At 45.6% G+C, this 144,179-nt stretch overlaps 1 protein-coding gene across 1 annotated transcript; it reads right to left on the minus strand.

Moving 5' to 3' along the window:
* Positions 1-7,546: 7,546 nt before the first annotated feature.
* SLC25A33 (solute carrier family 25 member 33) lies at positions 7,547-81,129 on the minus strand. The gene is made up of 7 exons (XM_086921394.1): positions 80,878-81,129; positions 35,640-35,819; positions 18,642-18,719; positions 18,352-18,452; positions 12,850-12,916; positions 10,328-10,611; positions 7,547-8,040 (listed from the first exon to the last, which is right to left on the minus strand). The coding sequence occupies exons 1-7, from the start codon at positions 81,114-81,116 to the stop codon at positions 7,829-7,831; spliced, it is 1,161 nt and encodes a 386-aa protein (XP_086777520.1). The 5' UTR covers positions 81,117-81,129; the 3' UTR covers positions 7,547-7,828.
* Positions 81,130-144,179: the final 63,050 nt, after the last annotated feature.

Raw genomic sequence — 144,179 nt, forward strand, 5'->3', positions numbered from 1 at the left:
TCGTGTACCCCACCGTCTCCATGTACGAGTTAAAGTGCATGTAACTTCCCTCCTGTGCCAGCTATGAAGACGCAAATACATTTGCGTCCAACGTTAACATGTCCTCTTTCAGACCCACCCTGAATGGGTTGGATAGTCCGTTCCTAAGTATGCTATGCCAATGTCTTTTTTGTAGTGTACTTTACATGTTTTTCAGCTCTGGCAAAGTAGGCCCTGAATTTCTGCCATCGAGCCTTTTTTCTTCCTTCTGACTCTGAAAGCCTCTGCCCAGGCTGCCCCCCGTACCTGTGAACTCTGCCTTACTTCCAGCGCGGCCCACCACGCTTAGCTCAGCCTGCTGCCTGCCAAGACTGACTACAACCTTCGAGTTATCTGTTCCGCTCCTCGAAGATACATTCCTGCCTACTAGTTTCAGTAAACATTCCCCAGCTGCAGAGCCGAAGGGCCGGCCTGTCTCCGTGCAAGTAATTCATAGCCTCTGTTACCATGCTCCCATGGAAGGCCCATGCCCCCACGCTTCTCATGCAGACACTCAGGCGCTTATACACGCACTCACAGTCAGTATAGAATAGCTTCTGCCCCAGAGACCTTTCCGCCCAGATAGCTCAGTTCCTAAACATCAGATACCAGATATGATAGAAGCACAAGTTGATCTGACATGCCAGACTTCTGTCTCTTTCCGTCAGTGTAAATGTCAAGCCCCCTGCACTCTCCAGTTTCACGCCAATCACACGACATGCAGCTGCGCGCGCATCCAAGCCTCCGATTTCTGCTGACATTGCAACATTTCTGTTTAAATGCCACCCACATGTGACACCTACCTGTAACGTTTCTAGAGTACGCCTCCAGTTACGCCTAGTCCACGCCTTCTGATTACGTACTAGTAACACGTGGATGCTGTTATCTTGTCTTCTCTCAGCTGTTACGCCTACTATATTGCTTTCTATGATGTAAATTAAGTATATAAGCTATGTACTGTCAATAAAACATTGCTCTATCCCTTCCTGAACCCTGTGTGGTTGCAGGAACATGATATCCAGTTCCGGAACGATTCCTTTTTAAGGAATAAAACCCCTAAGAACTCTAACACCACGGACTCTGTTTTCTTTCTTTCCGATTGAGTTATTATTGATTAAGTACTTACCTGCATAGAAATTAAGATGGTAAATTAAATATTTACGACAATCAGATTAGTGTTCTTTTAGAACTTCCCGCTAAAGCGTTAACTAGTAAAATACTGGCAACTCACCCGGCGGGAGATATTGCCATCAATAGACAAAATGGTTACACAGTCAAATGGGCAGGTGTAAGTCAACCTGACCTTTGCAAGCACCTTTTAACCACCTGTAAAGATGACTTTATAGTCTGTCTCGATGAAAACACTAATAAACCAGATGTTCTTAGTTCCTTTAAGAATATAACCCAGATCATACAAAATAACTACGGGCAAAATGTAAGAAACGGTCTGACAAGAGAAGCAGCTGGTTTGATCCCAAATGTTCACAAGCCCATGCAGCCTTGATAACTGCCTTACATAAGCCCATAAAAGATCGAGCAGCTATAAAAAAAGGGCAAGATTAGCCTATAAGATGTCTCTTAAGGAACGTAAGGCAGCCATAAAGTTCGAATTATGGCAAGATTTAATACGAGCATCAGACCTGAAAGATACAAAAGGTTTTTGGAAGGCAGTGAATGCCCCTTTTCTTGCCCCAGGTAACTCGCCTAGCATCAAAATCACAATAGGGGAGGATAAATGGGTGATCCATGTCTCTGGCCTTTATAACAATCAGGTGGACTCCCAAAATGAGGCGGCCTTATGTATAAACCCCCTAGCCATCTTCCTATTCAAATCGATATTGATGCCCAGGATGTGATCTTGGCTATTAATGAAAGTGTTGGGGGTAAAGCCCCAGGTCCCGCCAGCATAACAATGGATTTATTAAATCAAACCCACTGCTAAGGAGACCCTTGTTGGCCTTGGTCTTAAAAGCTTGTTTTACCCTGGGATTTACAGCTACCTGGATGGAGTCGATACTTGTCCCCATTTATAAGAAGGGCAATCGTGACGACCCGTACTGCTACAGACCAATATCATTACTGGATTCTTTTGGAAAGGTGGCTGGGAGTGTTGTCTTAAACCGCCCCCAGCTTTGGGCGGAGGAAAATGGTGTAATTTCCGAATTACAGTATGGCTTCCGCCAAGGTGTGGGAACCATCGAACAATGTCTGAATTTGAACATACTGTTAGGAAAATATTTACAGGCTAAAAGGGGAAACTTATTTTTTGTGCTTTGTTGATTTTAGTTCAGCCTTTGACTGTGTTAACCATCAGAAGCTATGGAGCATTCTAGATGCTATGGGGGGGGGGGGGGGTCGATCCACCCATTCTTAATTTTTTTAAAAGTCTTATTTAGACGCCAGGGCCCAGGTGCGCTATGGAAGCGGTGGTGAGCTCAGTAAGAGCCTACCTGTAAAGAAGGGGGTGAGGCAGGGGTGCGTGTTAGCACCCCTCCTGTTCACTCTTTATATTAATAGCCTGGGAGTAAAATTACGTAATGAACGTCAGGATTTGCCATGCATAAACACATGACCAATAGGAGCATTACTATATGCGGACGATGCTGTCCTATTGGCTCACACTCCCATTAGCCTACAAAATGTTATCTCTAGCTTTTCTGCCTATATGTTAGATCTTGACCTCCGTGTAAATATAAACAAAACCTTTACAATGAAATGTTGCAAGCCCAGTATTAAGTGTCGAGAATTCGCTATTGAAAACAGGAAACTCAAATTTACAGTTCACTTTTCTTACCTGGGCATTGTATTTGAAAAAAAAGGGGTCTATGGGTTAAAGCAATTGAATCTAGGAAATTATTATTTTGTAAAGCTACTGGCGCTATAATTAACTTTGCCAGGAAGTTGGGGAGGCACCCAGTTGCAGATCTATTAACAATTTATAAAGCTAAATGCATTCCTGTTGCTTTGTACAGAGAAGGCATCTGGGGTCATGCTAACGTTGAGTGCCTGAAGTTAGTTGATAACAGGTTCTTAAGATATCTTCTAGCTGTACCGAGTAGCACAGCCGTATTCATATGCCACGCTGAGTTGGGGTTGCCTTACCTTTCAGATTGGATTACATTGTAGCCTAGTCTGTTGTGGCACAAGGTCTTGACCAGTACTTCTACTGGTTTGAATAGGGACCTGATTAACGATTGCTTGTCCCTTGATGGGGCTGATCGCATCCCCTGGTTGACTTAGGTTAAAAAAAAAAAATTAGAGAGTTTAAGACATTCCGAATACTACTCTAACCCGGACAGTATGAATAATGTTACTAGAAATAATTTAAAATCATTATGTTTGGACTACTTGGAGTCCATCAATTTAGCCAGTAATATTGTAAAAACTGTCAGTGAGAGCTCACCAACTACTCTTGACTCAACCAGGAATACAACAATACTTATTAAATACTGTAGGAGCTGATGATAGATTGTTATTGACCCATTTACGCCTTGGAATTTTTCACATTAGCGTCTCCTTTTTAAAGCTCAACGACTGGTCCCATACTATGTTTATGTCCATGTGATAACATCTCTGCACAGTCGACAATTCAGGTCATGTTTTTCTGTAAATTGTATTCCATGCCCAGGAAAAAATTGATTTTACCAATTTTAATAAGATATGGCTTGAGACAATTTCGTCCCCGCCCTTCTAAAGCTGCAATATTTGAATGACAGACCCGTGATTGAACATATTGCCAAATATTTGAAAGGGGTGGTTAGACAACGGATGGTTCCCCTCTTTTTTAAAATATTGTTTGAAATTTTATTTAATATGTATATATTTATGAAATGCAGGTCTTCTTATTTTTTATTATGTACTGTGCCTTTATGGTTTAAAGTTTTTTTTAAATCGAATAAAGCGTATTCTGATCTGATCGTGCGACGTCCCTTGGAGCTGAAAAATCACTATGAGGACAAAAGTAGAAATGGGTGAAAGGTATCTCAGTAACTTGTCATGATTCGCAGACCACCCTTACCTGTGGTAACAGGACAGGCGAGGAGTCTCACTCGCACAAATGTAATTTTAGCCCGATTCTTTAAAAGCGGAAGTTCAACTGTGATTTTAAAGTGTGGCAGCCGCTTGGCATGAGGCTTCACAGCTGGGAAGTGTGTATTACATAAGAACCTAGAAAGAGAGCAGACTACAAGTCCCAGGGCTCCGCATCACTCTAACGAGACTTGTGGCTGAAATCTTGGATTCACAGAGAATGCATTTCTCATGTTTCAGAATGATCTTTGCTAGGCTATCAAGAGGGATGCTTCAGCCAGATTCATATCGACAGATTTGGTATACAAGCGCCTGGAGAGAATAGTATTCAGAGAAATATTCTAGAATAGCATTGTGTTCTACGATGTGTACTGATATATGAACATTGTTTTCAGGAGTCATGCTTCCTAAGGATATGAACTCTAACCTGCACTACTTTCTCCAGAGTAGCAAGATGGATCCTAATTTGTAAAGACTTTGTTACTATATATATATGTAATATGAATGTGCGGAGGCCAATATAGCAAAGTAACTGGGTCCAGGCCCATCCATACATCATCCTGCATGCCCCCCCCCCCCCAAATGCCAAATGGATTGGGCAGACTGTTCTGTCATTATCTCAGGCATAAATCCCCAACATTCTTTCCCTGGGCCTGGAGCCCAAATACTGCAGCCATACCAATGGCAAGTAAGAGCAAATTCGAATTCTTGTGGATGTTATTTTTAATATATAGATCTGCTGAGAGAGGGGTAACCCCACCTAATTTTTCCTCCCGGAGTGACAGAAAGAAAGTCTGTTTCCCAGTGGTGGGGCTGCATTGTAGTACTGGGATGTACATGCTCTGCATTACATTCTGTTTCCTGCTTTCCCCCAAGCCATTCTCGTTCACTTGCCATAGTGAATGGCAGCACAATTAGGGCCCCGAGTCCAGAGGAAGCTCTACAGCTAAGGAGGAGGAGAGTCGCCCCACTTGTTAAAATGCCCCCAGTGAAAAATGAAATTGTAATTAACATGATTACCATTGGCTCTCCCAAACCCCCATCCCGAGCCAAATCTTATGATGAGGATTTGCTGGGTTGGACAGCTGGGTTGAGACAAAGAAAGGGCCTCCAATGCTCTTTGGAGCGCTGAGAGAGCATTCTCCATCCAATCCTGGTGCTGCTCTCATACAGCATGAGAGCAGTACCAAGATTGGTGGGGGGGGGGGGCTGGGCTGAGGCTTGCTGGAAGAAAGAAGAACACTGGAGCAAGGATGGAGGCAAGCGACTTATTTTCAGTTTAAAAAGTATATATTTTAGGTCTGTAGGTCCTTAAATCGTCAACATGCATTACAATACTATTTTAAAGTTAAACGTTTGAACTTCAAAACGATAATATAATGCATGTGGGCATGCAGTATATCTAGTTTACTGTTTTGCCCGCCCCACCACTCTCCATCAGGCAGCCACCACTGTCTTGGTCAGTGGGCAACCAGGGAACCCTACCAATACTGGGCATTTCTGAAAACTAGGGAAGTCCATAGTGGTATGGCCTGCATAGAAACTGCACGTTTTCTTACCCATAAGGTGCTACAAACATCCAAGTATGGGTTTAAAAACACTAGCTTTCCACATTTATGACAGAAAAGTCTTACCCACATGTGGAAGGACGCAATACATGTGATAGTAGCGGACCAAAACAAACATCTAAAGAACTCATTGACTTCACACAGTCCAAGTGTTGACTGGTTCCTGTTGCGGGTGAAAGGCCACACAAGTAGGGTATCGTTTTTATTTGAGACAAGTGTGGGAATCCTAGGTGGTATACATTTTGTAGATCCCTGTAAGATATGAAACTGTCCCTCACAGAAATATGAAGAAAATATGTGATTTTAACCACTGACATTTGCAGGGCATTTAGGTTAAGAAAACATAGTGGAAAGCACACAAGTCACACCACCCAGGACTCCTTTCTAAGTTCCAGAATTGTATGTGGTGGGAGGTTTCCTTGGTTGCCCAGGCCGAACTATTTCAACTACCCACTGTGCCAGAATGAGGGACTATGAAGGAAAAATCTGTTTTCTTGTTGCTTTTGGAGCCTTCCATGTCATGGGCGATCGATCTACTTACACAATTGTAGTAATATTGTCATCAGGAACACAGAAAAAGTAGAATATTTGTTATCAACTGAATTGCTCTCCATTTTTGGTTTTACATGTAAGCCAGTGCTTAAGAAAGAGCACATTTTGAAAAATGCCTTGTAAATCGTATGATACTATAGGTCACTCCAATTTCAGAGTATGACAAATAACCACTATTTCTAAACCCACTTTCTCTGGCACGATTAAAAAAAAAAAAAAAAGTATAGATTTCCTTCATACCCAAGTTTCTGGTGGATACTCAAACTGCCCTCCCATCACCCTATTTTGTATAGTGGCCTCTTTACCATCTAAAAAAGGCCCCACATTAAAATAAATCACCACACTGGCTCAGACAATTTGTTCTATGCTCTGTGTCCGAGGGCGTGGAAGGAGAAAGATGCATGTATCTGGCATCAGTACCCATGGGGCTGCGTATATGCTGCTTTGTTACTACTGTGGCAGTACAGAGTCACCGCGAAACGACATGGCACCACCTACCAGCACGTGAGAGCCTTGATGAAGATTGTCCGGGTATGTTCTAAATGGGAGGAATCTGCAGTTAGATTGTCCACCAGAAAGAGCGCCACCTAATGGAAGCAACTGGTTTATAAGTGTTAGTAAATGGGAACTATTAATGCATGCCACCTTTTATTTCTCATTTTAGATATAAATGCTTCTGTAGAGCAGGTTGTGCCCAGCAGTGTCAAAAATAAACATTCAAGCATGGTCTAAAAAAGAAGACCGGGGGGTTTCATTTGGGGCGTTACACTTTAAGAGCAAACAAAATAATATGAAAGTAAAATTACTGAAAAGGCTGTGCTTTCTTAACAGTAGTCACACTCATGTTAAAAACAAGAGACTTAAAGCAGTAGTCACTTTTTCTCTCTAGAGTTTACAGCTGACGTGCTCTTTTCTTTATTATTTGTAAGAAAAGGTCTGAGAAATGGGGAGAAAAAAACAGAACTCTATTGAATAACATGTTAAAAATCAAAAATGTGGGAGGTTTTCAAGTTAAAGCTTGATGAATTAATGTAAATGTCATAAACCTGGAGAGGGTCTATTGATTGATGGAGAATACATTTTGGAAGGTCTGAAATCTGGAAGTCTCGCGAGACACAAATTCATCCAGCCCTTTTGCCTCAGAGACAGGTTTTCATAGTTAGCTATCCTACCAAAATAGTGACAGACACACACACACACACACACACTATCAAACAGTCAAGCGATACCGAACAGGATGGACAAGCAACCTAGAGGTTTGAATACAGCCACCAGAGAGTATCTAATCTGCATGTCATGTTCAAATCCTCACTGTGCTGACCCAGCTTTGCTTCGGTTTTACTCCGGCTCAAGAACAGGCTGAAGATGCAGGCCCAATGCTCATTTCACAGAGTGATTTTATTCACTAGCAGCTTAAACCTTAATCATGACCCTGCACGTTTCAAATAAAATATTTTATATATATTTAATTAACTATTAACGTTAATAATAGTCCAATCCTTTTAGAAAGAAACAATCCAAAAGGCAATGTCCATCGTGCCGAGGGACCTGAACCAGTGTCCAGTACTTGGCCAGCTCCTCAGCACTGTTAGCAGTGTATCTGACCGTAAGTCTTTTGAGGGTTCCCCCTCCTTTGGGTGGTCAGTTGGTATGGTCCACCCTTACAAAGGTCTTTTTGTGTGGTCTTCCAGAAGGTAGACTATGAGCTCATAAGTGGACAGCACGATTGCTGTGTTTGGAATCTGTCGCACCAGCTGTGCCGAAAGTCCTCTGTAGAAAGCGGCGTATCCTTCCTCACGGGCCACCAAGCGCGCAGTCTGGCAGAAGGTCTTGTATTTGGTGCCTTCCTCTCGTAACCTGGTCCGGATCACCTCTAGAAGTAAGAAAAGGCATGGTCAGAAGTAGTAGCAAGGAACTTGACAAAACAGGGTTGTGTATCTAACACAGATTCCATCTTGCTTTCAGGAAGCGACTAAAGACATTCCTGTTCCAATAGTGTCTTTCTATGTCCTCTGGTCTTACAGCGCTGGGATGCTCGAGAGTAGCCATGCGCTATACAAGAGGGTATTCATTCATTCATCTTGGTGTTGACGGACTGACCTAATTTACATACATCAGCCATCTAGTAGTTTGTTCCGATATACATTTAAAAACAGTGTGTGAGCATCGGTTTCTGCAATCGAACATAAGGGACAATGATCTTAGTTGTAACTTATTTAAATATGTCTTTAGATAAAGCAGTAATTATGAAGACATTGAACAATGACAGTGTAGCCTCCTTCGATATCCGAAATAATTACAAAAATGGTGTTCGGGGCAAGACCATTAAAAAAGGACTTTTCCAGGACAAAAAGGGACTAAAACTGCCTCCGAGCTATTTAAAAAACTCAAAATCGTACAAACACGATTTTCCAATAGTAGGGTTATTCTAAACCTGGGAAGCATTAGAAGGCCTCACACTGGAAAATCCTCCTTGTACACTCATTTATTGAAATGTTTTGTAGAGAGCCAGTATGACCCATCGGAATCACTTTTTTAATCCTAATTTCCAATCTAATATAATAACACGTTATATGAAATGTATAACAAGCAATAAACATTTAAAGATCATGTCTGCAGCTACTTGCAAAATATGTTTGGAGGTGTGACAGGTGCGTGAATACTACCAATTGTGAGTGTAAAATTAGAACTAGAACTAGCAAATCGATTTTTCTCACTTGACATTCCATGGTGTGGTAGAATTTTCTGTGAGTAAATCTACTCACGGGGTGGGCTGAATGAGTTCCAGGGCGGTGTAACCTGTCAAAGCAGGTGAACACCCATAACCTCCAAGGCACGGATACATTTTCGGCAAGCACATTCCCTCCATGGATACTGTCAAAGAGATATTTTTGTAACGATTATAATGAAGTCCTTCTATAGGCTAGGAAAGGTGTGTGTGGGGGGAGCGGGTCCTCAAAAAGTAGCGACGGTGCAGAGAGAAGGGATTTCTCCATGAAAACTGGGACATTTTCACATGGAGAACCTAAAAAAGTTTGTGTTTCATCTGCACATGTGGAAATAAACACTTGCACCATTTTGCAACTGTGTAAATGTTTATGCATACTAGTACTTTTTTTAATTTGCCAAGGCCGCAGATTCCCATTTGCTCTCCTTTCTCTTTTGGTGAGTTGCAGGAATGGCAGTGTTGTATGCCATAGATTGATAGAATACATTTCTAATTTTGCTTCGGGACCTTTGTGAACTGCAGGTACAGCTTCCCGCTTTCATACCCCAAGGTTCTTATTCCCCAATCTTTTATCCATCGTCATATTTACTTGGTTTAATAAAGTGATACACTGTTTTTCACTTGTTGCATTCTTCAATGGTGACCACCGATACCTGGGAGGAAAATGAACAGATAATCTCTGTATCTTGATTTACAGAAGAGGAGCCTAGCTTTTTTATTTCTGAATTACAGGCAGCTTTTAGATTACTTACTGTGGAAAGTACCAATACTTACACTGGGCTTTAGACCAACCCACTGCTTACCACTTGCTGGCTTTTTTGACTGTCTCATTTGCTTGTTTATGGTTTATGGAATTCTCTTCCTAGTCTTGTGCTTGCCCTCCCCTGGAGCATAGCTTCTTTATTATCCTTTTGACTGCCCGATTGTACCCTTCCACTGAGCCAGTACAGGAAACCACTTTTTCTCTTTCAGCACTCTATGAGAGTGCATGCATTTTCTTGCTCTCTCCCTTTTGAAATATCCACTTCTCCCATCATACACAGTGTTGCTACCTCCTCACGACCTCGTTCTCCCCTTCCCTCCCCCCTTATTTCCACCATCTTGGAATGGTAACCTATAGAAAAAAAGGGCACCCGTGTCATGATGCATGCATGCATATAAGTTATCACTTTGGGCTGATGTACCGTCACGACATGCCTGCGTGATGGCGCATTTTATATTGCCAATGCTGCACATCATCAGCAAAAACCATTGGCAAAGCCTACTGGGCTGCCAAGCAATACTCTTTTTTGGAATGGCTCCGAATTTGTAGCTCACCCGTTCTCATTATGTCCAGAAAACGGCCTGATATTTGACATGAAAGTCAGCAAATATAACATAAGCAGTGAAGAGCAGTATACCAAACTCTTTGCCCGAGGAGATCAAAACATACCGTGTGGGTAAGCGATGCAAGAGGCACAGCCCTTGGAGAATGCTGCAGCCAACATTAGCCCCATGAAGTTGGTGGATCCCTTGCTGTTGGAGGGGGCTGGCGCTGAAGACAGGTGCCCTGCCTTCACATGCTTTCTTAAGGCCTCATAGATGACAAAACAGATGATGGTCTCCGAGATTCCAGCATAGGAGGCAGTCAGACCCCTGTAGAACCCTCGCACGCCCTCTGTATGATACACATAGCGAGCACACTGCAGGGCATTCCTTGGCTTCAAACCACGCACCCTAAAAAAAATAAAAGGATACATGAAAGTTAGTGTAGCAAAAAACTCCTATGTCCATTGAAAGCGACACAAACAATTAACCAAGATGGTCGGTGAAGCAAGAAAAATCACATGGCCACAGCAAGTCATATCATAACCAAGACTAGGAAGAGGGTGTCCAGGGCCTTCCATGCAGTTTGGCAGCGTGCCCTTTATACTTAGGGAAAACTTCCGTCAGGTTAGGTAGGGTCAGACATGCTCTAGGTGCCACAGATTGAAGTCTTAGAGGTTCGGCGAATCACAAAAAGGCACTTCCAGCTATCAGATCAAAATGAACCCATTTATAAAGATAAGCACTCTAGAGCTTACGTGTACGAAGCTTTACCACGAGGGAAAATAAGGACTTCAATTGTTATACTAAAAATATACATCAACACCGAGACAACAATCACTCAAGCTTTTATATACAAGAAAGTAACACTGGGGGAACATTCTAACCACCACATCAAACAAGATGCAGCAACTGGCAACTAGCACCCACGCTGATCTACTCTGTCAAACAAGAGACAGCAACAGACCGCTTCCATTTCAGCCGTTATCTCTAGCAAGATCCAAAACTAAGAAGAGACAAACATACTCTAGCTGTGATACAAGGTAAAAAAGTAAACATTTCCAGCCCATGGATTGAGGGAATTTTTACAGCTGCTCCCTCAACCTCACTTTTCTTGTGCTGCGCTTTGTTTTGCTGCTTTACCTGCTAATAGCTGCTCTGTATTTTGCGGTTATGCGGTTAGGTGGACATTTTTTAACCAGCCACTATGGTTTCATTACAGTGTGCTTTGACTGGGGTTTTCAATAACTTGCATCTTATGAACCACATGTCAAACAGCGGCCATATGATGGAGCAGCGGCAGGTTAACTGGGTCTGGAGAACATGCCTATTCGAATCCACACTGTTCATGGCCCTTTTTTAGGGATACATGCCAGTGGCTCTGCAGCTTTTGCACTGGCTGCTGTACGCTCCTCTTGCAGGTGATGTGTACAAGGAAACTAGTAATTCTGGTTTAAAGTTCACAGGAAGGATTTTCAGTTCAGAATCTGAGTTTCTCCTACCAGAGTCGGGGCACAATCTGCCTCAGTTACACCTCCGATGGAAGTGCCAGGAACCCCCAGCTCACAGGCGCACCCTCCCATAGTATTCATCTCGTGCTGGTCCTAAGGGCTGTTTCCATGGAAGAATCTATGATTTCTCACATGGTTCTTCCAAAGGTCAAGCTGCAGGAGGAAGGAGGACACCTTGCTTACTTCGCACTTAATATGCACAGCTCAGCAGGTCCTCAGCAAGCTCTCATGGTGGAACTGCTCTATTGCCCATCCTCCATTGGGTTTACCAAACTCATCAATACTACACCACCCCAGGAATCTCAATATGTGGCTATCTCACGCCTCGTTTCCATAAGTTGGAATCACTGATATTCGGTTTTCCAGTCACCCACTGGCGCTCCGTATTGAACAGGGGATTTTTTGCCATGACACATGCTTCTATCTCCTCTGCCTCTCATGCTGAGGGTTTTCTATGAGGGTTTCTTGCATGTAAGCCTCCTTATTAGTGTACTGGCCCAGTTACCGACACATGTAGCTAGCATCCTTTCAGCTGAAAATAATCATGCGTCATGGGTGTTTATTTAACCAGATATCATCCCTGTATGTGTTGTGTAAAGATAGGCTTTAATTACTTCTGTTTTTTTTACTTGTTTTTTTCTAATATTTTCCTCCATGGAATTAATCACTTTCCTGTTCATGACTGGACTAATGTTTAAACTTAATATTTTTAATCTGTGCCCACGGTTTCTTCGTAAAGGGCTCTCATTGAGCAACCTTGTTCATCATCAACTAAAGGGTTATCTTAGCAGAACTCGCACCCTACAGAGCTTACACCTCAGCTGGTGATCTTGTCTACTGCGACAAATGGACGTCATGTGGACAATCAACAATCTTAGGAAACCCTAGAGTCCAGCCACAAAGAAGAGATCCCAGGATCCAAACATCAAAAACAACACAAATTCAACATGAGACATGTTACCAAGTAAACCACTCACGTCATCACACCATTGAGGAACAAGATCGTACCAATGAGCAGGTGAGGATTGCTTTGAACTCACCCCAAATGTACTCTGAACGTAGCCGCTATGGCCACCGACCCCCTCCCTCCATCACTGCAAACCCCGGCGCAAACACGCAGCTACCACCTGACCCTTACCTGCGATCGAGCTGCATCCTGGTTTTCACCATCCAGATGGGGTTCATCAAGGAGTTAGTGATGAAAGCTAGGGGAGAAAATTACAATTGAGGGAGCGGTTCCTCTGCCCCACAATAGTAAAAAGTCACCAGCTTATAGTGAGAAAAGGGTGTCGACCTGAAGGTGTGCTCCTTCACAGATGGACAGTATGTGGTATATTATCCCTCATCAGACACTTCGGCTGCCAGGTTGCGCTCTACTTCTCTGACACCATGCTCCTTCTCTCGCCTTTTCTGTTACAAACCTGACTGGATGTGCTAGCCCAAATGCTTCATTTGTAGAGAACGAGAACTACTGAAAACAGAGGGCCGGATTCACAAAATGGCCTCCGTACTTGTGGTGGTGGCCCCACAGTCGTGGCATGGGGCCTTAATCGTGGCGGGATCTCTGCAAAGAGTAACTACAGTTCGGAGGAACTGCCACGACTACAGGGCATCAGCCACAAGTGTGGGGCCCAGCACTCGTGGCGCGGGACCTCAGCAACGAGTAACTGCAATTCGGAGGATCCACTACTACTCTGGGGCCTTCACCACCAGTGCGGAGGCCCTTTGTGCATAGGCCCAGAGTATCCTCTCAGCATAGAGCGATCCAGCAAACCATCCTGATAGGAGGTGAGGTGGGAGCTGAAGGAGGGGCAGATACCCTCAATGGGAAGGAAGCATACTTTCCAGTAATACCTTCAATCATAAGCCCTCCGCATGCCTTCCCTACTGTTAGACACCTCCAATAATATGTATGGAAAGTGTTTGCAAGTGTTATAAATACATGTAAGAACCCACACCAGTCCACTAATAATACAGATAAGTAACGTTCATTTTTCCAGAATAAGATCTTCCAAGGAATCAGCGGTTGTAGACAACAAAAAACAACATTCAGTCCTCAAAGGCAGGCTCTCACTGGGGAATTATCTGCTGTTGCTTCTGAACAGAGTGATTATCCACATTAAGAAGAATGGCGAGATATGTACCCATCGCACAAGGTCTGTGGTGTAGGTATCTCCCTCATAGACATAGTTTATTAGAACCATCTCCTCTCTATGCAGAGATCTAACGAGAAGCGGAGATGTCCCAAAATAGAAGACACTTATACCTAATGTTAGGAGTACCTTTCCCACTGCTCAATGCTTAATTTGTGCCGGTGGTTGCAGGTGGTGGGCACTGGCACTCATTTTCTGGGTTCAGGACTTATTTTTCATCATCATACTATGATCCAGAGCAAGAGAGAAAAGCAGAAAAGCGAGAAAATGAGCAAGAGAAAGGTAGGAAAATAGTGACAATGAGACCGAAGTGATTTAAAAAAACTTGCAAGAGATATAAAGACAGCAGAAATCAGGGGTGGTGGGGAGAAGTGGAATATATAAAATTAGGCAGCATTGATATTCGGCATCTCGACAGCGCCAGCAGCGGGCTACTAAGGAAAACGTGGGCCCTTCACATTTTTCTAACAAATTAAGGACAGTATTGTGTGGCAGAGGGTCAAACAAAAAGATCAGCGAAAACCCTCGCCTGTATAGCCATGGAAAACTCAACAGGGAACTAGCTCACCGAGGACACCAGGGGGCCCCCTTGTCCCACAGGTTCTTAAATTAGGCACAGCACCCGCTCTATTACGCAAACCTTGGCCGTAGCTCATCTGCTCACCCAGGGGAGTGGTCGCTATAAATCAGGGGCACTGTGGTGCTTGAATTAAGGCGCCCATCCCGCAGCGGCCGAATGCCCAGTGCGTGCTTGGCACTGTCCCGAGTCTGTAGTAGGTATGCCCACTTCCTTGTGTAGAAGAAAGGTCCCAACGTCCCTCCTGCTACTGATCTGGTCTCCTCACACCTTGAGAAGTAGTGGCAGTATCTCCACAGTTGTGGTTTTACATTCAGCAATGGACGGGAGTGGGCATTAGTAAGAGCAAAGACCGCTGCAGACGGAGTAGTGTCAGTGCTGCGTGCAGGTTCCTGGGAGGGAGAGTAGGTGGGTGGGTGGGTTTGGGTGAGTGGGTGTATCCACATTAATAGTCCAGGCCCCTCTCCACCTCTTTACAGAATCTCAAGCGGTCCAAGGCCTGGCGTGAGGCGCTCTGGCAGCACAAGCGTTCGGTTTGGATTGCGCAGCCTTCTGGTCCTTGTTTATTTAATGGCGCAGTGTACTCTGCCCTCGTCTATAATATCGGACCTGCAGGATGGATTTCAGGTCACACAAATGTCCACTGGACAGGACTGTAGTAAACATGGTCGCCCAGCCTCGACACCATGTGAACTAAACGACCACAATGGAGCCAGATAACCATGGGCCCAACAGACCCGGGGCCCTAATTAACAATGCGACCTGAACTATAAAAATCTATTCATTGTGCTAGAAGCAACGAAATCTATTCGTGTGCATAAGGCAAATGTAAAGTAAACAGAAGCGACGAGGGAACGGAGCTGCTGCAGGCTGGTTCCTTTGTAGTGAAGATGGCGACTGCGGAGCCTGGGTTTCTAACCCCTGCCCACGGTTCAGTGCACGAGGTCCCTGGTGCACTCGGGAATGAAGGGGGTTTATGGAAGGGTGCATGCTGAGACTGCGCGCTTAGAAGGGGCCGCGCCTCCACGCAGGAGTAAAAGCCATCCTTCAGCTACGTCGAGTGTTGAAAGTGAAGGGGCAGACGCTGTCGGTATCACAGGGGACAGGCCTGGGCCTGGTTCTGCTGGACGGAGAGAGGGCGTCCAGTTCATGGTTTCCTTGTGTCGAGGTTCAGAAACCTGCACAGTCAGAGCTGCCGATGCACAGCAGGGGGCCAGGGGCCAGCTCAGCTCCGCAGGTAATAGGAGCAGAGGATGCGAGGACGGAAAAGAAGGGGGTGGGCAGGAGATTTTGTTTATTTTAAAAGTTTTATATAGCGCTGGCTAGACCCAGAGGTATCAGAGCGCTTTACAGGAGTAATATATTATAAAGCAAACAAGTAGATAAAAGATCATGAAAACATGCACAATATACAAATCAAAATAGATTAACAGGTGCAAGGGCTATACACTTCATTTCCTTTTACATCACCTAATTACTTGGACAAATATAACATGGTGATTGGGGATCAAGTGCAGGTCACAGGTTAGGACCCTCAATAATAATTGGGCCAACATGGCATACAAGTGGATAAGGAATAATGAAGACAACATGCGGGATAGACAAATCAAATAGGTAAAAAGGGGCAAAAGCTATACATTTCGGGTAATAGGTAGATGATGTTCAGGAAATGGACAGGTACTTACTGGCCACATATAACATGGTGATTGGAGATAGAGTGCAGGTCAGAGGTTAGGATCCCCAATAATAATTGAGGAGGTGGATTTTGAGGTCTTTTTTTAAGCCAGAATAGGAGGGGTTACAGCACAGGTTTATTGGGAGGGCATTTCAGATGATAGGGGCATTACCACGGAAGGAGCGCAATTGTGTGGTTTTCTCTTTATGAAGTGGTTGGATTAGGAGGAGGGTGTTGGTGCTTCAGTGTTTGTGTGCTGCCTGCAATGAGGAGTTTCGTGGAGAGGTACTGCGGAGTGTTTTGGTGGAGGGCTTTATGAGTAATGCAGGCAGTTTTGTAGGTGGATCTGCCTTCAATAAAGAGCAATTTAAGAGATTTGACAGCTGGGGATATATGATCGTAACATTTGCAGTCTGTGATGAGCTTGGCTGCAAGGTTGAGCACAGCTTTGATTGGAGCAAGGTGGACCTTTGGGATTCCGTTGAGGATGGTGTTACCATCATTAATACGTGAAAGAACAAGTGACTGAACAACAAGTTTAAAATCATCGGTAGGTAAAAAGAGCTTGATTTTCTTGGTGACGGAGAGTGAAGAGGGCTCCTTTAGCTACATTTTGATGAGGAAAGATACACTTAAGGCTGCAAAGAGGACACCGAGGGACAGAGTGGGTACAGCCACCACGAGAGCTGCAGGAGCTCTGGCACTAGGGTACTGGTATAGATCAGAAGAAGAAGAGGACAGGTCTGCGCCGGACGGAGTGTAGAAGGTTGAGGGCCCAGGACAACCCCAAAATGGATGCAGTAGGCCCCAGACTAAAAGCTGTTCTCAGAAGTTAAGAAATAAGTTTGTACATGTGCGCGATCTGCAATAAATGCAGGCACGCCGCCTTCCCCCCCAGCACTGAATGTAAACATTGTCTTTCGGAAGGGGGCCAGAGTCCCGGCTGTGCTTTTATAGGTTCTTAATGGGTTCTATATCCACACTAGGGGACGAAAGGCACAGAGGGGCAACCAACGATGGTTTGTATGGGCAGAAGGTACACAGCAGAGCCACAACCAACACCTGTGGGGGTTGAGAGAGGCAAGAGACAGCACAACAGGCATTGATGGGGCAAAGGGGCACAGTAGCAACGGACTAGGGCAGAGCAGAGCTCTCAGTGAACAGCAAGCACTTTATAACCATAGGCGCCGGTAGTAGGGGTGCTTCAGCACCCCCAAAATAACCATGCTGAGGTTCAGAAGGTGAAGGAGCAATAGAGCACTTTATAACCATAGGCGCCAGTAGTAGGGGTGCTTCAGCACCCCCAAAATAACCATGCTGAGGTTCAGAAGGTGAAGGAGCAATAGAGATGTGTTTTGATCTCGTCTCGTTTCCTGGGCAAATGTCAGGCTATGAGTTGTGACAAATAGCGGCTTCTGGAAATGGAAAGGCTTTTCTAAACTCTATTATGTGACAATATTACTGGGGTGCAGGGAGTGTGAAAGCATAGGATGATGAATCTCAATTTTCTAACACCGTAATATTTGAGTACATGTAAAGGAACAGTACAAATATTTAAAAATAGATCAGTAATTAAGAAGGCACACATTAATCCATTTATTATAATTCTGAAGTGTGACAGAAAGAGATTTTAATAGGACCAAACAAAATCAAGACACCTTTCTTGGTGATGCGCAAAAGATAAATATTTGCTGTAACCCAATTTCCACACCTTAACTTCTGTGCGCTATAAAGTTTTCTATACAGTTGCATGTCTGTGGAAATTTAGTAGCCATTTCAAGGGGAAATGTGCTATCTTTAAATGACAGCATGCTACCTCACCATGCTTTAGTAATATATGAGTGACAGTGTGCTCGAAAATGCACTACCAGTTACATACTACACCCTTTCCACTCTCCTGCTGAATGGGCGTGGCTCATTTGCTTTACTTATTCTTTGTGTGTAGCTAGGATCTTTGCACAATACTTAGGACTTCAGTCGTATAACATTCATAGAAGCCTCCCGCCCCCATGGGAAAAGTGTTCCAGCATCGCTGTCTGTGAGCTAAGGGACACCTTAGTAATTTATTGACTGTACCAGAGGTGCACAGACGAGCAGAAGCTGCGAAAAGGGGGTAGAAGAGGCGGTAAAAGGTACTGGAGAGGGTACAGATGGCAGAGCAGGCAAGGAGGGTTATACAGGGAGCACAACAAACACCAAGGGACCCACAAATGCGGAAAGCAGAGTCTAACTTACCTGCAGAACCCGCTGAGAACATGTGCACAATGTTACTGTTGGGCACGAAGACCCCATTGTAGAACTCCTTGGCTCTGGAGTAGGATGCAAAGTAGAGGGCCCTGGTGAGGAATAAAAAAAAAAAAAAAACCTATGAGTTCATATAAACCCCATTAGCAAAACCCTCCCCATCTGGCACCTGGCCAGATACTAAGAGTACAAAGACGCATATCATACAGTTCAATCAGTCCTTGTCCACCCCCGCCACCTCAGGCTTCTTGGGCCGTTGGGCATGGTGCCACGTGGCTTACCTTGAGGGTGCGACTCCCACCAGGTTCGGACCAAGCCCTCGAAATAGTGACCTTGGGCCCTCCTTTTCCAGAATGGACCTAAAACGAGAGAAAAAGAAATGCTCAGGAAGACATGTAATACTCAAATTCTGTTGCCAGGGAGAGAGAGGTCAGCTAAGCACAGGAGAGCAGCCTGGACAGGTAAATGATTCACCAACTTGGTCATAGTCACAAGAAAAGCAAACAGTGAGGCCCCGGACACAAAGAGCACACCTGTGAGGCCTGTGTACCAACACAAGCCCATGGGATAGGGCAGGTGACGAGCAGTGTGTTATCTGGTGGTCACTAGTTGTAAGCTAGGCTCTGCCACCTCATCCGCCTGGGGAACAGAGTTGTGCATCGAGAAATGCAAAGGAGCTAGTTTTGTTTGGGGTTTACTTCAGGAGGGGATCAAGTCCACACAGCTTGAGGTGGTGATATTTAGGTTACATAATATTTGTAATTACACCTTGCATGCGCATTCAATACCTGGGTTTACTGTTTTGCGGAGGCTGTTGTCATGGCGCAGTGCCTTACTTTCAACCAAGGGGCTCTGTCAGCACTGACACCTGTCATTTTCATGCCAAGACTCGGACAATATTGGTCTTTGGCAATGGGTTAAGGGGGGGCGGAGCTAGGGTCCACTCTGATATTTTGGGCATTGCTGACTTTGCCTCTGCAAAGTGCCTCACATGGAAAGGGCGGGCAGGTCCGGGCTGCGCAGTTGGCAGAACGTTGGAGGGACATGACCAGTCCTCGATGGGTGCACCAGGCACGGTTTAAAACATTTTCTGATATATCAAGCAGGGGGTAAAGTCCCAGGGCTGCCCCAATATAGAACACACAATGTGACTACATGTCCATAACAAAGCGTCACGGGGAGACCTACAATACAGTGGCTGCTTTCATCCCCTTCTCTGGTCTGTGCAGACTCCAAATGGTGTCCACATTAACCCAGGAGCGTATTTAAAGCTTCTTTTTACAAGTTATACGGGTCAGTAATCTTCAGTAGGTAAAACTGCAGAAGAGTTCTGCATGGGCATTTCCAGATGGAAAGTAGAGGCATGAACTGGACAAAGGGATGTGTACTCCAGAAAACAGACCAAGGGGCTGGCAAGAGGAAGCCACATTAGCCGAATCTCAGAAAGACAGCATGTAGCCTTTCCAAAGGGTTGAGAACCAGAGGCCCTATTAAACACAAGCCTTTAATCACTGTGCCAGGGTTGTGTGTCAGAACCTTATTTCAGTACTTTGGACAAATCCACGTGGTAGTCACTGAGGCCGTTTAACAGAAAGACTAACACTACTGACCCGACCAAAGGTACTCACTGCAGCAGACCCACAGAATGACTAAAAACCACCAGCAGACTAGCATGATACCAGCACATCTCCAGTCCACAGACAGAACACCACCAACAGACTCACTGCAGGAGGGCTACAAAAAGACCGACACAACACAGTCATGGCAGGCTGTCCTCAGAAAGACCAACACCACCAACAGGAAATTGTATGTGTGTGTATATATATCTGCTGCAACCGGTCCACAGACAGACTAACAGCAGCTCCACAGACCGACTAAAACAACTGGCAGACCCACATGATATCCACACACCTCCAGTCCATAGAAAGACTAGCACCATCAGAGTATTCTAACTGCACCCAGTCCACAGAAAGGCTAATACCACCAACCAAACTATAACCGTGACTACAGCAGGTCCACAGAAAGACTAACACAACCGAATGAACTACAACATACTGCAACTACAGGAGGTCTACAGAAAGACCGACATAACACGGTCATGGCAGCCTGCCCTCAGAAAGACTAACGCCACTGACAGAACCACACAATTCTGTGCCCTCAGAACAGTCCAACATTGTTGTGCGGGATACCATTTGGTTCTTTTGTGCCTGTGATTCAAAGTCTTCCTTGTCTCAGTACATAAATATTTCAGGTCGCCTCTAATGAGCAGTTAGTTGCACTGAGATCAGCTTTTGAACTGGAGTTGCTTTTACTGTGCGAGCTCATTGATTAATGAGGATGTGGCGTAACGGCTTGAGCGGCTTACTAGGGAACCCAGTTTCAGTCTCCGCTCAACATTCTACGATTCTGAGCAAATCACTTATCTCCCTGTGCCTACCAAAAATGAATGTGTCCTAGTGGAATGTATCTGGTGGTCGTAAAGCGGTCCATTATCTTCGGATCGAGTTTGCGCTATATAAAAACTTCCACAATAAAAAAAAAGGAGTTTATTTTTAGAGTAAGTTGCAGGGCTGGGAAACCCTCCAGCGTTCTTCGGTACAGTGCCTCCTACACTGTCTCTTATCGCCTCAGGCAGATTCTGGGCCTGTCTCTTTACCCAGTTACCCAAGGTGAACCTATGAGTTCCACAAGTCCCGGTTTGCCTTGCCAGGACTAACCACTAGTTTGCATGAACGCGTGGGTAGTGCCTCAGTTGTTGCAACAGAACAGGGAGGTCTGGCAACATACATGTTGGAGGATGCTTTGAAGTGCATGCACAAAATAAACCACGGTCCTTGAGAAAAATAATGAACGCTTATATTTAATAAAGTAAACATCAATTGCAATGAAAGGACAATCAACATTGGAATATTATGGGACTATCATGAGAGAATACCACGAGAATGAAATCTCTCAATTGAAGTATACACAGCACTAACAATTGACATTTATCAAAAATTATATAAGGTTGAAAACAGCAAATCCTGATAAGTGAAAGATGCTGCTCAAAGTTCAGAGTGATTCATACGATATAGCAGTGAACTAGGTTGCTTTAAAAAACAAAAACACCATATAAAAAGTCTAGGATCCGAAAACATTGTAATTTCAAAGGATTAGTCATTGCGTGACACATATGGAGTGATGTTGATGATGTTTCGACCCAAGCTCATAAAAGAACATCATCAGGACAGGTGATTATAGTCTCTGAAGGAAGCAGAAAAGATAGCAAATACATAGCATCAGATAGAAATGGCAATGCCAGCACTGATAGGCAAAAGGGGACTAACAAAAATGTCTGGGTCAAAGGCCTAATTCCTTTAATGTATAGGAAGACAAGTTTTTCAAGTGGACACACATTAAAAATTAGGAGTCGGAGGAGAAAAAAAATACTTTAGGGCTCGTAGGGACATAAAGAAGTCAGGAAACAGAAAACAACTGTTAGAAATCAAGATAAGCGCCAAAAAGCAAGTTGAAAGGCTAGGGACAAATGCAAGGTTGGATGTAAATGCATACAGCAGAGGAATGCAAACTGAATTTTTTTTTTTTTAAATAAAAAGATCAGGTCTGCGTTGGAGGACAAGACTTAATTGGAGTATGGCCTGCAGTTGCATCGGACCACTGGGTACAAATAATAGAGAAATCAATGGGGTGCTTGTTGAAGTGCGTCATAAAAAGTACAGGTGGAAAAAATGTCGGAGCAGCGATCTCAGATCACTCAAAGAGGGGTACTGCATGCGAGCCCATGGTGCAGAAAATGGCGTTTTGGTCACAGTGGCCTGAGTATGTGAGCGAAAGAAGGGGTTTAAGAGGATTAATAATGCAAAGAAAGATAAGTAAGGAGATAGCGTGAGCACAAATCCAAGTTGACAATGACAAAAAGAACAGTTGATCTATAAGTCTCAGACATCAATATCATGCCAGCATCACAACACCAGCATTAGTATCAATTATATGAAGGCAGAATATAAACAAATCATAGTGGAAAACATCTGATCTTCCAATGGAGAAAGTGGAATAATTAATATATAGTTAGGACGGCTAATAGCAATAGAAAAAGCAATAATACAATGTAGAACGGGCCAGATTTTTCTTTGCGTGCACACAGGTGAGCACTATCTAGTGGGTTTACAACACATGCTTACATTTATTTACTAGCTGACGTCTGGGCGCCCTCGCCATATCACTCAAATGCAAAAGGCCCAAATAATTGGGTCCTCCCTGTGGTTTCCACATCCCCCTCCCCAACCTCCCCTCCCGATTACACTCGGGGGCTGATGAAACTCAGGCCTTGCTTTCCTTTAAGTAGAAGGGCTAATGCAATAGTCCCATCGAAAATTAAGCTTTCTCTCCAGATTCTTATCCAAATCAATGTATACCATTGTTTAGATCACGGTATAAGCGGAGACAGCCTTAGGCAATTGTTTACCACTTCTGCCGCCCCCTAAGGTTGCTTCAAAGGAAAGGGCTTCGGGCTTCTCAGCAAGGTTTATGTATAAAAAGCAATAGGAAAGAGATATTTGCTCGCCACGCCTTCATTTATAAATTGGCCACATGATGGCTTCCTTCGCTCTTCAAATCGATCCCTTGTCTAGGCCGCAAAGCGGCCCAAGATGAATGCTCTGCAAACCCTGGACCTGCAGCCTCAGCAGCCCACCCTCCTCCCCTTCCAGGATACTGCAGGCCCAGTCACCCTTTGCAGGATCAAGACAAGATTCCACACCAGCATCCGCAGCCCCTCACTGCAGGGAAGGCCAGGTTAAGCCAGAATCCGCAGACCTTCACTTCATGGAGATGTGTGTAGGCCCTCCACTGGGCCATATCCTGCACCCACAGCAAGTGCAGCCGGGCCCTCCCCCTAAAAACTGCACTAAGAGTGGAAATTCTGTATCTCACCACCTACAGCAGCGGAAGACCAACCCACAAACATGTGAATTCAAAATTGAGGCAGAATCCCCTGTAGGAAAGAAGTCGTCGGTTCAAAGAAGTCACAATATGTTTCAAAACCTGAGCAGACATCAAATAAAGGAAAGTTCTAAAACACGTAGGGTTAATGATCCTGGACTGGTGTAATATATATATATATATATATATATATATATATATATATATATATATATATATATATATATATAAATAAAAAAGCCCTCCTTTCTCTTCACAGCAGTATACTCCATCATAACCACCACAGTCACTATAAGGGTGACAACAGTTCAGCCGTATTCTTCGGTCTCTCGCCAGGTCTATTGAGCAGACATATTTCAGTGCCAGTAGTCTTCTCCCTGATGCACACAGCAGGAAGGAGTTAGTGCCATAACAACAAACACACACAGTTGGATGGAATGAGAGGGATTGACCACCACCAGCCTCCTTCTACCCCGTTGCCACCACTGCTTGTAGAAGAAGGTACTTTGTCACCATCACCAGTACCCTAAAGGCCTCTCTCTGCAGGAGTCTGGCATCGCCCCTCACCCAATCGCAAACGAGAGGCTAGACCCCTAGTTTTTTACTGAAACAATGACCTCTAAGACTGTAGCATTCTGGATGCAGACAGAGGCCCGAAGGGGTTATGGTGATTGATGCAGACGAAGAAGACGCAGGGGTTGGTCAGACAAAGGACAAAGGTGCATTATTGCGTCCAGTAGCCAGACACATAAGCAGTCCCGGTGGAAAGTCAACTGCAACACCTGCATTGAACAGGGGCTCAGTAAGCCATTGCAAGTGACCAGGAAGCAGAAGAACTCCTCATTAACAATGAAGATACTCAGGGCACGGGTCTCAAGACTGTTGAAGCACAGGAGAAAGGGCAGCAAATCAAAAAAGGCAGGAAAATCCAATTGCTTCCTGCAGACAGGTTGTCACCATTGACATTGGAAGTTACTAGTGTTCAGGCCAACTGGTTGACCCCAATACCTGCTCACATTGGACATGCGGATTGCGCTGTTAACACCTATGATTGGTACACACAGCTTCCACTGTAAAAGTGTTCATAACGGGTAAACACAAATGGCTTCCAATTGAATTGTGCAAGCAAGCCAGCTTCCGTGGATAATAACCATGTTTGGAAACACACTGCTATCTGTGTTGGGCCATCCTCAGCGCCTCTCATTCAGAGTTTACTTTCTGCATCATTAGCTGTGTGCGGTAAGTCGTGCAGAAGCAAGGACCACCATAGCTGCGAGGCACGTAGAGCACAAAGGAGAGCCTAAAAATCAACAGCCAAAGCCATAACATTAAAATCAACATGCAAAAAAACTGACCTCTACAACATGGCGCCACAAACTACAAAGAAAATTTGGAGAGAATGAGGAAATGCACTAAACCTCAAGGGCAAAAATCTAATTCCCGACCTGGACTAAAAAGATACAGCCATAAGTTGCACTGGGATCCCAGGAAAGCTGAGATGGCCTCTCCCCAACCATCTACTGGCACAATCAGAGGAGGCAACCCACTGTCCAAAGAGCAGGCACCCACTACACAGCATAGTGTTCTCTCCTCCACAAACCGTACTCTTTTCATGCAGAGCCCTCCAATTTAACCAGCATCCCTCTTCTTATAGCGAGATCCCTCCAACACAAGCAACCCTCCTTTTAAAACAGCTAAGGATCTCTCTCATACGCACTATTATGTTATTAGAGATCCCCCTGAAATAGATTGCGCTACCTAAAGTGTCTCTTTATGTTACTATGTCTCTAGGCTTGCTTTGGTCATTGCTATCCTCCTGAATCTAGCACCACCACCACTCACTCTTCCAAGTGTCTGCTAGGGAAGTACATGCCGTACCCTGCAAGGCCTCTACACTTCAATTCCTATTTGTAAACAGATAGCATAGCGCAGAACTATGTACAACGTCTGTGGGCACAACTACTTCCTCAGAACGACCAGGAATTTCCTCATGAAGTCCGCCATGACAAGGAATCCTATGATGGGAATCTGCAACCAGTATAGCCCAACTTCATGATCTAACACCCAGTATCCCTTGAAAAGTTCCTGCGCCTCCCTGCCACTGAGCACCTACATTTAAAAATGTGTGAAAACCGACCACAAACACCTTTTTAAAAAAGTCTCCAAGACACTACAAAAATCTTGATCTTCCATAAACATCTCCCCACAAAATGTACCCCTAGCACCCTCTTCCACTCTAGCACTTGCCCTCTGCATAGGCCAGGACTGGTGCTAAAACAGTACATTAACCTGGAGCTAAAATAAGTAGTAAGTGAATTTGGCTGAATTTAGATGTTATATATTGATATATGTACACATGGTCCAGATGTTGATGCTCTATATTTTGGAGGCTATGGAAGAGGAGGAGGCGATTCAAAACGGTCTCGGCATCACTGGCTTTTCCACCCACTAACACTGGCGACACACATTGGTCTTGTCAGGCCAACAAAAAATGTGTGCTTTAGAGTGTAATAAACCTAGGCTTTTCTGCTATAGGGTACAAGCCCTCTAGTGAAATGTTGCCGGTATTGCGGTCCGTCTACTTGCTCAGAAATACAGAGCCAACTGGCTAGGGTTCTGCTCCTCACCTTCTCTGCTCATCCCAAATACAGGCTAGAGTCCTTGATTGGATCGAATTCTCGTTAGGATCAAGCAGTCCCCACCAGGAGCATTGAGATCCTCATTGCAGTAGCCAGTACGCGGCCCAAAATGAGGTAACAAGACTCTGGACACCATTGTAAGACTTGTTGAAGAAATGGTCAGGACAGAGCCTTCAGGGTATTTAGAGGCTTCTTTCACTTACAATGTGAAGCCCCAGTTCTTCCAGAATCCCGCTACACTCCGGTGAGGAGGAGGAGAGCACCTATTTGCATCCAAGCTCTCCATCACACTTTAGCTGTGGTTACACCAGTAAATGTCTCATCTAGGGTAGACATCATGGGGGAAGAGGAAGAAGCAATCTCGGCTCTCAAGAGCTTCATGTGGTCTGCCTCCTTATTTCTGTAACAGTGTACCATAACTACCAAACACGTGTCAGGGTCTGACCTTGTATAGTTTCTCCCATAACCTAGTCCCTCCTTGCCTCCATCTACATCCTCCTACTGTTCCAGTCTTCCTCACCTGCAGTTCAGGCGTCTAATTATGCCTACCCACATCTCACCATTACTCCCTGCAGTTAGCTATACGCATTTAGGGGGACACGATTCCGTTCACAACGCTCCTTCCTTCCGTCAGTGTGTTCCTTCTTTTTCTGTTCTCCCTTACCCATCGTTTCTATGAAAGCCTGACTGACCACTCCCAATGCATAGACAGCTGCACCGGATGAGAGACAATCTAACTCTGATAAAGCCAGAGGCTCGAGACAGCCGGTCCCAGAGGACAGGGACGTTCATTCCAGAGGACACCGGGGATAGACATCCCTACTCTTAACACCAGAGACATCTGGTTTCCAAGGAACAGGTGTTCACTTCTTAGGAAATCACCTCTGCAAGTCAACATCCGAGGACAGGGAGCACTAAACTCCAGGAACTACAAAGGGTAGAAATCGCAGAGAATAGATGGCCAATCCCTGGGGACACCAGGACATAGCTGGTCATTCAAGGACACCACTAGGTAGAATCCAACATGTGTGGAACCCAGCAAACAAGCATTGACATCTCTCCAGAGTCTATTTTGTCTCTAATAGACATTTCTCTAATTTGGATTTCCCCATGAATTGCGAGTAGATCACATTTATGTTTTACAGTTCATGCTACATCGTAATGGCACGCTAAATAACCCACATTATCATGCCACAAAACATCATGGTAAATGTAGTTATATATGGTAAACATTGGCACGCGTTATCCTTCAATGCAGCTTCCTATACGTATTTCACTCCGTGCCTAGTTTATTAGAGGGGTTTTACTGTTGTTTCTGGCATTTCCCTATTCCCAGAGTTATCGATGGCTTTAATTACCTCCGAGGGTGGAGAAAATCTTCGCTTTAAGAGTTTGCCCTTCAGAATAGTCTAAGAAATGTGTAATTAGGATTCTGTAATTCTCGGTCTCATTACGCCAGTAATCCCTTATTTTGGCCCAGACTTTCCCAGCAATTTTGGCTGCAGCTGAAAGTAGTAAAGAGATCCGCAGTGCTGCGGCGGATTTTGTAATTCCAAAGGGACCTGGGGTAGCCGTTACCCAACACATCGCAATTAAGCGGCTACTGGCAGCGAGGAGGTCGCTAGCCTTCACTCGTGACACCCAAAGGCCAGCGGCAGTTCACCCCGGCGCATGGACACGCCTCGGTGACAGCAGTGCGGTCCCACTGCAGACGCCAGCGCGGCTCTAATCGCCCCGGGCGGCAGTGACTCAGCAGGATTCACACCGGTTTAAAGCAGACGTCTTCCTGTCTGGAGGGGAGAGATGTGCTGCGGTGAGCTTTGTGCACGTCACCGAGAGACAAGAGCGCTCCAGGATGTAACTGCGGCACAACATGGCGAAGTCTCGAGGTGCCACCGAGGGGCAGTCTCGTTTGGTCACGGTGGGGCAAAAAGGGGCACGCTTAGGGCACCACCGAGGGAACAAGGATGCCTTCAGTGCGTCACCAAGGGACCCCCGAGACAAGGTGCAGACTAAGCGGCCAGAGAGCGTCGGCACGGAGCGTCCGAACGGATATCGCACGCCCATGAATACATAAATTATTAAGAGCACACCCTGAACCTCGGTGGTACACTAAGAACTTAGAGCGTGACAGGAGCCCGGGTGTCACTGCGCAAGGACTGCGTCACCGACTCGTTGACAAAAGCACATCTCAGTCCTTTCCGCCGTGCCTGCTCCCTGGGGCAGCCAAGCCCCAGGGAGCTTCCCGTGGCGCATGCGGCAGTATTTACATTGCAGTTAATATCAGGGCGTTGTGTCCCCGGCGCCCGATGCCCGCCTAGCGATGCCAGAATGGACAGGCTGCTTTTTCCGGTTATCCTGCAGCATTGGCTTTCAATTTTCAAAGCCCTGCAACGCTGCCAATAATGCCGCCCCATTTCCTCGCTCTAATCCCTTGGGGCAAGGACGCTCCATGTTTAAAGTGCTTAACCCTAACAAACAGGAAAAATGCAGTGGTTAGAAGTGGGGGGTACACAACCACTTTCCAACCACCCCCCACAAATATTCTAGGGCAAGGTAATTCAACTTTCTGACTCAAGCCCTACACTGCTCGGACAAAAGGGCGCTTTTTGATTGCTTAAGAGAGGGGTCGTATCCGGACCCTCGGGACTTAGGAGACTTGTTTGGTTAAATGTGTGTGCCATCTCTTTCATTCGAATGACACATGGTCCTCCCTTCAAAGAGCAGCCCATTCCAGTCCACCATGGGCTCCCTATGTTCAGTTTCTCTTAATGACCGTCCACTCCAAATACCCTCCCCATTTCTAACGCCCTGTCCTTCCACAGCATGTCGTTCCCAGCACCCATTCCCCATTTGTTATGCCCAGTGGAAATGGCTAACCACTCTTAAAGCACTGCACCGGTTCTCAGTTAGGCCTCATTTCCAGATCTTGCTGGTTGTAGCAAGCTCCTCGTAGTTCCAAAGGAGATACACATGCGCGGTTCGTCCATTGGGGCGTGGGGGCATAGCCCCCCCTGCCAGACGCCGCCCGCAGCTCCCTCATAACAATCATGTCAATGAATCAACATGACGTCAGACCGCCGGGCGGGCGTCATGTTGATTCATTGACATGATTGTACAGACGGCAACACAAGTACGCATGCGTGGGAAGGGAGGGTTAATTTTTACCCGTGCCCACGCGCACTTGTGTTTTGGCGGCGTTGCGCATGCCCAGCAGGAGCCCTAATAGGCGTGCTGCGGGCGAGAGGGTACCTGTGCCCCTGGCGCCAGGATTGGCCAGGGGCGCTGTGAGCCTGTGACGTGTGCGGGACCAGCAGCAAGGTAAGAGTGTGTGTTTTTCGTGTGTTCCAGTAAACTAGCTTGCACAAATGACTTGAGATAGTTCGGTGTGTTAAAGCATCTGCTGCAGAATTGTGTGCGTCTATTCCAGGTCACCCGTTTATTTCACGGCATGGGGTTTTGGAAATGTAAAAATTCTCAGAATTTCTTTTTTGATAGTTGCAACAACAGCCTTCAACAGATTTCATTTTATAAACATTTTCCAGAAAATGAATTAACAACTGTCACCACAAATATAATGTACTCTTTGAACTAAGGTTATAACATTTCAAAATGTTAACAAACGGTAGAGGCGGAATAGCATGATATATGCATTTATTATTGCATGCATGTTGGTGTATGTTTGTATGTGAATTTGTATAGTACATACCTAGGGCTTACAGGATGGCAAATACGTGGGCGGTAGAAGGTTTCCAGCATAAAAAGGTAGGGGTGATGTAATATGTAAACTGGCACATCCTTTAACATCGATCCTAAAGGCTTGTTAGAGTCCATAATTTATTTTTATATGGTCATAAAAATACATGAATGATGGATGGATGCAGGGTGGGTGCATTCATGATTGTTCGATGGGTGCATGGATGGATGCAGGGTGGATGGGTGGATGCAGGGTGGATGGGTGGATGCATGAATGATGGGGGGGATGCATGAATGATGGGGGGATGCATGAATGATGGGGGGATGCATGAATGATGGGGGGATGCATGAATGATGGGGGGATGCATGAATGATGGGGGGATGCATGAATGATGGGGGGATGCATGAATGATGGTGGATGCATGCATGATGGATGGATGGGTGGATGCATGCATGATGGATGGATGGGTGGATGCATGCATGATGGATGGATGGGTGGATGCATGCATGATGGATGGGTGGTTTCATGATGGATGGATGGATGGATGGATGGGTGGGTGGATGCATGCATGCATGATGGATGGGTGGATGCATGCATGATGGATGGGTGGATGCATGCATGATGGATGGGTGGATGCATGATGGATGGGTGGATGCATGCATGATGGATGGGTGGGTGGATGCATGCATGATGGATGGATGGATGGATGGATGCATGCATGATGGGTGGGTGGATGAATGATGTATGGATGCAGGGAGGGTGGATGCAGGGAGGGTGGATGCATGATGGATGGATGGGTGCATGGATGGGTGGGTGCATGAATGATATATGGACGCAGGATGGTTGGATGGGTGGATGCATGAATGATGTATGGATGGGTGGATGCATGCATGCATGAATGATGTATGGATGCAGGGTGGATGCATAAATGATGTATGGATGGATGCATGCATGATGGATGGATGGATGCATGATGGATGGATGGATGGATGGATGGGTGGGTGCATGAAGGATGGATGGGTGGGTGCATGAAGGATGGATGGGTGGGTGCATGAATGATGGATGGATGGATGGATGGGTGGGTGCATGAATGATGGATGGATGGATGGATGGGTGGGTGGGTGCATGAAGGATGGGTGGATGGATGCATGATGTATGGATGGATGCTTGCATGATGGGTGGATGCATGATGGGTGGATGGGTGGATGGATGGGTGGATGGATGGGTGGATGCATGATGGGTGGATGCATGATGGGTGGATGCATGATGGGTGGATGGGTGGATGGATGGGTGGATGCATGAATGAATGATGTATGGATGCAGGATGGGTGGGTGGATGCATGAATGATGGGTGGATGCATGATGGATGGATGGATGGATGGATGTATGGATGGATGGATGGGTGAATGCATGAATGATGTATGGATGCATGCATGCATGATGGGCGGATGCATGATGGGCGGATGCATGATGGATGGATGGGTGGATGCATGAATGAATGAATGATGTATAACAGTTTATGTTCAATTTCCACAAAGACAGCTATTTAACTATGCTTTGGAGTACATAGAGGTGCGACAGTCTCTTGCCCTAAATTGCTAAGGAATGGAGAACGGGCCCTGTGTAGGCTCCAGCTCTTCATTTGATTCTGTGACCAACACGGAGGATGTGGAAGACATGAAGAATGGACTCCGCTTTTATTGTGCTCAGCCCAAATAACCTGAAATCATTAGTAGGTTGCTTGTGTGTCGATTCGGAGAACGTGGACGGTCAATTTGGGCTGGAATATTTTCATTGGAGCAAGATCAAGACTGGCCTACATATGGCTGGGTCGAATCAGAGGTAGCATAGTGAGCACAATATGGATTGGCTTGTGACCCCCTGTAATTATCAGTGGCGGAGATTAATTCAAGCATTCCATCCATCCATCCATCACCATTTCATATTCTTCAGTTTCGATCATGGGCAGACGGGAAATGTCAGACACAAGTAGACATGGGACAAATCAACTCTAGGAATACATTGGGCATATCGAGGTCATTGGGGGCTACAAGGATCAAAGAGATCACCTCGTCCTCTTGGTACCAAAAAACCGTGGGAATTGAGGATTTATGTGTGGGGCACAGGTTGTCCCTGCACAAGGTGGACGGGGGTGAGTAACAGTGTAAAGGTGACACCACCACCCCATCTTTGCAATTATGCACACAGCATACTAGGGACATATCTACTGAGGTACTCAGGAGACTAAAGGCTCTGCACAAGGGTTGTCCATTTATGGGACAGATGCCCACATTGGAGTAGCTAGGTTACTACAGAGAATGGAGGGAAACATTTCTGCACAAATCTATTTTATGGGGCCAGAACTTAGGTAAGCCTGGATTCACATCTCGCCCTGCCGCATTCAGGGCATTTGCAGGTACTTGATACAACTATTTAATTGTTCATTTTCGGGTGTTGGCGTTTCTGGTTGAATATTTTGGGTGGATTGTAAAATATATAAAAATGTATATATTTGCATTACAAGGGCGGGCGTGGGTCATTGGCTCGGTAAAACATGGACTGCTCAGATCCAGTAATAATATGCGACAGAGGGTTTAGTGAGAAGACGTTATTCAGACTTGGTTTAGTGAGAAGACGTTATTCAGACTTGAATACAACCATTTGAGGTATCTATGGGGTCCACTGCAATCGCCACAGAGTTAGGAGTTAATGGGCAGATCGTACTGCAGTGTCACAACCTGCCATCATAAACTGTACAGATCTGTGGCATTGTTATGTTATTCTATCTCTTCGTTAGCCAAATTCCTCCTGCTCAAAGATCCAGGAAGGGCATACTGTGGCATGTTGTGAAAGATGCATCTAATAGAGACTTCTAGCTGCAGATTCCTTACATTAGAATTAACCCCAGGCGTCAAACTGGATCCAGAATGGTTTATTGAGCAGTGCACCAGCGTGCAGTAGGAGACATGGTTTGGTTTCGCAGGTCATAATATCTGCCAGAAATTATGTAGAAGATTGAAGAAGCCTATAAGGGCACCACCCAAGCGTGCTGACATCAGTTCTTTCCTTTCCATGCCAGTCAGTGCAGATCCAGGAAGAACTACCCCATTAGTCAATTTTTGGCAAACTTTTTTTCCAACGGTATGTTGAGGCTTTTTTTTTTTTTTACTCCTGGTGTGGCAGAAATGCTAGTGAAGAAAGCCTGCGGAGCCTGTCACAGCTCGATGTTGATGACAGACCAGCTTTTTGTTTACTCTTGGTACCTCAAGCGCAACAACCCAAAGTCCTGCTGAGATTGTCGTGCCATCCGCCTAGGCCTACTTACGGTAAGAATGCATTGTGCCTCACTTCTGACTAGGCCTACTTACGGTAAGAATGCATTGTGCCTCACTTCTGACTAGGCCTACTTACGGTAAGAATGCATTGTGCCTCACTTCTGACTAGGCCTACTTACGGTAAGAATGCATTGTGCCTCACTTCTGACTAGGCCTACTTACGGTAAGAATGCATTGTGCCTCCGTTCTGCTGAGGCCTACTTACGGTAAGAATGCATTGTGCCTCATTTCTGCCTAGGCACACTTACGGTAAGAATGCATTGTGCCTCACTTCTGACTAGGCACACTTACGGTAAGAATGCATTGTGCCTCATTTCTGCCTAGGCACACTTACGGTAAGAATGCATTGTGCCTCACTTCTGACTAGGCACACTTAAGGTAAGAATGCATTGTGCCTCATTTCTGCCTAGGCACACTTAAGGTAAGAATGCATTGTGCCTCAGTTCTGCTGAGGCCTGATGTATGAAAACAATGCCTCCACTCTGTAACAGGCCCACAATCGGAAGGCATGGTGCCTCAGTTCGTCAGGGCTCCTGCAATAATGCACTATGCCCCAATTCTGCTCATACCCATTTTAAGTATCCACTGCTGTCCACATTTCTGACCCACACACTGCCCCTGGATTTCCACTTGCAGTGACTACACTTTGCGTAGAACACCCCTCCCTCCGCCTTGCACCTGCCATCTCTGCCCACGCGGCACCTCCAACTCTTAACGGAGCACAGTCTGGGACACCGGCCAACTCCATCTTACATAAGGTGCTCCGATTACCGCCAGTCACCCCTTCTGCCTGCAGAGGCCCTGCTGGACTGGGGCCTTCTGCTGCCGAGCCAGCTGCCGCAGGGGCACTGAAGCGCAGGCGCTGCGGCGCACAGATTGCTCCCAAGGAGACGACCTCGACTAGCACCTAGATTAAACAAGCATTGGCAACGGCAATGTGTCGGTTTTGCATTTTTAGTGGCCATGTGCTAAATTCGTGTAATTTGCCTCAACTGCGCAGAATTGTGTAAAACGACACAAACTCTAAAACCGGCATTTAGCGCTATGTTTAGCATGAAAATGCGTCCTCGTAACGATTTTGGACAAAAGGGAACATTTCGTGCTAAGCAAGAAATAACTCAGAAAATACAAGTGCTCCGAACAGCAGCTGACCATGTCCGGGTTCTTTACGTTGCTCTTGTACTCCCGCACTATGTAAACAGGTCTAGAGAAAGAGGGTGGGAATGGATGGATGGATGGATAGCGAGGCACGTGAAATAGCAACAAACGCCGCTTATTAACTGCATGGTCGGCTGCAGACTATTCCATTGTGTAAGGGAACTGGTTTGAAAAGATATATATACACATTTTACTATAAATCAAAAAGGTCTTTGGAACACCTGACCTGAAAACATAAGGAAAAGATTGCTTCCTTCATGCATTCCATTATGGAGATGCATGTTTAGAACAAATACATTAAAAAAGCGAAGAAAAATTGATTTTGCCATATAACGCATCTACAAGATAATAATTTAACATGTAATGTTTTGTGTATTTTTCTGACGCAAAATAGAAGTATCCATGCAAGCCCTCCCTTGGAAGCAGAATGATGGAGCAAAAACCAATAGCATGAGGTAAGAGGGGCATATTCCTCTGGGTGAAGCCAAAGCGCACACTTTGTTAATTTAAAGAACTGCTACGAAAAAAGGTGTGCTGCCATCCAGACCAAACAAGCATTAACAATCCAGACAGAACAAGCATTGGCAAAGCCAATCAGTCACACTTTTATAAAACAAAGGCTGAGCTGCTCACTTTGCCAAAGTTTGTCCATAAAGTGTTTGGAGAAAAAAGTAAAATAAAATCAAAATACTAGAGAAAAAGCAAACACTTATCTTACGAGATATCACAACTGTACATTGAATTCTAGGTTTTCAAGCTTTAGAAATGGTACAACTTATATATCAAAGCCTTTTCACTCAGGAAAGCGGCAGAATACAATGGAAAACAATTGACAAGGCCTAATTTAGTTTCTACAAAAGTCAGCCATTTGGGTCCCACAGTAGTCTACGAAAGATTTGAGGGCCTCCAGGAGCCGTGTCATGCTAGTGCACCTTCTGCCTTAGATGCCAGCTAAGTAAGTGCAGCAGATGATGCTTCCCCCCATGCGTCATAAAAGCCTCTATGTGCCAAAACGTATGCTTTCATGTAATATGTGAATACAAGGAATACACCAAAAACAGCCCTTAATGTAGAGTACTGAAAGAAAAAGAAAAAAAAAGTTGTCCCCTAAATGTGAGCAGCAGAAGGATACAAGTTAGTCAATCAAAAAGATCGAAAAATGGTTTTGCTCCAGGGGAGGGAAAATTTTAAGAGGAAGGAAAGCAAGTAAATGAGTGGCAATAAAGCTAACCATAAGCAGCTGGTGGACAGAAGGCCATTGTAAGTTCACAATAGGTGTTTCGCAACCACACTGCTTGTGCTGCCAGGTATGCTCCATCTTTAGATGGGTACCATCAAGAGTACCATCGAGTTGTATAGGAATATCTTTTCGAAAACACAAAAGTACAAATTTTATTTCTGGAATGTACTATATGGTTAATAGAGTAGCCATTACGTGTTCCTTTTCTACTTATTTAGTTTTTCAGGATATGATAGGTTATACAACCAGGAAGAGTCCTTGCCACTTACTTGAGCACCTGGAGAAGCCCTGGAGACACGGATGCTGCTGGTCGCATCATGCCTGCTCCACTGATGCCCAGCTGCACCTGCTGGAAGTACACCGTCCGGAGGGCCAGGCCTGAGGACTGCAACCTTGTCTTTATCACTTCAAGAGGGCAGGTGACTATGGCCCCCACTGTACCTCCGCATCTGAAACACAGACGATAAGGAAAACAATGAGTCAAGAGGATTTGCATAAAACATTAAAGACTTATCAAAAACAGTCATTTATTGCACTGGACTTCACACCAAGCAATAAAGTAAGGTGTGTGTGTGGGGGGTGGGATTGCAGTGCAGTTGCTTGAAATAAAATGAGTGTGCATTCAGTGGACTATGAACTTGAACTGCTCTTCCACGAACTATAAGTGAGGCTACACATTTCAATTGAAAACATTTCCAAATTGTTTACCTAGTCTGCTTTCTTAAGCATGACGTTTTCGACCGCATATCTAACCTTAGGGTAGTCAAAGCAAGAGACAATAGGTCTCAGCCTCAATTAAATAAAGCCAGTAGATCATACACCTAAACCTAGGACACCAGAGACAACGGACCACGTTTTAAGTCTTCGTTAGTAGAGGCAGCAGACCAACTTAATAACAGCCCAGGGTAGAGAGAGCAAAGGAGTGTTGGTTTCAGCCTATGGTTTATAACAAACTAGGTTGGTAGAGTTGATGGGCAAGCCTATTCATAAATTAGAATAGTAGTCGTTTTCTCCACAACATAGGACAGTAGAGACAATGTATGCCTTCTTCACAACCTAGGGTGTCAGAGGTAAATGTACTGCTTCTTCCCCAAACTAGGGTGTTGGAAGAGTTTAAAGCTAGGGCTTTTTACGTAACATGCAGAGGAGTATGTGGAAGCATGAGGAGGAATCAGCCTTGGCCTGACACTTCATGGTGGACTCACCCCAGCAGACCACGCTAGGAACTTAGGCCTCATCCTGGACACCAACCTCATCATGAAGTCTCAAGCCAACGCTGCTTCCTCCTCATGCTTCCACATACTCCTCTGCATGTTACGGAAAATGGTTGAGTGGCTCCCACTGGACATCAGACGTACCTTCACACAAGCCTTAATCACAAGCATATTGGACTAGGGCAACACACTATGCGGCATCCCAACTCCTCTCCTTCACAGAATTCAAACCATCCAAAATGCTGCAGCTAGACCCATTCCTCACCCTCCCGCTCCACTGGCTCCCCATCCAGAGGCGTTGACACTCTGACACAAACCCCGCATCCATAGAAGCCGAACGGGAGGTCGATCATTCTCCAACCAAGCTGCCAAGTCCTGGGACGACTTTACCCAACACACCAGGGCCTCCTTCTCGCTTCTTAAATTCCACAAGAGGCTGTAGACCTGACTATTCAATTAGTCTTCTTGCTGGACCATTGAGACTGCTTGTATTCAGGCTTGGCCTCATCACATGCCTGCACTCACCTACTCCGTACCTGGACACCCTCACAGGTTACACAGCAGCGCTCTACAAAAAACGACTTTGCATTACATTGCAAATATAAATCGCTTAAGCACCAGGTCAAATACTGGTTGTATCTTTGGCGCTCAGAGAAGGTACCTGGTGGAGAAAAACGCCCACCCCTCAAGCTGCCCACAAGTGCAAAGCTCCTCGTACTGACCACCAATGCCAGCCTTTCACATTGCTCACCAATGTCACCCATCCCTTAGATGGTTCATCGCTTTAATCACTACCTGTCCACCTATATCAGTTTCTCATACACCACAATGTCACATTGGTCACGGATATCTGCCCTTTCATTGCCCATCACCTCCATCACAACCTGCCCACCAAAGTAAACCCTCCACGTTGCCACTAGTGATAGCTTTGGAAAGGGATACCACAGAGCAAGCATCCCCCAAGGTACGCCGGTGTGTAGCTGGCCTGCTCCGCCGAGGACGGGAAGTACAGACTGCACGACCATACAATGCCGACCTCTCTAACGAATGCCAGAGGAAGTATGTCCCAATCATGAGCCATGTGTGCCGAGGTGCCACATGCTACGAAATGGGAATTCAAATCAGGCTTCTAAGGTACGGGGGCACGGGAGTGGAATGCCAATGACAAAGCAAGTTATTCAGTTTTCCTTGCAGAGTCTGCAGACAATGCCCTCTTTATTCACACGGCCCCTGCCGCAGGAATACAGCCAAAAAGAGTGCCCAGCCGCTTGCCAACGAGTGTCTGCCAAGAACCCTCTTCCCTGCCAAGGCTGGCTGAGAAATCCCGCAGACTGTCTGGGCCGACAGAGGGAGATGGGCTCCAACGTGAGGCAAAGGACACGGAACAGGAGCCCGAAAGGAGGATAGCTTCTCAGCTTCCCTTCTAATGAGGGATTCCGCAAGCAGGCCACCCCGGCCACCCAGTAAAGGGGGCGAAGCTCCGCCCTCAAGACGGGTGCAGCAGCAGCACGAGGCTTCACGGAACACGAGGATGTAGCGCAACGACCAGAGCTGCCGACTGGGGAACCAGGCTTAAGTCTCGGCGTCAGCTCAACACCCTGTGATTCGCGGCAAATCAACTAATGTCACAGTGCCTACCAACAAAAAAACGAACGTGTCCTAATATAACTAATACTCGTGGAAAGCGCACGGCTTCGAGTCGAGTTCACGCAATATATACATTTTTAAAAAAACTTAAAAGCGAAGCCCGACATTTTTTCGCTGTCCCACACACGAGGGTGTCCCGGATATACATGTATCCCTGTTACTTCCTAACATAAAACCATAGCATGAGCACCGGAAGTGACATCACGCCCATCTGACCACTCATTAACTCACAGGGTTGACCCCCTTCTCCCACCTTCTTCAGTATTCTGAAAAGGGCGAACAGTTCAAACTACAGAATGCAACCTTTTTACATACTCTTCCTGCTACTGCTTTAATCATCCCAAGGCCAGAGATAGCAAGAGCAGTCTGAGGGGTAGGCAAGGGCGTGGCGGCTGCTGTCCCTGGTTTGCCTTTTTGTATTTCCAAAATGACATCCAAGCATCTGAATAAATCTACACTCCAGGTCTTTCTGCAGCATCATTGTTTTCCGCACAAGTATGGATTTACCACACAATAATGGATTTACCACCCATGACGCATACATCTGTGCAGATTTCAACAACGAAAAATGCAAATTCAAACTCAATTGGATCAAAAGTTAATTAAAAACAGGGTTCCAAGATTTACTGGCGGACTGACTTTCAGTTCAGAATTGGTGTATCCATGTGTTAACCTGTTACTAATGAGGTTAAACATTTGTCCTGGCAACGTGTGTTAAAAGGACCTGATTGCGGAATAATGCTCCCATAGAATGTGCTGTTTGAAATATACCTATAACTGTATTCAGCACACATTTTCACCCATGGACGCCATACTGTTGGACGGGAAGGAAACGTTGTTTTTTGTGGTGGGGGTGCAGAGTTACCAGGCTCAGCTGGGCCCATAAATACTGCAAATGATTGAACCAGTTGGGATGGTGGGACTGTAGTAGCGACAATATTAACAACAACTTTATCTCTATCATATCTCAGATTTTTTTAGCAGCCACATTTGGGGAAGCTTATGACCAGAGGACAATCTTAACTGCAACCTCAAAGTCAAACCCCCAGATGTATGCGTCCGACCAAAATCTATAACATTCAACAGGTCTAAACGGATGACGCTTTGGCAGAAACCACTTTCAGTAGAACAAACCCAGTCTGCATCCATGGAGTCACAGGCGAGTGAGGGAGCGCGAAGAGGTCCAAGATTAGAAGGAACTCCTGTCTCTCCAGGGAGCACACGTCAGTAAATGTGATGGTTACACAGCCCTGACCTAGATCCGACCGGTGATGCCGAGAACACTAATCTGCGATGCCCGAGCGGACGGAATTGGGGATAATCCACCCTGGGTGGCCGGGCCATGTTAAGCATCGAGTAAGACTGCACAGGGCAGTGTTGAGAGGGAGGGCAGAGATGGGCAGGCAGGGTAGTGAAGAGGCAGACAGGGCCTCGGGTATGAGGCGGGAGGAGCAGTGAAAGGGCAGACGGAGCAGGCACGAGGCAGGGACAGCAGTGCCAAAAAACGAGTAGGAAAGAGGTAGAAGCAGCAACGAAGGAGCACAGAGTAGAGAAGAAGCAAGGACAGTAGAGTAGGAGCATAGAGTAGTGAAGAGGCAGGGACAGTAGTGTAGGAGCACAGAGTAGTGAAGAGGCAGGGACAGTAGAGTAGGAGCACAGAGTAGTGAAGGGGCAGGGACAGCAGTGTAGGAGCACAGGGTAGTGAAGGGGCAGGGACAGTAGAGTAGGAGCACAGGGTAGTGAAGGGGCAGGGGCAGCAGTGTAGGAGCACAGGGTAGTGAAGAGGCAGGGACAGTAGAGTAGGAGCACAGGGTAGTGAAGAGGCAGGGACAGAGTAGGAGCACAGGGTAGTGAAGAGGCAGGGACAGCAGTGTAGGAGCACAGAGTAGGGAAGAGGCAGGGGCAGCAGTGTAGGAGCACAGGGTAGTGAAGAGGCAGGGACAGTAGAGTAGGAGCACAGGGTAGTGACGAGGCAAGAACAGCAGTGAAGGAGCACAGAGTAGGGAAGAGGCAGGGACAGCAGTGTAGGAGCACAGAGTAGGGAAGAGGCAGGGACAGCAGTGTAGGAGCACAGAGTAGGGAAGAGGCAGGGACAGTAGAGTAGGAGCAGAGCAGGGAAGAGGCAGGGACAGTAGAGTAGGAGCAGAGCAGGGAAGAGGCAGGGACAGCAGCTTAGGTGCACATATTTATTTATTTATGCGTTTTTAGGTCTCGCCTGTCGATGCGCATGCGCATCGAGCAAGCGAGACTATAGGGGCTCATCAACTCTTTATCTAACTGCAAGGAATCGTGGCGATTCCTTGCAGTGCCCGTGACTTTTAAGGTCAATGCGCATGCGCATTAAGCTTATGCGCATGCGCATTGACCTTAAAAGTCACGGGCGCGTGCATGTCCCCTCTCCGCCCCCTCCCCCGTTCCGCCCCCTCCCCGCCGTGTCGCATTTCTCCTCCCCCCTCCCCTCTCTTCCCTCCGGCTTGTTTGTTGATTTGACCCGCTCCGCCCCCTCCCCTTCCCGCCGTCTCGCATTTCTCCTCCCCCCTCCCCTCTCTTCCCTCCGGCTTCTTTTTTTGTCGCACCTCTCCCCTCTCCGCCCCCGCCGTTTCTAAGAATGAACAAACCCTAACTGACATTTCTTTTCATTATCTTAAACAAGGGAGTGATTATGCTTAGGTCGAAAAGATACACCGAGAGAATATTTCGACTTTCATCACCCCTCTCCCTCCGACCAAGTGACACTACTACAGACATTTAAAATGTCATGCACGCCCTAAATGACAGAAACGGCGCAATAAACACCTTCATCGGCCCGTTCTTTTATGGAAGGACGTGCGTGGCATCCCTAAGAACACTTCTTGTCTACAGAAGTTTGGGGCCGCAATAATTACTTACCCCACTAAATTGGATGTGTATCATTGCCTCATTTGGTCCATATTCATACGAGGTGCTCCACTGGTGGCTGGCACGAGCTACACTTTGAAGCAGAAGTAATTAAAACGCAGCATAATCCAGCCAAAAGACGCTCAATTCATTTTTTTTATAATCCCACAGTTCCATTTTATTCACTACTAAATATGTTTAATTTCGTCAACGGGGCATTTTTAAAGAGTAAAGTGTATTATTAATCATTTTGCTCCCTATTTCAACTTTTTATTTAAGGAGTACCTTCTGGAAGAATGTTTACCATTGGGGCGAGGAAAGCAGATGTATTCGTTGTCCCTATTTACAAGCGTCCACGACCTCGAACTCACTTCCCTTAAATATTCGGATATTTTTCAGGTCTGGTTTTTGCTAAGACCGTTTGAATTCATGTTACTAAAAGTATCTGTGTAAATATGCTTATTGGGACTTTCAGCTATCCTTCTTCATCCATTACTCAGTTGTTCTGTCAACACTTTTTTTGTCTTCATCTCGCAGCAACGTAGAGTATGTGGCAATGGGTCAGCCCACTTCAGTCATTGGGCAGCACTGTGAGTAATGTCATTCTTCCATATAAAGTTTTTAAAAAGGGGGCATAGCAACACGCAAAAAAGTAACTTAATTGCCAAGGACTATTACGACAATGTGCATTTTGTAAACAAAAAAACATTTTTGCTTTTAGTAATTTATTTTGTTATTGGCGATGGTCCGTCAGCTCCCGTAGCAGTACAGATTTACAAAAACCATGACAAAACTATCATTGAGAAAGCTAAACGATTGGCAGCCAATGCTTGTTTTTCCCCTTTCACACGGACTGTGTAAATCGTGTGCCCCGTGAAACTGCAGGGTGTTCCGTCGTCAGTTAGCACCTCTGCAACTGAGCATTTTCATCATTAATGAGCTTGTGCTATCTTCATCCTAAGCGCTGCGCACACCCCCTTTCCCGTCAGCTGTGCAAGAATTTCTAAGCCCGTTCTTCAGAGAGCAAATATTCGAACTCACCCAACTCGGACTAGTATGTGGATTCCCTCTTGGTGACCCCATAAATGACACATTAGGTAACGCACATAATGATACTGGTAACAAGGAGACCAGCAACCCTGCAAATGCCAGCTTCGAAGCACAGATGTGGTGGTGACCAGTACGGAACGGAGGGAGGGCGCTCTCACTACTCGGAGTCGGTATCACACAACTTGCAGGTTTCATACCGAACCCATGTTCACTTTGTTTCCTTTACCTGGGCAAAGCAATCTGCTCATTCCAGCATAATATTCTCAACCTTTAATACTTGTCTATATTCTCCGCCCTCCCCCTCCGAATCAAGCTGTGACGACCCCTTTATGGCTCTCATCCACGTCCTTCATCCATGGGGGTGCTCGTTGTGCCCTCTGCCTCGCATTCTCATGTCCGCTTTCTTCCTAATCTTACTCCTCTGATCACACGCGCCCTTTTAACCTTTGTCCTTCCTTCCCTCCCCCTCTCAACACGTCTTCCTTCCCTCGCCCGCCTCATCTTCCCCACCCCCCTGCTCGCCACCCGGGCCCTTCCAAAATACCAAGGGCTGCCCTGACCGGCCAGGCAGGGCTCATTTCCGGGTTACAGTGAGTAATTAGGTTTTCACTTTTGAAACGCGGTGGTCACGCAGGGAGTGGGCATATTTCGGAGATGAATGTTTTTCTCCCAGGGTTTAACAATATTACAGGGTTAGCTTTAAATTTAATTTTATGTCAACAAATATTTCTGCAGTCCCAGACAGTCCCCTGGGCTAATGATCTGGTGTGAAACAGGCAGGCCCAAGCTGTAAACTCGACTTCTCAAGATCACGGAATGGTGGATCCTGATAACAAACTCTCTCTCCCTGTGCTTCTGTACTTTTGTTTGCACGGATTAATGGGACTTAACAATAGGATGCTCTATGAAATAATGGACGTTTACATGGACAGTTTAAACCCCCTATTGATTCAGTATGTGTGCTCACGACCCAACTTCTGCACCGTATGATACTTATTGTATAGTAAGCCGCAGCAGTACATTGTTTTGGATTACTAAAAAGCATTTTGATTTCGTAAACTTTGAACGTTAACTGGTAAGGATGTCTGGTAATTCACTCACTCTCACTCACCCTCACACTCACTCACCCTCACACTCACTCACCCTCACTCACTCACCCTCACTCACTCACCCTCACTCTCACTCACCCTCACTCACACTCACCCACCCTCACCCACCCTCACTCACCCTCACTCACCCTCACTCACCCTCACTCACACTCACTCACCCTCACTCACACTCACCCACCCTCACTCACACTCACCCACCCTCACTCACCCTCACTCACCCTCACTCACCCTCACTCACCCTCACTCACCCTCACTCACCCTCACTCACCCTCACTCACCCTCACTCACCCTCACTCACCCTCACTCACCCTCACTCACCCTCACTCACCCTCACTCACCCTCACTCACCCTCACTCACCTTCACCCTCACTCACCCTCAACCCCTCACCCTCCCTCACCCCCACTCACCCTCAACCCCTCACCCTCAACCCCTCACCCTCAACCCCTCACCCTCACCCTCCCTCAACCCCTCACTCACCCTCAACCCCTCACCCTCAATCCCTCACCCTCAATCCCTCACCCCCACTCACCCCCACTCACCCCCACTCACCCTCACTCACCCTCACTCACCCTCACTCACCCTCACTCACCCTCACTCACCCTCACTCACCCTCACTCACCCTCACACACCCTCACTCACCCTTACCCTCACTCACCCTTACCCTCACTCACCCACCCTCACTCACCCTCACTCACCCTCACTCACCCTCACTCACACTCACTCACACTCACTCACACTCACCCACCCTCACTCACACTCACTCACCCTTACCCTCACTCACCCTCACTCACACTCACTCACCCTCACTCACCTTCACCCTCACTCACCCCCACTCACCCTCAACCCCTCACCCTCAACCCCTCACCCTCAACCCCTCACCCTCCCTCACCCTCACTCACCCTCACTCACCCTCAACCCCTCACCCTCAATCCCTCACCCACACTCACCCCCACTCACCCTCACTCACCCTCACTCACCCTCACTCACCCTCACTCACACTCACTCACACTCACTCACACTCACTCACACTCACTCACACTCACCCACCCTCACTCACCCTCACCCTCACTCACCCTTACCCTCACTCACCCTCAACCCCTCACCCTCACCCACCCTCACTCACCCTCAACCCCTCACCCTCAACCCCTCACCCTCAATCCCTCACCCACACTCACCCCCACTCACCCTCACTCACCCTCACTCACCCTCACTCACCCTCACTCACCCTCACTCACCCTCACTCACACTCACCCACCCTCACTCACCCTCACCCTCACTCACCCTCACTCACCCTCACTCACCCTTACCCTCACTCACCCTCAACCCCTCACCCTCACCCACCCTCAACCCCTCACCCACCCTCAACCCCTCACCCTCACTCACCCTCAACCCCTCACTCACCCTCACTCACCCTCACTCACCCTCACCCACCCTCACTCACCCTCACTCACCCTCACTCACCCTCACCCACCCTCACTCACCCTCACTCACCCTCACTCACCTTCACCCCCACTCACCCTCAACCCCTCACCCTCAACCCCTCACCCTCCCTCACCCTCACTCACCCTCAACCCCTCACCCTCACTCACCCTCAACCCCTCACCCTCAATCCCTCACCCACACTCACCCCCACTCACCCCCACTCACTCACACACACTCACCCACCCTCACTCACCCTCACCCTCACTCACCCTTACCCTCACTCACCCTCAACCCCTCACCCTCACCCACCCTCAACCCCTCACCCTCAACCCCTCACCCTCAACCCCTCACCCTCAACCCCTCACCCTCAATCCCTCACCCTCAATCCCTCACCCCCACTCACCCCCACTCACCCCCACTCACCCTCACTCACCCTCACTCACCCTCACTCACCCTCACTCACCCTCACTCACCCTCACTCACACTCACCCACCCTCACCCACCCTCACCCTCACTCACCCTCACTCACCCTCACTCACCCTCACTCACCCTCAACCCCTCACCCTCACCCACCCTCAACCCCTCACCCACCCTCAACCCCTCACCCTCACTCACCCTCAACCCCTCACTCACCCTCACTCACCCTCAACCCCTCACTCACCCTCAACCCCTCACTCACCCTCAACCCCTCACTCACCCTCACTCACCCTCACCCTCAACCCCTCACCCTCACTCACCCTCAACCCCTCACCCTCACTCACCCTCAACCTCATGCTAAAGATTTACAAAAAACCCATAAACAATTCTAAAAGCACTAACTCTAATGCTGCGAGACCTATTGCATTTCTAATGCTTGTTATATAGCGCTGACTTTACCAGAGGGTGTCCGAGCGCTTCACAATAGGAACGGAACTGAAACATGAGAACATTACAAGTGAACAAATTACAAAAGCAAAAGTTACATTACACGAGGCAAAAGTGACAATCGTGAGCAAACAAAATACAGGAGGTAGCAAACGGTGCATTACTGGAGGAAAAAGTGGCGTGTGCAGGTTACAAAAGCATACAAAGTACAAGTAGAGGTACAATACTGCATTAAATGGAGGAAACTCAAACAAAAGAACAAGCAAACAGTGCGTCACAAGAGAACAGTGCATGTTACAAAAGAGTACCAAACACAGGTAAAAGGGTATTACTGCAATAAATGGCAGTCTCTCAAACCACACGAACACACTGGGAAGGCACTTCCATAGTCATGGAAGTAGTGAAGGGGCAGGGACAGTAGAGTAGGAGCACAGAGTAGGGAAGAGGCAGGGACAGCAGCGTAGGAGCACAGAGTAGTGACGAGGCAGGGGCAGCAGCGTTGGAGCACAGAGTGACGAGGCAGGGGCAGCAGCGTTGGAGCACAGAGTAGGGAAGAGGCAGGGACAGCAGCGTAGGAGCACAGAGTAGTGACGAGGCAGGGGCAGCAGCGTTGGAGCACAGAGTAGGGAAGAGGCAGGGACAGCAGAGTAAGAGCACAGAGTAGGGAAGAGGCGGGGACAGCAGTGTAGGAGCACAGAGTAGGGAAGAGGCGGGGACAGTAGAGTAAGAGCACAGAGTAGGGAAGAGGCAGGGACAGTAGAGTAGGAGCACAGAGTAGGGAAGAGAGCCGGGGACAGCAATGAAGAAACACAGAGTAGTGACGAGGCAGGGGCAGCAGCATAGGTGCACATAGTAGTGAAGGGACAGTAGAGTAGGAGCACAGAGTAGGGAAGAGGCAGGGACAGTAGAGTAGGAGCACAGAGTAGGGAAGAGGCGGGGACAGTAGAGTAGGAGCACAAAGTAGGGAAGAGGCGGGGACAGTAGAGTAGGAGCACAGAGTAGGGAAGAGGCAGGGACAGTAGAGTAGGAGCACAGAGTAGGGAAGAGGCGGGGACAGTAGAGTAGGAGCACCGAGTAGGGAAGAGGCAGGGACAGTAGAGTAGGAGCACAGAGTAGGGAAGAGGCAGGGACAGTAGAGTAGGAGCACAGAGTAGGGAAGAGGCAGGGACAGCAGTGAAGAAACACAGAGTAGTGGCGAGGCAGTGGCAGCAGCATAGGTGCACATAGTAGTGAAGGTACAGTAGAGTAGGAGCACAGAGTAGGGAAGAGGCAGGGACAGCAGAGTAGGAGCACACAGTAGGGAAGAGGCAGGGACAGCAGAGTAGGAGCACACAGTAGGGAAGAGGCAGGGACAGCAGCGTAGGAGCACAGAGTAGGGATGAGGCAGGGACAGTAGAGTAGGAGCACAGAGTAAGGAAGAGGCAGGGACAGCAGTGAAGGAACACAGGGTAGGGAAGGGACAGCAGTGTAGGAGGACAGGGTAGGGAAGAGGCAGGGACAGCAGTGTAGGAGGACAGAGTAGTGAATAGGCAGGGACAGCAGGGTAGGAGCACAGGGCAGGGAAGAGGCAGGGACAGCAGTGAAGGAACACCGGGTAGGGAAGAGGCAGGGACAGCAGTGTAGGAGGACAGAGTAGTGAATAGGCAGGGACAGCAGGGTAGGGAAGAGGCAGGGACAGCAGTGCAAGAGCACAGGGTAGTGAAGAGGCAGGGACAGCAGTGTAGGAGCACAGTGTAGAGAAGAGGCAGGGACAGCAGTGTAGGAGGACAGGGTAGTGAAGAGGCAGGGACAGCAGTGTAGGAGCACAGTGTAGAGAAGAGGCAGGGACAGCAGTGTAGGAGGTCAGGGTAGTGAAGAGGCAGGGACAGTAGAGTAGGAGCACAGAGTAGGGAAGAGGCAGGGACAGCATTGATGGGGCAGATGCAATACAGAGAGCAAGGAAGCAAGTAGGCAGAGCAGATATGTGGTAGGATAGCAGTGAAGGGCAGACAAGCCAGGTTAGAGGACAGAACAGCAGTGACGGGACAGGTAAGAGGTAGGGCAAGAAGGGCCCTAGCATGGCAAGTGAGGCAGCAAAGAAGGGGCGGACCAGGTACATAAATCACAGTGACACCAGAGAAGGGGCAGACAGGCCAGTTAAGAGACATGGAGAGCACAAAACGGGCAGATAGGGCAGAGACAGCACTGAAGGAGCAGATACGGCAGGTAAAAGATCAGACCGCAGTGAAAGCGCAGACAGGACAGGTAGAGCAGGTAAGAGGCAGGACTAAAGGAATAGCAGAAGATTGAGAGATCTAGAGCTTGGAAACATAGCACCTAGCAGGGCTGAAGATCATGTATGCAGAGAAGCCTGCAACCAGGTCATCAACAAGTCTCTACCTCCCAATTTCTAAATCACTTGATCGTAACAGAAGTGCCCTTGCATATTCTAGTTAATTCACCTTCACCAGATGGCCAATACACATTATATACCGTTTAATATGGGGGCTATCCCAGACCGACAAGCTCTAACCTAAGTCAGGAACAGGAAGATGCAGTGCTATACCCAGGATCACACAAATAGCCGAATGAGGAAAGGAGCTCATATCTCCAAAGTTCCATTAGGAAATATTTACACAAGAGGACAGCAGCTTTGTTGAGGTCATTGGGCCTCCACGCCAAAGACAGTCACATGCAGTGTAGGGCCACATGCACAGCACGTGCACAGAGGACACCTGGCAGAAGCAAGACCCTCGCTCAAGGTCTGCGCGTGACCCACCAGAAAGCAGCTACAGTGGACATTGGCTGCTCTTCAAGAGTAGTAACAGAACACAGTGGGCTGCTATTCACTCTGCCCTTAAGCAAGAGCTTGAAGCCACCAGGATGGAGCCAAAAATCGATAACTGGCTCAGGTAGAACTCCATGACCAAAGCCTCTCCTCGTGATATGGCGCAGCTTCATGGAAAACTACTGTTTTGTGCACATAACCCTACTTTTCCTGCCACGCTACCTTGACCCCCCCTGCCACCCTACCCCAGTCACTAATCCATGAATAGAAGAGGTCAGTCACATGGGCGCGAGCAAACATCCAGCAGGCAGCAGAATCAATGTTCAGACATCACAAGCCAAAAGAAATATACAAAGGAGATACCTCATTCTAAACAGGCCTCTACAGCCAACATCAGTATTTCAAACTGGGTTGCTAGAGCTCAGTAGTCCAAAGGTCATGCTGTAAGAGCCGATGTCCATAGATCACACTTGGGAAACCAGCCTGGGAGGTGTCTTTATATCCATAAAGAGATGAGAAGATATGAAGATTAGATCGCTAGAGCTCCATGCTCCAGAGGTCAAGCTGCAAATTCCTACTAGGCAGAGGACCCCATATTCAGAGATCACAAGTGAAGGAGTGGTCGCTCCAAAAACAATGAAACATGGTTCGCATACACTTGTAACTAGGCAGCCGGAGCTCATGGTTCCAAGCAGGGAGATCCCTGCACCATGAATGTCAATACTTGGGACAGGATTCGTAATGCGGAATGCATCCAAGATGCATGCTTCAAGTAACCCTCATAAGAGGTTCCCAGTTTGTCAGTTATTCCACACTGCTACTCCCCCCCCCCCCCCCCCCCATTTTGTATAGCAACCCGACAGCATTTTCAGGCGGAGAACCTAAACTATCCCAAACATATCACAAGTAGATGTGCGTGAAATTAGTGTAATTTTTTCTCTCATACGGTCTGCAATCCTGCGCAAAAGAATGCATATTTGTGTGAAATGCAAACTGGCCTTTGGCACTGTATTTTAGTGAGAAAATCATCCATGCTTCCAATTTGGAAGCAAAGATGCATTTTTTTAAGCTTTAAAAAAAAAAATTGCTACACACATTGAAAAGCTGCTTCCATGTCATTTGTGTTGTGTCCCATCATGTCTTTGCAGTACATTTTTTACCGCAACCTGTACACTCGGTAAATTTTCTCAGTAAATGGTGCGTAATTACATGGGGTGGCAAAATATTGTAATTTGGTACTCGCATGAAACAAAGAAAAAACAATTACACTTATTACATCAGCACAACACAAATTTCAACTAGGTCTAATCACAAGACACAGCTATGATCTTACTCTTTAGATTCCAAACTGGTATTTATGGAGGACTGAAGAATTATTGTTAACTGCCTTATTGTTGGCAAGATTTGCAAATCAACCTCACGTTTCAAAGATAACTAAACAAGAACTGCTCCCACACATAGTCAGTCCTTCATCCGTTTGGGCACATATTTGGGGCTAAGTCTGCAGCCCCGTTTTGAAGTAAACAGAAAAAAAAATCGTTTCAAATTGGCTGCAGGAAGAAAGACCCCACGGACAGTTTAAGGAAAGTGTTAATAATCTGTGCGAGTGAAATAGGATTTATATTGCCACGCTAGCAGATCAAGCCAATTAATAAATCAATACTGCAGTAGAGGGGAAAAAAACAATTACTGTGGCTCTATACCTTCAGGAAGGGCTTGTACAACTGATGCTGCATCAGGGATAATGAAGGGAAAACATAGGGAGTGCTCGCAGCACTGTATGGAGGTCTTACAATTACCGTATTTTCTGGCGTATAAGACGACTTTTTAACCCTTGAAAATCTTTTCAAAAGTTGGGGGTCATCTTATACGCCGGGGTCATTTTATAAGCAAGTGAATATAGCCCAAACCCTACATTTTAAAAGGAAAAGTAGGGGGTCGTCTTATACGCCCAGTCGTCTTATACGCCAGAAAATACTAGAGTAGCACAGTTGATTTCAATGCAATCATAGATCCTGGGAAATACTGTAAGATTTTTTAAATCTCATCACTGTGAACTAAAAAGTAGAGTCTGATTAAATGATCTTCCTCTTGGATTTAACAGTTAGATTGTACCAGATTATACATTCTGATCAACAGGAAAATAGGTTGATTGCGATCACATGGCAAGCAACATAAACTGGTTCTGTGCAGTACTTTGAAAAGGAGTCAGGGTTCAAAACTAACTGCACATCACTATTACTCTGTAAGGGGTCCAGCAGGCTCTTTTGTATTCCCATTTGGTAGGATTGTCAAGGCACAGAAGACAGTGCAGAGAAACTCTGCAGTGCTTCCTTGTGTTCGCAGTCAATAACAAGTTTAAGCAGTCTTCCCCCTCCAGCTGCAAATCGACATTAGACAAGAAGGAGCCAGGAACAAGGTTAATTTTAGGTCTCGCCTGAGACTGCACATACATGGTTTCACGGGAGTCTAGTGTTCTTTAAAATAAGTAAATACATTTTAAAAAGGGGGGCTTAGAGTCCACCCATTACGTACCACTGTGCTCGCTTGTCACTCTTCTCTTACTTACCATTGGTAGGTATGGTCATTGCTCTCCTTTTTAAGTCGAGCCTGGGCAGCGCATGCGTTGCAGCAAGGCATGAAGTATTGGAGTACGGCTTTGATGCACCGCTCTCATTTTTAATTGGCTTGTGTCATTGTCCTTTTTAAACGCTGGCTTCCAAGTCTTTATTAGTCTTGTTAGTCCAGCCTTGGTACCACCTTGTCTGCACTTGTTACTTCCCAGAACAATTGGACCTGTTACTGGTCTTGTTACACGGTCTGCTTTATCTTGGCTGTGAGCACTATTTTGTTTAATGATTTGTCCCTATAGCACGCACTACGTCGCAGCACACCACCCGCTTTTATTTTATTTACTAATGGCGGTCCGCTTTAACTATAGCGGCTACACTTATCTATTTATTTATTGTTTAATAGCGGCCATGAGGCGCTTTCTCATTCACGGAGGCCGCGCCCCTTTCTTTAGACAAGCCGCGTCTAAAGAAAGTTGTGCGCCCGCTATTAAAGTGAAAGCGCAGCATGGGCGCTTTTACAAAAAAAAAAAATCTGTTTGTCAACTTGACAAACAGATGCTTTTTTTGTGAATGCTCCCATGCTGCGGTTTCACTTTAACAGCGGCCACGCCCCTTTCTTTGGATGCGGCTGATCTAAAGAAAGGGACGCAGCCTCTATGAATGTGAAAGCGCTGCATGGGCACTAGTAATTTGCAATCCAATAGATCTCGCATTTGCGAGAGTTTAAGCTATCGCATTGCCAATAGCTCAAACTCTTGCAAAATGCGAGACCTATTGCATTGCAAATGAGTGTAATCTTCTGGCTTGACAGCGCAGCCGTCACCAGACAATTCAATTATGTGAGCATCACTTCAGGGCATGGAGAGAGCTTTGGCTCCTCCCACAGGTTAGAAGCAAGCAGTACATGTTTTCATTGGGCAGAAGTTGTATGCTTCCACAAACAATGTGCTTGTCCTCCATGCAGCTGTAATCATTTTGTTTATTTATCCAGCTGCCTGAGCTTGAATTATCAGGGGCAAACACTGGAATGCTATCAAAGAGTCTTAGATACCTGGATCATTTACGTTGTATTTTTCTGTTAGGAGGACAGACAGTAGGAGGAAAGTTTTTAACCTACATGGATTTTTAGGTCTAGCTGACATTGAAACAGTCACCTGACAGTTTAACCTATCAACCATTATTCTTCTAGTTTGCTTAAACTTAAATACATATGTATTCCTGTGCTATTTACCTGCAATGCTTCATAATACCATACATAATCCTTTTAAATCAAGATCTATTGGCATTACCAAAGCTTGTTCTTGCTTTTATTGGTCAGGTGCAGCTGGTTTCATTTTGCCGGTCTTGCTTGCTTCAGACGGGTTTGGGAGGATTTTGGTTTCAGTCGGTTATATTTTACACATTCGAAAAAAAAGTATCAGCAAAGCTAATAGGTTTTGCCTAGGCAGAATCTACTTTTTTGTCAAGGCTTTATTTGTCCAGGAGTTTTATTTTCACGGTTACTAACCAAACTCAGACTTGTAACTTAAAACAAAAAAAACACACACGCGTCATATTTTTCACTAACATGGACGTCCGTGAACTTTTTTTGTGAGCTTGGCCGATGCACATTGAATTATGACTTATGTGCACTGCGAGCACAACTCATGCTGCCTTATTGGCATACGGCCCAAACAAACCAATTAAAGTTTACTCCATTATTTCAGTGTCCACCTGTCCTGGTACTGAAAAGATGTCCATCAGCTGAAATCTTGTTGGAACTTGTACTGGACCGGTTTGGTGTGTGCCAGGGTAGAGTGTGCTGCTGTTGGAGTGTGCTTTGGTCAAGGGGGGCGGGGAGGAATGCACTGCTGCTGGTAGTGTAGCTATTGTAAATTACAATGCCTTTTATTTAGGTTTCAAAAACGAAAACATAAATAAAAGGCATTATCATTTACAATGCCAATAGCTCAAATTTGCGTAAATGCGAGACCTGTTGCATTGCAAATGCTTGTTTGGCATATTTCCAAGAGGTACCTCTGGAAGTCCAAAGCTCCACACTTCTAAAGAAACTACTTTGGATTATTTTGTTTCTTTTCTAAAAGATGATTTCCTAACCCATTTCAAAAGTCCACTTTTCAAGAGTAGAATAAACTAAACGTTTCTACTGTTTCTCTTGCAGTGGTCTTCTTGATTGAAAAGTTCCCCCTTTGTAGCTGTGGCTGTCATATGCCACGACCACCCCACGCTTTGCCTTCATTTAGGCCTGGAGTATAGATCCCCATTATCTTGCAGTTTCCATCCTATTTTATTTTGTGAATCGGGTGAGTTGTTACTCGTGTAAACTACTCCTCTTTTGTGGGTGTAGCTAGTTTTGGACAGTGTGTGTGTGTGTGTGTGTGTGTGTGTGTGTGTGTGTGTGTGTGCGTGCGTGCGTGCGTGAGTGCGTGTGGGTGTGGGTGTGGCCTTGGACCTGAAGGATGTGCTGTAAACGATGCTGAAATTCAGCAGCGATGTTCACTAGCAGCTGTGTCCACTCCAAGGCTCCCCTCTGAGATAGGTGATAATCCGAGGATATGTCTGAAGATGTTTGGGAGTGGTCATGTCATTCAACTTATAGACTTATATGACTAAGTAAGGAATTCAGTTCAGTGGGCCCTTTACACCCTCTCGTAAATTTCATTTAATAGACTAAACATACCAGATTGAAACAATTCCAAATATTAAATGACAATTTTTCGAACTTAAAATGTTTTCTATACTTTTATACGTGTTTTGCGCATTTTACATATACATATTTTGAAGGCTGGGCTCGTGCTTTGGACGGGAGGGCCAATCCAGACCTTCATCTGGGCTCTCCCTGTCGATTAGGTGGCTTGTCAGCCTCTACTAATTCCAGGAACGGAGGCTTCTAAGCTTTGAACTGCTGAGCGAGGCAACCCTTCACACAGAATAAAGTTGAAATATCATTTATCATGGAATGCGCACAGAGCATTTTACCAAGGGCAGCCAGACAATCCCAGCAATGAAAAACGTACTTCATTCATTTCAGCTGGACTGGGGAAGGAGGGAGCAACAATCAACACGTTTTCTTGGATGGCACTGTGGCAGTACGAAGGTCAAAAGGACACAGCAGACAGTACAGGCTAATAAGGCAACTGAGCCTATGAATGAAATACTCAGATCACCACCCTCTCAGCAGCCCTCGTTGCAAGCATACCACCTGCCCGGGACAGCCAGCTCTTTACTTTTACGTAAATCCTGCCAGCAGCACTGATCAGGAAGTTGTACAGATACACCACGCGTGTTTCAGTTTAGCTAAAACAGTCTCAGTGAATCCGTTTACAGTGTGTGATTAGAGTCCCCGACGACAATGCCAAGTATGTGCACTCTCTCCCACCCACTGCTCCCCAGAATTCACAGAGCAATCTCGAGGGACCCATTGGCAAATGGGTATCCCTTCGATGATTGACATACAGTAATGGGGAGCAAAGGCTTAATTAAGCCTTAAGCGCCCGGCAGCATTTTATTTGCCAAGTCTTCCTACGTCAGGGGCCTTGGCATTACAGCCCGACAGGCCTCAGAAGCCAGTGCTGAAAGCTGGTCACCCCAGCTAAACCTGTGACATCTGGCACGTACGTACCGGCGCATGTGACTTAAAACAGTCTTGACTGCCTGAGTGTTGTAATATAAATGATGTCCAGTAGTCCAGGTGTAGATTAAAGAAGATGTTTTATGAAGTAGCTTCAATGAAGAGCAATAGTAAAGAGCCCCACCTGTAGTAGTAGCCTCCCAGCCCATTTTCCATCTGACTCTCAGACGTCCAACATTCCATGCAGCAACATTTCCATGCACCAACATTCCACACCACACTCACACTGGGTGAACACTGACCTTAGAAAGGAGCCGAGTGATCCCATGAAGTATGCATTTCAGAATTCTTTATTTCAAAAAAAATGAAAGGTAAAAATTTTTTTTTTAAAAAAAATAGGGAGTCTAGCAGAGCCCTGGCACTCATGTAAAGGAACCGCCACTGGTGGTCATGCTGTGTGCGTGTCACTGGAGAGAGGGAGATAAAGATAATGAGAATGAATATCAAAAATCTATGGAGGACACGAACAATGAAATCTGGTTTTACCCATTTTAAAGTTCTTTTTAGGGGATGGTTTGTGTGAGATTTCCTTTAGAGAAGATCGGAGATACTGCTTTGCAGCTAGAGTTTTTAACCACTAAGGAATTCTTTTTTGGTAGCAATCTGTCAGGAAGAATGGATAATCGAGGTGCCCTCTGGTGCAACCATCCCCAATTTGAGAGTTGTAAACTGCAATAATTTCAAAGACAGATCCCAATTGTAATTCTCATTGTAGCTCATTGGCCAGCAGTGTATTCTAGCAGCATTTTTTTGGCCCCTTCTGAGGAAGAGTTTTTTCTAAATTTGCTAGATGTTAATAGTTTTTGCTGTCTATTTGGATCGTACTAGATCCAATAGGAAATTGATAATCTTTTTTACTTTTACAGGTTCAGGTCATGGTTGGAAGGCATCTAATATTTCTATCAGTAGATGGATTTGCTTCACAGTTCCTGTGCTGTACTTTTTATCTGACACTCCTCTTTCAGAGGGTATCCATGGTAGACCAGCTCTAGGTGTTGCAGCTTCATGGGCTGCAGTTCAAGAAGTTTCATTGCCAGATTTGCAGAGCTGAAACTTAAGCTTCATCATACACATTTCTGAACCATTACAGGATTGAGGAACTGGGAGTGAAAGGTTTGGGCATTACTGGGGAAAGGGTGTCATTTTTATTTTTAATTAAAGGATTAACGGCCAGAGCTTTGGTATTCCTCAAAAGTAATGACTGCGATGTGGACAAGAAACACAGGGATAATGTGCCAGTTATTTAACTGTAACCTTCATTCTCCTTAGTCTAACTCAGCCTCATCTTAGTCAGTAGGACTCATTCACCCTCCCTGGATTGCTGGCCATTTTTGGCTTGCTAAATCATGAAGAATTCTGAAAAGGCTACAGCTTTATGGTGTCCAGATGAATGGGTGTGGATAATGTCTTCCTACTTCCTGTCTCCCCCCCCCCCCTCCTCACCTCACGAGATGGGAGCCACCTCAAAATTCTTAGTCTAACTCATTCTGTAACAAGGGCGAGATGTACTAAGGACAATTTAAGTTACCGGGAGGAAACTTGGACAACAGCGCAGTCAGGTTAACTAGGTGCAGGTCATTGTGTCCTGAGGTTAGGCAGTGTGCTGGAAATACATCTTTTGGTTTCGCAGTCTGCTTAGGTGTTGCTGGCTGCCACTGCCTCATTGCTAATGCTTTCCAAAAAGAAAGTTAGACAAACACCTTTTGATTTTACTAAAATTATATATAAAATATACTTAAGTATGCAGGCTTTCAGTAAGCCTCCTTCGTCCATTGATCTTTTATTTTGTCATTCACATTTGTCTTCTGCTCACTGCAGCAAACAGCATGGCACAATGGGACACCCCTTTTCAGCAAACTTCACCTTGAGGGACCACATTCTACCCTTTGGCAACAGAGCACAACTAAAACGTAGTAGTCCCCTTCAGGTTTAGGGACTACTATGGCAATCTGTGCTCTTGGACCAAAAAATAATTTCAGACAATTATTTATTTTCATAATAACAAGTGTGACAGCTTCCAAAAACCCTAACAAAACAATGACAAAGCTAAAAACCTCCTAGCACCAGAGACCCGAGGGGAAGAGTATGCTGCGGTCCGATCACACTCTTTTTCCTGGAATACTCCAGAGGTAATTTACACTGTTGTGTTTTCTCTTTGCCCGCCACTGAGATACAGGATTTCTAAATATATTTGATGTAACTGTCCTGAAAATCTGACCCAGTTCAAGGCTTCCTCTCTGGACGCCATTTTAGGTCTCACCCTACACAGAAAATGCACTGTGCTGCAAGATATTGGTTTACAATTTAGTGGGCTTACAAACCACCCAAAGCATACCATTAGTTATTTTCATTGTCACTCATTTGCATTCTTTCAATTTCTTAACTCCTTTACGATTTCCTTCTTTTTTTGTGTAAGCTCCTCCCTGGAGCCTGGACCAAGCAAGTGTTCTTCCTTTTTTTTTGGTAACGCACTATTTTTTTCTTCTTTATGTTCTAAGCATTTCAGTATTCCTGGCAGTGCAATGTGCTTTCCTACTTTCTACACAGGCATACAACGCATTTATGTTACTTTCATCCTACCCGACGAGGCTCCAGCTTCCCTTACGATTCCTTTACATGCACTGACTGAGTGCACTCCAGGGAGGCACGCACTATATATTGCCTAAATATAGAATTGTACTATATTTTGTACCATTTAAGCTTTGACTTTCATCCTACCTGCCATCTTGGTTGACTCATTATTACTTACACCCACAACTGTACTATGCCACTCTACTCCACACAATGCTACCCACTCTACACCATAACACTAACTGTTAGCCATGCTGAACTGCAGCCACGATGCTGTACGTCGCTAAAAGACCTGGGCCAAGCCAACAGCTCTTACATAGGCAAGAACTATTGGCTTTGCCAATGCTGGTTATCTCCTCCTGCACTGCTATTATCGTCTGCCAATCTCCAAAAAGATGCCCAAAAAGGGGGGGGGGAAGGGAATATATTTTATAGAAAGACATCAACCATTTAGCAGCTATGGACACTTCAGCAGATAAAGCAAATAGTTTACAAAAATGGCATTTCTGTGCACCACATAGTGGTATGAAGCCCCATATGAATGCTACAATATAATATGCACGAACTAATAGTGTGTCCTTCTAAATGCGTTAAAAACAGAAACAAAACACTAATTATCTATTAAGCAGAAGACTATAAACATATCGAGTGAACAGTGGTACGTGATTCTAGAGGGTGCGAATTTGTTGCCAAGACAATAGTTTCCAATACACATGTACCACACATTGAAACCCTGGACATTTACATTTTTCCCCTTTCTCCGTTGGGTATACGGACTGGACTTTTTGTCCAAAATTTAGCAGCAGCTGCCCTGAACTACCCACACTGATTGCAACACGCACTAGGCACCAGAGGACACTTTGTAACCCCCTTAGTGTAAAAGACTGAGTCAGGAAATGAGGGAGGTCTAAATACAGTCTTTGTCTGGTAGCCACCTAACACTATCGACCCAGGAATCAGGGTTGAGGAGCAGGGGATAGCCAGTGGTGCAGGAAGTATCCCTCGGCATAGCCTGCCCTAGGACTCTTAGAATCACGGAGCAAGAGTTTAATTTTTGTTAAAGTGTAGTCATTTCTAGTTCTGCACCATCGACTGTAGTTTAATATTTTACAAGACCAGAAGGGCCAGGCTGGTCTTATCAGCCACCAATATATCTATGTATCCAGGTTAACTTTATTGTACATTCGTAGAGTTTTAATTTGCTGTAAGCAAACATGAGAGATGCAAACCCAAGATTCATGCCTTGGTCATGAAAATTAAACTGTATCTTCATCAATGAGATGTGTGGGTACCATGATGTTCAGACGGTGGGTGCCCGTCAGGGTGTTCAGAGCGGTGGGGCTAGGTGGCAGCCAGAGTCACAAAAAACATTCACACGGAGGACACTCAAGAAAGCAGGCGATGGGGCGGCGGCGGGGGAGGGAGGGAGGGAGCTGAGGGCGGGTGTGTCCCTACCTGCGCATACAGGTACGGTAAGAATGATCACAACAGGTAAGAAGATCCCCGACCTTTGTTCATTTGTGAAAACATTTACAAGTACTCTCCGGGAACATACCGTTCACCATGAACTTAGTTATGAAGTCGAAGTTATTATTCAGTGTTTTGAAACACGCTCAAAAAGGTGCAAAGGCTACATAGTGCTAAACAACTCATTGCAGCTGCAAACAACTTTCACTAGAAGAAGGACGTGAGGCAGTCAGCACTCCTAAAATCTGGAATGTTATCCATAGTATTACTCATGCTCTACTTTCAAAAACACCTTAAATATCTCCTCTTCCAGCGATTCTTTGAAGTACGATTTGAACGTCATTTACTTACTTTCCTTTTATGCTGCTGTTGCACCACACTCACGTATGCGACGCATCCCAGAAATTGTACCAAATCTGCAGGTTTTGCATGTCTATGCATTGTTTGTATATATATATATATATATGAAAAAAGGAATTCCTCCTCAGCTTGCTCTGCGCTCGCAGACACCGCCTCCACGCCAGCAAAGAAAGAGGACCGGACCAACGAAGTCAGCAAGATGGAATTTATTTGAACAGAACCAGCGACGCGTTTCGGGCGGAAAGCCCTTGATCAGGCTATATATATATATATATACACACACACACACACAAACACACACGATATTGTCATGTGCATCTTATTTTTCTCACTGCAGTTTGCTCTAGCGCTTTTCTTTCTCTTTGTTTTTTTTAAACTTGGTTTCACAGTCTACCTTCCTGTTGCACTTGCATCACTAAAATATGCGTACGTGTGTAACTATTTTTATTTTCATTACTTTCACTTCGCAGGACATAACCAGTGTAAATTGTGATATTTCTGGCAAACAGTTTCTGCTAAAATTCTTAACTATCTACTTCTGGTAAATTGCGTTAACACCCCTTGGGCCAAATTCGGGCACACAGACAATACCCCATCAAATAAATAAATGCTACCGAAATGTTCTCCGTAGATCGAGTGAATGAATAATCTACACCCCCCCCCCCCCCCCCCCCCCCCGGCTACTTTTAAACTTAGCTGTACAGGAAGTACTCGTAAACGGTGTGAGGATTCATAAATAGGGCCTAAAAAGGATTCTCTGTTGGGCTCGGAATCGTTACAATAAACCGGGGAGGGAGGGGGTGTAGGGGGCGGTGGGGAATACCACCTCTCCTTCCTGGACTGACTAAACGGACATGGAGTTCTGTAAATGCCGAAGCTTTCTTAGCAAATAGCTGGGGAGTCCACCATAGCCGCTAGTGACGTAGCCTACACAAAATATAACTAATGCCAGAACAGTCTCGAATGTTGTAGCTCATGTTTTTGAAGCCAGAGGTCCAAATGCCCCCCCCCCAAACTAAATTTCAGTCTTTGAAACCTTAAACATTTGGGGGAGCACTGACAAGACCGCCTCGGTGCGTGCCCTATAACCTGCAGCACACAGAGGCTGCCTTGTAAATGGTCACCCAGCTTTTTCAGGTTACAAAGAACGGAGCAGGGGGCGCGTTAACCAACTGAGCTGCCTTGCTGGATCGCCGCCTACCCCAAGACCCTGGGGGCACAGGAGTCTTACCACACATGTTGGAAAGCACGTCCTCAGTCATGGTTCAGCGCCAGTAGACGGGTATGACGAAGAAAACGCCCCAGTATTAATTACCTCAGCGGTATTCCAAGAAAAGGTGGCGCGTGCGCCTCCAGGAAGACTGCAGAAGAGGTTGTGCTCGAGCCTCAGAAGAGTCATCCTTCCTGCTCACTGCTGCCAGGAGGACGAAGGGAACCCGGCTGTGGGTTCCCTTTCACGGGCATCACAGCAAACCTGGCTGTGCTCCATTATGGTATTGCATTCGAGCTCAGCCGGCTATTTTCTAGTGTTGGGAAATAACATTGTTCCCGGCGGATCTCCACATGCCGTTAACCTGTATTATAGCAACATGTAAGGACTCTGAACCGGTTTAGTTCAGGAGTCATGGGTTTCACATCGCTGGAACATTGGATAAGGTAGTTTAAGTCAAACGCCACAACCCCGTTCACCAAATCGTTTCACCTTTTGAACAAGCATTGACAAAGCCAATAGGTCTTGTATATGGGAGACCTATTGGATTTTTAAATTTCTACTAGCCATGTTGTGTGTATATATGGCTGAAAAGTCATGAAGTGCTAGGACGCGGCCAGCATTCACAGCGAGCCGCAGTGATCCTTTTTAGGTCTCGCCTGAGCTAATGCGCTTGCGCATTGCTGCGGCAAGATTAACACCATCGATGCTCATGACGAGCTGAGCTCGTAATGAGGCACGGCGCTCATGACGAGCTCAGCTCGTCATGAGCGGAACGTTCACACGCGGGGATAATTCCCCTGCTGAGCGTTCCACGGGAACGGGTGCACCGGTGACTAGCTCAGCTCTTCATGAGCACCGGAGCGCTGTGCCTCATGACGAGCTGAGCTAGTCATGAGCATGCGGGCGCTGTGCGCACCCCTCGCCCCCCAGCACAGCAGGGGAATTAACACCTGCAGAGAAGGGGTTATAGTAAGGGGAAAAGAACAGTCTACCAAAACGGCGGATTAGACACAGTTCATGTGATCTATGCGCATGCACAACGCCAGGCACGTCACGCACCACCATTTGTCTGTGCCTCGCATCAGACTTCAAAGGCTGCCGCTCCCCCCAATCAGACTTTAAGGAATGCGCTCCCGCTCCCCCGCGCACCCCCCCCCCCTCCACTGCCACAGCAATGCCGAGAGCTTGTTTTGCTTGCATCTTCCTTCCTTGGCCCTGGGTGTTTTCCGTGTTCTCCCATTCAGTGCCTTCTCGACCCCGTACTGGATAGCTGTCCAAGCCCCAGCCCTCGCTGCCTCTATCATTATACACTTTCCCTGTGTTTTTCCGTTTCCCCTTGCTTTTTCCCGGCTCCATCATTCTGTGCTTTGATAAACTGAACGTGCTTCTGACCAAAGAGAAGCAAGGAAATGAGAGGGGCATTGAAGCCAATCAATGGGTGGGCAAAATATCTCACAAGAGAAAGTGCATGCACAGTCTTAGGTGAGATCTAAAGCATAGGGTGGGGGGTGGCACCCAATCAAAGAGGTGAAGGTGCCCGGAAAACATACTGTAGGGCATACAACAGCAAACAGCCTCTAAAACATTTATGAGTGCTAGGGTAAAGGCAGGAGAGTGTTTAAGAAAAGACGGGGATGTGTCCTGCCTGACGGGAAACAACTATTACCACTGTCTTTAGTACGCAGAAATTCATACCTTTACCACGCAGCCAATTATTGTTTTTAAATAGAATACTTTTTATGTCATTAAAAAAATGGCATTAGGGTTTCTGGGTGGGTAGAGGTAAAGGAAGGTGAAGGTGACATGAGAGATGGGGTGGGTAAAGGTAAATGAAGGCAAGGGTGATTTGAAGTTTGAGGGCTGGGGGTAGAAGTAAAAGGAGGTGAGGGTGACATGAGGGCTCGGTGTTGGGTAGAGGCACACTGCACAAAACACACCCATCTGTTTGCATAGTGTGATTAAACGCAGCTGATCAACATTAAATAACATAGGAAAAAAGACCAAGTCATGTTCTACAAAGTGCTTTCTACTTCAAAAAGCAGTAAAATGGAAGATAATTTTGCCCACCATATGGCATGTGTGAAAGACAATCCACAACAAAGAAAGGTATCAGACATCAACTTCCGTCAGTCAGTCCACAACTATCATATGTTTGTGTTCAACAGTGTCAAAGGATATCAACTCATCCAATAGTCCGGCCCAGACATGGCCCCCAGAAGCACTTCCCCTTTGAAATCATCCAAAGAGGCCATCACTGCTGATTTGGTGTACTATATTTAACAACAAGGGGTGGTGATGGACAGAGTTTCTGAATTAAGCAGAATACTCTCACCCAGTCAAGAGATCAGGGCTAGATCCAACACCGTTTATTAGCTCACTGCACCATCCCAGCTCAGAACCTGGCTATATGCAAATTAGTCTGTTCCTGTCCCAGTGCATGATGAGAACAGGGCAAACCAAACTGCCAAGCCAGTTCTTACACTGGGAAGGAAACAAGCTACCGGGGACCGGTTTCTGGCATTTCAGCCGTCGTCGGCCCGGCTTGCTTGAATCCTGATGGTGCAATGAGCAAGGGATGGATCAAGCCCTGATCTTTGGACTGGGTAAGAGTGGTCTGCTTAATTCAGACACTCTGTTCATCACCACCCCCTTTTCTGAATCGTTTTTGGCCACTATAGGTGTGGCAGGGTATACTCAGACATGAGTCCCTTGCTCACTGCACCATTGGGATTCAAGCAAGCCGGGCCCACGACGGCTGAAATGCCAGAAACCGGTCCCCGGAAGCTTGTCTCCTTTCTGGTGAAGAATTAGCTTGGTAGTTTAGTCTGCCCTGTTCCCATGATGCACTGGGCCAGGGACAGACTGATTTGCATATAGCCAGGTTCTGACCTGGGATGGTGCAGTGAGCTAAATAACGGTGATGGATCAAGCCCTGATCTTTGGACTGGGTAAGAGTGGTCTGCTTAATTCAGACACTCTGTTCATCACCACCCCCTTTTCTGAATCGGATTTGGTGTACTGGCACAGGATGGGATCCTTTGTGAAATGGGCTGAGCGTCCTAGGAATTGCTACATGGCTGTAAAGTTGCTGCAGTGGCCTCGTTTTCCCGAGTTTGAAAAGAGGACTGGTTTGAAGCAGGGAGGCACCTTGACAAAATAAACAGCAACTACTAGGGGCTTTCAAGTGGCGTAACAAGGGTACCTGGGGTCCTAATGCACGCAAGGAGAATAAGCCCCTCTACCATAGTCTGGTAATAAACATATCTAAATTGGTGTGCTCAGGCCCACCTTCACAAACCAGCACTTGCTGCACTATTGATAGCTACCTACACCCCTGAGACTCTTTAGACATAGTGTCACCACAGCTAGCTGTCTCCGCTTTGGAACAAGTCTTGGCACAAAAAATATTTGAATACTGCTGCCTGCATGTATCTAGGAGTGATCACAAGTAGTTGCTCTGGTGGGTAAGAAGAACTGTTGCTCGGAGAGAGGGTCAATGTACTCTAGCAAAGAGTAAATAATGCCATTGCTGCTTGGTGCAGTCCGAACTTTCTAATAAAAAAATAAAAAAACTATATGAACTAAACCACAACGTTTATGATGGACTGTCTTTCAGCACATTACAGAGGAGCTAAAAAGGTGAGAAAGGATCCCAACCATTTTTTCGGGAAGGGGAAGCTTCCATAAGAGTCGTAGCCTGTTTTTTTTTACATATATAATTTTCCTGTAAATCTTTAATATCTAGTTTCCACATATTCTCGGTTTTGCTCTTTTTACATTTTACCCGAGCTCTAAACAATTTTTTTTTGTAAATTGAAGATGTTGCAATTTTCCCCTCAAGATACATTCACCTAAACTGCCACTTTATTTTTTCATCTAGAGCAGCTTCTGAAGCGACCAATTAAGGTGGCACCAACTGTAATTAAACATTTGTGAGGACTTGGGTGTCTACGGATCTTCAAACCAGCAGTGGTTTAAGGCCACCACGGGAGGCCTCAGCAGTGGCATCGATCCGCATCAGTAGCCACTTTCCATGACGCTGCAGGTCTTCGTGCCAGGTTTCCTTGTCGGCTCATGCACGTTTAAGCAAGGGTGGGGGGTGTAGAAGGCTCCCCAATATCCTCGAGCCTTCAGATTGAAACTCTGCCGACCTTACAACTTATTTGTTTCAACCACGAAGAACACTACTACCAGCAAACAGATCTTGAAAAACAGTGTAGAGCTCTTCACACATTTGTCACTTGTGGGAGGACACGCTGCAAAAAGACAGCAGCAGATCAGACTTCCCCTGTGACTTCATTCCCTGGTAGGAGAAGCTCAGTACACCGCCAAGGAAACTACTTCCCATTCTGCAATGGTCACCCAAATACAAGCAAGCAGACAAGGAAGTCTCCAAGGTCACAGAAGGCAGCCATAGAGACAGGGGGCCACTATGTGCTCCCAAGGCAGAATTAGGAGAACACAGGCCAATCGAGGACATCATGTGGCCGGTGTATTGCATGCATGAAGATAGATTGATGGTCGGCAGACTCCAGGAGAGGGGCAAGCACAAGACATGCAGAAACGCGCTCAGGAATACTTATTGCATAACCGGCAACACGCACCCAAAATCTGCACCAGCCATTGCCCTGCATCCTCACAAAACATGTCGCCCCCTTCACCCACGCACGCTTTTAACAAAAGGTATCTAGAATGTGCACAGAGGCCTGTACAATATAACACGTGGGTTGCGAGCTCAATAGGACGGCTGACTGGACTAAAAGCAGCCTATTTCCACCTTCAGGCCGTATTCGATGACCTGGGCTTTATTTTTTTGGCCAAGCTCGAAGCAGCAGCGGAGCGATACAGAGGACAGTTTATGCAACATGCGGTCTTTAACACGAGTTGCTGTACAAACAGCTCGTCTGTCGTCTGTGGCACGCTGCCCGCGACCACATCACGGAAAGCATACAGCGCGGGGGGAGGAGGGAGCGACGGAATGTTCCCAGGTTGCAAGGTCGGTTGAGGTTTAGAAGGCACTTGCTTCCGGGAGCGCTGGGGCGTGTACTCCCCATGGATGCATAGCAATGAGCACGAGGAGGCCCATAGAAGCAACAGTAGCGATGAACAATGAGTTACACAAACTTCAAATATTACCAGTGAGGCTCAGACTCGCAGCAGTACCATTTTGAAAAGAAGAAAAAAGAAAACAGAGAATACTACAAGATTATGTAACATAAGCAAGGGTATTAACTCATTGATGTCTGGTGAGCTTTGGCTGTTCTTGGTTAGGGAAAGGAGATGCTGCAATTTTACTATATATTACACCCGCCTCACCACCGACACTCCGTATCAGCCGAGCTCAAATGTCTGTTTCTCTAGCAGAGTTTAAGCATAGGATTAGCACAGTGGCATCCACACAGAGTTAGAGGGACACAGCCTTTCCATTTTTACAGCACAGTCTTTAGGCATTGGATTAGCACACTGCCTCCATTCAGAGCTGAAAAATGACAAAAGCCTTTTACCACTCCAGGCACAGTTTTGCAGCTTTGGATTGGTAAAAACCATCCAAGCCAACCTGGATGGAATAAAAGCAACCCCAGACGTGTTTCACTCTAGTTAGAGGTCATCAGAGAGCCATAGTCTTGACCAGACAAAAAGAGGCGCCCAGTAAAAGTCAAGACCATACCTACTCAGGCTTTGAGTGCTGCGCACAGAAGCTCCTCTCCACCTAAACTTGGGAACCACCCAGTGTTTTCTTATTTGTTGCAAAATTGATGTGGCACTCCAAGCCTGAAAGGATATTATGGTCTTGCTCCATCTATAGTTATTTTTAGCTTTCTTGTTCATTGGCTCCAGCTGCGTCCTGGTTTTGTTGTTCCAGAGTTCTGGTTCTGAAACATGGACTGTTGTGCCAGTTGGAGGCTGGGGCTGCAGGACTTGAGCTGTTGGGCTCGGTATTTATTAGAACTAAATATATTAAATGATCTACCTCTTGCTTGGTTTTAATCCATCCGCAATGCATATTACAATCATGTCATTGAGACAGCATTCCATACTGAACAGTATGTGGAAAGAGTGCAGTTTTTTTAATCCTATATTATCTGAAGCATGTGGACCAATTGGCTGGCCCACAACAGAATTTAATATTTTCCTCAAGGTACAAAGCCTAGATTAGAAATAAGGTCTCCAGTTTGTCCATTAAATATTAGGCCTACTAGAAGGACTGAAGATTACTACACACAGAACTCAGTTGATACAGAGGAATTAGTCCAGGTGCAGTAGTGTGTCTAGGTGCAATTCTTTTTTTTGGGGGGGTGGGGTGGATATGTCACACAAGGGCCGCAGAGAACAGTCAGAGCCCCCTACAATGGGTGATCATGAAGATTGTATGTGTAATATATATATATATTCTTTCCAAGAGTTGCCAAATTGGAAGGTCGCTCACGAGGGGGTTATAAAACACTTGCCGCCGGCAGCAACACAACAGCCTGCAGCACATCCGTCCATTTACATGCCAAACGCGTTTCGGGCGTCATCCCGCCCTTGATCACTGGCTGTACAACGAGAAAAAGAGGCTGATATGCACATGATTTATTGAGTAACAAGTCCCACCCATTATCAGCCTCTGTTTCTCGTTGTACAGCCAGTGATCAAGGGCGGGATGACGCCCTAAACGCGTTTGGCATGTAAATGGACAGATGTGCTGCAGGCTGTTGTGTTGCTGCCGGCGGCAAGTGTGTATTAACCCCCTCGTGCGCTACAGAGGGGCACCGGCACCACCACCACCCCCTCCTGGGACATCACTACCCATGTGTTTCGCATTGTGAGAGGTTACGAGAGAAGCAAGTAGGGCCAGCATAGTCTGCACTCTGCATCAAAGCAGGATCAGGGAATCTAAGAACAGTCCACAATAATCTGTAAAACAGAAGAGCCACAGCAAGAAGAGAGAATAAAGCCTTGTGCTGTAGGGTGTCCCGTGGGTGCTGCTGATGTCATACACTGCTTTGACTAACCAGGTGATGTATAATAGCAGATTTTAAAAAGCAGCCAACTCTGTGACAGACATCAAAAATATCAATGCTGCTCTATATTTTTTGAACTGTAAATTTTTAGAACTTGGGATAAAAAGGAGTGTAATATTTACAGAAGAATACATAATGAAGCAGGGCTTGATGAGAAGTTTCGTCACAGAGGCAACAGCATATGCTAGCTACATCGTACTGACCTAGGGGGAAGAAAAGTTTCCATCTAATTGATCCCAGTCGAAACCGGGTGAGTAACATCCTTTCCTTGGGGTGACTAACCCATTCCAGATCTGGCTTCAGCCCAGGGCTCGTTTGAATCAGTGGGTACTCTTTAAAGGAGTACTTTACAGACTCAGACAGGTCTCTGTTCTGTACCCAACTCACCCAAACTTTAGCTTCCCATCTAAGGGTCTTCGTATTTAGGAAGAGAAAGGGTTTACTTAATTTTAAAAACTTAGACTGAATATATGTGTCGAGGGGCCTAGATCATAAGATAAATAGTGTCCCTGTTAAGTGTGGCCTGGCCATTAGTCCAAATAGAGCCGCATAAAACAAAGCTGTCAGTTTAATATGCTGCTCTACATAATTTAGACCTAGTTCTTCATGCATCATAAAATGGGGTCTGCTTACTGGAACCCCTAGGATCATTCTAAGCACCCACTTTTCTTCAGTATGGAAAACTTTAACATTACAGTAGCCCCTGCACCATATATGAGAACGGGAATATGCTTGTTTATAAATCTCCACAAGCAGGCAAATGGGTTATTCCCAAGCCTGGAGGAAAAACTAAAAATAGAGCCCGTGAAAAACACGATTCCTGCTCAACAAACAAGAAGCCCAGGTATTGTTTTGCTCGAATGTTACGCCCAAATAGGTTGGAAAAAGTAACTGTCTCCATGCACTTTCACAGAATTATAACAGAATGGGTTTGCATGGCTCTAAATTCAAGTTCTCCTTAATAAAAATAAAAATGTTATTAAAAAAAACAACAACAAAAAAAACTCACAAACCCAGCTCTAAGGGTCTTAAGACAGTTAGGGGTTCTGGCAGGCAGGAATGAGTCATCGGTGTAACGGAGCACAGGCAACGGACTGTTTTTCACAACTGGTAGATTCGTCCTTACTTCCAGAAGGACAGTGTTTATTTTATTTCTATTATACATTAATAAACTAGAGGCCAAGATACAGCGCTGGCGAACTCTGCGTGTTAGCCTCAGTACATTATACCTGATCCACAATTTTCAGAGGTAGAAAGATCGAAATACAGTACCCACAAGAAGGACACCAACCCCTCCTCGACCCCCATAAAAGTCAGAGCCCAAAGCTTTGATCTACATACATGCTTGATAGGTCCATAAAAACAAGATGAATGGAACTGCGGTTGGCCAATTTATTCTTTCGAATCAAGAGATGCAGTTTGAGATACTGTGTTATCGTCCCAAGTCCAGAGCGAAAGCCGTACTGTTCCTCGGATTAGATGTTATTGTCTGAGCCAGGTTACCAGCCTATCCAAGATGATTCGAACCACTCATTTAACTAGGTCTAAGAATGAGATAGGACGATAACAGGATGGCTCCTGATGCTTCCCCTTTTTGAACACCTGTTCAATAAACCTTGACTTCCAGGAATTCGGAAAGCCAACCTCCCAGGCATGGACAAACAAAATGAGTTAAGAAAAGTGCCCAGACCTTGTGACGGTCCATAGGGATGATATTGCGGCCAGGTGCGTTATTAGATGGACGCATCACAATAGCTGTAATTACCTCTGTCAGAGAAAATTAGATTAATTGGAGTGGGTCAGAATCTATCCATACTGACGCACTATCAGCGGAACACTATATTCTACTGAAGCGCGTCACCCATGCCTCTGGGCAATATTACAATTCAGTGCAGTCTTAGGTGAGGAATTATTGCTAACCATTTTCCAAAAGGTCCTAGTATCTTGGTCAAGGAAGCATAGACTAAGTTTGCCCAATGCTCAGCCCTCACCTTGGCTTTCCCTATTGCCAATGTCGGTTTAGATTTGCTACAGCAGATTGCCATTCATCCCTTTTCCTTGGGGTTTCCTTAAAGCGAGACGTAACCGTCTGTGTTCTGGTCTACATGCTTATGATTAGAATGCTTAGGATTACGATTATTGATTATGACGACAACTGAAATTTGATGTGCCCTCGAATACCCCCAGTGAATTTAGTGGGCATATGCTGTGTGAGTCTACCCGATAATAACTGCTTTTGTTCTCCATATGATAGTTGTAATTTTTGTTTTGCATATAGCATTTTGTACCGCTTTTGTATTTTTGCAATTCATTTTGTCAATGTTTTAATACATGTGCTTTTATCATCTAAACTGACCGAAATGAAGAACTTGAAGAGAAAAATAAAAGCCAGGCATGGGGAACACCGCTCTGACCATCCAGTAACAGAAGCACTACTTCTCAGAGCAGTAATAAACAGCCAATCACTGTTCTGACCAGCCAGAAGTCTGGAGTTGCATTGCATAACTGCCCTATAGTTGAGATTGCACTCCTCTGCCAAGAAATCGTGGGGTTTGCATTGTTCTGACCATCCAATGGTAAGTACTGCAAAAGGTAGACGTGCTTAGCCTGGAAGCCTACATGGACCCCTCTTTAATCATAGTTGGCAAAGAGGCATAGGCAACAGTGGAGGACGAATATCCTTGAAGACACATGCATGATGCACATGCCTTAATGACCTTTTACCATTTACTTTGCATATCTGCAGAAAATACAGGGCCCCAAGATCAGCCAACACTAGTAAATTGAGGGCAAACTAGTCAGTCCCTTGTAGGCATGCAGGCTCCTATACAAACAGAGGGAATCTGGAACCCAACCAGCTGCAACCTCCCAGACATCCTACCGCAAACACTCAGTAAACCAAGGGCCAAATATGCATCCCCTCATAGAAATCATAACGTACAGACACATGGCATCAAGTGCCACATCACCAACTCGCTTCTAGGCATCCTACTGTACAGACTTGTGGTACCCAGAGCCAAACCAGCCTTCCCTTATAGAAATCCTACCATGCAGACAAAGGGATTCCAGCACCCAGCAGGCCATCTCCTCACAGGCATACTACAGTACAGACACATGGCACCTCGGGCAAAACCATCTGCTCCCCGATAGTCATCGTATCATACAGACAAGGGCTACCTATAGCCCAACCAGCCTCTTCCTTCTCAGACATACAAATACTTGAAATTCATGGCAAAACTTGCATTTCTTTTTCAGGAATCCTATTTTACAGACAGAAGTAACCCAAGACCTTAACAATCAGTCTGACAGCCATGACACCTTTGAGACAGAACATCAAGAGCACAAGCGGGCTTCTGGAACACTCGGCCCACGCTGCTGCTCCTCCCCTGTTGATGTACCAAACAGATGTAGCACAGCCTGGAACAAGTCACTTCAAGTTAAGTCACCTTATAGCCAGGTCACTCTGGGCCCAAGCAGCTGGTTCCTACCACACATGATTTGATCTTGATCCAGAACCAAGCAGGTTTGCTAGCATCACACATACACAGTCAAATAACCAAGACCCTTAACAGCTTGCAGCTTCCAGGTACATGGACCTAAAGATGTAGGGTGTCAGGAGCCCAAACAGCCATCTTGTACCATACAATTAACAATAACCAGCAGCCTAACCGTCGGGTCACTCAGTGTTGGCACAGTCTTTCCACACATTCACCCCGTGGCCCCTCCCCTCCATACCACAGCACTGCTCTACTCAAACTATTTGGATTACTCAGTCTGCTGAAGAAGCCAGACTCCAATTACTGCTTTTGTGTTGGCGTCACTTTCTAGAGCTTGCTCAGGACAGAATTGACCAAGGTTCATCTGTGAATGCAGGAGTCATCTGGTCTAACACTATTGACTGTTGCGTGGAAGTTAAGTGGCTTGTTTAGAAGCAGCTGTCGGAGCTCAAAGCTTGCCAGACATGATGCAACTTTACATCAGCCTTCCAAAGTGGCACTACCGCACACTGTATGTGTGACTCAAGGCCAAGAAAGTACAGTAGTTCCGGAAATAACAACCAGTCTGTAGTGTGAGACACAAACAAACGATGAAAGGAATGGATACACGTGGATATGGACATAGATCAGGATTATCTACGAGTGGCGAGTGTTTAAAATCTGAATAGGTAAAAAGACAGACAGTGAATGGTCACAAGTAAGGAAACTAATACTACCACGCTGTCCCAGACAGGCCTGATAAATCTTTGCTAGAAAGAAGCATTGTGTTCAAGGTGGATACATGAACAGTACAAGATGGAGGAAGAGGGAATTAGAGACCCCCCACACAAGAGTACGTTTGGGATTATACCATCTATAGACTACAAAATTAGCAAACCTGTGAGAAGGTTACCATAGAGCCAGGAGTATGCGTAATGTACACAGGGGGGTCTACGGTAATGCTGGGGTTCAGCAAGAGGGAAATTGGAAAATTGGGACCTACGGGATTTGCATTCTGTGACTTGTAGTCCTGGTTTTATAATGGAAAACGGGACGATAGGTCTCAGAATGCAAGGCAAAAACTGTGATTAGGTGACCTATTCCACACATGGATCCGGGAAAATTCAGAGATTTTATGTTGCAGTGCGCTGCTGAAACCTCTGGGAAATTCTGCATTAACAAACATTGGCAAAGCCAATAGGTCTTGCCCTTTTTACCTCATTTTGTAGGAGCACATGTCACACATGCCTATAAAATGACAAAGAAACTTTTTTCTTTTTAGTTAACAATCCAAGTTGCATTGGTAACTAAAAATAAAATAAAATAAAACGCACAAAAGCTTGTATTTAGAAGCCGGGCAGGAGAGAGCAGAGGCAACATGGAGGCGGATGGGGAGGCGAAAGGCCAATGCAACACAGGAGGTTCTGTAACAGCAAAAGGAAGGCTGGAGGGGGTGCAAATGCAACACGAGTGGTGAGGGCAAGCAACACGATGGGCGTGGATGGGAGGGGAAATGGTCAGAAGCATACAGGTGAATGCAAGATGGAAGGGGCAGGAAGAAGCAGTCAGAACAGAGAAATACCTAGTGCAGAAGGAGAAATGTACACAAAGGAGACAGTCTGAAAACACGCACTCCGAGTGCTTCACGCAAAAGAAAAAAGTAGTACTTGAAAAGCAAGTAGTGGAAGCAATAATGCTAGCCAAACAGATTGTAAAGAGAATGCACCATGAGAGAAAGACAAAATTGACAAGCCGGAACACCAATAAGAAGAAAGCAAATGAGTGACAAAGATCCAACCAATGGTGAAGAATGGGCAGACTCGAAGTCTTTCGGCTTTTGGTAAGCCACAATACACCTTGCAACAAACAGTGCATGCGATGCCTATTAGGCTGACTAAAAAACTAAAGCGGTCCAGGGTTCTGAACTCGTATGAATTAGCACTGGACCATTATAATCTATGGAAGAGGCAGAGTACAAACAGAACCAGACAAATGTCAATGTAGGCACGATTACAAACCATGCGTTTTTCTTTATCCTCTTCTTAATATTTCAGAGTATAAACCTACACGTGTAATTTTTGTTATAGAATAACATATTGTACTTAAAAAAAAAAAAAGAATCTAAGAAAGAAAGTTGTCAAACCCAGTCATTTAACTCCAAGAATGTGGTTACGGAGATTCTAACAAGGCCTGTTTGAGTAGGGTGATTGTGGCCTCAAAAAACTGTCACCTTTGTAGTTTCTCCGTTGATTATATAAAAAAGACCAGCGTGCCTACAACACATTGATTACTTGTATAAAAGGTTTCAGTTCAAGACTTAACTTAGGATGTTTGCCTCCAAGTGCAGGTGGCATACAAACATGGCTAGAAACCAGCACCAGCCTTCGGTTTTTGTTTTTTAGAAATGCAATCATGTAATCAGCACGTCCCAGCTATCTCTTCAGAGGAGCAGCTGCAGCCACTCTGGGTCAGAAGCAACACCATGAAGGGGTGGGGTGAGGGACATTTCACGACTGTGCAAAAAGTCAGAGTAACCAGCAGTGTCAGCATGACTTGGCATCAGCCACCTCTGTGACTACCATGGCAAAGCTGCTTGTGACTGCTGGCTTCTTAGACAGGAAAGCCCAGTATGTTTTTGCTCTGACCCTCCACATCTAGGAAAGGACCATCACAACCAGTGGACTTTAAGCACGTAAGTCCCGAAGGGCACCAGAACCTTAATTGCACTGGACACTCACTGCTCCACTAAGGGGTTTACAGGTCTAGCAGACTATCTATTGAACATCTAAAACTGGGGAAAAAAAATAAAAAAAAGGCACTCGACACCCAAGCAGAGCGCCAAGTGAGGCTTTTGGCACTGCAACTGCTTAGTATGGTAGGTACAGGATAGGTCTGGCATTGCTTAAAATCGACGACCCATTTTGCTTGTTCTTTGGGTTGCTGTTATTAGTAGTGAACATGGGAAAGTGTCATTTATCATAGTTAAACAACCAAAACACTCTAACCACACGAGAGACCAACAATCAGGCGCGCAACAGCTTAAGCCAACTGAGTCGTAAACTTACTGACTACTCTCCAAAGAGGTTTATGAACATGTACCACTCCCCACTAGAAAGGAGGAAGGAGAGGATGCGTGCTGCTCAATTGCAGTTTATACTTTCTTTTGTTGGTGGTTACAGTGCAACGTTTCAATCCCAATTTGTTATGGAATCTCTTTCCCTGCTTAACTCCTCCACTACAACCTCTTCTTTGAAAATGATCTCCAGGGTCAAGTCAATGTGGGTATCTCTCTGCGCTCCATCCTAACCATCCATCCCTAACCACACCCCAAATAAAACCACTAGACTCACAGCTAGTGTATGATAAGTGGCCCATCCCTCTAAATACGCCCATCCAGTTAACGCTTCAGAGTTGCAGATGTCACTCCTTTGCTAAAACCAAAGTATATATTTTTTTTAAAGTCCCCCTAGTTTCCACCAGGTATCAGCTACTCTGTTCCAAAAGCCTTGACGCGCACCTGCCACCTACCCCATTTTCAACCTACTCAGCCCATTGCAGAAGTTCTTTACCGACTCTTCGAAAATGGCCCTCACTCTAACTTGGTCATCTTGGAACGTTTTGGTTTTAATTAACTAAACAATAAAAAAAAAAAAAAATTAAATCACCCATTCACAGGTCATCTCTGCTCCAACAATCACCTTTCTTCCCGACCTCTCCACAGCATCCACATGCCCGTTGCCCTCGCACCCTGTTCTACCTCATGGTGCAAAGATAATGATACTTTTATTTGATTTGTTAAAATCATAAAAAGAGTGGAACATACCACCATGATGAAAACATCATAATTCAGATACAGAATAAAAATTGCAATAAAACATTTTTAGTTGTCGTAAGCCTAACGTGGTATGGTACCAAGGTGCAATAGATTATTGTAACAGCAATGTAAACATGTCCGTGCTTTCCATTGTAAGTAAAGTGCTAATGCCAATGAAAAACGGGGGAAGGAGAAAAGTGCAAAACTGCTACGAATTACCTTCTTTCCAGTTTCTTAAGTCACTATGCCTTTCTATCCCGGAACATTTACTGGTATGAGCGTATTTATGCCTAAGTCTTGTCTTAGAAAGGAGCTTTGAAAGAAAGGTAGTACAAAAAAAATCTTTAAAAAAAAAAGACTTAGGCTGTCTACTTTATGGCCTTCTTCCAAGATTCCGGTTTCAGTGTTTCTTTCTTTTCAAGTTCTAGTCCTGTATCTTTCTTTCCCAATTCTTGTGCTGCTAGTGACAAGAATTTGAAAGTCCTGCAAGACAGTTGGACTGAGGAACCACTGAGGCATTTTATGACGGCCGCTCTGAAAGTCCAGATTTGAGTTTCTCTTAAGATTGGCCTTAAGAGTGACGTCCTTAAATTATGTAATTCCGGGCAGATGCATAATAGATGTAATATAGAGGTCTGCTCCGTTACCACAGAAACGGCAGTCCAGGGATGGCCAAGTCTGTAGCCATTTTGGAGTAAGATCTTTATTTGAAGAAGAACCCAATCTCAGTAAGCTTAATTTCCGCTTGTAATGGTCTCTGAAGCTTTCTTGCAGGTAGGGTTGTGGTGTCATTTGCTTGCAAGTTGGCATCACCGACCATGCATGACTTGACACCAAGTAAGGCTTTATCGGTTTGTAACGATATTTTTTTAGTAGATGTGATTTTTTTGAAAACAGAGTACGACATAGGTGTTTGCCAAACTTCCTCATGGTGCAAAGACTTTGCTTCATTCAAAACTCTTCACCGAAATGCCACCTCCCCACCCCCCCTGTGGATTTCAAGCGGGGACTAAGCCCTCTACCCGCTCATCCAAGACTCCACCTCCCCTCCTCCTCTATCATGGACCAGGCGCCGCGCCCTCACCAAAGCCTGAATGCCACTGGAAAGTAATATGGAAAACTCTACACGTTTATTTAAAGTCCGAGTCTCTCCACACTTGGATCACCGCCAGTGGCCCTGATGCCAGCAGGGAAAATTGCCCCTTTGATTGCTGCCGAGGTAGCAACACACAGCAATTGTCAGGGCACCCTCGGGACTGTACACCCTGTGCACTGCGCCTGCGGCGTCAACAGCAACCAAGCCACTGCTATCCCCACATTGAAACTGTAAGAAACTCAAAAGGTAATACACATTCCAATAAACACTATTTAGGAGAAATGTATGACTGCATGTAAATAGTCATGTGATTTACGAGAAAACAGCCCGTCACACAACCGAAACAGGTGGTTCAATGTTGTCCTTTGAGAAAGCAGTGAACATCATACCGGCTGAATGTCATATCAAGGACGGCAAAGTGGCGTGGTGTGAGAAGATCTTAACTTTTGAGAAAGTCACCTGAAAACAGTCTTGCAACCGTGGGCGTTTCCCTATACGTGTGCAGCTGTTCGGGGAAATACTATTTACTGGCGAGGCGGGGAAATACTATTTACTGGCGAGGCAGGGAAATCACTTCCTTGTGCAGGGTTTCGTGTCTGATGCAAACACCGAGAGGGAAGCAAATTCCAGTCACATCTTGCACCACCCTTCGCGGCTGAAACAGGAGAGATGTGGCGTCCATACCTGGCGGGAGCCGCCAAGGTCTTGTAATCTTCCGGAACCGCGTTTGCACCAACCTTCTCTGCCCCCGTCCACCTGAAACAGGCGGGAAGCGGCGTCCATACCTGGAGGACAGCCAGCGTCTTGGAATCTACCGGAGGCCGAGCAGTGTCAAAACTCTTCTAGAGCCAAATTTTCAAGGTCGGACAAGTCGCCAAAAGGAGGCATTTTATTTTATTTCTTGGAAATCAGTGTAAAACAATACCACACCTATGCCGGCTCCTTCCCGGTAAGTAGTACTTTATATTAAAACTCCTTTCATCTGCTGGAGGCTACTATTAAACAAATACAAATTGTAAAACGAAGACCTTCAGCCGTTTAATACCCAATTTCTGAACTATATAGAATCAGTGAGTAAAACCTGAATGGAGTGGGCCTCAGCACTGTGCTGTTAATGGTTGTCAAGAGCAAACAGGTCTATTTAGAAACACGGACTGGCAGGGGCGGCTGCCAGTCCGTGTTGGATCACCTCACGTGTATATCATTTCCTAAAATCTGACTGACACGAACAGCACAGCTGGATCTCAAATTGCATTGAACGTCTTTAAACCTGGTCCTTTCCATAATTACCTTTGCAGCACAAGGAGTTTCGTCCCAGAGGGAACATGCCTTGTGACATGCAAGGGGCCATTTAACACGTAGATTCCACTGCGGACAATGGCAGCATTGCTGAAATGCCACTAACTCTTACCTCTATTTGGGATATCAAGTGAGCCACTTCGTGTCATGTGTCACTCATTGGGTGCAGGTCACACCATAGAGCAGCCCCATGCTAAACCCGCCGCAATGGCCTCCTTGGTTTTAAGAGTCCGATACTCGGAAATCAAAATGCCTAGGCCTCCAGTACGGAGTTTGGACTGCCCCTGAAAACAGATTTTCTAATAATGAGACACTAGAAGTCCCAATTTGATCTGATGGTAAACGTGTGTGCTGGAACTTGATAACAAGCCCACCAGGGTTGTCACAGGCCCTATGTTGATAGCATCAAGGCAGAAGCTAGTGTGCTAAGAAGAGGAGGGCAAGCAGCCCATTTGGGGTATCAAGGCGTTTCACATTAGGTCAGGACAGTAAACCTGCCCTCCTAGCAAGTCACTGCTTCAGATGGCTTGCTTCCTCTGGAGTGTTCCCTTTGGTCACTTTTGCCTTCTGGATCCACTACTCCACTCCTGCTGTTCCTTGCTCAGGCATATAGATAAAACCCCAGGTAAAGAATTAAACACCTCGTAGACAGGCCCAGCCTGCTTCGCTCCTGAAAATTAATCCTAGAGTCAGACTAGCCAATCAGATTTTCTCAAAAGGCCAGTTATGCTGAGGTCACTGAATCTACCCCAATTTCCCTACAGCCCAGTCTACCTTTTCTCTTCATACACAACTAAAAGCTTAGTCGAGTCTGAAGTAGAAAAAAGCAAAAACCTAGAATTAGAATGAGAAGTGAGTGACACAAACCATCAGCAAACGTAGCGTCATCTTCAGTGACCCCAGGCTGATATCGCCAATGAAGGTAATGCAGACTGTGCACCAAGAGTGTCAGGTGAGGTTAATGCAGCGGATCAGCAACCAGATGGAAGATAATGCCAGAATTACAGGAACAGGATTAAACAAAGGCTAAAAATGGTGCGAGCTCAGATTGAAGCATGATGCAAATGCTTGTAAAAACCAAAAAAAGGGAACAGACTGGAGAGGAAGGAGAAAGTAATACCAGGAGTAAGAAGGTTACTTTCGGACATGCTTGGGGTCAATTAGGGATGCAGGTTAGTGGTTTGCATGCTAGTTCTGTGATCTGTGTGCAGCCTCCCCGTCTTGGGCTGAATATCATTAGGCTGCCTATCCCCTTGCCTTGTAGCGAGGAGAGTGGTGGGGGCAGAAATCCAGGTCTTACAATGCAATCAATTTACGCAGCCTTGAAGCAAGTAAGAAAGCACACTGTTACCTCTTGCTCACGCGCATAATTTACTGCACTGTTTAATTAGCCCGCTTATTTCAGGACACGTTCTATTATTCATAGAAGGAACTACTAGCGCTGGCACAAAGACTTGAAGGTTTGCCTCTTGAGTTTTTCAGTCATGCTGTACAGCACAGCTGCATGATACACACAAAAGAAGAAAAAGAAGCATTGGCAAAACCCAGGTGCTGGCTTTTTGCTAGTGGAAGTTCTTGGTAATAGTCGGGCCACAAGATCCCATACTGAAGCAACAATCTTGCTCTATAATAATGTGGCTGCTGGGAGTAAGGCCCTTTGCTGAACAAACTACATTACATGAGTTAAACTCTACCGTCCATTACATTTATAGAGCATACTACTAATTAATTAAGTGTTCTATAAAAAGGAGTCAGAAACTGAAGTTTGCAATGTAAGTGGTGAACCAGTTATGCTGCATAGGGGGAAAAAACAAAAAAAAAACACACAGACAAACTAAGAGAACAGTTGCAACCACGAAAAAGTAAAGCATTCGCTATATGGGTTGAATGGAGGTGTCCACATTCCTGAGGAAGGATTGTCTGTATTAAGTCTTCAAGAACTAAACAAGAAATCAAACCTAAAACCTTCAGACAAAAAAAACCTGTGACCCACCGGACCCAAATACCCAAAACTGCTGACCTTCAGGAAAGAACTCAGGACTCATCCATACTACTTGTTTCAATATTCCAACTGGTTAATCTTGAGAAGCTGTTTTTATCCATTTAAATGTCCACCCACATCTCGGAATCTGAACTTACTAGCCACAAAACAACTCAAGGTTCATAAGTTAGAGCAACATCCAGCAGACCAGGAGAGCGACTGATGCGGTCTGCCAAAATTCTATTGAAGAAAATTACTGGTGGTGTGGTGTCACTATATGGATACGCAAAGCTATCACTGCAGATCACTTTGAGACAGACCAAACAAATTGAAACAAAAGGTGAATTCCCAAAACACGAAGTTTCTCAGAAGGCACAGTCATGAGACTCAGGAAGAAATGCTCAACCTAAAATGTACACAGACAAGAACGCCCTCGACCCATATCGTTACAGAGAAGCTGCTCTAAAAGTAGGATCAGCAATCCTTTCTGTGGTAAGATAAGTTAAATAGTAAAATGTTCCCTCCTTAGCAATGATTTGTACAGGTCAGAAAATGGATTCTACACAGGACCACATAAAAGATCTTCACTGTACTCCTAATGAATTGCTTAAATAAACTGTGTTTTGCCTCCAACATTTACACAAAAAAAACAAAAATCCACAATCTGGCACCATCTAATAATGTATAACAAGGGGGAGAAGGAGGCACTTAAGAACAGGTCGCTCTCCTAGGACATCATATGAAAGTAGGAGCCCACACTCCTGGGTTCCGAGACCTGTCTTGTGTTGTGACTGCTCACCAAAGTAATAAGTGGAGCCAAAAAAGAAAGAAAGCTTTCTTTCTAGAGTCCCCTCACTCACCGGGGTTTCCCCACAGTGACATGCTTCATCATTGGACCATCCCAGTTCTCTACGAAAAGGGGCATGCTTGCACTTGCGAATTACGTAGGAGCACTTAATTGTGAAGGACTATGGGGGGGTTATATAGCGCGAACTCGACCGGAATGTATCAGAGTACTTTACATGAGTACCAGTTGCCTTACAGACAGGCACAGGGAGATAAGATGAATTGCCCATAATCACAGGATATTTAGCGTTCCTGCCATGACTTGAACCCGGGTTCCCCCCTTCAAAGTCGACTATCCGTTAGTACATACTGCCAAATTGTCCACATTCAATAGAAATTCTGATTGTTAGAAACAGGGATTGAGAATTTACGTATGCAAATTGCTTATGCCCGCACACCCGGGTTGAAACTGGGTTTGCTAAAATAGTTAGCTAATCGGCTCTAAATTACGAGAGACAGCAACAAAAAATGCATTGTATGCTTGAATTAGCATCAGGATGAAGTTAACAAACAGCATGAAAACATGAGCCTTACATCTAACACGGATGCAGTCTCGGTGAACGGCAATGGGTAATGGATTTGGGACGAGGGATGGGCTCCTTAGGAGGGAAGCAGACTAAGGCATTTTGTCAGCCCCTCGGGTGGTTAGTCACTGGAGAGGGCGGTCGCCAGGGAAGGAAGCTTACAGTCTTGAGGGGTCGTAGCCCGTGAATGGGGCAATCTGACTCACGGCGGGTTTGGAGTAAAAGCAGATTTGCGGGGGGGGGGGGGATTAATGGAAGGAAAGATAGGCTCACGGGAGGTATAAGGGGCGAAGCAGATTCACGGGAGTCAAGTCGAGGCAGACCCACGGATTGTAAGGGAGGTAAAGAAGACTCACGGATGGTGGGGCAGCCTCACGGGTGGTGAAAGGAGGGAGGAAGACTTGGGGGCCGCAGGCCCTGGTGTGAGGGGGGTGGCAATCACGGGGGTGGGGGGGTGGCAATCATGGGGGGTAAGGTAACGTATAATTGTGCGCGAGGAGGGTAGGCAGGCGGGGGGGGCAGGGAAGAGGCGAGCTTGGGGAGACAGACACTGAAGAAAAGGCACTATCATTAGGAGCGAAGGCCCGCAGTCTTAGTCCTTCGGGGAGCCGGTACCATCGATGTGGCATCGTTTTGGCGCGTGGTCAACAGGGACTGGTCTGGGCAGCAGTGTGTGTAGGGGGACAGGGGGTCATCCTCACCCTCCAGCGAACAGGTGCAGCAAGGTATCCCGCTGGCTCATGGTTCCGCTCGTGCTCCTCCTCGGTCTGCGCTGGGTGCTCGAGCCTCGCTCGCTTCTTGGGGTTTCCGCTACCTCTTCTTGCCGTTTTCCCTCAGTGCGGAACCGGCTCTTTCCAGCATCAACTAAAACGTCAGTCGGGAGAGGCGTGGCTCTGACGCCGGAGGAGGTGTGCGCGGGGGGCTGTCTCTGTCGAACCATGTTCACGACCAAACGCGTGGGGACGTGGTCTGTGACGTCTTGGAGGTGTGGTAGGCCTCCCCGCCCCTCGTGACAAAAAAATGGTGTGGCCTGAGAGCGAACCTGCAAGAAAGGAGAAGGTTAATGGCAGTAAGAAAGGGGGCGCTGTCCTAGACGTCATCATTACTCCTGAAAATGCCAATTCCAATGCTACGCATGTATATGTCTAACTCGTCTGTTGAGTCAGCCATGTCAGAGTCAGGCTAGACGACGTGCGATGGCATGCTGTCTGCGAACAAGAAAACTGGCCACGGCGGTGTGCTGCCTGATTGCAAGGTGACTGGCACTCACTCACAGTCCGCATATGTGTCGTGTTGGTCTGTTTGCGTATGTCGTACTTAGTTATTTTTATTGGCTAAGCCCAGCTTCCGTAGAAACAACAAGCATTGCCATAGACCTTCTAGGTACTTAGTTATGCAGCTCAATATCCTTGGTGCAACAACATCAACTGTTGCATGGCTAAACACTTATAAGGTCCCAAAGGCGAGACCTATTGGCTATACCAATGCTCATTATTTTTTGTTCTTGGCTTGGGGGAAACCGGGCTAGTGCCAGGAGGGTCAAGGGTGAGTGGCAGGGAGGCAGGCGCACAACACACATTGGGCTCACGGGTCTTCAGAACTCCCGTCGTGTGTGTCAGACCGGGCTGACACAACTTTGCGTGCTGGCGACTATCTAATTGCAGCTGCAGCTGCAATTAGATAGTCTTTAAAAGACCATTTACTTGTAAATTAGGCTTTTGTTGTGTTTTCACCAACAACCCCACCTCTAGGGTGACCAACTGGCATTGGTGCAAATTCAGGACGGTGAGTGTAAAAATTCAGGACACAAATTCAGGACAGGAGGTCAAAATTCAGGACAAAACTGCGGGACAATAGGTACGTTTTACAGACACATCAGAGGTCGCGCAATATTATATAAGTAAGCCCAGCCATTTCCAAACATATTCCACCGTTTGCAAACCTATCCATCATGTATCCTTCCATCTATCATTTCACTCATCCATCCCTTCATCCATCCCCTCATCCATCCTTTCACTCATCTCCATTATCCATCCATCCATCCATCCATCCACCATTTCACCCTATCCATCTGTACACTTATCCATCCACTCTTTATCCCATCCATCCATTCACTCATCCATTCAGCCATTTACCCTTTCACCAATCCAGCCATCCTTTCACTTACTAATCCTTCCACCTATCCACTATTTTAGTCATCCATCCATCCTCCCTTTCTCTCTCCATCAACCCTTTCACTTAGCCATCCTTCCTTCCATCCATCCACCCACCCATCCATCCATCCATCTACTCATCCACTCATGAATCCATCCATTGATCCTATCACTTATCCATCTATCATTTCACTCCTTCACACATCTATTCATCCTTTTGTCCATCTACCCTCCCTTTCACTCACTCATCCATCCTTACATCCACCCTTTCACTCATACGTCCATTCATTCACCCTTGCACTTATCAATCCATCAATCCATCCATCATTTCACTCATCCACCTACCCACCCATCATCCACCCAACCATCCACCCACCCACCATCCACCCACCCACTCGTCCATCCTTTCACCCACCCACCATCCAATCCACTGATCCATCCTTTCACCCACCCACTATCCACCCACCCACTCATCCATCCATCCATCCTTTCACCCACCCACTAATACATCCATCCATCCTTTCACCCACCCACTCATCATCCATCCATCCTTTCACCCACCCACTCATCATCCATCCATCCTTTCACCCACGACTCTCCATCCATCCATCCTTTCACCCACGACTCTCCATCCATCCATCCTTTCACCCACCCATCATCCATCCATCCATCCATCTGTCCTTCCCCTCATCATCCATCCTTCCCCTCATCATCCATCCATCCTTTTCCCTCATCATCCATCCATCCTTTTCCCTCATCATTCATCCATCCATCCTTCTACCAACCCACTCATCATCCATCCATCCTTCCCCTCATCATCCATCCATCCTTTTACCCACCCCCTCATCATCCATCCATTCCCTAATCATCCATCCATTCATCCTTTCACGCACCCCCTCATCATCCATCCATCCACCCTTCCCCTCATCATCCATCCATCCACCCTTCCCCTCATCATCCATCCTTTCACCCACCCCATCATCCATCCATCCATCCCCTCATCATCCATCCTTCCCCTCATCATCCATCCTTCCCCTCATCATCCATCCATCCATCCTTTCACCCACCCATCCATCCATCCTTCCCCTCTATCCATCCCCTCATCCATCCATCCATCCCCTCATCCATCCATCCATCCCCTCACCCATCCATCCTTCCCCTCACCCATCCATCCTTCCCCTCATCCATCCATCCCCTCATCCATCCATCCTTCCCCTCATCCATCCATCCTTCCCCTCATCCATCCATCCTTCCCCTCATCCATCCATTCTTTCCCTCATCCATCCATCCTTCCCCTCATCCATCCTTCCTTTCATCCATCATCCATCCTTCCCCTCACCCATCCATCCATCCCATTCCATTTATCCTTCCCCTCATCCATCCATCCATCCATCTCCTGATCCATCCATCCTTCCCCTCCATCCATCCACTCCATCCATCCATCCTTCCCCTCCATCCATCCATCTTTCCCCTCCATCCATCCATCCATCCTTCTCCTCATCCATCATCCTTCCCCTCATCCATCTTTCCCCTCATCCATCATCCAGCTACCCTTCCACCCATACATCCAGCTATTTACATTTTCTCTCCAACCTTCCCCTCACTCATCAATCCATCCATCCTCTCTCATTAGCCATTTATTCAATCTTTCATTCATCCATTCACCCTTTCACTAATTCATCCAGCCATTCACCCATCCCTTCACTTACTTACTCGCCGACCTTTCCATATTAATTTTGAGCTGAGCCCTTTTGAGAAGAGGTCCATCAAGAACTTCACCCTCGCTGCAGGGGCCGTTCCAGGACTTGGACGGAAGCCACCCAGGGAGGAGACAGGATCCACCACGGGGGGGGGGGGGACAAGAGCCACCACAGGTGGGGGTGGACTGGAGCCACAACATGGGGGGACAGGAGCCATCCCAGGCGTGGGGTGGACTGGAGCCACCACATGGGGGGACAGGTGCCATCACTGAGGGGAGGGCAGGAGCCATCACAGGAGAGGGAACACAGGGGTGGGCATGCAGTATTCTAGTATCATCTTGGGCTCCTCTCCTGCACAAGACAACGAGAAGACAGGCTCTCTGTCCAAAATGCCATCCCCCACTGTGATGTACAGTACTTACAGGAGATACTCTAAGAGAACTGATTGAACTGATTGTCCTCCATACTTTGTTAATCAGTGTGGGTGCGATTGTGCCATTTCTTTATTTTCTTACATTATAGACTGCATGTTTGAAGAACCGAGGTTTGCTTACAATTTAGTGACAGTAATTAAGCTCTGTGAAGAGAACCACGTGCTGCCTCGGTGTAATCAGGGGTGTAATCTGGCCGAGTCTCGGATGTTTGGGGCCCTGGGTAGAAATGGAATGTGTGAGCCCCCCTCTAAATAGCAGAGACATGACACATTCAGGGCTGTTTGCATGTGAATAGATGTCGCTGCTCCTGAGCCGGCAGCCCCTCCCTCTCAGTCACCTTCGAAGCACCTCTTAACAGGTCATCAAGGGCTGGAGGTGTGAGGGTAGCCATCCCGCTGTGCCTCTCCAATGCTGCGGGGCATCTGAGGAGCTTTGGTGCAGCATCGGAGTGAAGAAAAGAGGTGGGTGCAAGCTGTGCCGGCTTTAGGGTGGAGCAACCGGTGCCCTGTTAAAATGATGGACAAATGGCGTCCGTTAAAGATTCCTTCACGGACAACGGACAGACGGCCGAAATTACGGACTGTCCGTGAAATTTACGGACGGTTGGTCACCCTACCCACCTCCGCCAGAGTCAGCTTCCATGACGGATAGAAAAACATCGCAGACTGGATGAAGCTCAGCCGCCTGAAACTGAACTCAGACAAGACGGAAGTCCTCATCCTCGGCCCATCCATCTCCACCGGGGACGACTCCTGGTGGCCCCCTGCTCTGGGCCCCCCACCCAAGCCCACGGACCACGCACGCAACCTGGGCTTCATCCTTGACTCCTCCCACACGATGGCCAAGCAAGTTAACGCCGGTACCTCCTCCTGCTTCAACACTCTCCAAATGCTCCGTAAGATCTTTCGCTGGATCCCCACTGGAACCAGGAAAACGGTCACCCAGGCCCTCGTCACCAGCCGTCTGGACTACGGGAACGCCCTCTACGCTGGGACCACCGCCAAACTACAGAAAAGACTCCAGCGCATCCAGAACGCCTCAGCACGACTCGTCTTGGACATCCCCCGACACAGCCACATCTCCGCTCACCTGAGGGACCTGCACTGGCTCCCCGTCAGCAAAAGGATCACGTTCAGACTCCTCATCCACGCACACAAGGCTCTCCACGACTTGGGCCCCGAATACCTCAACAACCGCCTCACGTTCTACACGCCAACCCGCCAGCTCCGCTCCGCCAGCCTCGCCCTTGCCACCATCCCACGGATCCTCAGAACCACCACCAGAGGAAGATCCTTCAGCTACCTGGCCGCCAAGACCTGGAAAACCCTCCCCACCCACCTACGACTCACCCAGGACCATCTCTCCTTCAGGAAGCAACTCAAGACCTGGCTTTTCGAGCAGTAGCAGCCCCCTCCCCCCCAGTGCCTTGAGACCCTAGCGGGTGAGTAGCGCGCTTTACAAATACTCTTGATTGATTGATTGATTTTCACCCCTTCTTACAGCCACTCTGTCTGTGGTTGGAAGAATTAGCCCCCCTGAAATATTTTTCAGCCTCCCCCAAAATTTGGCTCTAGTTGCCCGCCTGCAGGGAGGTGAGGAGTGAATGCCAGGAGGGACAAGGGTGACTGCAAGGCCATGGGGCTGAAGGGTGAGTGCCAAAGAGGTGAGAAGGGAGTGCCAGGGAGATGAGACGTAAGAGTCATGAGGGTCAAGGGTGAGTGCTGAGAAGGGGGAAGTATGAGTGCCAGGGGTGAGGGGTAGCTGCCAGGCCAGGGGGGTGAAGGGCTAGTGCCACGGAGGTGAAGGTTGAGTGCCAGGTCAGGGGGATGAAGGGTGAGTGCCAGGGAGATGAAGGTTGAGTGCCATGGAGGTGAGACGTAAGAGTCAGGAGGGTCAAGGGTGAGTGCCAGGGAGGGGAAGTGTGAGTGCAAGGGGTGAAGGGTAGCTGCCAGGCCAGGTGGATGAAGGGCTCGTGCCATGGAGGTGAAGGGTGAGTGCCAAGGGGGCGAGTAGTGAATGGCATGAGGGAAATGGGTGAGTGTCAGGGAGGTGACAGTTGAGAGTCACACAGAGTCAACAGACAGCTAACCCGATACCTCGAAGAAAACAGAATCCTGGACCCTTCCCAGTCAGGGTTTCACAGCAATCACAGCACCGAGAATGCCCTCATCGCCGCCACAGACGACATCAGGACCCTGTTGGACAACAGTGAGACCGCAGCACTCATCCTCCTAGACCTCTCCGCCGCCTTCGACACCGTCTGCCACCACACTCTACACGCATGCCTCCACGCCGCAGGGATCTGAGACAAGGCTCTGGAATGGACCTCCTTCCTCTCCGGCAGAACCCAGAGCGTCCGCCTCCCCATTCCGTTCCAAAGCCTCCGAGATCATCTGCGGCGTACCCCAGGGATCCTGCCTCAGCCCGATACTGTTTAACATTTACATGGCCCCACTCGCACACGTCTCCCGACAGCACGACCTCAACATAATCTCCTACGCCGACGACACTCAACTGATCCTCTCCCTCACCAAGGACCCCATCACCGCCAAAGCCAAACTCCACGAAGGAATGAAGGCCGTCGCCGACTGGATGAAGATCAGCCATCTGAAGCTGAACTCGTACAAGACAGAGGTCCTCATCCTTGGCTCCAACCCTTCAGCCTGGGATGACTCCTGGTGGCCGTCGGCACTGGGGGCAGCCCCAACACCCACCGACCACGCACGCAACGTGGGAATCCTCCTCGACTCAACGCGCTCAATGACCAAGCAAGCCAACGCCGTCTCCTCCTCCTGCTTCAACACCCTCCGCATGCTCCGCAAGATCTACAGATGGATCCCGACAGATACAAGAAAGACAGTCACCCAGGCCCTCGTCAGCAGCAGACTCGATTACGGAAACACCCTCTACGCGGGAGCCCCGACCAAGCTCATCAAGCGACTACAACGCATCCAAAACGCCTCGGCACGACTGATCCTCGACGTACCACTACTCAGCCACATCACCCCCCACTTGAGAAACCTTCACTGGCTCCCCGTCAACAAGAGGATATCCTTCAAGCTCCTCATCCACACACACAAAGCACTCCACAAGACTGGCCCAGCCTACCTCAACAGACGGCTCTCCTTCTACATCCCCAACTGCCAGCTACGCTCCGCCGACCTCTCACTCGCCACTGTCCCGCGCATCCTATGAACAACCACTGGCGGGAGATCCTTCTCCCACCTCGCCACTAAGACATGGAACACCCTCCGACTGAGCCTACGACAGACCCAAGGCCAGCTGACCTTCAGGAGGACACTCAAGACCTGGCTGCTCATCAGTAGTGCCCCCCTCCCCAGCGCCTTGAGACCCTCGCAGGTATGTAGTGTGTTTACAAATGATTGATTGATTGATGCTGAGTGCCAGAGAGGGAGAAGGGTGAGGGCCAGGTGCGAGTAGTGACTGCCAGGCCTGAGGGGAGATTGGTGAGTGCCAAAGAGGTGAGGGGTGAGTGACAGACTGCAAACAGTAGCTAGTGTCTAGAAGGAGGTGCAGAGATCATCACCCAATGTGTGCCAGGCTGGGATGCACCTGTGCCAGGCCAGACTTGGGTGGATGCAAGAACCTCTGAAAGGCAGGTGCAAGGTCACTCGTAACCTTAGTACAGGAGTGGGGTGCGCAGGAGAGAGTAACATCTTCAAACAAGAAACTATTCAAAATCCTGAATACTCCACTTTATGGTCTTGCAACCTTATATGGAAAATAATTAGCAAATGAATGGCCTTCCGTAGCAGACTTGCAGCTTGTTACAGCAACTTATTGAGATAACATTTGCATTGCAAATAAGCCAAAGCTAACACAATTTGAATTAGTAATGGTAAGATTTGCAACGAACTAGAGACAAGTAAAAAAAAAACACCCTATAATTGAACAGAGGATACAGAATAATAAAAATGGGGGACTATTGGTCTCCTTTTCACAGCTGACAGCCAAAAGGACTCGGATTCTGGTGGAATCAGAATTTTTAAGAGTCAATTTTTCATAAAACCTTTTGTTGCGGTTGTGTGTGTAGTTGTGGATGTTGTGTGTATTTGTGGGTGGTTGTGTGTGTGGTTGTGTGTGTGGTTGTGGGTGTGGGTGTGGTTTGTGTGGTGTGTGTGTGGTTGGGGTTGTGATTGTGTGTGGTTGCGGTTTGGTGTGTGTATGTGTGGTTGTGGTTGTGTGTGATGGTGGTTTTGTGTGTGGTTGTGTGTGTGTGTGTGTGACTATGGTTTTGTGTGTGGTTGTGGTTGTGTGTGTGTATTTATGTATGTGTGGTTGTGTGTTTGTGTGTGTGGTTGTGTGGATATGTGTGTGGTTGTGTGTGTGGTTGTATGTGTGTGGGTGTGTGTGGCTGTGTGGGTGTGGTTGTGTGTGTGTGGCTGTGGTTGTGTGTGTGCGTGGTTGTGTGGGTGTGTGTGTGTGTGGGTGTGGTTTGTGTGGTTGTGTGTGTGCGTGGTTGTGGGTGTTTCTGTGTGTGGTTGTGTTAGTGTGTGTGGTTGTGTGTGGTTGTATGTGTGGTTGAGCGTATGTGGTTGTGTGAGTGTGGGTGTGTGTGTGGGTTTGGGTGTGGTTGTGTGTGTGGGTGTGGTTGGGTGTGTGTGGTGTGTGTGTGGTTGTGCATGTGGTTGTGGTTTTGTGTGTGGTTGTGTGTGTGTGGTTGTGTGTGTGTTGTGTGTGGTTGTGTGTGTGTGGTTGTGGGTTTGTGTGTGGTGTGTGTGTGGTTGTGTGTGTGGTTGTGTGCTCAGGTGTCGTTGTGTGGGTGTGTGTGGTTGTGTGTGTGTGTGTGGCTGGTCCCACAGGGCATATCTGTTTATCGCTCTGTGAATGCATAGCTGCCAAGGTTTCAGATTGCCATGTGTGACATTTTTATAAATTCAGTGAAATTATGAGTGTCATTTCAACAACAATGAGTGACACTATCTCGGGAGCAAAAATCATGCAATGAAGACGAGGGAAATTTGTAAATATCAGAAATTACAGCCATTTGAACAACAAGAAACTCCAAGAACTTCTTGAATCTGCTGCAGAGCACCAGAAATTGAAGGACACTAACTCCAGTGCTCCCTCCTGTAACCCGACTGTACTGTAAACTAATGCATAACCATGATATTAAACAAGTTTTTCAGTAGCAGTACTTAAAGTTAAGTGTACATATGCTGACACATGCACAGGTAAATACAAAAATACTTATTGGATGCAACTGATAGAGCAGAGAGAGCCCTAGTGGCAAAACACGCACAGGCACCCTGTAGTCTGACGATAATACCCTCAAGTGATTAGTCCTGGTAACCAAGAAGGAGGACATGACAGAGCAGCCCTGCTGCCAGTGCTGAGAATATTACAGTGAGACTGTCTGAATTTGAAATGAAATCTCAGATCTGGCAGATCACGTAAACCTCAAGGATGATGAAACAGACCAGCCCTGCTCCTGCAGAATTTACTGTGTCTCAATTAATAAATCTCATCTCACTGCAATGCGTGGTGGCGCGCTCCAAAGAAGAAAGTTACAACTTTGATCATCATGAGGGCGGACAGGGGACCTCTGGGGAATGACACGAGTCATAACAGACCCCCTCCCGCTCCCCCTCCCCCTCCCGCTCCCCCACCCGTCCCAGCAGTACTGAGAGAGCAGATCAGATCAGCAGATAATAACCAGGCTCTCTCAGGAAAAATGAGAGACAGAGCTATCCTGCCTGCAGATCATACCATTGTGAGTGAAATTAATTGTTCTGATCAGACTGTGCGACTAGTAAGAAGGGTATCAGGGCGTGACCTATCTACTGTTTAATAGGAACAGACCCCACTGGTTGAAACAGGGCAGTGGACCAAATCGCTGCTAGCATAAATCAGTAATTACTCTGCTCTGTTAGTGGTATAAGTCTCAGCCTATACTGTTGTTATTCTGTGCACTTCACAACATCGCATGTGGCAGATCGGAGCCTCACCAACACTGTCCTTTTCCCCCGCAGCAGTCGCACAGAGCCCCCTGCTATTGCACTTCCTTCACTTTATAACAATCCAGCATCTTCCTATAATTCTTTCTTAGGTGAGGTTTTTGGCTGTACATTGCACAGAGGCTTGTAGTCTCTATGTCGCACGGCGCTGCATACTTTCACTCACCACTCTCCTGAATCGCCTGCGCTGTGGCTTCTTCGCCCCAGCGCAGATCATTGCAGCATCTTCTGTAGGGAGCCCCGAGCCTGGCTCCCAGGGTCCAACTCATCTAGCAGCGCAACAGAGCCATCCCAGGCCAATGGGCCTCTACTTGTTCCTCCTGCGCCGCAGCACCACACAATCCTACACTGCTGCGCCTCTAAACGCCAGGGCAGCAGGCCTGTCTCCTTAAGCCCCAGCCTCAAGCACTCGGCCTCGTGAGCGCCTAAGAACCGCTCAGTACGTTAACGCCGCTGTCAGCCTCCACTGTACTTAAGCGGCAAGGTGAGCCGCCAACGCACGCACCCGGAGGCCTCCAACAGCCAGGGGAGGCTCGCCACTTCAGCCCCTCACCACCTGGGAGGCCCGACCATGCCACTGTGTGAGCCCAGCCACTTACCGCAACCCGATCCAGGACCCGGGTGCAAGTCTCCTGCCGGCCGCTTCTGACCCACCTTAAAGTCTTCCTCTTCTTCCGGAAGTGAGGAGGGTCTAATTAATGTCAAAGCCGCGCGGCGCAGGAAATATACAGCCAGGCACGAGGAGGCTGCTTGCGGCATGAGCAGAACAATTGTAACTTTGTAGCAGTCACTCGCAGCCACTCGAGGTAAGAGCAGGCAAACTTTTAACAATCACATTACTGAGCCCAGCAGCTGTTGGCAGTGGCAGCAAGTCCTGGAGCAGCAGTACCGAGAGCCAGCGCACAGGTGCAGGCACCTGCGGCTCGCGCTGGCACCCTGTGTAGCCAGAGTTTCAGAGTGTGTCATTATGCGTGACAATAGATTTCAGTGCAGTGATGCGGATCACCGCACTGAAATGCGGGAGTGTCACACATGTTGCTTGATACTTGGCAGGCATGGTGAATGAAGGATGTACCCAGATTTGTACCTGCTACAGCCCTTTTCCCACCTAAGGCTGCACATTTTGTACTAGGGGCAGACAAAGTGTGCGTAGAGGAATTCACAGACATGTATCACATTTTAAAATACACACATTTGTTGTGTGACTTTATGTATGAAATAAGGCGTTCTGACGATCAGTAAAAAAAAACCTGTATGGGCCCTTAATTTAATGAGAGGGAATTTGAGGTTAGACTTTTGTACGCGTTGTGCATATATGAAGTCCTAAATACTGCACAAGTTGGATTCTGATATTTTTTGAGACCTCCACTCTAGGAATTCTGATATTTTTTGAGACTTCAACTCAAAGAATTCTGATTTTTTTTTAGACCACCACTCAAGAGATTCTGATATTTATTTACACCTCCACTCAATAGATTCTGATATTTTTGAGACCTCCACTCAGGAGATGCTTCCCACGCTAAACCACATGACAAGGTATCTATGAAAAAAAAGATGCACTTTTTATATGAAATCCTGTGTACATGTAGAGTGATTCTTATACTATGAAGGAAGGTGGATGGGTTAAAAAGAATCACTACAACCGTGTGTTACACGATTTCAGTGTATTTTTATGGTTGTTGATACCTACGCGTAGCTTGTAAAATTCGTTTAAATTACAGCTTTAGTCGCATCATTACTGAGATAGAATGCAACCTCAGGCTTGCGACTGCATAAACCAATCAGCGTCATAAAACAAAAGGTAAAAGGTACGTGGGGGATAAATGCTACCGCCGGCCACAGTTTGCAGTGCATGTGCACGAGTGGTGCGCGTGCAGCAGTAATCACATCATATGGCGCCTCTGCTCAAGCGCGCGCCCACGCACATGCACTGCAAGCTGTAGCCGGCGGTAGCATTTTTTGAAGCCCTTCTTACTTAAGGTCTGCTAGAACAGCGCAAAGCGCTGGGTCAGGCGAGACCTAAAAACAACTGGCTGACATGTATAAATTATTGAAACTGACTACGCGTACACACAAACAGTTCAGGGTGTATGGCTAGAATGTTGCTTTATACCCCACCCCCTTTAATGGTCTGTGGCATCCTCCAAAACATACTTATACATAATTAGGGTTATTGTCTCACATCATGTCCACAGGAAACAATTCAAGCATAATATAATTCTCACCACCTTTGAGCCACTTATAAGGATGGTTGCCACCTTTCCAAAAGAGAAATACCGGCCATTTGTTGTAGGTTTAGAGTGTGCAAAGACACAATGCTAAATAGAACTATAAATAAAATCGAACGTATTTATTATGCAACATGACCTTTCTGTCTGTATTTACTGTATTAGTCAGGGATCATTAACGCTGGTCTAGAACAGCTTTAAAAGTGTATTCTAATTATATTTGTTGTTGAAGTATATACAGATAGGCGCTAAAAATAACAGCTTTAGATGATTTGGTTTTTTTTGTACCGGCCGGACATTAAAATACTAGTGGGTGCTGGTAGAAAACTGTCTGGGTGGCAAACCTACTTATATGCAGTGCTGTTATGTAATATGCTTTTGTAAAGTGCACTATCACACCCACGGGTATTCTGATGCAGCGTGGGGTCCATCAGGGCTGTGTTTAGCCCCAACCCCTTTCTCCTTGCATGTCAAACAATTAGCGGATCTCCTGTGGTCCATCCCAGCTGATGCCCTGTCTTTGGTGAATCACAAAATCTCCACACTATTATTCGCCAATGATACCCTCCTGATTTCTAAAACTTCCATGGGCCTCCAAAAATTATTGAATCAATTTAAGGCTTTCTGTGATGAGAGGGGCTTGTTATTAATACCACTAAAACCAAGTTAATGATGCTGAACCCTCCCAAGTCCTCCAAGAGAAGGTTGCTCCTGGACAATGTTCCGCTTGAGAGGGTCAGCTCATTTGACTATCTGGGCATTAAGCTGTCTGAGGGAATGGTCTGCAAGAACCATATGAAGAAGGCATCTCTGAAATTATCCCAGCTAACTGGGGCTCTGAGGCAGGAGCATCGTCTATCATATTCTAAGCCAGTAGCACCTGCTCTTAAATTGTATAGCTGCAAGGCTGTGAGCAGTGCTCTTTATGGGGCAGAGTTTTGGGCCACAGCAAATGTAAGAGATCTCTCAGCAGTGGAGAACAAGTTCCTCAGAAATGTAGTATCCCTTTCTCAAAGTACCCCTCTCCTCCCACTTAAACCTGATCTGGGCATTAGGCCTATTATTGACCCTGCAAGGCGCACCCACTGCTACTTTGGTATAGATTGGTCACCACTCCTGATCTTGCACCGTACGCTGCAGCTTTCAGCGAGGTCTCTGCTTTGGATACCACCAAAAAGATTAGCTGGATCAAACATGTAGATAGTCTTTGATCAAGCATTGGCTTGCCAAAACAGGTTACCAGTCACCCACCAACCTATACTAGAGGCTAAGCAAAGCTATTGTACTGGGCATGGGTTGAGCAGAATAAACTTCTGAAAATTCAACAGGGCAGCCTAACAGATGCTTTCATAGACTTGAAAACCAATTATCTTTTGGAAAGCTATTTTGATATTTTCAAGGTTCCAGGCCTGGGAGGAGTGACAAAGGAGATCGAAGACATCAAACAACGTATTGTTGAAGTGGAAGGAGACGCAAATAAGACCTCAGTAACAGTAAAACAGAATACATCAAGAGTCTCTAAGCTAGAAGCTAAAGTGGAGGATTTGGAAAATCGCGCTCGAAGACAAAACCTCAGATTATTTGGTATACCAGAAGGAATTGAGGGGTCCGACCCGAGGGCATTTGTGGTGAAACTTCTTCAGAGAGCCTTCACGGATCTTGCTGATTGGGATTGGGACTCTCAGCTACAGAGAGTTCACAGATTGCCTTTGATACAAAGAAATACTAGCAGCAAATTTCCTCGACCATTCTTGATTTATTTTGGTAACTTTCTTTTGCGGCAAGCTGTATCACTGAAAGCAAGGCCTAATAATCCCGTGACTGTGGACAACCTAACTTTTTTGGTGAAATCGGATCTAAGTAAGGGTACTATGGACAAACGTTGGGAGCTTAGGAAGTTGATAGATGCTTTCAAAAATTTGGGATGCATGGCCTATCTCCAAGAGCCTGCTCGTCTTAAGGTCATACGAAACGGCCATGTGGTTTTCTTTACAGATCTTGAAGCCGCGGAACAAGCTCTGGAAAAGTTTTCTAGGGAAAATGAAAATGAAAGGGATAAACAGAACGAAAATGAAAAAGAATAAGTAGATATATATGGGCTAAGTAGATATATATGGGCTCGATGGTTCTAGATTGGAGGTATGAGTTAACAAGGAGTAATTTAAGTTGTGGCATGAGCAGACTACCATGCTAGCATCTTCACTCTGCTGCCACTTCAGCGGCAGCTCAAGATAGAGGGGTGCTCCCCCCTAAGGGACAGGTGGGTGCGAGGGCTAGGTTGGGGTCCTTGCTGGGGAGGGTTCGACCCTTTGGGTCAGGGGTGGGGACTAAATGTGGGGGAAAAATGGATTGCAGGATTCGACCGTTTTTTATTGTTTAGTAAGGAAAACTTAATCTATACGAAAAGGGCAAAGATAGTGGGGAGAAATTTGTATTGGAAGACCATCATGATATCAATATGTCTAAACTAAGAATACTAAGTTGGAATGTTGACGGTTTAAATAGTAAAAACAAAAGGAATTTAGTAAAAGAAGAGATTAAAATGTATAATCCGAATATAGTTTTGCTCTCAGAGACACATGTAAAATATCAAGACCGCAAATTGCTTTCACAATTGAGCTATGATTTGGTGGTATGCTCTACTCTAAATGAGACTATTAGAGGGGTAGCTATTCTAAAACAACGAGGTGCTCGACTAGAAACAATTGAAACCTCTTCAGATGCCCGGGGTAGGTGGGCAATTGCGCAGATGCAGTGTGATAATGTTAAAATAGTATTATGTGTAGTATATGGACCAAATATCGATGATCCAAGAGTTTTCGAAGAGCTAAGTTTAGAGTTATTGGAATGGGAAGGAGAAATTATAATAGCAGGGGATTTTAATTGCACTATTGATTATAAAGTAGACTCTACCGGGCAAAGCAAACATAAAAGAATGTATAAAGTTAGAACAGCAATCTTAGAATTAGCAAGATTGAACAATGTCAGAGATGTATGGCGATCAAAAAACCCTTTGCAGGCAGGCTTCACTTATTATTCTGTACCACACAGATCCTGCTCAAGAATCGATATGATTTGGGCTTCTGAACAAACTATAGACAATTGTGTGATTGACATTTGCCCTAAAGTCACCTCTGATCACAATCCCTTGCTACTTGAAGTCACACTTAAAGATCAAATAAAAGAACCACGAAAATTTACCTTCCCGAGACATTTACTAGCAGACACAAGATTCACTACCCTACTTAAACAGCATATACAGGAGTTTATCTCAATCAATTTTATCTCGGCCAATATAAACGTGGTGTGGGACACATGTAAGTGCAGCATTAGAGGTTTTGCCCAACAATATATACTTAGGCAAAATGCTGAGAGCCGCTATAATAATAAACAAATAATTGCCAATATACGGAATATGGAAATACGCCTGGCAGAGGCATCACGTTATGCAAAGAACCATATTGAAGGGATTAGGCTAAAGTTGGCGAAACTACAAGCTGGATTAATAAAAACTTTGAGAGAAAGATACATTTCCAAATTACAAAAGTATAAATTTGATCAATATGAAGGTGGCGATCGTATTGGGAAATTACTGGCCTTTAAAACCGCGGATAGGAAAGCTAAAACAAAAATTAAAGAAATAGTAGGAATAGATTCAAATACGTACGACCGAACGGATCAAATACTAAGCCAGTTTGTTAAATTTTACCAATAACTTTATACACCAGAGGCTGTACCAGCTAAAATAGATATAATACACTATCTAGATAAATATTTAACTCCATCTCAAGCACTAAATACAGAAACACTTCAACAACTCAACTCAGAAATAACATTAGATGAAATAAAACGCGCCATAGATAACTTACCCTTAGGGAAGGCGGTTGGAGAAGACTGTCTACCAGACGAACTCTATAAACTCTGCGCCCAAGAATTATTGCCCCTATTAGAGAAAGTGATTAACTCAATTAGTGTCTCCAAACAAGCACCTCCTTCATGGAAAATAGCAAAAATTATATTTTTTTTGAAAAAAGGGAAACCGGAAAAAGAATGTGGGTCTTACCGACCGATTTCTTTACTTAACTCTGATGTTAACATTTTTTCTAAGATTCTTGCAAATCGGCTAGCCCCTACCATGCCATTTATTGTTAATCTCCAACAGCACGGTTTTGTAATGGGAAGGGATACTACCACGCACGTTAATACGTCAATAACAGCCTTTGATGTAGCTGAAGTAGCACACACCCCGCTCGGTATGATTATGTTAGATGCGGAAAAGGCATTTGACCGAGTGGGGTGGGAATATCTGTGGGAAGTATTAAAGAAATTGGGGCTTTCCGGGCCTTATTTGGATTGGGTCATGTCTCTCTATGACGAACCTTTGGCTTTGATAAGCTATGGAGATAAAAACTCAGCGAACTTCAAAATAGCAAGAGGCACAAGACAAGGCTGCCCCCTTTCCCCATTACTTTTTGCTCTTTCTTTAGAACCTTTTTTAAATGCACTAAATGATCAAGCTAATATTATTCCAGTGAATCATGGGGGCATAGCTCTTAAACTAACGGCTTTTGCTGACGACATAGCAATATATACAACCGATATTAATAAAGCTATGCCAGAAATTATCAATGAAGCACAGAAATATGGCTTAATCTCGGGTTATAAATTGAATGTGAGTAAAACCCAAATTATAGTTAATTATACTCCGGATATCCACATTTACGACACTTGCAGAGAAGCTACTTATTTAGGTATTAAATTAATGGCCAAAGTAGGGAAAATTCTGGAAACAAATTATGAGACATTTTTAAAAGAAACTACCACAACCCTTAAAAAGTGGCATAAAATCCCTCTTAGTTTATTAGGCCGACTTAATTTGATTAAGATGAAAATACTACCTAAATTACTCTATTTGTTTAGAGCCATACTATTACAACCGAATCAACTCTTTTTTAAAAAGCTAGACGGTATATGTAGCAGCTTTATTTGGGGATACAAAAAGGCACGCAGGGCTATTAAATTTTTGACATTGCCAATATCGAAAGGGGGACTTGCTTTCCCGGATTTTAATTTATACTTTTTGGCTACCTTTTTTTTTCGAATAAGGAGCTTACTTAAAAATGAGCCTTCCCTATTTTTTTATCAGTATTTGTTGGGTGCTGACTCTAACCAATTCCTGCTTCGCACACACGATCCAAATTATTTCAAGCGGGTTAAATTTAAGACTGCTAAACATGCCATAAAAATCTGGAATAAAATCATGCACATTAGTCAGAGCTCATTTTATAATACCGAACTTAGGCTATGGAACAATCCGGGTCTTCCGGGTATCTTTTCGGATGGGACAGGGAATCGTTGGATTAGTTGTGATATTAATACATTAGGTGATATATTTGGAAGTAATGGTATGCTAGATTTTGAAACTTTGAAAACATTTAAAGGTTTAACGAATGATATGCACTTTAAATATCGCCAGTTGAGAGACTTTTTTTTTAACAAAATGAAAATAACGGCAGTAACTCAGTCTGATATTTTAGAGTGCATATACTCTGATAAAACCAAATCACTCATAAAGTTGGGATACCAACTTCTAACTAAAGACAAATACGAAAATACTACTAAAATTGCAACTAAGTGGTCTCGCCGTTTAAACCTTGACATAAATTCAAGGCAGATCGGAAATGCTCTAACGCACTTAAGTGAGGTTGTGCACTCCTCTAACCTAAGAATGCAACTATATAGGACTATCACCGAGCTATATTACACACCACAGAGAATTTCCTCATGGACGCAAGGGAACCAATTATCTGACAAAACGAAATGTGTGAAGTGTAATACTTATGCTGCTGGCATAGAACATATGCTTTTTTCCTGTCCTGCATTTTCTAGCTATTGGAATGGAATAACAGATCATCTCCAAGCTAGCCAGATAAAGATACCTGAATTATCTCCTCAGTTGGTCTTATTAGACATTTATGAGACCAACTGTCCCAACCAGGATCTTATAACAATTCTGTTAGCCTGCGCAAGATTAATCATAGCAAGAGCATGGATCTCTAAGGATACTCCAAACGCAGCTGAGTGGTTAGCATTGGTTATCGAAATTAGAACCTTGGAACTCACACTTGCCAAATATAGAGGACCAAAAGCTCTTGCTAGAAAGGAAAAGATTTGGAAACAATTTTTTGAAGTATAAGAAATGGGGATTGTTAACGGCTTATCTGTGTACTAAGTAGTATCTCTATTAATTGTTTTCCTGAATTATTTTCATCTTCCTCTATGCCCCTTACTATTTTTTTCGTCTATTATTTCTATTTCTTTTTCTTTTCTTCTCTTCAAACCCTCATTATCTTACCTTTTAAATTACAATGATTGTAAATGTATGCTTTTCAAGGTCATTGGAAATTGTACTTATGTATCACTTTTGGTTTCTGTCGCTTCCTGCAATAATAAAAATATTTAAATTAAAAGATATTTTCAAGGTTCTAGCCGACAGGAAATTGTATACCCAGTCCAGGGTATACACCTGTTACAACGCATTTGTTACAACGCACTACCATTACAACGCGACTTTTACAACGCATACCATTACAACGCATTGCGCTGGGGGGTGCTCTAGGATAGGGAATAAGTATAATTTACTATCCAACACCTTCCCTAGGGTCCACGGGGACTGGAGTTAGAATAGTAAATTATACTTACCACTATCCAGCACCTCAAAGCGCTATGCGTTGTAATGGTATGCGTTGTAATGGTCGCGTTGTAATAGTAGGTAGTTGTAACGGTATGCGTTGTAACATGGTACATCCCCAGTCCAGGCATGGTAGCTTACCAATCAATGCTTTTACTAATTCCTGGCTGATTAATAAATCCCAACCCAAGGGCTGTCCTTCCTGTCCCTGCCCATATGAATCAACAGGCCATGTCTTTTTTCCTGCACAGCTTATGCGAAACCAAGGAGTTCAAGTTCAAGTTCAAAACAACTTTATTTCGATTCATAACAAATCATAAAAAGCACACAGATACAAAATGCATAATCAGGGGGTACGGTTACATTGAATTGATGTCACTGTTAAAATTGAACAATTAAAATATTTACAGGTTTTAAAAAATGCAGCAATTTTTCAATGATTCCATAAGTTGTCGCCAATGTTGTTATATTGTCTGTTTCCGGTACGTTTTTTAAGGCGAAAGGCAGCTACCAAGAAATTTGCGACACTGAACATTGTTAGTGGTGAATCTAGTTTTTTTAGATAAAATAGAGCAGGTTTGGCTTGGACAAACCCCTTATTTTTGAGCAACGGAACAATATACTTTTTCCTAGGCAGGGCATAAATACTACAAAAAAACATAAAGTGTATAGTGTCCTGCAGAGAGTAACTATCACATTTACAGACAGGTAAATCCTCGGGCTTAGCCCACACCTTAGAGTCATTTAACAGGAAGTGAATCTGGTTAAGTCTTAGTTTGGTTAATAACCAGCGGTGTAACGGAATTGACACTACCGTTAAATAAGGTTCAATGGCCAGTGTAGTCTTAGAAATATAGTGCTCCCTCACAGTGGGTTTCACAAGCTCACAGCTCTCCCGCTCTATTTCTCTCATTTTAATAAAAGACACTTTGAACCATTCCAGGTCATCTTTAACAATGCAGTCCGGTTTGTAGAATAGATCTGGGCGGCCCAGGGAGTTTAGGGTATTTTTAATGTATGCAAGCCACGGGATGTTTTTCATATTGTCCAAGAGTAAGCAGTCCCTCATAATTGTGTGGTTCAGAGTTAAGTTAGAGTTCAGCCACGTTTTTAACCACATCAAAATTGGGGACTGTTTGATAGTGTCACTTATATACCCCTGGCCTAATTCCGTATGAACGGAAAAGGTGGCTGTGGATTGTGGCAAACCTAGAAACATACGTAAAAATCTGTTTTCTTCAACCTGGATTGCTTCTACATTGTTGGTATAACCCCAAATGGAAGCCCCGTACCTTGCTACTGCAATAGATTTCGCTCTGTAAAGTGTAGCATTGCTTCTGTGGGTTTGCCACCCAGACGTTTTAAAAAACCGACGATAGCAGCTGCTGATCTTTTCATAGCGTTAATTTTGACCGTTATTTGGGGTGCCCACGTGCCCTTATCGTCATAAACTACCCCCAAATAGGTGAAAGTTTTTACGCTAGAAATCGGTGTATTGGCACAAAAAAAGGTCTTCAAATTTTTATTCTTTCTCCCACCCACTGACATGACATGTGACTTGTCTGTGTTAATTTTTAAATCAAGGGAGGTCATAAAGGCATCGAAGGCTGCCAGTAATCTTTGTAGCCCAAGGGGAGTGCGTGCCACAAGCACGGCGTCATCCGCGTAGAGGAGGACCGGGGTGGACAGTCCACCAAAACGCGGGACGTCTAATGTTGCCAACTCCAGTGTGGATTCAAGGTGGTTTATATATAATGTGAATAACATTGGGGCGAGGATACACCCCTGTCGCACTCCTCTAGTGGACTTGAAGCCAGCAGTGCAGGCTCCCTCCTGTGTCATCCTGATAGAGGCTTCTAGGTCCCGGTGTGCCTCAGCCAGAAAATAAACCAAGGAATGGTCCATCCCTAGGTCCAAAAGGATTTCCCACAGCCTGGACCTATTTACTAGGTCGAAGGCTGTGGACAAATCCATGAACCCTAGGTAGATTGATCCACTGGATGCCACTGTGTATTTACCTAGGATCAGATGTAAGTTGAGGCACTGATCCTCCGTCCCTCTTCCCCTTCGAAACCCATATTGGGCGTTAGATAGGATATTGTTATTGGCAGCCCACTCATCAATCCTTGCCAGTATCACTTTCCCCAGAATTTTAAACGACGAGTCAATGAGTGAAATGGGGCGGTAACACCTCGGGTCTCCCCTTTGGCCTTTCTTGAAGATAGGTATGATGGTGGCATGTGACCAGGAGACAGGGAAACTGTGATTCGTGGCAGCATTGAAAACATTGGTCAAGATGTTAGCCCAGAAGGGAGCGTTGGCCTTGTACATGTCGGCTGGGACGCCATCCGGGCCTGGCGCTTTCTTCCCTACGGTGTTGGTTATGGCCTTCTCTACTTCTTCCATAGTGAAGGAGAGTGCTGGCTTGGGAGAGTTGGTTGTGAGTAGAGTAGGTGTTTCACATACATGATCGCTCCCATAGATGATTTTGAAATGCGCTAACCAGTCCTCCTCACTAATATTGGCCTCCAGGTTATCATTTGCTTCTCCCGAAAAAAGAGGATTGTTTATAATGGCCCAGAAGCTAGCACTGTCTCTTAAAGTTGCCTTTTCCATTAGTGAGGCCAAAGCATCCTTTTTGAGTGCGTCTTTGCGTGCATGAATGATGTTATTGTATACTTTTCTTAGTCTGGCAACTTCCCCCCTATCCCTTGGTGATTTTTTTAGTTCTTCCAAGAGGCAGCCGTGTGCTTTTGAGCAAGCCCTATCAAACCAACCCTTAAGTGGTTGTGCATTCTTTCTGGATTTGACTGTTAATTCTTCAGAAACTAAAGCACACATGGTGGCAAAGGCGGTAATTACTTCTTTCCCCTGTTTTGAGTTGTCTTGACAGATATCTAATTCTTTGCGGGCTTTACATGTTAAATTGTTAAAAAAACTCAGCTGGAACTACTTTAGACCACTTCACCCTTCTACCTAGGTCCGTGGACCGCACAGCCAACTCAGTCGTTTTAATTATACCCTCCTTGAGTAGGCCAACAGAGCTAGCGAGCTCAAGGATGACTGGGTTGTGGTCACTGAACGCAGCCACAACTGCGTTGTAAAAGAAAACCAAACTTAATAAACCAGGGGAAACAAAAATATAATCAATTATGGATTCGGAGTTTCTAGCGCTGTATGTCATGACACGGTCGCAATTTTCATTGAACCCCGGTTCGTAAAGATCCACACTAGATAAAAGATTTTCCAGTGCGTGACCTTTAGGGCTGTGTTCGAAGTGTTGGTAGTGGGCTGAAGTGGGACAATCAGTATCTTCAATGTGACAGGAAAGCCTACAAAGATGAATATTAAAATCCCCCATAATTATAGTGTGGAAAAAAGTAGTTTGTCGTTCTTTATAATTGGTCAAAAAAAGCTGTAGAGAGCAGAGATGCTCAGTAGGGTCTCCGTCTGCTACAGAATTATAAAAATTAATGAGGATGAGTTTCGGGCCATTAGCTAAGCTGATCTCTAAACATAGAAAATTGGGGGAGCCGGTGGTTATTTGTTTGGCGGATCCCGCCAGATGGACAGTGATCAGGATCATAAGGCCCCCTTTGTCCCTGCCACTGAGGGATCTAGTAGCTGGGACAAAATAGGATGTATACCCAGGAACCCAGAAGTTGCTATTACAGTCCCAGGTTTCTTGCAAGGCTATGATATCATATTGGTTTAAACGATTCAGCCATGCGCTATCCTCCCTTTTTGATCGAAGGCCGGCTATGTTCCAGCTTAAGATTTTAGGCCTTCTACTAGGTATTCCTAAAGGGGGATTGTCCGTTGTGGGTTGTGTGAGCAAAGGATCGTTGTTAACTGGGCGTCAATTTTGTTCAACCGCCCAAGCCAGAGGCGTGAATCTATTATGCAAGGGTATAGGTCTGTTGGAGGGCATTGGTGTGTGTGTGCCCGGATGATGGTTACTCGTCCTATTAATCATGGTCCAGCTATAATCAGATTCCTGGCGAGTATAAGCGGGTTGAAAGGGCAGGGTAGCTGTCCTATCATATTCCTTGCCTTGGGCATGACCCTTATTCGAGTATGAGTAAGATTTAGGGTTAGGGTAAAAAAAGCCCAACGGTACGGCACGGGGCCCGGCGTCTAGTCCCTCTAGGGGCGAAGCATCCCAAAGTAATCTGCGGGCCTCTCCGGGATTATTAAAGTTAATTATCACGCAATCACCCTCTGTTGTTTTAGTTGTTCGCCCTATCCAGCCCACCCGCCGGGCAGAAAGAATCGCACTAGAAACTTCATTGTCTCCTGAGCAAGTCGTGTTTGCCCAAGACTTGGCCCTGGCTAGCAGTTGGGGCGGTTGTTCATACTCTCCTGACTTGAGTGGGGGAACATTTACCAAAATGGCTACAAAAGGTGCAGCCTCGGGGGGTAAGTTAATTAAAGGTTGACGTACAGGTTTAGGTGAATTGGATAGATTCTGTTGACCTATTTTCACTGGTTTAGAAGGCCTATTTGTATCTCCTGTTGGTCTGGGGGCAACTGTCAGTGTGGTTACTGGACCAGAGGGCAAGATAGGTACCACACTCTTGGCTACTGGGGATTCCTCCCTAGGTCTTTTGCAACCACTGGTTGGTTGAGTGCATAAAGGACCTGATACCACCGGTGTATTCCCTTTGAAAACAAAAGTAGCAGGTTCAGCAGTTTTAAGGCATACGTTCAGGCGCTCACATTTCCTTAGGAAACCATCAACACACTGGTGTAAAACGTCAATGATATCTGAGGCTATTTTAGTAAGTTTGGGCTCTATCTTATCAGTGATTACTTTTTCCACAATATCTCTGATAGCCTTTTCAAGTGAGCCCACTGTGCCCTTTCCTCCCTTAAGTTTATTTGTATTCTTTTTTTTGTAATGTCTTTTCGTTTGCTTTGTACATGTAGCTCTATTTACTCCGGCTGAACTAGGAAGTTTGGAAGTCACCCCATTGGAGTCATCAGTGGCAAAAGTGGAAGGTATCACTGTCTCCTGAAGCGGGGCTATAAAAATTCTTGGTTCAAGGGGAAAAGGTGTAATACCAGTTTGCGGTGGACTTATGCTCTCCTTGCTAATCAGCGATGGTTCTAACCCCAGTTTGTGTTCAGTTCTTGCAATTTCAGTAGTCAACTTCCCCACCTCCGAGGTCAAAAAGGAGAGAATGCTGTTAGATTTCTTGGGTGCCTTAACCTTGGGTGTTCCACCAGCAGTAGGGGAGGGTAACTTTCGCTTACCCATTTTAAGCTTGAATCCTGGATCCTGGGCGTAAGAGGGGTGGCCCGTCCCGTCCCTCGGCGTCCCTAGACGGCCACAGACGGCCCGCCCTCTGCCCGGGCTCCGCCCGGCGCCGCCCGCGCGCGTCCGCGACGCGGAGGAAGCTGTCTCCTTTTGAACGCCTCCTGGCGCTGTGAGCAGGAAGTGGGCGGTGATTACTCCGGGCAAGCTGGGAGTTGAGGTCCGCTCCGCTCCGCGGCCGTGTGATGGTGCTGCACGACGGCGGGGGCGACCACAACGTCAGGGACCCAGCGGCGCTGTAAGTGCAGGTAGGTGAAAGCTGCGTGCTGCGACCCCTCCTTGAGCCGGTAAAGTCTCCTTATGCCCCCCGCTCCACTCCGGGAGCTGTCTCCTTTTGAACGCCTCCTGGCGCTGTGAGCAGGAAGTGGGCGGTGATTACTCCGGGCAAGCTGGGAGTTGTGGTCCGCTCCGCGGCCGTGTGATGGTGCTGCACGGCGGCGGGGGCGACCACAACGTCAGGGACCCAGCGGCGCTGTAAGTGCAGGTAGGTGAAAGCTGCGTGCTGCGACCCCTCCTGAGCCGGTAAAGTCTCCTTATGCCCCCCGCTCCACTCCGGGAGCTGTCTCCTTTTGAACGCCTCCTGGCGCTGTGAGCAGGAAGTGGGCGGTGATTACTCCGGGCAAGCTGGGAGTTGTGGTCCGCTCCGCTCCGCGGCCGTGTGATGGTGCTACACGGCGGCGGGGGCGACCACAACGTCAGGGACCCAGCGGCGCTGTAAGTGCAGGTAGGTGAAAGCTGCGTGCTGCGACCCCTCCTTGAGCCGGTAAAGTCTCCTTATGCCCCCCAAGGAGCAAATGGTTAGCTCCAATGTGCAGACAAATAGGGACCCAAAACTCTAAACAGGCCTTGCGCATATTAAAATCAGACCCTAGACCTTTATTTGCTTGCACAACTGCGAAATTTCTAGGCCACTTTTGGGCGATCAGTAGGAGGGCGCGGCTAACACCCTTGTCTGGCCCTGTTAGACAAAATGGAAATTGTGATACCCAGACAAGTGAGGTTTAATTCCCAATGTTGCTACTTTTTATATTATAAATAGTTGTTTTTATTGTATTATTTTATGCATTTTAATCTTGTCATTTGCTTGATTACGAGTAAGGGCATTACCAAGGGGAAAAGGGACATTTATGTACTGTCATCTTATGTTTGGGCTATAAACTTGGTGACTGTTTTATATAATACTAGCAGCCCGTCCCGACGTTGTCCGGGTATGAATTGCTGCCGGCCAGTAGTATATTGTTATGTAGGATTTCGTTTAGATAGCATTTCTTATCTGTGACAGGCCTTTGAAACCCTCCGATTCACAGTGCACTGCTGATGCACTTAAGAGTGCGCGTTCAGTAATGTGTGAGCTTGAGTTTCCCTACTTTATTTTTCCTTGCAAGATTATATAGCGAGAACTCGACAACATGGCATTAGCCATGTACCCCAAAACCCAAACCCACTCCTGAACCCTAAAAATACCCCTGTACCCCAAACCCCAAATCTAGCCCTGAACCCTTAAAATACCCCTGTACCCCAAAACCCAAACCTACCCCTGAACCGTAAAAATACCCCTATACCCCTATACCCCAAAACCCAAACCTAGCCCTGAACCCTAAAAATACCCCTGTACCCCAAAACCCATACCTATCCCTAAACCCTAAAACTACCCCTGTACGCGGCCAGGGTGACTGACTCCGGAATCTGGGGATCACGGTTCGATCCCCAGGGCCGGCTGCAGATTAGCCCAGCACCATGTGACTCTGGGCAATAGCTTGCTTAATCTTCCCGACGGCCCACAGCGCCTAGAGACCCTTACGGGTGATTGTGCGCTTTACAAATGTGGATTAATATTATTATTATTATTATTATTACAACCCCAAAACTATATCTGAACCCTTAAAATACCCAAACACCCCAAAACATATTCCTTAGTACCCCAAAACATATACCCCTATACCCATACTTACCTTATCCAAACATTAAAAAAAAACATGCTTTTACCATTCATGCATTTACAACGAATTTCGTTGTAAATGTATGCCTGGTAAAAGCATATCAAATGTAATGCCATGCGTTATAATGGCATTGCGGAGTCATGGTACTTTCGTAATGAAAGTATGCGGAGTGATGGTATGCGGAAAGAAAGTTGCGGAATAATGGGTGTTTACCCTCCCCCGGTAAGTACATTGGTAGCACGGCGGCCCACATCTCCAGCAACATACTCCTATTTTTTTACCACCCAGTTGAAAAATGCACAGGTCTCTCTCATTGATGGCCAGCACCGACATACACTTTTAGACACACCTCCCGCCACAATTTCTAGAATTGCGAACTTTAGAGCTGGGGAGCTACGTTCGAATCTCGGCATCAGCTCAACATCCTGTGATTCCAGGCAAATCGCTTTGTCTCCCCGTGCCTACCACAAATGAATGTGTTCTTCTGTAATGTAAATTGTGCTCATGCCATGTTGTTGAATTCGCACTATATAATATTGCTAGGAAAAATAAAGTAGGGAAACTCGAGTTCACACACTACTGAACGCGCACTCTTAAGTGCATCAGCAGTGCACTGTGAATCGGAGCGTTTCACAGGCCTGTCACAGATAAGAAATGCTATCAAAACGAAATCCTACAAAACAATATACTACTGGCCGGCAATAATTCATACCCGGACAACGTTGGGACGGGCTGCTAGTTTTATATAAATAGCTCAGTGGGCAACTGTTTTTATTGCAGCTATCCTTTGTTACTTGCTGATCATAAGTTGCAACGTTTCTAAATAGCAATTAGAGGTGGTAGGAGCTTTGAAGATCACTGCCTTGATGTGCCACTTCATAGCCATCCTGTCAGGGAGGGAGGTGACTCCTCCCCCCCCTCAGGCAGGCTTGTATTTCTGAATCCTTGACGTGTTCACACCTCCTGACAGAGGGTCAGATTCCTGTCCTGGCGGAAGCAGCTGAGCACCTGCAGGATGTCAGCCAGTGCACAGGAAAGGCTGGAACAACCAGGTTGCTAAGTAGCCACATGGGTGCATGCTACCGTAAATACGACTTTGGGAAAAATTCTGGTTTGATGAGACAAGTTATTTGATACTAAACATGACACTTTTCAGTAAGACCATAACGAAGCTAGCAATCTTGGAATGCCCATGTGTGACCCCATGTTATCCTATGGCCAACTGAACACTTCTAGTAGCTCCTAAAGGAAACAGGCTACAATAGGGATATATAAGCTTGCACGTATATATGCAAACCTTTTAATATAAGACTCAGGAGGCTTACCTTAGTGGTGACCGACATATATTAAAATAGCAGTATGACCTTGCCACTCATGGTGAGGGCAAAGTTGAGTTTGAGCAGTTTGCATTGTTCCTGCAGATTGCAGTGACATGCCTGCTGTCACCTTTTTACTTGGGGCACTCAGGGTGGCACAATCAGTGCAGCAGGTGCTGGTGACCCCTTTAACTCCATGCACGGGTTACCAAAAGCATCCTCTGTAGGTAAGAGCAGTGTGGGGTGGATTTGACAGACTATGAGGGGAAATTAAATAAATAATTGATTTTCCCTCATCGTTGTCTGTCGGAATCCCCTCCCACCCGGCCCCACTGCTCTTACCTGCACGGGCCGCTGCTTCTGGTTAGCACTGGAACCACTTATCAGGGATATATAAGAGGGTTAAAGTCCTAACCATTTGGGGTTACCAGTTCACATGCATCATATTTTGGGGAGAGAGCACTGACGCTGGGGCCTGGTTAGCAGGCTCCACTGCACTTTCAGAGTCAAAACCATCAGCACTGGAGAAAAAAGTGTGGGGGAAACCTGCAACATGCCTGTTTCCACATACCAACAAACATTGGAAATGCAATAGGTCTCGCATTAGAAAAGTTGGAGCTTTTGGTTTTGTAAATGACAAATATTTTATTTATTTGTTGGTTTTTAAAATAGCTAAATTGATAGCTTTGTCATTTACAACGCCAATAGTTATAACTTTTGCGAATGTGACACCTATAGCATTTGGAATGCAACATGTTTTGTATTTACGTGACTTATATGGCAGCTCTCGTCGTTATGCTACATCTCTAGAGAGCAGGAGAGTGCAGCAGGGGAGAGAAGCACAGCAATGCAATATGTCTCGTATTAGGAAAGTTTGAGCTATTGGTATTGTAAAGGACACATTTTTTATGTATGTGCTTGTTTTTAAAATAGCGAAATAATAGCTTTGTTATTTACAATGCCAATCGTTTTATCTTTCGTAAATGTGACACCTATTGTAACACAATATGTGTTGTGAGGGTGAGTGAGGGTGAGGTGTTGAGGGTGAGGGGTTGAGGGTGAGGCGTTGAGGGTGAGTGAGGGTGAGGGGGTGAGGGGTTGAGGGTGAGTGAGGGTGAGGGGGTGAGGGGTTGAGGGTGAGTGAGGGTGAGGGGTTGAGGGTGAGTGAGGGTGAGGTGTTGAGGGTGAGGGTGAGTGAGGGTGAGGTGTTGAGGGTGAGTGAGAGTGAGGGTGAGGGTGAGTGTGGGTGAGGGTGAGTGAGGGTGAGGGGTTGAGGGGTTGAGGGTGGTTGAGGGTGGTTGAGGGTGAGTGAGGGTGAGTGAGGGTGAGGTGTTGAGGGTGAGTGAGGGTGAGGTGTTGAGGGTGAGTGAGGGTGAGGGTGAGTGAGGGTGAGGGGTTGAGGGTGAGTGAGGGTGAGCTAACACATCTTGCGCCAGTAACAACAGTGGTGTTTCTAAATCCCGCTGATCCCTACTAAATCAAAGTATCTTATGGGATATCGCTCCTGTCATTGTGCTGGGGCGGTGCAGTTACCATGCTTCGGAGGTAGCCGAGCTTCTCCTTCCCCCTCCGTCCTGCGTCTCCAGCTGGGGAGATCAACAGCAGAGATCTCGGTCAGAGAATCGGACGACACTGCGGAAGTAAGCACGGGCCCTTCTTGCAGCAGCCATGACGGTCACTCTATCCGAACGAAGTCCCGCGGAGGAGGAGTGTACTTCTCTACAGACACCGAATAACAGTGACGGACGAGCAAGCGGTGACACTAAAAAGGGACTACGGTAGCCCTCGCCAGTGTAGTGTAAACGTGTCTGCCATGATGGGTTGGTGGTTCTGGTGCTTGTGTTAAGCGACTATAAAAAAAACGCGTATGAAATTAGTTCCGTTGGAGTTTTTAAACTACGTCAGCGTCAAAGAATTACCGTAAATAGGTAACAATATTTGATTTTTAGACTCTAAATTGATGCGTTGGTCCTCCACACGATAAACTGCGATGATTTAGTTTCGTGAAAATGTGTTAATGCTTAGTTGATACAGCGTTCTTCAAAAGCACCAGAATCAAGATTCCAAAATTGCTACAGTGTTTATGGAGAAAAGAGACTAGGTTTACTGGCCTATATGATTCGTGACATGAAAAACGAATGTAAATACTTCTAAATAGTTGGGAAATTCCGCTTACCAAATGTGACACTATCACGCCTGTTTTACAAACATTACTTTGCCATTTGGCACGTGAAGTTTCACATTTAAACATCCTCGTAACGGGCTAAGAATTCATGCAAAGCTGTAATGTTGACAAAAATAGCCAGGGCTTGCAGCCTGAGGTTGTCGCACGTGACGGGGCGGATCTCGCTTGTCCGCCTCAGTATCTGAGGACTTGTCCGAAGTATTGGCCTGGCAGCATCAACAGCAAACACCGCCGCCATGTTGCTTCAACGATGTCCGCAGTTGACTCAAGTACGAACAGACGGCGGGCAGGGGAGGGGGCGGAGTAGCTCCACTAAAAGCAGTGAAGTCTGCATCAAAGCATCTGGTTTCATGATTGTCTCGAACAGACGGCGGGCAGGGGAGGGGGCGGAGCGGGGAGAGGGAACAGACGGAGGGAAGGCCAGATAAGGGGAGGGGGGAGGAGAGTAGGAGGAGGAGAGTAGGGGAGGCACGGCCTAGCGGCCGTGCAATCAAGAAGTGAGGGGGCGGGAGAGTAGGCAAGGCAGGCGGCTGGGGGGAGGGGGGAGGAGAAATGCGACGCGACATGGCAGGCAGGGGAGGGGGCGGAGCGGGGGTGTGGGAGGAGTGCGGGAACAGACGGCGAGGGGAGGAGAGTAGGAGGAGGAGAGTAGGGGAGGCACGGCCTAGCGGCCGTGCAATCAAGAAGTGAGGGGGCGGGAGAGTAGGCAAGGCAGGCGGCTGGGGGCATGTGCACGCGCTTTTAAGCTCAATGCGCATGCGCATTGAGCTTAAAAGTCACGGGCACTGCAAGGAATCGCCACGATTCCTTGCAAGTTGGACAAAGAGTGGATAAGCCCCCATAGTCTCGCTTGCTCGATGCGCATGCGCATCGACAGGCAAGACCTAAAAAGGAAGTTGAGTCAATACATAACAACGAGATAACCGTTCAAAAAGGGATAGTCCCACAAGTATATATTTAGAAAAGAAATCTTAGGTCTATAACATTTCCAACAGCCAATTCTCTTTTTCCCTGGGTGTTATTTGGTTATGAAGAAACTGTACATGATGTAATATTTAAAGCATGATTATAGCACCTTCTAATATACATGTGACACCGTTGCCATTTCTTAATCTGGCTCCCCCTTTATGAGGCTCTAGAATTGCATTTGAGTGTTTATCTATGGATGTTTTGTTGTTTTGATTGTGCATAATTAGTAGAGTTTGTTTTGGGTTCAGGTTGTAACGTTCTGTCTCTTCGCTATTAATATTCCATTGTAATTTGGAAATGATAATAAAAAATTGCTCGAAAATGTAAAGCTTGTTATAGCTCAAGTATAATAATTGTGTATGTTGATTATTGTGGAAGTAAGATGTGTTGAATTCTGCTTAAGATCTTTGTAGTGTGTTGCATGTCTGGGTGGTTGTGCCAAATGCCTTTGCTATTTTTCAGTGAGCAGGTGGTCAGTTGTCCTTTGCCCAGCCTATGCTGATTGCTTCCAAAACATATTTGTTGGCTAGATAAATAGCCTTGATGCTGTTCTTGCACAAGGATCTTGTATGTTTGTTCACTTAATCTGAATGGTTCTAAGGTGTATGTTGGTGTGATGAGTGCTGTAGAGTTTAGAATACTTTGCCAACTGTATTGCTTTGATACTGTATTGTGCTGTGACAGTATTAGGGCAGCAGCGGCTTCTCCATATGGGAAGAGGAGCGTCCCCTCCCTTGCTCTGGGTGCAGAAAAAGTGAAAAATAAAATGGTAATAAAAATACTTTACCATTTTTTTTAGCTTTGTCAGCCTGAGCTGATTGTAAGTTCAGGTGGGCGAGCTATTGCTTCTGAATGGCAATAGGGAGGAGTGGTGGCTGACTACAGCAGTTAAAGGGCGCACATCACTTTGGCCGGTTGTCTTGCGACAGCTAGCTTGACATGTAAATGTACATGTATTTATATAGCGCAAATCACCGACCCGGTATCTAAGTACTTGCTTAGGGAACCCGTCCTGGTATTCCCCTGTGAGATAACCCCGGCAGGGTATCCACAAGGTGAAAGCCAGGCATCCCACCGCGAGGGGCCGTTGTGGAGATTAAGCAAGCTATTGCCCAGAGTCACAGATTGTGAACCCATGATCGAGTAGGCACCGGAGCAAGAATTGTCGTGTCCGTGGACATTTTAGGACTCAAGACCCCCGAGCCGGGAATTGAACCCTGGTCCCGGGCTGACCTCTGCTTCCAGGTCTGCCTCCTCTAACCAGTGAGCCACACTTCTCCACTCCACATGTGCATTTTAAACCTCTCCAACCATAGCTATCTTAGCAGACTGGTGGAAAGAAGGCAAAGGCCCCCATTGCCTGATTGAGTGCTGAACCAGCCAGCGCCAACCAATCCTGATGCTTCTCTCATGCTGATTAATAGCATGAGAGCAGCGTCTGGATTTGTTAGGGTAGTTGGCTGGGGCCTGTGCTGGACGACTGCACAAGAACACCAGGACCAGAGGACGTGCAGCTAGTGGTAAAGTGAATATTTCGTTTTTCTTTTTAAATATGTAATTAAGGTAAACAGTAACTTAACTCGCTGACATGCATTACATTAACGTTTTAAAGTTAAACATTTTAACTTTAAAACGGTAATGTAATGCATGTCAGCGATTTAGTTAGTGTTTATTGCATACAAGCATTTTATTTATTTTTCTTCGAGTCGACACCATTTGACCCATTGTAAGACACTCGCACTTCCTTCAGCCTCAACTCCAGATCTCTCTGTCATGGCTTGTTATAAACACTGTTTACAACGAACCACGATTGAGAACTTTGGCACTGAGCCCAAAGGCATTGCTGTTTTTTTTTTCTCATTGTCAGTTTGCCAGTAAGTTTGCTTGCCCCACCACTTTCAATTGTCGCCTACCGCTACTGATTAGGGGATCTGTTTGCAGGTTATGTTTGAGAAAGTGAATACTAAGTGTGATTGGAAGGGTGTTATGAGCATTTTTGGGAGGAAGGTGATTGTTTAATGTCTACTGGCAGCCTGGAGGCATGTATGTTGATGCCTATCAGAAGGTCAGTCTGCCATGTACAGATTGGGTGGGAGAGTTACATGTCTTTGATTTGGGTGGTGTAGGTGTAACATAGCCCACTATTACGCACATAGTAGGTGTCTGGTTGCCTGATAACGAAGGCAGGGCTAAAAGTGGCACGCTGGGGCGAGGCTGGTGGCCAGAGAGAGGGAAAGCGAGAACAGAGCATAAATAAATAAGAGATTTGAGGGGTGCGCGGCCTAGCCACTGAAGATGGAAGACTGCAAGTGAGCGCCCCCTGCGTCCCTGCAGAATCTTTAATGATCCTACATCATTAGAGTGTCAGTTTCCTCACCTGATATCCCCCACAGGGCACAGATAAAGAGTGATGAGGGCAGGCACCCCTTTATTCCCCAATTACTCCCGCATTATCGGCAGGTTTTCTCCCTGGGACGTTCACCCAGCTGCCTAGAGGCTCCATTGTGCCGAACAGCAACTGCAGTGGTCAGATTCGGCCCGGAGCTGCGATGACGCGGCCCCTGACTGCTGTGGCTTTTCTGTTTGTGCCGCTGCTGGAGTCGGGCAGCACGTGGTGTCCTGTGCAGTGCGGACTCAGCGCGTGGGCGTTGCAGCAGCTCAATGAAAGTAATGGGACCCGGGGAGCTGTGGAGCAATTCCAACCTTGCACATTTAGGAGAGTAATCTCCACAGCAAGAGTGCTGCTCCATCCAGGACAGACTTATACCACTGTGGGGCTGCATTGCGGTGAGCGGAGCGCTTGGAGTAGATTGATTCCTTTCTTCGTACCCCCTTCCCACCACTAGTGGGGTGCCGGGGCCGGGACCAATGCACACTTGCAGATGCAGGGCTGCATTGTGACACAGTAACAGGGGTGGGGCCCTTAATGCACAGAAATGGATCATTAGGGCAACCTAGATAAGGAACTGGGCCCACTGACAGGTCTTGAGACATGCTATGATGTGACTGGTGCGCGGGTCTACGGCTCCATGCACTCTTTTTGACATACTGTGACTGCTCCTTAAGTGCCACTGGGCACTACCCCTGACCCCTTCTGACATTGAACTGACGGCTGCTGTGGACTTTTAGGGGTCTGGCCCCCTGGGCACTTGTCTTGTGGCCTGTAGTTTGGTGTACCCTATAAAGGACCCACCTTCGTCCCATTTTATGGTGTTTTGGTGCTAGGGCCTAAGATCGGTATTTGTCTGGTGACACTGGCCATTGTACATGCCCACTGCTTGCTAGAGAGGTTTGGTTCCTGAACTGTGCTGTGGTGTGAGATGCCATAAAGACCGAAGGCTCATATGTATCCACGTGCTCGCGCCACCGCAGGCTAGAACTTGCAGCTAGGGGCTGGTGGATTGGCATCTTTAGTTTTTTTTCTCCTTCCAGCCTGGAAACACCCACCATAAAAAATGGCTGAATCTAAACATAGACCTGCTGCAAATGAAGGTACATTTCATAAGTTTATGTACTCCGGCGGATGGGCCCTAATGCTTCTTCCCACACACTATCTGTTCAACTGGAATCAACAGGATCCTACCTGATGGAAGTGGCAGACATCTCACCAGGTACTCTATCAGGTGCCTTTCATGTTACTCCCAGCGAAGAACATACATTTCCAATCGCAAAATAAACGCAGCTGACAGCAAGAAGTTGCTGACTTGAAGGCTCATGTCCTTCAGTTAGAACAACTACACACATGCACCCTCACCCGCCATTCTACGAAGCCTCAGAAAGGATTTCGAGTGCACAATCAAAAGGTGGAGGAGGAGGTAACTCATTGGGAGTTGACCTTTGGAAAACATCAAGGTAATCAAGATATGTTTCTGGGATTTCAGATAACTGTGCAACTAAACTCCTAGGCAGAACTCCAGAACTTTCATAGAATAAAAGTGGGCCACGATCCAGAAAGGCTAAACCTGAGTTTCCTCAGTGACTAGGCTGGTAGGGCTTTGGGGCTTCGCCCCCTAATATTCCTTCAGGTTCCGGTGCAAATATAAATCACATCGATTTAATTTTAGATAAGATCCTATCTCTAAACACATCAATGTATTCAAGTCTGGACTGTGTGTCTCTGGCTGCCTGCCCCGTCTCGCTTTGAAGTACGAGACGGAAGCCAGGCAGTAAATGAACTTTCTTAACTGTGACCAATGACACAGGGCTTGCTGTTCTGAAGCCCTTCATAATTAATCATTGCTATTGTAGTCTATGGCAGTGTTCTCTTTAGACCAGTGACGCTGTCAGCGTCATGGTTTGGGGCGTTGGAGTCGCCCTCCCTGCGTGAGAGCAGATATCCGTCATGCAGAAGCATAGATCTTCCCGCCCTTTTCCATTCGTCACAAGTATGCCTATATGCAAGCACATGTGTTTTGCTGCCTTGTCCTCGGAAATGGTCAGCGGAACGGACACCCGCGCATCACCAAGAGACACGGACCCGTTAGCAGCCAGTATCTGTAAGTCTCAGCATCACACTCTCTTGTTTAGGCACTTGAATGGAACCCATAACTTTGCTGGTCTGCCATCATGTGCATTGTGAAATACATTATTAAAGAAAAAACAATGTGTTTTTCAAATGCAAGAGATCACTGAGCACGTGCAATGGGACTGTGGCGTAAGTCAAGACATCAGCTGTGAAACCACTTTCTGTGCTGTACCACCTGCTCACCTCAATTAACCTGGTACATAAAAGGCCTGGGAGGTGATGGGGGATGGGTGTGTTAGATGCCAGTGTAAGTTAGTTTTACCGGTACAGAACCGCAGGCATGTGCCCACTATAATAAACGTAGGCATGTTCATCGGAGGCTTGGCGAAGTTGGTGGCCCTCTGTAAAAACAGGAGTAAGCAAGTGGGACACACAAAAGATTAATTTAAGAGGTTATCTCAAAGAAACTGCAGATAAATGCTGTTTGACTGACTCGAGCGATGGTGGAAAAACGTTGAAGTGTTTTTCGTAAATACTAAATAATAACTGCAATAACGAAAATATTTAATTAAGATCAGCGTTTTCTGCCATCCTAATGGAGCCAGAAACCAAGAACAGAGGTGCTGGGTAAAGGTGCCCAGTAAAATCAATAAAGTGAATGCTACTGCTGGTATCCGTCACACATTTACAGCTACTGTGGGGCCTGAACAGCAACTGAATTGAAAAGTAATACTAACATGCACAGTATCAAGGGGTAGCTGCTGATCTGCGAGTTAGCCAGTGTGCACCCTGAGTGGCAGGGTTTAGCATTACATCCCCAGCTGCGTCTTTAGGAAAGGAGAACAAAGTTCAAGTCTCACCGTTAGCTCAACCATCCTGTGACTCTGGGCAAATCAATTAATGACCCTGTGCATAAAAAACAATCAGACCTCTTTCAATGTAACGTGCTCCAATACCTTCAGATCATGAATGCGCAAAATAAAACTGTAAATATATGTATAGAACATTATATATTTTTATATGGTAGGTTAATGTAGGTGGGTAGGTAGCCCTGTGAATGTTCTGTTCCTGAACATAAACCGCAGCGCAGAATTTCTCATGACGATGCATGTGCAATGTGCAGTTTGTAGAGAGATGTCATCGCAGAACTACTCTGACAAGGCCAAAGAAAGCCTATGCCAAATGTCTTTGTTACTTGTGTTCCTGTTCAGAGGGGTTGTGATATATAGTCGAGTTTGCTGGAGTGCAATCATGACAAGCAAATAGGGGGGGGGGGGATAATACTAGCCTTGCTTGCTTTTAAAATAACCATTGTTAGTTTTTATGTTAAACCAGAGGTTAGTACTTTCTAAACAAAAAGATGCGTCTTCAAGATGCCCTGCATGAAAGCAAGTTAATGATGCAAACATGACAATTAAAAACCATAGTTGTGGCACTGCACAGTTGCACAGTACAGTAACTGTCGAACATATTTAATGCACTAAGATACGAAGCAGTCTTTAATGCTTTTAAATGAAGTAATAGTTCAAGACTACATGTTTAGAATTGTTTTATAAACCTTGTTGTCTCACAAAAATCTTTATTTAAATTAGCTTTAAAATGCCCCATTTGCCAAACATTTCTCACAGGAAGAAACCCACTTAATTCCTTCACTATAGTCAAGCTTGCTCACTTTGCTTGTTACGAAAAACTCATCCCTGACGTTTACGCCTCACTACTTTGAAAAGTCACCAGCCGCCACTGCTGGCAGCCACTAAAATTCCATCAACTCCTACCGCAATATGAACTTCTTTCTTTTGAACTGGAAACTGATGGTTGGACGTCCATTAAATATTCATAGAGACAGTGCAGGCTATGAATCTGAAGTTCCCCTTGCAGTAGGACGAAACCAGAGGAGGCAGCAGGAGTGTCTTAATAACATTCACCTCTATTGCCTGTATTATGGATGAGCTGTCTAGTTTCTGACTCCTTATGTTGACCAACAGGGTGAACAGGACAAGAACTCAGAAGATGACCTTTCTGACCACAGTACAAACATAGCCCTTCCCTTTGTCGTCTTGTCCTTTCTTAATCAGTCAAAAGACCTTTAGTAAAACCCACTTGCATGTGCTCATCCGCAGGAGCAGAAGCCTTAGATGGTAACTTAAATGCAGGCCTTTGAGGGGGCTTGGACCGAGATTGTTTTTGAAGGTTCCTTCGTCTTTCTTGATTTGACTATGAATCTGGATGGTTAGCTGGTTTAGATCCTGTACATCGACAGCCCATCGTTAACGGTGGAGGTGCCCCACCCCACACCTTTTTCGAAAAGTGAAGAGTATCTGTCAGGCTGAGCAAAGGTCAGTCTTACAGCACTCCTCATGTTCAGGTCATGCAGCCAGGCACTGTACTAGCGCTAAATGCAGAAGCGCCAGGCTGCCTGAGCGGACTGAAAATGTCACAGCTCAGTAGGCGTGAAATTCTCATTCCAGCAAAGCTCTCGATGGTCCCCCTCCCGTGATGAGGGGAAGTGTCACTGATAGCCCCGGACCTGGGTGCTTCAGTTTAAAGTCCTTAAGTGCCTAGAACCGAATGTCTATCAGTGACACTTGTAACAGAGTGTTTTGTGGGCTCAGCAGTCTCACTGACCCCATCCGACTCTGTGACGAGTAAAGGACTGCGGCATCCTTTCATGGACTGACCCATAACAAGGTCAGACAATGAGAAGAGTTGCATCCCATTTGTCAGGAACCACTGAGGCTTCCCGCCTGCTACCCGAGATCACCGCTGAGGCCCGGCAAGTGTTATTTTTATTAACCTCTTCCATGCTCTTGACGGAACCGTTCCATCACGAGCCATGGGTGGGCTGTGCTGGTGACGGAACGGTTCCTGCGAATTCCGCGCCTGCACTAACGTTCTAAAGAACGGGCAGGGCCGTGACAGAACCGTTCCGTCACAAGCACAGCTCACCAGCGAGCCGTGACGGAGCGGTTCCGTCACAAGCACGGAACCGCCGCGCGGTCGCCCCACCCCCTTAGCCCTGCGGCAGAATAGCCGCCGCAGCGAAGGGGTTAATGTTTGGTGTGTGTATATGTATGTGTATATATGGGTGTATGTTGTGTTTGGGGGGTGTTGGTGGTAATGCATGGGTGTGAGTCAGTATAAGTGCATGTGTGGCCCGCCAGCTTCCCCCTCTATTGAATTACCAGCCGCCACGGATCCTGTAGAGATGCTGGTCTAGTGACTCTAGGAAGTTCACATTTCAAGTCATCCTTTACGCCTTATTGGAATAACATGACTAGCCTAGGGCTGAGTCAGGCCAGTTCGATTTTCTAGCCAAGCCCTTAAACTTAGAGATGTACATATGTATGCCAGGCCTTGGTTAATTTCTTAAGTCACCTCTTAGGCTGAAAACTTCAGAGCTTGATGGGCAAACATTGTTTTCAATTCCAGAAGGAAGGCTGGAAAATTGTCCAGAAGCGGACCAGCATCAGAAATAATTGCACGGCCCATGCCAGAGCCTTTCCAGTAGTATTGCTCACAATAAACCCCACTGGCATAAGTATAGGACTTAAAGGTAAAAAGGATCCAGACTCCCGAAATGCGTTTAACTTGATAGAGATTCTATCAAATATTAATTCTGCTAAGCCAGCCAAAAGAAGATTCAGAGAACATTGTTACATGACAGCAAGAGATTGATGTAAGGAAGCATTTTCTGTAGTCAAGCTTTGGAGTTGGAGAGTCAGGTTGTTTACAGCTGTTAATAATTCCTGGACTTGATCCATTTTAAGATTACATTGGCGTCACAACCTGTCAAGAGCAGACCTTCTTGGCAATGGGCATGAGGTATTCTTGGTGCATTGAAATGGCCTACTATTGCCAGAATCAAATTGGGAGTCTAAAATTGCTTCAGAAAACAATTGCCAGCATGAAGGAAAAAACTTTAGACCAGAAAACCTTCCAATGGTCCAGGCCAAACAGCAAGACTAAGAGCACAGAGAAACAAAAACAGGAACTGGGGAAGGAGAAGAATCCACAAATCAAGCATGATTGTGAAGCACCTAGACTAAAAATGGACTCCCCTACATAGTGCCGAACGGGATGTGATGAATTACAGAAGAGCTTCAGTCATCTTCGATTGGGAATTGAATTAAGGTAAAAACAGTGAAAATAAGCAGTATACCAATATAAAAGATATCTAGAATCATTAGAACAACACAGTAATGATATTGTAATCAAATATTACTTTAGGCAGTGTTCTAAACACTGTGATTGTTCCAAATACCCTCTTCATGCAGTGTATTGACACACTAGCATGCAGGAAGGAAGTCGCCCCATAATGCCCAGTGTACAAGATGCACCTAACATGTTGCCAAGGATGCCACCAGTTCCGATCCGAGGTGTCAAGGGCAGGTCTTCTGGGTGACACTGGCGAGGACTTCTTAGCGTGAACATAAGGTCGCTTTTCATCAGAGGCAGGAGCGGATGCCAGAATGACAACCTGGAGTCTGGATTTTCTCCAGGGAATAACTCAGGAAGAAGTGAAAAAAATGTAGCCCAGAAAAAGCCTTCAAGCTGGTCCTGAGTGGAATCAGGTTTCAGGAAACACGTGTGGAGCAAGATGGCGGGAAGAGATGGAGACTGCGCAGACCCACAGAAGCTTGGAGCGAGCAACAAAGAAACAATTGTGAAACAATTGGCCTCATGATGATGTTCGCTATTATATTGGAAAACAGGAAGTGGCCTTGAAAGGAATAGATGAGCCATTTTAGATTGGGATATGGGAAGAAAAAATAATGTGCATAGTTAGCTGTAATGTATCCTTCAGGAGAACAAACATATGGGTATCTGTCCTATGCCCAAAAACCTTTATAAAGCCTGCATGCATCGTATGTCAGGAGCTCGCATACAGGAATGCCCCTTCCAGCGCCTGTGTTGTACCCAATCCAAGACGGCGATGGTGTAGGATGCCTTAGAGTCAGCATTGCCGCCGAGATCAACCCAGCATGAGGTTGCTGTGGCCTGCACTGCCAAACAGCCCAGAGCCATCGCCGCCCATACTGCAGGATTTCAGGAGATGCCACAGAGGCACATGTAAGGAGAACATACTTACACTCTGGCTCCTCTTAGGTGCTCTTGGTTTAGAGGAGTACTTAAGAAATAATTGCATCATCAGGCGAAGAGCATGAACTTGATCACCTGGTTCCCATGAACGATCACATGGATTGCATCCTTTCCAGTGCACCGAATATTGTAGTTTACCTCTTAGATACCCTCTTAGATACTGGGAAATTTTCTGTACTTCGTATTCACGTTGCCCACCAACAAGTAGAGGAGGAGGTCTTTGTTGTACAGGATATCATTTACATGCGAGGTAAGGTTTTAAATGAGACTCATGAAAGAAAGGATGAACCTTCCACGAGGGAGAAAGTTTCAAACTAACTAACTGGATTGATTATTTTGGTAATTACAAAGCAACCGTAGTGTCTAGGAGAAAAGATTGAACAACAAATGGTATGTGGTTGATTGATGGAGGTTAGCCATACTTTATTGCCTATTTTGTACGTGGGACCTGGTTGTCTATGTTTATTTGCCTGAAATTCTTGTATGACTTTTGTTTTTTGTAGATTAAGAATCAGTCTTTGTTTTGTCTTATTTCCTTTAAGGCCTTCAAAGAGTCTTGGACCGCTGGAACTGAATCAGTTAATTCTGGGAAGTCTAAAAATGTTTGGGGCTGGAATCCACTATAGGCAAAAAAATGTGAAATCTCAGTGGAGGTATCAGTGGCATTATCGTAAGCAAACTCTGCTGCTGGTAGAAGGGATTTCCAGTTATCTTGAGTGGTGGGATTGTGGCATCTTAAAAATCCTTCAAGTGTTTAATTCATTCTTTCGGTTTTTCTGTTGGACTGTGCTGAGAAAAACATTTTATAATTTTTGATAATAATTTGCTAGCCCCATAATACCTTGTGTTTCTTTTAATGGTGTAGGTATAGATCGACATAGGATTGCATGCACTTTACTAGTATCCATCGCTAGGCTATTAGATGATAATTAGGGCTCCCGGTTTTATGGTATTTATTTTTTGCATATTTCCGTCTGTATTTATCCATATTTATTTTTTTACCATTATATCTGTATTTATCCGCATTTATTTTTGTGGCACGCAAAAGAAGACGCTGCAGCTAGTATTTTTTCACATTTATTTAAATAGACAATGCACTCTTTTTGCCGTTTTTCTGTAGTGTGACTTTGCTCCAAAGGTACTGAAGTGCTTAACATGAGCAACAGTTTGATTACACAAGGTCCTTTTCATTTTTACAGACACTGGGAAATTAAGGGACTTGGTCAGAATCATGGGATGGTGAGGCAAACCCCAGACTTGAGCCTATATGTTCACATCCATTGTTGTTAATACACCCCAGTGCTATTGGAAGTGAAGGTGACATCACAATCCTTTTGCCATTGCAGGGTTACATCTACTCTTAGCCCCACAGAAGTCACTTAATTCCTGCTGTGCGGCTAAGAAAATAAAGCTGAGTGAAAATCAAGGAACGTAAACAGGGCTATTAGATTCCTGATTTCTTCCTGTTTTTCCCACAGCAGTGATGATCAGGCAAGTCGGGTGGTTCACTATCTGTACTCCTCACTAACGCTAATTGACCACAGCGTTCAAGTCCCTCCAAATCTACTACTCCCATTTCCTCCACCCACCACCTTTTTGGTTGATGTAAACACCCATTGACATATAATTAATAGAATAAATGTAAAGACAGAGCCCACAGGTTGACACTTTAGGCCACCAAGTTTATTGCCCTTGTAATGGGCTTTCTCGATACAATTAGAGATCGGGCTACAGAAATGTGGAACGTCAACGATTAGACATCTATGCAGCTTTTACATGCTGAGAGCTACTCAACAAGTCACCCTTGTTTGCTTCCTTACCCCTTCAGTATTCCTGTGGTTATACCTGTGTACTAAAAATGATACAGTTAGCAGCAAGTCAGACTACCTGCAAGGTCTGTAAAGTACAGTGACTTAAGATTGCCCATTTATTTGAAAAGAAAGAACTACGGCCAGGGCTTCGACGAACAATCACGAGGGCTAGCATTCAAGCATTGCTCAAGACGGCACTTGGTGACAGTCGCTAGGGTTAGGTTTCAGATGTGGCGATATCTACTCACTCATTTGCATGCCTAAATTTCCATTTGATGGCTCTGTGCTTGGCTGGGAGCGAGCATTGCAGGGAGAGGCTGCATTCCAGTGTACTCTCCCCCTTGCATCCGAGTGCTCGAGCGTGCATTACCAGGTGATCACTGCATCATGGGAACTCCGGCGGCTTGGGCAGAGCACTGCACCTCGATCCACCGGTGTGCCAATGAACCTGAACTGCATGCTTGCCCTTGCCACCCTGTAACTAACCTCGGTGCTGTGCCTGGCTCTGGGCTGTAGCTGAGAACCAGGCGCTGCAGCACCTTAGACGTGCAGATGTTCACGTGCACTTTCAGATGCATGGCTGCCTTCCTCGGGCTTCAAATCTACAGTGCTCCGAGGTCAAGTGGCAGACACCGCCCGATATATCTGTCTTTTTTAAAACTGCTTTACGGTGAAGAATGGCTTAGCAAAGGTGCCACGGACACTAAAGAAAACAACCCCGCCCTCTCACACCGACCCCCAATACGCTGGTTTTAAACTCATTTTAGGATGGCCGCAGCTTCTGCTGCCGCTGACAGCCAGGACCCTGCCAGTGAAAGTATTCAAAGATTTTGTTCCCCAGACCCTTTGGGAGTTAATGAAGCCATAAACTCGTTGTGGTGCCAGCCCCCCCCCCTTAAACGAGCTCTCTTGATGGGCCTTTAAGCCTTTAATTTTACATGTCGATCAACAAAGAAATGCACTTTAAACTATGCCTCTGGACAGGCAGTTACTACGAGCTGATGGTGAGACAACAGATGACAATCGTCCTGGTGTTGACAGGATGTCTGGGGGGGGGGGCAATTAACCCCCTGGCATGGTCAATATTGTGTGATCTATTGATAAAGGTCGATAAGCGCTCTCGGCCTGTTGCTGACTGGGAGGGAGAGAGGCTCGCTCATTAACAGATCAGTCTCCCTTGGCAGCAGAGTCTTAGCCCAGACTCTGGAGGGCGGGGTGATTTAGAGGGGAGAATACTCTACAGGACATCAGTAGCAGTTTCAGATTTCTTTCCTTGGCCCCTGTGCGCCCCAGACACTGATTTTCCACAGGGGCACATAGACACCATAAAGCGGTTGGTAAGTATTTTTCCGTTTCTCTTTATAAATACAGATAAAGGAATACAAGTTTTCTGTCTGTATTTATGTGTAAAAATCCGTTTAAACGGAAAACCGGGAGCCCTAATGATAATATATAACCTAACTACTCTAATGAGGTCTGATGAAAAAAGCATTTTTCTGACTTGGCTAGCAGTGTATTTTCTTGCAGTCTCTGCAGCACTTGCTTCACTGGTCAGTATGCTTGGTCAGGTCTTTTGATAAGACTAGAATATTATCCAAATAAACAACCAGAGTCTCAAGAATAATATCAGAGAAGATTGCATTTGTAAATCATTGGAATATTAGCTGGAGCTTTGCATAGGTCAAATGGCATTACTTATTATTCCAAATGTCCGAATGGTGTTTTGAAAGCAGTTTTCCATTTGTCTCTGGAACATATCCAAATCAAATGATATGCACTCCTCAAGTCTAGTTCGGTAAAGATTTTAGCCGCCTGTACTGCTTCCAGTATATTTGATTTTAAAGGTAAAGGGTTCCGACCCTTTATGCTCTCTTTATTGAAACCCCTGTAATCAATTTAAGGACGGAGTTCAGCTGTCCCCTTTTTAGGTACGAAGAACAAAGAGGCAATTGGATCAAAGGAAATAAGCTTATAATTAGAGCCTATTTTTAAGGTTAATGGCTGAGTCTCTTCGATTCCTAATGTAGAAGCCACCGAAGTTCGATCTACAGCTTCTCCTGCTCCTGGAACTGTCTTTCTGTGGACTGGAATCTGATTATGAGAGACTCGTTGAATGTCCAAAAAGATGTTCGAAGCCCCACAAGCAATAAAGAACGGAACTGTAATGGAACCAGGCTGAATGGTAAGTTCACCTAGGAGAAGTACAAAGCTGGAAAACGGCATTGATGAAGGCAGGGATCATTGATCCTCACTCCCCTTTATTCCCTACGGTAGGGACGAGCTCTTCAGATTCCCGACTTTGTTGATGGGCGAGTCAGTGTTACAGGACAGAAGCTAAGATAGTACCCTTCTGTTGCGTGTTTATCTAGGTTCCTGATCGATACTGCGACCTTATGCCCCTATTCGGCTATAAATCCATTTATTCCCTATATTGGCATAACCGTTCAAGTGCGATATTCAGAAAGTCATTCTGGCCTCACACGAACAGAGCCACATTCCAGCATAGTTCTCTGCCACTTCCTTTGCAACCAATTAGTGCAATGACAGAGCAGAAGTCACTGTCTGATATTCCTAGATTAACACTCCGAGTTCTTCAACAAGATAAAAACTCAGCAAACCTGGAAATCCCCGCTTGCTGTGTTTTGATTAGTAATGGAACTCTAATGAGCAACTGATAGCTATCACTTCCTAGTGACATCTTTAATTGACATCTTATGTCCAGCAAACGTGCGTCAAACCCGGCACCTGTCAGGTATAAATACTACCAACGTTGCCTTAAGCAATTGCTGTCGTGCACCCTGTTGTGCATCCCATTGCTGTTGTATGCTGTATGCAGTACGCTGATGCTGCTGCTGTCCCCTTGGTGGTGAAGCTACTGATACCATTATCGCTGCTAAAGCGCGAACGATGGTGCGGTAAGCTTAGGAGCTGAACAGCCGTCCCTCTGCGAAGAGCCCAGCAGATTCCAGCTGCCGCGGACGCATCCCCCGCCTCCTCCTCCCGACGCGCTGAGAAGAGAGCCGCTGCCTTTCTCCTGCAGAGAAATCCAGCTCCAGCGTTTCCGGTCTGCCCTCGCGGGTGACTGGGATATTGAGTTCCCCCTGAAGGAAATACCAGACTTCCATCATTCTATTCAGAGGTATGGTGTTGACTAAACCCTTAGACGAGAATTCTTGAAGCAAACCTTGGCAAAACCAACTTAACTTAAAGCTACTTACTTACTCCCCTTCCACGTGTTAGGCTTAGGTCAGGCACACTGGGGTAGGCTTAGTTAGAAGCACCAGTTGAGTATTTTAGCCTAATGTATATATGACTGTATATATGTTTTATTACTTTTAAACCATTGTATGGCTAAGAAACCATATCAATGCTTTTACAGTATTATCTTGCAATACTTATCTTACTGTACGTACTTTTTATAATAACAAGTCTTGCAATTGTGGCAATACATTTCTCTTGTACGAGAAGAAAGACTGTTCAATAAATGTTAACCCTTTATTGACAAACGCCCGTCTCTCTATTCTCTACATATCGTGAAAGTAAACTGCACTAATCTGACTGAGTGAAATACATGTCTATTGTTTCACACGACCCTAGAGATTGACTCTTGATCTGAGGAGCAAAGTTGTCATGTTGCACGGTTGTTGGAAAGCTGAATCCCTTCTTGTCTGTGCCAGGGAAGCTGATCACTTCCCATGCAGAGAAGAAAGTTTCCAGTGACCTCTGAGCTAGTTGGTAACAAACCCAATTAAGTTTAGCATAGTCAGTGGAGGCCTGGAATATCCGCAGTTCCACGTCGATACTACTGTTTATGTTATTCCAATGCGCAGGGCCTAGTGGGAAACTAGGAACTACACTACATGGCGCCCAACGTTTGGTAAGGCGATAAACTAACGCAAGACGTTAGAGTAACTCAGTCGTGCATATTTCACACAGACCCCTTTCTCCCGTAAATACTCCAATAGACGTCTGGAGTGGGTGAAAGGTTAAAATCCGCCCGAACTCAGTAGGAAGAGATTCCTATGTAAAGCTCTGGTTTATTCAACGTTGAAGGATACAGTGTTCCAAAATATTGTGCACCTAATCTTTGTCTCCTTGGAGACCAACTCTGCAAACCTTGCATTTTAACAATGCCAGGAGAAAACGGAACCACTGGGGCCGCAGCAGATGCGACTCAGCAAGGTCCCGAATACACAGACCCGGATGCTATTATCATCCCGGTCCACTTAAGAAAATCTATAACTTTAAAACTTACAGAGAACGGACTGACACCACAAGGTGGTACAGTAATTTTCATGATAGAGGTTCACGAATATCGGCAGACAGAGGTATTCTATTCATGGATAAACTTTCCAGCGGCAAACGCTACAACAAAAGAGTTTCACTATTACAAAATAGAGGAACCTCCGGAAGAGTACGCTCCTTTCGAGGAGATTGAAATTCCACTTAAATTTCAAGAGCACCTGCTCTGGTTTAATGGCGCCCTAAAACACAATGATCACATTACCAGGCTCGGTCCACTAGGTAGACCAGGAGCAACGTGGCCGGTTCTAGCCAGCTACACACCACATCCTGACATTGTAAAAATGTCAAAGGAAGAGCTGTTAGTACAGCTAAAAACACTAATTAAAATACATAGGCAATTAGTCCAATATGTAATGCGGACTGCAACAGTCCAGCCAGCTGTTAATGTACCACAGCTGACCCCTCATCAGGGGAACACTAATAAAATTACACCACAGAACATACAGTCATGTCTTGGTAAAACACCCGTAAAACGGGAACAAATTCCTTTCTGGTTAGCACAGAAAATCACTCAAATAGAGGCAGTATTTCCTGATACTACCCCTATAGAGAAACACAGAATCTTGACAATCTGCCTTCCTATGGGAATCGCACCACACGTGGAGGACTGCGACACTTGGGGTACAGTCTTTGCTTCCATTTACACAAAAACACACGGTGTTCCATCTATGGCGGTAATACCAGAAGTGCTAAAACAGATTCAAAATGAATACGGTCCAGAGCCCGCTTTAAATCTAGGTATGAAATTACTGAAAGACTTCAAGCAGGTCTCGGCTATATTACTAGCCAATATAAAAGGAGAAGCAGCATCTGTGGCGATCCGCCAGAGGTTGAAGGAAACAGATATAAAAGATCCTGTTGAGCTTGCCAAAATCATAGAAAAATGCTATGAAGAATTAGGTAGAGACAGCTTGGGTGGAAAACCGGTAAAGCCCCAACTGCTCGAAAATCCTGAAAAATGATTTATTAAAAATAATTCAAACACTCCTAAAGAGAGCTGGGATGGAAATAAACAATCCACTCCCAAGGAAAAAGTTTTCCAGTCCAGAGGAAGGTCTCCTCGGCGGAGGGAAAGAACTCCGACTCGAGAACGCCAGTCTCCCCAGAGGGAGCCCTCTGAGAAAAGATATAACCTTAGAAATAGGGATAATCTGAAAAAACCTGATAGATATCAAAGTATTGATACACGTCCCTCTCGATCTTTTCCACAGAATTCGGAAAGAAGAGGACGGTCAGACCCAGGAGAGCACACCAAGTCCAAAGACAAGGAACCTGCTCAGAGTAAAAAATCTCAATTTCAGAAAAAGAAGGTAGCCAGTATTAGAGTAATCAACCATGCCGAGAATACTGAGGACACAGTTGAAAAACGGGGAGTGGGCATTGACAATGTTGGACAGTGCAGCAGAAATCAGTATAGCGTGCAAGATCTTGATGAGTCATCTGGAGACAGTGGACACGAACGAATACATTCAAGTTGAAACCGCCGACACCAGACTTAGCGAGCCCCATAAGATATACGAAATAACTTTGCGTATAGAGGGTGATAAGACTAGGAAAATAAGAGGTCTATTTTGGGATAAGCTCTCAAAAGGCTACGATATTCTGTTAGCTGAAAAAGATTGGCCCCCAGAGTTTGTCAGGGAGTGCCCTCGTGGCGAAGAAGTGATTATGCCTGCCTTCTCGAATCACATTCCGATTCACAAAAAATATACTTATGCAAGGAAATGGGCAGTGGCCCAGGCACCTGCATTATATAAAAATCATGTAGGATGGGATGAGGACTCTCCTCCCCACAAAATACAATTAAAAAGTGAACCAACTGCCCAACGGCAGTATCCCATTAAGCAAGAAGCTAAAAAACAAGTCAGGGAGATCTTAGATCAACTTGAATACCAGGGGGTGATTGAAACATGCACCTCTCAAATAAACAATCCTTTGTTTCCTGTCTCCAAGCCAGACAATTCATATCGTCTAGTTTTGGACTACAGACACCTTAATACATGTTGCAAAACTTTTGCAGTACAAAACTCGCATAGCGCAGCCCTAATGAATAACATAGTTAGGAAAAAATATAAAACGACATTAGACATATCTAATGGTTTCTTTTGTCAAAACATTGCACCGGAAAGCAGATATTTGACCGCTTTCTCTGTATTTGGGTCACAGAAAAAATTCTGTCGACTCCCACAGGGGTTCAAGAACAGCCCAGGACTATTCTCAGCTAGGGTAACAGAGTTACTACAAATATATGATGATGAAGCATTATCTTACGTAGATGATATCTATCTCACAGACGACGACTTGGATACTCACTTGAAAAGAGTGAACACCATTATACTTGGGTTCGCAGCAGAGGGTTACAAATTCAACTTTAAAAAGTCCCGAATTGCCCATCTGACAGTACTATTCTTAGGGTACGAACTATCAAGTGAAGGGAAAAGCCTAGCGGACAACTTCTTAGAGAAGTGCGCTGTACTCCAAGCTCCAAAAACGCGGAAGAATTTACAATCCATTCTAGGTTTTCTGAATTTCGGAAGAACTTACATTCTAAATTACGCAGAGAGGGTTAAACCTCTCTACAAACTAATTAAACCTGATTTTAAACAAATCAATTGGACTCAAAAACACACAGAAATTTTGAGATCACTGCAAACAGACATGTTAGCAAAAACAAAATTAGATACACGTGACAACACACGTGATCTTGTAATCCGAGTCATCCCAGGAAGATGCGGATTCACGTACCTAACCTCTAATGAGGGAGAAAAGGTACCAATTTCAATTAAATCTCACTTGTACACACAAGCAGAAAAAACATTCAGTCCCACAGAAAGAACTGTGAAAGCAGTGCAAATCGCATTAGCAAATGAACGAGAACTAGCACACGGCAAACGGATTAATATCCTTACAGCGGAATCCGCCTTTGAGGCGCTATTCAGCCCAGTAAACCTGCCTACAGTGTCACTGGATCCGAAATGGATACAGTGTATAGATTCTCTAGGAGCGGGAGACGTGAAATACTATTTCGCCCCGCAATTTAAAGAACTGAATGATTTAGAATATGAAGAATATCCTCTGCCAATCGAAATTCTGCCTCTCCCACAATACGCCTGTATAATCTATACAGATAGCTTTGTACAGCATTTCAACGTAGAGAGAAAATCCTACGATGCAGCCTGTGCGATTATTAAAGGTCGTTGGCTGTGCGGTAAATTCAGACCGAAAGTAACAAAAACTGAATCTGTAAGAAACTGTTCGGTTCAGAGAACTGAAATCAGATCTTTAAAGATGGCGCTCGAAAATGCAGAACGTGAATTCCCGACACTTATCGTGTGCGATTCTCATTTTTGCGTCAACTCTTACAACAATAAGCTGCAGAGATGGATTGAAAACGATTACAAAGATGACACAGGTGCCACAATAAAGCATAAATTGCTCTGGAAACAGGTAGCTCTTTTACACAAAGAACTACAAAAGACTCACGTGATTCACGCACAGAGTCTTCAACGTGATGGCGTTCACGTTGCAGGGAATTCATTGGCTAATACAGCCACAGCGGAAGCAACTAAACCGGCTTCCGTAGCCACAAAAAAAGCGTACAGATAAATACATAGACGGGGAAACCATGCTGGCAGTAAAAACGACTGTAAAAGGCGACTGCGCAGCACTACCCGTAAACTATCCACTCAATTATGCATACGTAATCGATGCAAACTCCGTTCCTTTTGCTCGAATCCCTGGAGTGGGGGACAGAGTAATTCCAAACAGGAGCAGGAGGGGCTTCCTCTTACTGGAAGCACACATGGGATTGGGTCTGAGACACCAAACAATCAAGGTTTCTCTGAAAGAATTGCAATCAGAGTACTGGTGGCCAGGAATGAGTATAGATATTCAATGTTTTGCTCAAAATTGTGAAAACTGCAACAGAGATCGCAGTAATGAACAGGCCAGTGTAGTTTCAGGATCCCTGCTAGACAGCATAAGGCGGTCTATCTGCGCAATCAAAGAAGAGAAGCGCGTCCCATGGTACACAGTTAAGGCTAAACCCACTTAAATAATGTGGCCCCCAGCGCTCGGCTGACGCTAGAACGGTTATAAAAGATTTGCGAGTCTTTATCGGCACATACGCAATTACCACGTTCCATTCTGACCAGGGTCCTGCTTTTAGTTCTCGAGCTTATAAGGAGGCCATGGCCAGCATGGGAATTGGGTTGCGGTATTCTTGTCCGTCGCACCCCGAAGGGAATAGTGTGGTAGAAAGAAAAAACCGTGACATAAAGCAATCTATAACAGCGAAGGTATTAGGTTCAGGCGCTGGGTGGGTCAAACATTTAATAAGTGTCCAGACTAGTCTTAACAACATGCCAAGAAATTCTCTAAAAGGTTTCAGCCCATACGAACTATTGTTCGGAATTAGAATGCGTATTCAGGACCTCGATAGTCAGATGTCAGTGGTACAAGAAGAAACAACGCACTTTGATGTAAAGGATCGTTTGGCTGTTTTACAGGAATTGAATGAAACAAGAAAATCCTTAAGCAACATAAAGTTAAAGCAACAGCCAGATACCACTGACGAGGCACCACCAGCAACAGCCCCAGCAAGGCCTGTCTGGATTCCAAAGATTGGGGATCTAGTCAGAGAAAAGATCGCGGTTAAGAAGGAATTTGGGCCTTCTTACAGAAAAGCAGTACCTGTCTTGGCAGTCACCGGAACAAGATCAGTAGTACTACCGCCCCTTGCTGGTAAAAAGGAGAACAGAGTTGTGTCTATCGATCTGGTAAAACCACAAGCATGTGGCCTATAATCAACAGTAGGCCCAGTGGACTCCCAAGAAACAACAGAATACCAAAACTTGCAACAATCCAAGAGGTTCAAACTGAAAGACTAATCACATTCGATCAGCCTGCAGGGCACGGTGAAGGACTATGCAATAATGCCATGGAACTCGTGCCTCTTGAGACACAGATTGAAACAGTTCGTCAAGAAACAACACCAGTCTACACTAATGTGACATCAGAAAGTGCTACGGAGAGACAAATTGGAAATCCAATCCCAACAATTGACAGAACTGCCTCTGGTTATTTCATCAACTTCGACAACTTCTCTGAAGATCAAAACGACCCCGAAGTGATGCCAGAAACAAAAAAGACTTTTAAAGAAAAAGCAACTGAACTCTTTCATCAACTAAAGGAAATCTACCTTGTTTCCCCTTGGTTAGAGTTCTGGTTCGGTCTAGGTGTATTTTTCCTACTGCTTTGGCTCATCATGGTACTATGTTTGGGAAAATTCATTGAGGGAAAATATATTACAATGGACACAGCAAGTCAGAACATCAACCTAGTCCTGAAACCACACAGATCATCCCACGTGAAGAAAAGAGAACTGTCAACAGTAAATGTCACAGCAATTCCAATACCTGGTGGGGTAGTATGGGAGAAAACAGACTATGAGATATATGGTCCGGTCGAAATCCTGAAGTATCCTGATCAACTGAAGGTTTCCTTAAGTGACTTTGTAAAACCTAGTACATTCTCTGATGATTGGGACTTTAACAGTATTAATGACATGATGTCTGATTTAGTAATGTCAGCTAGATTCACAGATCATGATTATTTACAAGGTTCATCTAGTTATGAGCAGCTATTTTGCTACACACATTATGGTGATCACTACTTGCATAAATCTGCACAGCCTAGAAATGTTTTTATGTATAATCAATGGGAACATTGTGCTACACCACCTAAAAGCAGTTCTAAAGCATTTTTTGAGAAATTCAAATACTTCTCAGGGTTTAACACCAGTGATGCAGAAACGTTTTATTACAAACTGTTAGATAAAACAGGGATGAAAACAATGCTGACACATTCTAAATTGATATATTCAGAAGCATTTTATGACAAAATGATGACATTTGGTTTTGATTATTGGAAAAATAATATTGAAACGAAAACAATTTGGGGTACAAAAGATTGGCAGGTACAGGCACTGAAGCACTATTTAGAACCTGCATGATACCAGAACAAATGTTGTTTTTAAATGACACAATACACCAAACATCCTGTCTTGGCCTAGCTAAGATCAAAGACCTTAAAATACCGTCTATTCCAAAGCCAATACCTGAAAATATAACTGCAGATATTGAGTTAGACGTGTCACAAATTTTACATTTTAACAGAACACATCCTGATTGGAAAAAGTGGTTAATCTGGCCTACTGACACAAACAGCTGTCAAGATAGATTCCTGAATAAAACACAGGGGTTAAAAATGACCAGACTAGACCCGAGATATTCCCAGAGACAACATCCAGGGATAATAACAACATACAGTGTAGGGAAACTCTGCCTTGAATGGCTAACATCATCCACACTGGCTGAAATTAAGCAACACTTGTCTTTACTAAAAGATGGTGCTGATTTGCGCGATTTCATTCTTAGACCACGCAAACAGCGTCAAAAGCGTTTCATAGCGACCAGTATCTATGCTGCGTACAACGAGGCTTGGAAAGTCAAACAAATTGAAACAGCTGAAAAAATACGAGAAATTGATTGTATTAATTTGGAGAAATCACTTTCTGTAGTAGACAATGGGTTAATGACTCTGTCTTCCAGAATATATTCGTTGGACAATATTGTATCCTCTGCCTTTGATGTGATAGATAGAGACTTGCTAATGTTACAACATGGCCAGTCGCAATTACGTTCTATTATAGAATTAGGCTGGATGCTGCAAAATGTTCGTTCAGGCTATGTGCCTTGGCGTTTAATCAACACAACGTCATTATTTTCCATTTTTAACCTTACTGATAAACAGATCAGTTTGGCACAGAAAGGAGCAGACTATACAATCCTGAGCATCGAAAAACTTGAGAGATTACCATTGACAATGTCAGAGAGTCCTGTCATTGAATGGATAATACACGGAATTATCACAATTCCGATAACAACTTTCCGATTTAAAAAGTGCCTTGAATACATACCTACTGGCCAGTATGAACAATTGGGTAAAGGATATGTAAAATCTGAATGGAAATTACCATACACACATTCTTGCTATAGTGACAGCGACAAAAATGTATTTCTTAGTGGTGACAACTGTAAACATTCACTGAGCGGTATACTTTTGTGTCAGGGTATTAATTTACACGGAGCATGTGATGGAAATTCAAACAACCTTTCATGCCACCAGCTAGTCACACCTGCAACTCAGATAGAGCCCTTCTTTATGCAACTCGCAAACGGGAGTTACATTCTTAGAACGGATCACAGATGTTGTGGCCTAGTGCCAGGGAAAAGTTATCTAGTAAGCGTAACATCCATGGTCAAATGCTGTATGCAAGCATTGTTCCCGAGTGGGCCTGCAGACACAGTGACTCCCATCTGGCCTCGTCTGAATCTCTATTCTATACGAATTGATACTTTAAGCAAAATGAAATCTGTACTTTTACAGACAACAGTGCCTATAACGTCATCAAAAGAGACGTATGATCTTCTAGTTGCAAGGACAGCTACTGAAGTTCATGAACTTTTATCAACAAATTGCCCAGTGCATTTCGTAGAAATGCTTAGCCAACTCCTTAACATGTCTAGTGCCACAAGCATCCCAGGCATATTTAAGACGATTTTTACAGGACTGCTAACACCTTTTCAAGCAATTCTGGGAATCGTTCCTAATTTTGTCCACTCTGTTTTTGGCGGCATAGCACTATTTTTGGGACTTGTAGCAGGGATTTTATTTTTGACTCTCCTGCTTCGTTATGGCAAGCCGAAACTCAGACATAGCTCCCATGGGAATGGAAGAGACAATCCTAGCAATGCGCTACCGGGACAGGATAACTAACGTCCTTGGATTGGCCAGGCTGAGAGATCTAAACATGACCTGGTTCCTTTCATTCAGACCTATATGGCAAAATTGCATCTTACCTGTGCTACGGTGTATGCTTTGCGGAGATGAATGCGTGTTGGACATCTGTCTTTCACTTCCATCAGCAGTACCAATGGACGTCGATACTTTGCTCAGTCCAATAACGGCTCACGCATTGTGTTGTCCCCAGTGGCTACCAATCCTGATGACGGCATTCTTGGAGACTCCTGTGCTACAACCAAGTGGTAACAGTGGAGCAAGTGACAAAAGCAACATCGCCCAGGTACGACCTTCTGTGAGCATTGCTGCTCCTGACTACGATGACAGCAATCATTCTCACACCTGCCAAGTTACAGCGCTATCAAATTTGGTTGAACTGTCACCTGATTTTGTAGACCAATTCTTTGAGAGCCTGTCTGATATGATGTTCTCACCCAAAGAGAAACAATAACTTTTGAGAAGCTTTCCGACACACAGCGTTCCCATGAACTCTGAATTCGGCCTTCAGTTTTGAACAACAAAAACTGCTAAAAGCGTTGGAACTCTATTTTTCCCCGTTCAAGCATTAATTCTTTTGAATTGGACATTTTTTAATATTGACCCTTTTTTGGCACGAACAATTCTTTGCTTAACGTAAAAACTATTCTTAGAGAACAGAAGCTTCAAACTTCTATTTCTAAACACATCTAGAGACATAACAAACTTACATCAGCCTCTAGCACATTTATTGCAATGCATTTATATGTGATGATTTATCTCGCCCTTCTTCTGTCAGAGATACTTCATGTGTAATTCTTTTTGCATAATCGTTCATTGATTTCATATGCAATAATTTTTGAATGATTTCTATGCTTCAAAAACGTACAGTACCTAAATTTCACGTATTACAAATACGCCTATTTCGAATGCATTTATGTATTTTGGGGTGGGCAATGTTACACATGCATCTAATTGCTCTAGTTTTAGTAATTTGATGGACATGAAAACGTGGAGTGGGTGTTGCGTGTTTATCTAGGTTCCTGATCGATACTGCGACCTTATGCCCCTATTCGGCTATAAATCCATTTATTCCCTATATTGGCATAACCGTTCAAGTGCGATATTCAGAAAGTCATTCTGGCCTCACACGAACAGAGCCACATTCCAGCATAGTTCTCTGCCACTTCCTTTGCAACCAATTAGTGCAATGACAGAGCAGAAGTCACTATCTGATATTCCTAGATTAACACTCCGAGTTCTTCAACAAGATAAAAACTCAGCAAACCTGGAAATCCCCGCTTGCTGTGTTTTGATTAGTAATGGAACTCTAATGAGCAACTGATAGCTATCACTTCCTAGTGACCTCTTTAATTGACGTCTTATGTCCAGCAAACTTGCGTCAAACCCGGCACCTGTCAGGTATAAATACTACCAACGTTGCCTTAAGCAATTGCTGTCGTGCACCCTGTTGTGCATCCCATTGCTGTTGTATGCTGTATGCAGTACGCTGATGCTGCTGCTGTCCCCTTGGTGGTGAAGCTACTGATACCATTATCGCTGCTAAAGCGCGAACGATGGTGCGGTAAGCTTAGGAGCTGAACAGCCGTCCCTCTGCGAAGAGCCCAGCAGATTCCAGCTGCCGCGGACGCTGTCCGCCGCCTCCTCCTCCCGACGCGCTGAGAAGAGAGCCGCTGCCTTTCTCCTGCAGAGAAATCCAGCTCCAGCGTTTCCGGTCTGCCCTCGCGGGTGACTGGGATATTGAGTTCCCCCTGAAGGAAATACCAGACTTCCATCATTCTATTCAGAGGTATGGTGTTGACTAAACCCTTAGACGAGAATTCTTGAAGCAAACCTTGGCAAAACCAACTTAACTTAAAGCTGCTTACTTACTCCCCTTCCACGTGTTAGGCTTAGGTCAGGCACACTGGGGTAGGCTTAGTTAGAAGCACCAGTTGAGTATTTTAGCCTAATGTATATATGACTGTATATATGTTTTATTACTTTTAAACCATTGTATGGCTAAGAAACCATATCAATGCTTTTACAGTATTATCTTGCAATACTTATCTTACTGTACGTACTTTTTATAATAACAAGTCTTGTAATTGTGGCAATACATTTCTCTTGTACGAGAAGAAAGACTGTTCAATAAATGTTAACCCTTTATTGACAAACGCCCGTCTCTCTATTCTCTACATATCGTGAAAGTAAACTGCACTAATCTGACTGAGTGAAATACATGTCTATTGTTTCACACGACCCTAGAGATTGACTCTTGATCTGAGGAGCAAAGTTGTCATGTTGCACGGTTGTTGGAAAGCTGAATCCCTTCTTGTCTGTGCCAGGGAAGCTGATCACTTCCCATGCAGAGAAGAAAGTTTCCAGTGACCTCTGAACTAGTTGGTAACAAACCCAATTAAGTTTAGCATAGTCAGTGGAGGCCTGGAGTATCCGCAGTTCCACGTCGATACTACTGTTTATGTTATTCCAATGCGCAGGGCCTAGTGGGAAACTAGGAACTACACTACACTTCCTGACCACAATACATGCACAGGCCAAGTTTTGGTCTTCTTGCCGTCTCCTCCTCTGTTAAATTACCTTTTGTAACCCCAATCTGCATGGGTTCTTCTTCCACTTGAGGGATCTTGGGTGATGGTGTGAAAGGCTGTCTAAAAGTGTTTTTTGTCCATTGCTTCCTTCTTTCTTGATGTCTTTCCTGAAGGCGACTCTCAATCTGGAGACCAAACAGGTATGATCTTGGAGGTTTGTAGGTCTGGCCACTCTGGCAAGCTCATCCATCAGCTCTTGCCAGAGCCTTCTGCAAAAGGGTGGACAAGGTCGAATTGGTCCGACTGATTTCTCTGGCCAGTACTTTGAACCTTGCTGTATATATGTATAGGATTGTAAGTCCATAGAACCCTTTGAAAGCTCTAGAATTTTTTCTTGGACGGCAGACTTATGATCGTGATGGTCAAATATTCGGCGAAATGCTGTAAAATAGGCAGAAAAGTTATCCAGAAGAGGGCTGGAAACAGACTCCTGGGGCACTGCCCATGCTAGAGCATTCCCAATTGTTTTGCTAACAATGAAGCCCACTTTAGCTTGGTCTGAAGAATAAATGTGCTGCTTAAATGTGAATTGGACTTGACACGTGTCTGAGAAAGTTGTCAGTTTCTTGGAATTTCCTACAAATTTTATTTCTGCCTGAATAACCATAGATAGATCCAGGGAACCTAGCTGTTAACGGGAAATTACTTTTAAAGAGATGCATTTTCAGTGGTCAGGTTCCGAACCTGAGCGTTAGATTGTTAACTGCTGCTAGTAGGTCTTGTACCTCAGAAAGTTTCTGTTCTTGATCTATGTTTATAGTACGGTGGCATTGCAACCTGTCAACGGTCGGTCTTCTAGACAACGCTGGAGAGAACTTCTCAGCATGAAGATAAGGTCCCTTATCACCAGAGGCAGGAGCATATGCCAGAATGAGGAAATGGAGTCCAGAAGTGCTCCAGGGAATAACTCTGCAAGAAGGTGAAAAAACTGGAATCCCCAAAAAAACCTTCAAGCTGGCCATGACTGGAATCAGGTTTCAGGAAATCAATGCAGAGCAGAATGGTGAGAAGAAATGGCTACTCTGGAGACTCACAGAAACCACGAGCGAGCAACAAATTCAGGACGCAGCCTGCTTTCATAATGGAAAACAGGAAGCAAGGTAGGAAAGAATATGGTGAGCCATTTTAGATTAGGATAAGGTAAGACAAAAATAATGTGCATTATAGTGAGCTGTAATGTATCTTACAGGAGAACAAACATGAATATCTCTACTATGCACAAAAATCTTTATAAAACCTGCATGCAGCATATGTCAGGAGCTCGCATACAACAATGGCCACTCCTCAGCGCCTGTGTGGTGGCCAATCCAAAATGACAGCGATGTAGGACACTATTGCATGAGCACTGCCCCTGAAAGCAACCCAGATTGAGGGCCACCGCGGCCCACACACCACACAGCCTGGAGCCACCACGACCAATGCAGCAGGGAATTCAGAAGCCGCTGCGGTGACACAGATAAGGAGAACATCCTTACATGAGGATCGAGTGAGAATTGCAGGGGTCCAGATCCACCCGCGAGCGCATTCCTGGGTGCAGCACACATGGGGTAAGGGAAAAACCCATACACTCTGAATACTACTGGTTATATTCTCCCCTGAAAACGCAACTCTTTAGGAACCACAGTTACTCAATGGTTGGAAATCTTTGTGACAGGTATATTTTTGCGACAGCTCCACAGATTTAGAGACAGCAGCTCTTTGATGCCATTCTTTAACCCTGAGTGTTTTAACACTATTGTGCTAAATAATTTGGCACATATATATTTGGGTGAGCCAAAATATTGACGCTACCTTCAAGCCCTGGCTGCTGGATGTCTTGTGAATTCATGTGTTTCATTCACCTATGCTTGATTAGAAGGTCAGCTTGCAGTGTATGCTTTTATGGGGGGCAATTGGTTTACCTTTTCTATGTGTTGGGAAATAACAGAAGTTCTCATTTTCATTCTGTGTTGCTGACTTTCAGTTGAGGTTTTGAACATGTTTAAAATTGTCATGTAATGGATGAATACACTTTCATGTATTTTGTGTTAAAATGTATGCCGGTCGTTAATTATTTATGGTTTAGCTGATCTGACTGCACTTTGTAAATTGTATGCATCCCTGTTTTCTATTATTGTGGTCTCTTCGAGATATGGAATTGTGTTGCTGGTGATGACTTTCTCCCATTACTGGTATGTATGTGAACTGCGTGGGGACACACATCACTTTCTCTAGTCTGACGTCAACACCTGTGCCAGATTTAAAAGTTGGAAGGGGGAGTACCCTGGGTACAGTGAGAGATCATTGAGGTGAGGGTGAAGGAGTCTGAAGATTCTGCCTTGTAAGTGAAGGCCGGCTGATTGTTAGAGCTTTTGTTTCTAAAACGGCCAATGCCATGCCTTGTCTCACTCAGGTGTTGTGTCAGTAACCTCATGCTCCTTGTGGAGGCACACGGAGGCTAGCTACACCTGAGGTCTGCGCCCTAGAGATAACCCTGCACTTTGGCCAGCCTTCTGCCACGGGGGTCTTTACATTTAATGCCACATGTTTATGATGGCCGAGGCTTCTCATCATTCCAACCCCATTTGTACACTGGTGCTTCTGCACAGGCTCATATTGCTTCGATGAAGGCTGGACTACTCTTTTTACATGCCTAGCATATCCCCAACCCCTTAAAAGCGCTGTCCTATAATAAGCCTGCATCTTTTGTCTTCGAAGCTTCATACCAAGCACCTTTTTATTTTATTATTATTCCTCTTTCCACTGCGGTCCCTTCTCTGACTACCTGGTGTTTGACTGTCCTTTGTGTCCTGACTTGCTTTTGAACACCTAAAATTGATGTACCTTGTCCAATAGAATACCGACATGGACTTGACTGTCTCGGCTTCTTCTTGAATAACCTCTCCCCTTAGTGAGCTTGGCTTGCAGTTTCTTTAAGGTTTTCATGGATATTCTTTAAGAACTCTGAATTACTGGCGCTTATAGACATTTTACTACATTTTCCTACTTCTCAATCTTCAGCCAATGTCAATTGCCTTGTAATTACTCTACTACAGATAGGTTTTTATTGGTTGGTGTCATTTTCCGTACTAACTCGTTGTTATTGTGTCCTGCAGGACAGTGTCTAGTGTTTGTACATTTAGTGCTTCCACCAGCCACTCCTTGAGAACTGGCTTCCACACTCACCCACACCTGTCAATCACAGGTGTCACCGGTTAGGTGTCCTTGCTAATAAAAGTCTCAGAAGAGGGGGACGCTTTGCGCAAGCCCTGCTGCCCCTAAACCAGCATTTCCATTGCATCGCGAGGCCTGCAGTCCTTTGCAACCTGCCACGACCGATTGAGATGCCTACTTCACCCCTAGTGGCAGTTTGCCACACAGCACCCTGGAGACAGAGTAAGAGGCCTGACTGCGCGAACATTAAGGAAAACAACAGCCTCACTTCGTGGGACATAAAGTCCCCGCATCTGCATGTGAGTAAGGCCGGCGTCAGCAGCATCAGGAAGTCTGCTGAGAGCGCAGCGGCCTGAGAGGTGGCTGCAGCGCCACCTGTTGGTGGCGCACTGCACCAGGCCAAGGAAGTGTCTACCCAATGAGGTGGCACTAAGGTGGTGTGAGTTTGGGTAAGGATAAACTGCACAGTTGCCTGCAATACATACAATGGCTTGCAGTGCCCCACATACCTTCTGTCAGTTACCGCCTTCCAGAATCCTCGAGATTGTGCTGATGCTCAAAAGGGGTCCACCTCTCAACTGCCCCAAGCCCGGAATATAAGTACACACAGACTAGTGGGATAGTCAATTAAGGGAAGTAAAGGGTAGGAACAGCAGGGAGGGAAACCTATGGATGAAACATGAAAAACACTGTAAATACACAGTTCAGGTGCAACAATATAACAAAACAGGTGAACGCTCTATAAATTTTATCTAGTGAATCTATTTACACTCTACCCATAAAAAAAATTAAAGAGGATTTTCTACCAGAAGAAAGATGAGGGTGATTGCCGACTTTCCACATAAAACACTCGGTCCTGTGTGGATTAGTCCCAAACGCAATATAGGAACTTCCAAACGCCCTCTTATCTCTCTCTCTCCTAGGAAATGGTATATAAGAACAGACCAGGCATGAATAAAACCAAAGAAGGGGTGCACTAAACTTTCTGCACTTTGAAATCACAAGGCGCTCCACTGGAGGAGTTTATAAGTGTGGCAGGGTATGCTCAGACGTGAGTCCCTTGCTCACTTTGCCACTGGGATTCAAGCAAGCCGGGCTGAAGACGGCTGGAATGCAAGAAACCGGTCCTCGGAAGCTTGTTTCCGGTCAGGGGAAGACATGGCTTGGCAGTTCGGGCTGGACTGTTCCCATGAGGCACAGGGTCAGACTGATTTGCATATGGCCATGTCTGAACTGGGGTGGCAGAGTGGGCTAAAGAACGGTGATGGATTAAATCCAGATCTTTTGACTGGGTGTGAGTGTTTGATTGATTCAGATGCTCCGTCCATCACCACCCCCTTTTGTACCGCTAGTAATCACATGGCCATCTTGTTATGAGCATTGATGAGCTATATAAGTTAGGCAAGGTTCATAGATCCACATGTGCAGTGAATCCCACTGAATGTTAATGTATATCCAAGGAAGAACTGTCAAAAGAAAAAGATCCACTGTCTGCATGAGAATCCAGGAGTCTATGGTCTCGCCAACAGGGAATGACAAACCAGAAAGAGAAACGCTGTTTACTACACAAGCGCCTCTCTGCAAGGAACCGCTGACTGTGCGGTTATGCCTACAAAGAAGTAAGGAGCTCGCCCTCCAAAGGACAAGACAATCCAGAAAGGAATGAGTGAAATGCTGTCCACTAGGTTTCTCAGCATGAAAAAAGCCGAAGACGCTGTTTTCTCCAATAGAGAAACGGGGCCAAGAAAACACTGAGAAAGCCTGTTTTCGAGTGACAAGTACATAGTGCCAATCAAGTAAGGAACAAGAACGCGGTGCGGGGAGCACCCTTACCGCCTTAGAATACCAGAGTAGAAACGCTGCTTCAGACGAAGGAAATGCCGGAATAATCGGCAGCATTTGTCCTCTCTATATCCGGTTCCACTTTCTTTCACCTTTCGAGCGTTTCCACAAAATCAGTAGGCTCCTTCACTGCCCCCTTGAACCCCCCAATACTTTCAAAAGGGCCGCCGTTTCAGATCATAACTTGCCCCTCTTCACTTTTGATTTTCATTACTCGGTGCCTCCGAGCCGCGCTCACATTGGGTACTGACTTCACAGGACCTGAAACGAGTCCCTCTTCACCTTCTACTATCACTATTCGACACCCTATCCAAAATGGCCGCCCCTCCGAGTCGCGCTCCGATTGTGTGATCACCTCACGTGACCCGACACGAGCACAACAATACCGGCACTTGGGACGTCTCTCTCCTCGTGAAGGCTGCCTCACGCTGTGCAAGGACCCCCATTGTGGACCTGTACATTCCTGACTCCAGGTAAGCGCTCCGTAATTGTGGCGCCATACGATACCATTACATTAGGCTGGCAACACTCGGCTCTCTAATTAAGTGCTTTATCCGCCTGGCCCTCATACTGCCCAATCGGCGCAGTACCAGGCCGGCACCACTGACCCTTTAATTGAATGGTTTCAATTTTCCCCCCACAGACTCTTGGACCAGGGCAACGTTCCCCCCGGTAAGCTATTGTTTAATGAGTGGCAACTTCTTATTAATCTCCTTGTCCTTAGTCACCATAGAGTAACCTTCCCTTTCATCCTCCGCAGATTTCCTTGTATTCACGTAGACTCTATCCCTAGGTAAGTCCTCATTTCCATGGGCGACAGCATGGGGGCGTCTTTCTATGAGCTAGATTAAATTATATTACCTTCTGTTGCCCATAGAGATTCACCCGAAATAATACTCTCACCAAAGCGATCCTCAGCTTATCCTGACTGGTAAGCTTGTTACCCTTAGCTGCTCAACATCCCTCACAAGTTTACATGCTTTGTTCGTAATCGTGACTTTTCTGTCAAATCACCCTTCAATGTCTCACCCCTTCACAAGACTCATTTCCCCTTTTCACTAACGCGACGATCACACTTTAAACTGACGCAATTCACAGTTCGCGGGCACTTGGAGTATGGCACCGCTTCCATCACTTACACTTTTCCTACTACCGCCAGCATGATTATTACTATTAGTTTTAATAAATGCGACTCTGCCGCTCCAACTATAGGCAAGTTCATTGTGTGTCAATGGCATGTACCACACCCCTCCACTTTGAACACCCTGGCATGAGATGAGTGTGGTACTACTTATGCAATTGAGACAAGGGAGTAATTTATTGACATGTTCAATTTTTTTGGCCTCTTCCCTTTTTCCCTCCCTATTCTTGTATTATGTTTGTTTCTTGTGTTAATGTACAACACATTTATGTATGTATAGGGGTTTCAAGCTTAATTATTAATTCTTTAGGCAATCATTTTTTGTCCTGAGGATGAACCAATAATATGTGAGGTTCGAAACGTCGTCGACAATAAGTGCACTAAATGCATAGTTAACATACATTTTGAGCATGCATATGTGTATACTGAGGATTATCATTTTGCAATTTTAATTGTTTGATAACCTACTTTTGCCTGAATATTCCCTCCCTTGTGTTTGTTCCCCAAGTGTGTTGGTTGGACATCGGCTGGTGTCCCACTTCCATCGCACTTTGTGTTCTATTCCTTTTGTTTTATATTACTCTTATCAAGAAATTAAAGTGTCCGGCTGGGCATTCTTAACAATATAGTTCTATCTAGTCTATATTTATTGTCTCAATTCCCTTCCTTTTCTAAGGACCGCTGTTTTTTGAAAATAAGTCTCTATATCCGGGTTCAATCTGCGTCTGAGTCACATGGAGCATGCTCACGCGAAGGACGCTGGGAAGTATATTTTATAGTCGGAACTTCCTGGTTTGTACAATGTTTATTGAACAGTCAGTGTT

Source organism: Lissotriton vulgaris, chromosome 5 (assembly GCF_964263255.1).
Source record: "Lissotriton vulgaris chromosome 5, aLisVul1.2, whole genome shotgun sequence".
NCBI lineage: Eukaryota > Metazoa > Chordata > Amphibia > Caudata > Salamandridae > Lissotriton > Lissotriton vulgaris.

Coding starts and splice junctions, on each gene's coding strand:
- SLC25A33 (XM_086921394.1), bottom strand. CDS start 81,116: ATGGTTCGACAGAGACAGCCCCCCGCGCACACCTCCTCCGGCGTCAGA. Junction 10,612..12,849: donor AGGATGCAGCTCGATCGCAG/GTAAGGGTCAGG, acceptor TATTTTTTTTAG/GGTGCGTGGTTTGAAGCCAA. Junction 8,041..10,327: donor TTGCATCGCTTACCCACACG/GTATGTTTTGAT, acceptor TCTTACTTCTAG/AGGTGATCCGGACCAGGTTA.